The 121,896-nt window shown below is 40.6% G+C and overlaps 2 protein-coding genes and 1 non-coding gene across 6 annotated transcripts; 2 read left to right on the top strand and 1 right to left on the bottom strand.

Moving 5' to 3' along the window:
- Positions 1 to 2,763: 2,763 nt before the first annotated feature.
- On the top strand, positions 2,764 to 82,160 carry YIPF6 (Yip1 domain family member 6). Of its 4 annotated transcripts, none has more exons than XM_033200944.1 (7): positions 2,764 to 2,922; positions 16,015 to 16,143; positions 17,492 to 17,570; positions 22,693 to 22,735; positions 25,282 to 25,407; positions 26,675 to 26,832; positions 80,708 to 82,160. In XM_033200944.1, the coding sequence occupies exons 1-7, from the start codon at positions 2,866 to 2,868 to the stop codon at positions 80,812 to 80,814; spliced, it is 699 nt and encodes a 232-aa protein (XP_033056835.1). In that variant the 5' UTR covers positions 2,764 to 2,865; the 3' UTR covers positions 80,815 to 82,160. The 4 variants fall into 4 exon arrangements, with proteins under 4 accessions (XP_033056835.1, XP_033056834.1, XP_033056836.1 ...); XM_033200943.1 differs by lacking the exon at positions 80,708 to 82,160 and adding an exon at positions 39,530 to 44,876; XM_033200945.1 differs by lacking the exon at positions 80,708 to 82,160 and adding an exon at positions 39,530 to 44,918 and having other exon boundaries at positions 2,848 to 2,956.
- Positions 47,106 to 47,212, bottom strand: LOC117078606. Its single transcript, XR_004435055.1, has one exon. It is a non-coding gene; the product is annotated as a U6 spliceosomal RNA (small nuclear RNA).
- A 23,538-nt stretch (positions 82,161 to 105,698) lies between the features above and the next one.
- Positions 105,699 to 106,077, top strand: LOC117078228 (60S ribosomal protein L31-like). The gene has a single exon (XM_033201717.1). The coding sequence runs from the start codon at positions 105,699 to 105,701 to the stop codon at positions 106,074 to 106,076; it is 378 nt and encodes a 125-aa protein (XP_033057608.1). The 3' UTR covers position 106,077.
- Positions 106,078 to 121,896: the final 15,819 nt, after the last annotated feature.

Raw genomic sequence — 121,896 nt, 5'->3', positions numbered from 1 at the left:
TGTGTAGCCTTCTGGACACAGTCTGTGACTATTCAAGTACAATGTATGGATATCTATCCATTGCCCTTACATTTTTACCCAGTTGATAGCATATCATACAAACTGTCTGCATCTTGCTTTTCATATGTATGTATGCCTGTATTTATTTATTTTTGTGGAGATGGATTCTTGCTCTGTCACCCAGGCTGGAGTGTAGTGGTGTGATCTCAGCTCACTGCAATCTCCTGTTGCAGGATTCAAGAGATTCTCGTGCCTCAGCCTCTCGAGTAGCTGGGACTACAGGCACACGCCACCACGCCAGAAAAATTTTTGTATTTTTAGTAGAGACGGGGTTTTGCCATGTTGCGGTCTTGAACTCCTGAGCTCAGGCAATCTGCCCACCTCGGTCTCCCAAAGTGCTAGGATTACAGGTGTGAGCCACTGCACCCAGCCAGCTTTTAATATGTATTTTAAATTTTTCCTTTCAAAATTTCATTTTAATGAAATTCCCCACTTGTTTTGAGTCAATTCTGACCATTTTTCTGTGAAATTATTTCCTTAATATTTCCTGGTTATTTTCATAGAGTTGTATGCTATATTGTCCTGAAACATAGATTAGCCAACAAAGTTCTCCATACCTACTGACTTAAATATTAATTCCACTTCTACCACTTACAAAGGTTCTGAGTAACTTTAGGCAAGTCATGCAAGTCCTGCTGTATTGTAAATATCCATGATCTGGCAAAGAGTAATGACTGTTAAGTGTATTAAAGAAACTCTGAGTTAGTCTGGTAATTTTTTGAGATACACTTACAACTAAAAACATAGAATAATTCCTATTTTTGGGAGCTTGTTCCTATGCCTCCCCTTCCTTCACAACCTTCCTTCCCGATTTTCTTTCTACAAAGCATATTGTCTCACACCCAACCAGTACCCTATTAGTTAAATGGGGAGAACAGGCATTGGTAGTCTGAAATAATGCCCAAGTAACCTGAGCACTGCCTGCCTCAATTGTTCTATGGTCTGTCCTCCTCTTTTTTTTTTTTTTTGAGACGGAGTCTTGCTCTGTGGCCCACGCTGGAGTGCAGTGGCGCGATCTCGGCTCACTGCAAGCTCCGCCTCCTGGGTTCAACCCATTCTCCTGCCTCAGCCTCCAGAGTAACTGGGACTACAGGCGCCCGCCACCACGCCCGGCTAATTTTTTTATATTTTTAGTAGAGATGGGGTTTCACCGTGTTAGCCAGGATGGTCATGATCTCCTGACCTCGTGATCCACCCTCCTTGGCCTCCCAAAGTGCTGGGATTACAGGTGTGAGCCACCGCGCCCGGCCGGCCTGTCCTCCTCTTAACCTGGCACCAAGGCTACCTTGAAATACGTGGCCAAGAGGGCCAATAGATGAGGTTAGAAGGGGTAGAAGCTAGGGGCTTGTGGCTCGGGAGAGATAGCTAATTTTGGAGGTTGGCAAGGAAATAGCAGACATTATCAATGGCCTCAGGGAAGTGGGATGGGACGTGGTGATTTGGTAATCATAGGGTGGGAGGATGAGGTGAGAGGCTGAGGCTGGAGTTGGGGCATTTGTAGATGATATTCCCTTGCAATTACAAAAAGATTTCATATCTATTGGCTTAAGTTTTAATATCACTTCCACCAGTATTTGTGCAAGTACTAAAATTGTACTTGGTCCGAAGGGGGATTATCGTAAATAAAACAAAACAACAAACACCAAAAAAAAAAAAAACCTCCATTCGTTTGGAATTTTGTCCCTCCACATTCCACATTCTTCCTTCTTAAGTTTACTACTTGGATTGCCTAGTGTGTGTGTGTATATATATATATATATAAAATTAAAATTTTTATAATATATATTTTATATATATTATAAACATAACATATGTTGTGTGTGTATATATATATATATATATTATATAAAACATTTTTATTTCACACCCATCCCCTGCCTTGTTGGTCAAATGCTTAACACCACCAAAGGGCACTCAGGCGTCCTGGATGCTGATGCTGTCAATAATGGCTGCATGGTCTGACTACATTTTAGCCTGGGGCCAATGTAAACTGGGACCAGAAACACTGTGAAAGTCCAAAAGGATGAGATAAGGAAAAGAGGTTGGGACATGCAGATTATTTTTTGTTTAAGTTATTCTCACAATAGTTACTCTCTTTTGGACCCTGAACATTTTCAGTACTTGCGCCAAATAGTTTAGCAACTTTTGAAGTGGGATTAACAAGTTTGGTCAACTAAGCTTCTTGCCCGCCCACCCCCAGAGTGGGTGCCCGAGAAAAGTAATCCTGGTGGGTCGGTGTGGAGGCAGTAGAGAGGTTTATAAAAGTCAAGGAAGTGGGAAGAGGATTGGGAGCAGGAGGAGAGGCGCAGAGTTAGCGGGGCAGGGGCGGCGGCGGAGGGAGCAGTAGGTTGGGGCTTGAACCCTTCATTCCGGGGCACGGAAACTTGAAGCCGCTCAGCGGCCAGGGAAGGGTAGGAAGAGGCAGGCTCTTTCCTAGAAGCGCTGTGATAGAGGGTCTGGCACTCCAAGGCAACTCCTGAGAGCGGGAAATGGGCGGGGTGTCGGTGGGGTGGAGAGGGCGGCAGTGGTCGCGAGAGCGAAGGAACGGTCTGAGAATCTGGCTTGAGTGTTAAAGGCGGAGCGTGTCTAGCGGGACCCGTGGCCCGGAAGAAGCGAGACAAGGCGACGCGGAGCTGTCCCCGACACCCCGTGGACCGAGGGAGAGCGAAGGGCCGAGGCCGCCGGCCATTACCAGGCGGCATTAGGTGACGCGGCCGCACGCGATGACGCGCTGACCGGCCGCGGCCTCCACGTCGCAGGTTCCGCAAAGACCTGTGGGAGCGACCTGGGAGAAGGAGGGCCAAGATGGCGGAAGCGGAGGAGTCTCCAGGAGACCCGGGGACAGCATCGCCCAGGCCCCTGGTGAGCTTGGGATCTGCGACAAAAGGGACCGAGGGTGAGGCAGAGTGCCCCCTAAAGAAGTCGGGGAACGGGCTCGTGGCCTGAGTGCTGGATCCCCTTCCGCCCGGCAGGCCCTTCCTGTACCCGACGCCAGAACTAGTCCCAACGCTGCACCTGTTCTTTGCGCTAACCATTTTGCCCATTGCCCTCCTGGTTCCTTCCAGGTCTTTTTGTGAAACTCTGATCTTTCCTTTCCCATCCTCCCAGGGCTCGTCATCGTCCCCTACATTGTGTTAAATGGCGAACTTTAGGTGATTTCTTATCGTTTCTTCTGCTGTCCCCTCATTTTTATCAAAACCTGTCACCAACCTTTGTTGAAGGAATAATGAGAGATTGCTTCCCATGGGACATTAACGTTTTATTGCTTATAACTTTAGTATTGACTTGTTCCGTGACCCCATTAGGCCAGGTTTAACCCCTGCCATTCCTGTCGCAGCTCCTTGCCATTCTCTTCACCATACTTGTTCTCCTTTCTTATTTTTTACTTTTTTTTTTTTTTTTTAATCGAGACGGTTTTATTCTGTCACCCAGACTGGAGGGCAGTGGCGTGGTCTCCGCTCACTGCAACCTCTGCCTCCTAGGCTCATGTGATCCTCCCACCTCAGCCTCCCTAGTAGCTAGGATCACAGGTACATGCCACCACACCCGGCTAATTTTTTGTATTTTTTGTAGAGATGGGGTTTTGCCATGTTGCCCAGGCTGGTCTCAAACTCCTGGGCTCAAGCTATCCTCCTGCCTCGGCCTTCCAAAGTGTTGGGATTACAGGCCTGAGCCACTGTGCCCGGCCAACTTCAGCATACTCTCTTGCTCCTGTCTCTGCAAGGGATAGAATTTCCATTGCAAGCCCAAAGTGTGGACAAGTATTTTAAGAACACAGGCTTTGGAGTTAAACTTTACCTGGGATGGAATCCACCCACTCTGTGAGTTTGGGCAAGTCATTTTGTGGAGGGTGTTTCTTCATCTGTAAAATGGAGATAAAAATACCTGCCTCAAAAGAGTTTTTAGAAAGATCAAATGGCATAATTTATCTAACGTGTCTAATACTATCAGTACCATCAACTGAGGAGTATAATGAGGTCAACATTCTGCTCCTGTCCCTCTTCTCAATGTGTTTGGTTATGTAGTAGTTGCTCACTAAATGGTTCTTCCTTTTCCTCTTTCTTTTTTTTTTTTTTTCTTTTTCTTTTTTGAGACGGAGTTTTGCTCTTGTCACCCAGGCTGGAGTGCAATGGCACAATCTCTGCTCACTGCAACCTCCGCCTCTGGGATTTAAGCAATCTTCCTGTCTCAGCCTCCTGAGTAGCTGGGATTACAGGTGCCTGCCACTACATCCAGCTAATTTTTGTATTTTTAGTAGAGACGGGGTTTCACCATGTTGGCCAGGCTAGTCTTGAACTCCTGACCTCAGATGATCTGCCTGCCTCAGCCTCCCAAAGTGCTGGGACACAGGTGTGAGCCACCGTGCCCAGCCCCCTTTCTTCTGTTTTGAATTAGCAACTTAACATAGTGAACTGAGCTGGGAGATCAGTGAACTTGATTCTAGTCCTAGCTCTGCTGCTTACTCTCTCCATTTGTTCACCTCTTCATTCACTCAACAAATATTTATTGAGCATCCACTACTATGTTCCAGGCACTCCTTTAGACACTGGGGATATGGCAATAAGAGTGAGTTGTGTTAAGTTCTATTGTGACCTTGAGTAAAATCAGGCTGAACCCCAGTTTCCTCTTTTGGAAAATGGTGATAGGAACACGTCACTGAATTAGCGAAGAGTACTAAATGAGATAATATACACATAGTGCCTACTATGACATTGTCATAGGTGCTTAGTAGTTTTTAGTTTCTCTCTTTCATTTAACTTCTCCACCCCTCTTCTGTGAAGCTTTCCCCAGTTAACTTCAGTGGTTCTAATCACTCATTACTCAATATGCAATCTGCTTCCATTCAACAAATGTTTAGTGAACTCCCACAATGAGTAATGCACTGTGCTAGTTGCTGTAGGGAATGCAAAGGGCCTGCCTCTATAGTGCTACCAGTCTAAGTTGTAGGGATAAGACAAGTACACAATGCTAAAATAAGGCAGTATATAAGAGAAAGTTACACAAAGAATATTACAGAAATTTAAAGGAAAATGCTTTCATGTCCAGTTGGGGTGACCAAGCTACACGGTGGAAGTTATATTTGAAAGGACTTCAAAGGATGGGTAGGATTTGAAATTGCAGGTAAGCATAAGAGCTATCAATAACTGAGCACCTGCTACATGCTAGGTATTGTGCTAGACATCCTCTGCGTATTTGCTAAACTTTACAGCAGTCATTTCAGTTAGGTGGCTTTTAACTACATTTTATGTGCAGATGAGGATATGAGATGCAGGGAGGTTTGATGATTTCCCTAGGGTCTACATCCAGTTAGTGCCCATGCCTGAAATTTGAACCTAGATCTGACTGTGAAGCCCAGACTATATCCATTTGTGCTACACAGCCTCTTGTGAACAAAGGCACAGATGTTGGAAGGTGCTAATATATATATAGAACAACAGGTAGATCACTTTGGCTGAAGCACAGGGAATTATTAGGAGATAAGCCTTCAGATGTAAGCCTACTGAGTTAGGAAGGCAGTATGGAACAGTGGTGATTTGGAATGTGTACTCTGGAGTCAGTTTGCTTAGGTTTGATTCTAAGCACTGTCACTTAACTAGCATGATATTGGGGAAATTACCAAACCCCTCCTTGCTTCAGTTTCCCCATCTGTAAAATGGAGATATAATAATACTTAGTTCATAGGGTTGTTAGGTGGAATGAGTTAACACATTGGATAAATTAACACACTTAATAGAATGTCTGGCATATAATATTGCAATAAGTGTTATTTCTTATTATCGACTACAAACCTGGGATGCTTAATGGGCTACAAGGAGCCAGTGGAAATTTTTGAGGAGGAAAGAATTTGAAATCATGAATTGGACAACATAATAGAGGGTAAGTTACAGTGGGGGAATATCTGGAATCTAGAAGGCCAGTGAAGCTGTTGCAGTAGTTCTGGGAAGAAATGATAGGGATCTGGACAACAGCAGTGGCATGAGACAAGATGATTTCAGCCAAGGCAGAATCCACGAGGAGTTGTAGTATGTGAAGGAGGATTTGTCTTAGATCAGTATTTTGCAAACTTCAGTGTGCTAGCAGTCATCTGGGGAATCTTGTTAATTTGCAGGTTCTGATTCAGTTGGTTTGGGATAGGGCCCAAGATTTTGCATTTCTAACAGACTCCCTGGTGATGCTGCTGCTGCTCCTGGTACCACATTTTGAAGAGTGTGGTTGTACACACCCAAGAGTATAGTGACACTCTGAACAAAAATAGATAATATACAAGGAGGGTTAGCTGGATGAGGGCCTTAAAAGTTGATTAATTCAGTTTGGGACATGTTTAGTTTGCGATAATGGCGGGCCATTCAATAGATATCCAGCAGGCAATTGGACTTTAAAACCTGTACTTCAGGGCTCAGAAGAGGTCATGCCTAGAGATGTTGCTTTAGGAGTCATCTGCACAGGGTTACAAAGACAGAATCTTGGGTAATGCCTGTATTTAGCAGGCAGGAAGAAAAGGTAGGCTGTAATAATGGCTGCAGTCTGGGGTCTTTTTTTTTTTTTTTTTTTTTTTTTGAGACAGAGTTTGCTCTTGTCACCCAGGGCTGGAGTGCAATGGTGCCACCTCGGCTCATTGCAACCTCTGCCTCCCAGGTTCAAGTGATTCTCCTGCCTCAGCCTCCCCCAGTAGCTGGGATCACAGGCATGCACCACCATGCCCAGAAAATTTTTGTATTTTTAGTAGAGATGGGGTTTCACCATGTTGGCCAGGCTGGTCTCAAACTACAATCTGGGATCTTTGGAAGATCTCAGGCTGTGAGGAAGCTGGCCCCAGGTGAAGGGCTGGCTGCAGACCATGCCACTGGCTATCCCTTCATCCACTCCTGGGAGCCAATCCTCTTTGAGCTGATTCTTGCTTCATGCTTCCCCTTGTTGGTTCCTTTTTCCAGGATTTTGGTCAATAGTATAACCCATTTGCTCCCAGCTATTTTTTTTAGGGTTGCAGTCCCTGCTTTTATTGTGTGTTTTTGGCCCGGCCTCTACCTGTTCCCCTTACTGGCCCAAGCTAGGCAGAGCAGTGTGCATGTGTGTTTCTGTGAGCACATCTATATATGTGCAAGAGCCTGCCTGCTGATGGGAAAGGGTGGGGCATGGATCCAAGTCGCCTTTCCTGCTGAGGGCTAGACAGAGAGCAGGGTCCATTAGCTGAGGCCCTGGAAGTCCTGTCTTTTATACATGGAGCTGGAGGGCCATAGTTCCTGACTCAGCTCATGGAACATTGTTGCTAATTCTTGAAGAGATAAAGGGGAGACAGTAGGGGATCACATGGCACCTCAGTGACTACGGTGACTTCTGATACCAGTTACCTGGAGTTAGGCCAAACTGCACAGGTTAAAAGCACAGTCCTCTACAAGACTGCTCTTCAGACACCAGCCACAATTTTGGGGGTTCCCAGGACAATCCTTACTTCAGAGCAAGTAGCTACAAATTCAGGGGTTTCCACGTTCCCCTCAGACTTTTTTTTTTTTTTTTTTGGCACAATCTCAGCTCACTGCAGCTTCTGCCTCAGCCTCCCAAGTATCTGGGACTACAGGCACATGCCACCATGCCCGGCTAACTTTTGTATTTTGGTACAGATGGGGTTTCACCATATTGACCAGGCTGGTCTCGAACTCCTGACCTCAAGTGATCCGCCAATCTTGGCCTCCCAAATTGCTGGGATTACAGGTGTGAGCCATGGCACCTGGCCCTCCCTTCAGGTTTCGTAATTCACTAGAATGACTCATAGAACTCGGAGCAGTACTCTACTTAAAATTACAATTTTATTATAGCAAAGGGATACAAATCCAAATGTGCAAAAGAGAGAGATACACAGGTGAGGTCTGACAGAGTCCCAAACACAAAGATTCCTTGTCTTGTCCCTGTGGATTCAGGACATGTTACCCTCCTGGTTTGCTGGTATGTGACAATATGCAGAGTATTGCCAATCAGGGAAGTTCACTCGTGTCTATAGTTTTTATTGGGGTTTCATTATGTAGGCATGATTAATTGGATCATTGCTCAGATAATGGAACTCAGTCTCCAGGGTCCCACCACTCCCCAAAGTTTAGGCTTATATGTTGTGACTTAAAGCCCCAAACCTCTAGTTATATGCGCGGTGTTTCTGACGTGGTTAGCCCCCATCCTGAGTCATCTCCAGAGCACAAACTACATAAGGGCCTACTGTGACTCACCTGTTAGCATAAACTACCAGAGCCCCTGTGAATATCAAAAATGCTCCTCTATCATTCAGGAAATTGTAAGTTTAGAGGCTAACTCTCAAGAATAGGGGACAAAGGCCAGCTAAATTCTTTATTATACAATAGTGACAGAACTGGAATTGACTCCATGGGAATCTTGAACTTGAGCTAACATTTATCCAGCCCCTATTGTGTTCCTGTATTAATACATTTCTTCCTCACAATAACCCTGTGATGATGGTACCATTATCTCAATTTTACAGAGGAGGAAACTGAAGCACAGAGAGGCTAAGTAACCTGCTCAGTGTCACTTGGATAGTACATGATGGAGCTGGGATTTGAACTCAGGCTATTTGGCCTGCACTCTTAATCAGTATTCTCCAAATACCATGTTGAGCATGGGTATGTGCTAGGTGCTGTACAGGTGTTATTTATTTTTATAGCAGTGTTGTTTCCATGTGAGATCCCTGTTTGACTTTAAAGCCTGTTTTTTTTCTACTGTACTACCCTGCTTCTCCTAGCAGTAGCAGGCAACAGGGAAACTGAAAACAAGCAATCCTGGCACTTGAAAGGGCAGTGTTATAGTAGTGAAGAGAAAATATGGCTTCAAAAAGTGTTGGTTTTGGCTGGGTGCGGTGACTCGCATCTGTAATCCCAGCACTTTGTGAGGTCGCGGCGGGCAGATCACTTGAGGTCAGGAGTTTGAGACCAGCCTGGCCAACATGGCAAAACCCTGTCTCTACTAAAAATACAAAAAATACCTGGACGTGGTGGTGTGTGCCTGTAATCCCAACTACTTGGGAGGCTGAGACAGGAGAATCACTTGAACCCAGGAAACAAAGGTTGCAGTGAGCCGAGATCATGCCACTATACTCCAGCCTGGGTGATAGGGTGAGACTTCGTCTCAAAACAAACAAAATGGGTTGGTTTACGCATTACATGCTGCAGAGTATTAAAAGAGAATGAGGATTGAATGAAGATCCTTGTATATCTTGATTACGTGAGGCTACTATCAGAGAGCACAATGTCAGTGAAGTGGTGAGAAGGCCAGTGCCAGATTACAGAGGATTAAATGGGAAAGTAAAAAGTGTGATCAAGCAAGAGAAGAAGGAGAGTAGTTTGAGAGAATAGCAGAAACAAGGGAGCAATATATTTTTAAATTTTATTACAGAAACTTTCAAATGTATAAATAAAATGAAAAGTAGTATAATTAACCTCATGTACCTATCAACATTCTGCTATTATTTTATTGGTCTCACCACATGTTTTTTCAGTCTTTTTATTTAAAACTAATTTTAGACATATAGAAAAGTGCAAAAATAGTAGAGAGAGTGCCTGTATTCCCTTTGCCCAGATTCCTCTAATGCTAACATTGTATATAAGCATAGTACACTGATCAGAACCAAGAAATTAACATTGGTAAAACACCATTACCTATAGACCATGTTTGAATTTTAGCAGGTTTTCCACTAATGGCTTTTTTTGTTCCAAGATCTTATCTAGGATCCTGCATTGCATTTAGTTGTTATTTTTCCTTCATTTCTTCCAATCTGTAATGGTTCTTCAGTCTTTTCTTATTTTTCATAATCCTTTCTGAGTATTTTAAAGCAAAGCCCAGACATATCATCTTCATCTGTAAATACTTCACTACGTTTCTCTAACAGGTAAGGACTTTTTCTTTGTTATCATACATAACAAAACTATCTGTTCACCTCCCATTTTTCTAAAAATGTAAAGTCCTTTTGGTGTTTGTTTAAATCGGGATCCAGGCTGGGCGCAGTGGCTCATGCCTGTAATCCCAACACTTTGGGAGGCTGAGGTGGACAGATCACTTGAGGCCAGGAGTTTGAGACCAGCCTGGCCAACATGGTGAAACCCTATCTCTACTAAAAATACAAAAAAAGAAGAAATAGCTTGCATGGTAGTGTGCACCTGTAGTCCCAGCTACTAAGGCGGCTGAGGCAGGAGAATTGCTTGAACCCTGTAGGCGGAGGCTGCAGTGAGCTGAGATCACACCACTGCGCTCCAGCCTAGGCAACAGAGTGAGACTCCATTTCAAAAAAAAAAAAAGGTAAATTGGATCCCCATATACACCTTCAACAATTATCTACTTATGATGAATCTTCTTTCTTCTACAGCCCTACCTACTTTCTTTATTATTTGAGGCAAATTCCAGGCATCATTACATTAGTAAATATTTGTTATGTATCTCTAAAAGATAAGGATTCTGGCTGGGCACGGTGGCTCATACCTGTAATCCCAGCACTTTGGAGGCCGAGATGGGCAGATTGCTTGAGCCCAGAGGTTCGAGATCAAGTTGGGCAACATGACAAAACCCTGTCTCTACCAAAAATTTAAAAACTAGCCTGATGTGGTGGCACCGCTTACAGTCCCAGCTACTTGAAAGGCTGAGATGGGACAATTGCTTAAGCCTGGGAGATTGAGGCTGCTGTAAGCTATGATCATGTTACTGCAGTCCAACCTGGATGACAGAGCAAGACCTTGTTTCGAATGAATGATGAATGAATGAATGAATAAATAAATAAATAAATAAGGATTTTTTTTTTTTTTTTCTGATTTTGTATTATTTTAGAGTTGTCATCTTGCTATGTTGCCCAGGCTGGAGTGCAGTGGCTGTTCACAGTCATGATCATAGCACCCGCAGCCTTCAACTTCTGGCCTCAAGGTACACTCTCACCTCAGTCTCCAACTAGCTGGAACTATAGGTGTGTGCCACAGTTCCCAAATTAGAATTCTGCTTTTAGAGAGAACATAACCACAATAACAATGCATGTAAAAAATTAATAATTTCTTAATATATCTTATTAGGGTTCAAATTTCCAATTATCTCCTAAATTATATTTTTATAATTTAAAATTGGCCCACTGCCTGTTTTTCTTAGTTTTCTGGGAACAGAGCTACACTTATTTATCTGTGTGTTATCTTTAGCTGCTTTCATGCTACAATGCAGAGTTCAGCAGTTGCAGCAGAAACCATATGGCTCTTAAAACCTGAATATTTACTGTTTGACCCTTTATAGAAAGTTGGTGACCCCTGCTTTAGACAATTATCTTTTAGAATAATTAAAAATAGGGAGAAATGTCATATTTACCTTCATTTTAACCACTTTGGGAGATCATTTATTTATGTAAATTCAAGTTTCTTCTGATATTATATTCCTTCTTTCTGAAGAACTTCCTTTAGCATTTCTTGTAGAATATATTTTAGCTTTTGCTTGTCTGAAAAACGTTTTACTTTGCCTTTATTTTTAATAGGTATTGCTGGGTTTAGAATTCTGTGTTAATAGTTTTATTCTTTTAGAGAAGTGTCCCTTCATTTCTTTTGGTTTGCATAGTTTCTGGTGAGATGTCTTTCTTTATTTGTTTGTTTATATTTTGTTAGAGATGCCTATTTTTTTTTTTTTTTTTTTGAGGTGGAGTCTTACCCTGTCACTTAGGCTGGAGTGCAGTGGCGTGATCTTGGCTCACTGCATCCTCCACCTGCTGAGTTCAAGTGATTCTCCTGTCTTGGCCTCCCAAGTAGCAGGGATTACAGGCACCTGCCACCATGCCCGGCTAATTTTTTTGTATTTTTAATAGAGATGGGATTTCACCATGTTGGCCAGGCTGGTCTTGAACTCCTGACCTCAAGTGATCTGCCTACCTCAGCCTCCGAAAATGCTGAGATTGCAGGCGTGAGCCACCATGCCCGGCCTTTTATTATAATTCTTATCTTTGTTCCTGTGAATGCAATGCCTTTCTCTTTGGCTACTTTCAAGATTTTCTCTTTATCTTTGGTTTTCAGTAGTTTGTGTCTAGGTTTGTGGATTTTTTCATTTTGTAGTTTGGTATTCATCTTGATTGGGGTTCTCTTAAGCTTGCATCTATCATTTGATATCTCATTATTTTTGGAAAATTTTCAGCTATTCTTTTTTTTTTTTTTTTTTTTTTGAGACAGAGTCTCACTCTGGAGTTCAGTGGCATGATCTTGGGGCTCTGCAAGCCTTGAACTCCTGGGCTCAGGTGATCCTCCCACCATAGCCTCCAAGTAACTGGGACTACAGGTGTGTGCCACCACTCCTGGCTAATTTTTAAATATTTTTTGGTAGAGATGGGGTTTTACCATGTTGCCCAGGCTGGTCTGGAATTCCCGGGCTCAAGCAGTCTGTCTGCCTTGGCCTCCCAAAGTGCTAGGATTACAGGCGTCAGCCACTGCAGTTGGCCTATATCTCTTAGAGCCATTATCTTTCTATTCTTCTGGGATTCCAATTATTTACATATAAGACCATTTAATGTTTTCCCATAGTTCCTACATACTCTATTCTTTTTTCTTTTGTTCTTTTACTCTTCTCTTTTTGTTTTAGTTTGGATAATTTTGACTGACCTAGCTCTGAAATCTTTGGTATTGAGTTAACTGATAAGGCTGGCAAAGGCATTCTTCATCTGTTACTATGTTCATGTATTTCTAGCATTGCCATCTGATTCTTACAGTTTCCATCTCTTTGCAGAAATTCATCACCATTCATGCATGTACCTTTTCTACTAGAGCCTTTTGCATATTAAACATAGTAATCTTAAATTTCTTTTCTGATAATTCTAACATCTTGGTCATCTCAGAGTCTGGTTTTGTTGATTGCTTTGTCTCATAGTGGGTTGTTTTTTCATGTGAGTATGGGGGAGATAATTTGTTATTGATATTGAACGCTGGACATCATGTATACACTGCCAGAAGTGGCACACCTCTGCTGCTGAGTTGTCAGTCAGTAGGGGTTAAGTCAGTCTAGTCAGGATTGAGCTTCGTTTGTTCTTTTTTTGTTGTTGCTATGGGTACCTTCAGTGCATCACCAGCTTCAGATTCCTCTGCTGTTACCTTGTGTTTAGGGGTGGGGGTGCTATGTTGTCCCAGTGTTTTGTTTTTTGTTGTTGTTTTGTTTTGTTTTTTTTGAGACAGCGTCTCACTCTGTTACCCAGGCTGGAGTGCAATGGCGTGATCATAGCTTACTGCAGCCTTGACCTCCTGGGCTCAAGTGATCCTCCCACTTTAGCCTCCTCAGTAGCTGGGACCACAGTTGCACGCCACCATGCCCAACTAATTTTTTAAAAACATTTTTTTTGTAGAGATGGGGGTCTCACTATATTACCCAGACTAGTCTTAAACTCCTGGCCTCAAGCAATTCTCCTACCTCAGCCTCCCAGTGTTGGGATTACAGGCATGAGCCACTGCACCCAGCCCCAATGTTTTTATTAATGTTCATGTTCTATACTCAGCTTCTGTCTTTGCCCTTGCATCTCATGGTGAGTCTCTTTCTAAGCTCTAGCCCTTCCTCCAGCAGTAGACTGCTGTTGTTTATTGCTCCATACTTGCTAGCCTGGTGATAGGGGCCAGGGAAAGGGGATTCTTTGCTGTCATAGTCTAGTCTCTGCCTTAGGCATACCATGTGTCCCTGGGTCTCCTAGGTGGCACTTTCTTAGTGATCCTGTCCCCCTCCTAGCTGAAGGAAACTTAACGGTCTGGGCCCAGGATGGTTTCTTGTCCATCCCTTAGTAGAGAGCTTTTCCTTTTCCCTTTCACCAGCTTCAGTGAGTTGTTGCCTGTATTCTGAAAGCAACTTGTTTTTGTCCAAGTGGCTTTAAGGCTCTTCTCTCTAGGGGCTTTTTTCTAGAGAAGAGCCTGCAAGAGGGTGTGAACTCCCCTTGCGTCTATTGCTTCTAGGGGTTCTGTACTCTTGTGCTAGTCCATACTTGGACTTTACCAATTTATTCAAAATTTTAGTTGAATTCTCACCCATCTGTGTGGTGTGGTATGCAGCATTGTCTTCTCTTCATGCTTTGCTACCGTTGAGCCAGTGCTGATGTCTCTTCGTGGAAGCACTTGGTGTTCTTTAGATTTCATCCAGGCTACTTGGTCTCCCTACAACTCAGGTCTCAGATGAATTCAGGGAAAGTTATGATAAAGTAAAGTATCTAGCCTTTTCTCATTGTTCTACTTGGGGAATGGTCTTTCCAGCTTCCTAGATCTTAGTCAGAAGTCAAATTACAGTGTTATATAGTCACTTGAAATAGGTGCTATCTTTGTGGTTGTGTGTTTATTTCAATACGTGGTAGTTTCATTGGTTTAATTTTTCTCTCAGTTTCAGGGATTGCTTCCTTCAAATTTTAATTTTGTTTCATAATTGTGTGAACTGTTTATATGATTGCAAGTCATTTATACGAACAACATGTATTGAAAAAAGCCTAGTTTCTCTCCCTGTCTGTTCTATCCTATTCCTTTCTTTCCTCTATAGGAAACCTTTAAAAAAATCCTATGGCATGTTTCTTGTATTTAAGAAATATGAGTGTGGTTAAGAAATTTGTTTTATTTTATTTTATCTTATTTATTTATTTATTTATGATGGCGTTTTGTTCTTGGTGCCCAGGCTGGAGTGCAATGGTGTGATCTCGGCTCACCGTAACCTTCACTCCTGGGTTCAAGCGATTCTCCTGCCTCAGCCTCCCGAGTAGCTTGGATTACAGGCATGCGCCACCACGCCCAGCTAATTTGTATTTTTAGTAGAGATGGGATTTCTCCATGTTGGTCAGGCTGGTCTCAAATTCCCGACCTCAGGTGATCTGCCCACCTCGGCCTCCCAAAGTGCTGGGATTACAGGCATGAGCCACCGCACCCAACCCTTTACAAATTCTGTGAACATCCTCATTCTTTCTAAAATTTCAGTATACTGTCTTGTGTTTCCTCTATCTGCAACTGTTGCCCACTAAAAATTTGCCTACTGGTCAAAAAACTGTATGAGAAGGCATTGCCTCTATTTTCTTAGGAATTTGTAGATTCGAGTTTCGGTTGTAATAAAATTTAGCAAGGCCGGGCGCGGTGGCTCAAGCCTGTAACCCCAGCACTTTGGGAGGCCGAGACGGGCGGATCACGAGGTCAGGAGATCGAGACCATCCTGGCTAATACGGTGAAACCCCGTCTCTACTAAAAAATACAAAAAACTAGCCGGGCGACGAGGCGGGCGCCTGTAGTCCCAGCTACTGGGGAGACTGAGACAGGAGAATGGCGCGAACCCGGGAGGCGGAGCTTGCAGTGAGCTGAGATCTGGCCACTGCACTCCAGCCTGGGCGGCAGAGCAAGACTCCGTCTCAAAAAAAAATAAATAAATAAATAAAATAAAATAAAATTTAGCAGATGAGTATGAATTTAAAATTTCACATTCTTTATTCACTTTGAAAATTGTATTTGCTCTGTGATTGCCAGGTAACCTGTAAAGAGTGTAATCAAAGTATATTTTGCTATTTCCCTTTTCCTCCCACTTGCCTTTATAGTTCATGTAATGCTCATTTTTAGCCAGCAGAGGCCACTAGAGCCTGCTAGGGAGCAGAAGTGCAACAGAAATGCAGCCATTCTAAGACAGTGATTGCTAAAAAGTCACTTTTTAATAACTTTACAATTATTATCTCAGTTTTGCTAGCTTGTGCCATGTGAAGATTTTATGCTAAATGTTGGTGGGCAAGAAGGTGTCTATGACATTTACTTTAATTTTTTCATTATGTTAATCTTTAAAGAAATACATTTGAGAATTATTGTTAACTGCATTGTGTAATGTCTGTTGAGCTAACACCTACTTTCCTATGTAAAACCCTACGAAATACATGGTCCCAACTCTGTAGGAAATGATGATATATATGAGGAATGCTACAGTTTATTACAGGCTTACTTTTTTTCCCGTGACTCCTCTCAGTTTGCAGGCCTTTCAGATATATCCATCTCACAAGACATCCCCGTAGAAGGAGAAATCACCATTCCTATGAAATCTCGCATCCGTGAGTTTGACAGCTCCACATTAAATGAATCTGTTCGCAATACAATCGTAAGTTACACTAGTTGAGAGAACGTCTGTTCAGTACCCTGGGACTAAGTAACTGATAGTACTTTGCAATATTTTCACTTGGTTCACTGGTTTTGAATATATTTTATATACTGAAGTTTAATATTTTATTCTAGAGAATATTTGGTACAGCCTTTTTGGAGAGCAGTTTGGTTATAATGCATATTAAGAATCTTAAAACCGCAAGGTGCGGTGACTCGCGTCTGTAATCTCAGCCCTTTGGGAGGCAAAGGCAGGCGGATCACCTGAGTTCAGGAGTTCAAGACCAACCTGACCCACATGGTGAAACCCCATCTCTACTAAAAATACAAAAATTAGCCGGACATGGTGGTGCACGCCTGTAATTCCAGCTGCTTGTGAGACTGAGGCAGGAGAATCGCTTGAACCCGGAGGTGGAGGTTGCAGTGAGCGGAGATCACACCACTGTACTCTGGCCTGGTGACAGAGCGAGACTCCATCTCAGAAAAAAAAAAATCTTAAAATGTCCAAATCTTTTTAAACCAATATATTATCATACTTCTCCAAATATAGTATAAGGAAAGTTTTAAAATGTAAAACAAAAATTTTCAACATAAAAGTATCAATATATAAAGATGTTTATTATAGCATTCTTTGTAATAGGGGAAAGCTAGAAATAAATGAACCATAGATGAGGTATTGGTTAGGTAAATTATGTTATGTCTTTGTGGTGGGATGCTAAACAACTATTAAAAATTATGTTTACAAAGTGTTTAATAACATGGATAAAATTCTAGGTGAAAAAACTAAAACAGAATTAGCTCAGTGGTACTTTGAGAGGTTGTATTTGTATTACTGAACCCTTCCTCCAGTTTCGTGATTTTTTTTTTTTAATCTAGCTTCTAGGATTTGTTTACCAATTACATTGGGAATGTTAGAAATTTATTTCATATATTGCAAAGAATGTGGTAGCTAGAGAGCAGGCTAATTGACCCTTGGGACCTCATCTTCTATGAACTGAATGTCACATACTGTGTTTTGTAGAGCAGCTTTTGTAGTGCAATTGTTTTAGTTTCTTCAAGCAGCCTATTGGGAGGGCTGTGTTTCTTTTTTATGGATTTGTTTTCAACATCAAAACAGAACAGATCAAAAAAGATGTGGAAAAGTGTTAAAAGTTGGCTTAAGGAGTTAATAGAAAAAGCATACCCTACCTCTCTGGTTTGTTTGTGTAGTGAAGGAGTTGAACTGGAATTATCTGCAAAATTCAATGAAGAGTTCACAGGAGATTGAAATAAAATAAATTTTAGCAAATTAAGTAAGGCTACTGACAACCTTGGTCATCACATTACAACAAGTTGTTTCTGTTTTTCAGATGCGTGATCTAAAAGCTGTTGGGAAAAAATTCATGCATGTTTTGTACCCAAGGAAAAGTAATACTCTTTTGAGAGATTGTAAGTATATGAGGTTTTTAAGGGTTTGCTTAATCTATCTCACCGTGCCTTATCATAAGTACTTTATAAGGCAAAGGCTCTGTGGTAATAAAACTGACATCATTTTGTAGGATGAAAAAAATATGTAAATGAAAATGTAAATCAAACTTCTGGCAGAAGTTAAACTTTTATTTTATTTTTATTTCTATTTTTTTTGAGACAGAGTCTCACTCTGACTCCCAGGCTGGAGTGCAGTGGTGTGATCTTGGCTCACTGCAACCTCCGCCTCCCGGGTTCAAGTAATTTTCATGCCTCAGCCTCCTGAGTAGCTGGGATTAAAGGTGCCTGCCACCACGCCCAGCTAATTTTTTTGTATTTTTATTAGAGATGGGTTTTACCATGTTGGCCAGGCTGGTCTCCAACTCCCGACCTCAGGTGATCCACCTGCCTCAGCCTCCTGAAGTGCTAGGATTACAGGCAGAAATTAAAAATTTAGATTGGAATCTCAGAGACTGAAAGATTTTGCTTATTATATTGCCCTCATCAATAAATATACCTCATCAATAAATATACAGTGGCCAGGCATGGTGGCTCATATGTGTAATACCAGCACTTGGGAGGCCGAAGCAGGAGGATTGTTTGAACTCAGGGGTTTGAGACCAGCCTGGGCAACATGGCAAGACCTCATTTCTACTAAAAATTTAAAAACTAGCCAAGCCTGATAGCGCATGCCTGTAGTCCTAGCTACTTGGGAGGCTGAGGTGGGAGGATTGCTTGAGCCCAGGAGATCAAGGCTGTAGTGAGCCATGACTGCGCCACTGCACCCTAGCCTGGGTGATAGAGCGAGACCTGTCTCAAAATATATATAAAATACATACATACAAATTTTTAAAAATGCTCTAGTGGTTACTACAAAATGCATTTCTGGAGGCTGCTAATTTATAATATTTACATATATTACATAATATTCCTGGAAGCTGCTGACATATAAAGAATTAATGATCTCCAAGGGAAAGGCAAATGTTCAAATTTTTGTTTGTTAGTTTTTTGAGATGGAGTCTTGCTCTGTTGCCCAGGCTGGAGTGCAATGGCACAATCTCAGCTTACTGCAACCTCTGCCTCCAGGGTTCAAGCGATTCTTCTGCCTCAGCCTCTGGAATAGCTGGGATTACAGGTGCCCGCCACCACATCCAGCTAATTTTTGTATTGTTAGTAGAGACAAATTTTGCCATGTTGGCTAGGCTGGCCTGGAACTGCTGACCTGAAATGGTCCACCTGCCTTGGCCTCCCAGAGTGCTGGGGTTACAGGCGAGAGCCATCACCCCTGGCCTAAATGTTAAATTAATATAATAGTAAATACCCATCAACATTTAACAGATTATTAGTACCTTTATTGACAGTTTCATTTTCAAGCCTATCATTTAGTCTGATGACTGCTTTCTTTATTAGAGTTCTGTCAAAACAGACAGCGTCTCACTCTGTTACCAAGGCTGAGATGCAATGGGGTAATCATAGCTCACTGCAGCCTCAAACTCCTGGGCTCAAGCAGTCCTTCTGCCACAGTCTCCTGAGTAGCTGGGACTGTAGGCATGTGCCACCACGCCTGGCTAGTTTTTAAATATTTTGTAGAGATGGGGGTCTCCCTATGTTGCCCAGGCTTGTCTGAAACTCCTGGCCTCAAGCAATCTGCCCACCTCAGCCTCCTAAAGTGCTGGGATTACAGGCAGGAGCCACTGTGCCCAGCCAATGTTTTATTTTTTCAACTTTTTTGTTAAAAACTAAGACAAACGCAAACACATTGGTCTAGGCCTTCACAGGATCAGAATTGGATCATCAGTACAATTGTCCTCCACCTCTGTATCTGTCCTATTGGAAGGTCTTCTGGGGCATGAACATGCATTAAACTGCCATCTTCGATGATAACAATGCCTTCTTCTGGAATATCTCCCGAAGGACCTGCCTGAGACTGTGTTATGGTTAACTTTTTTCTTTTTTTAGAGACATGATCTTGCTCTGTCACTCAGGCTGGAATGCAGTGGCGTGATTATAGCTCACTATGGCCCCAAATTTCTAGGCTCAAGCCATTCTCCCACCTCAGGCTCCCATGCCTGGAGCCTGTGCCACCATGCCCAGCTAATTTTTAAAAATTTTTTTGTCTGGGCACGGTGGTTCACGCTTCTAATCCCAGCACTTTGGCAGGCCATGGTGGGTGGAACACCTGAGGTCAGGAGTTCCAGGTCAGCCTGGCCAACATGGTGAAACCCTGTCTCTATTACAAATACAAAAATTAGCTGAGTGTGGTGGCAGGCGCCTGTAGTCCCAGCTAGTCGAGAGGCTGAGGCGGGAGAATCGCTTGAACCCGAGAGGTGGAGGTTGCAGTGAGCCAAGATTGCACCATTGTACTCCAGCCTGGGTGAAAAGAGGGAAACTCTCTCTCAAAACAAAGCAAACACAGAAAAAACAAACAAACAAAAAAACACATGTTTTTAGAGACAGGGTCTTGCTCTGTTACCCAGGCTGAACTTTTTAAGTAGAAGTATGCTTCAACGTAACAATGAAAAGTATAGCATAGTAAACACTTAACCACAGTAGCATAGTCATTTTTTATCACTATCAAGTAGAATATTATGTAGTGTACATAATTGTGCTATATTTTTATATGACTGGCAACATAGTAGGTTTGTTTATACCAGCATCACCACAGACACGTGAGTAATGTGTTGTACTAGATGTCACTAGGTGATAGGAATTTTTTAGCTCCATTATAATTTTATGGGACCACTGTCATTGACCAAAATGTCATTATGTGGCACATGACAGTACACTTGAATTCAGTTTTTAAGTTGAGCAATTAAAAAAAAATTAATGATTGCTTCTTGGCCTTTTGGCTAAGATCAAGTGTAAAAAAAAATTAATGAAATTAGCAGCAGTTTTATTAGAAGTGGTAGGATTATGGTTTTTTATGTCTTTTCCAAACTTTCCGCAATGGTGTCAAAATTACTTATATAATTAAAAAATAAATAATATTAAGTATATAAATTTGCGTACCTCTCTCTTGGGTAAGGTTATATACATGTGAGGTTAAAGTTAGATGTGGGATATGTGCCTTTTTGGAATGAATTGAGGAAGGTAATTGTGCTCTAAGCTGTGTGCTACTGAACTGTTGGCATACAAATCACTCAGAAGCTTGTTTTGTTTGTTTTTTTTTGAGACAGAGTCTTGCTCTGTCACCCAGGCTGGAGTGTAGTGAGTAGAGGTTGTGATCTTGGCTCACTGCAACCTCTGCCTCCTGGGTTTAAGCGATTCTCCTGCCTCAGCCTCCCGAGTAGCTGAGATTGATGGTATGTGCCACCACAACTGGCTCATTTTTTTGTATTTTTAGTTAGAGACGGGGTTTCACCATGTTGGCCAGGCTCGTCTCAAACTCCTGACCTTAAGTGGTCTTCCCACCTCAGCTTCCCAAAGTGCTGGGATTACAGGCATGAGCTACCGAACCTGATCAAATCACTTGGTAGCTGTTTTGTTTGTTTGTTTTGGAGACGGAGTCTTGCACTGTCACCCAGGCTGGAGTGCAGTGGCATGATCTTGGCTCACTGCAACCTCTGCCACCTGGGTTCAAGCAATTCCCATGCCTCAGCCTCCTGAGTAGCTGGGATTACAGGCACGTGTCATCATGCCCGGTGAATATTTTGTATTTAATAGAGATGGGATTTTATCATGTTGCCCAGGCAGGTCTCAAACTCCTGAGCTCAGGCCATCTACCCGCCTCAGCCTCCCAAAGTGCTAGGATTACAGGCGTGAGCCATTGCACCCAGCCTGCAGCTTTTGATTGAGGACCATGTTTGCTAGACCTGATGGTGGCACAGCCTGCATAGCCTTTTGCAGTTTTCAGAAAGCTTTCATATGTTATTTGTTAAAGTTTAACCTTGTGAAATTACCAATACTGGGCTGTTTTTTTACCTAGAAGAATAGCAACTCTATATTAATTCAGTATACTAATTATAAAAGGGAAGCAGTACGACAGAGTGGCAACAAAACTTTGGTCTAAGAATCAAAAGACCAGACCAGGTGTTGTGGCTCATGCCCGTAATCCCAGCACTTTGCGAGGCTGAGGCGGGTGGATCGCTTGAGGCCAGGAGTTTGAGACTAGCCTGGGCAACACGGCAAAACTCCATCTTTACAAAAAATACAAATTAGCTGGGTGTGGTGGCATGTGCCTGTAGTCCCAACTACTCAGGAGGCTGAGGTAGGAGGATCACCTGAGCCTGGGAGGTTAAGGCTGCAGTAAGCCATGATCCCACCACTGCACTCTAGCCTGGGCAACAGAGTGAGGCCCTGTCTCAAAAAAAAAAAAAAAAAAAAAGGAATCAGGCCAGGTGCGGTGGCTCACGGCTGTAACCCCAGCACTTTGGGAGGCCAAGGTAGGCAGATCACCTGAGGTCAGGAGTTCGAAACCATCCTAGCCAACATGGTGAAACCCTGTTTCTACTAAAAACACAAAATTAGCCAAGTATGGTGGCGGGTGCCTGTAATTCCAGCTACTCGGGAGGCTGAGGCAGGAGAATCGCTTGAACCCAGGAGGCAGAGGATGCTATGAGCTGAGATTGCACCATTGCACTCCAGTCTGGGCAACAAAAGCCAAACTCCATCTCAAAAAAAAAAAAAAATCAGTAGCCCTAGGTTCTGGTCCCACCTCCACATATAAAACTAGGCAAGTCATTTCCTTCTCAGCTTCATTTTTTGTATTTGTGAACTGAGCATGATTATACTTGCCTTGTCTAATGCAGTCTCTGATGGATAAAGTGCCTTGGCTATAGTCTTTTTTCTTGGAGTATGGGGTAGGAACCTAGGTCTTCTAATTGTTTGTCCATTGGTCTTTAATTATAGGATGCCAGTATGTGGCTTAGTAGATGGGGAGGAGGGAAGGGTGATTTGTGGGATATGAAGTAAACAAAACTTAAAGTCTATGTAAAGAAGTGCATTCAGGATTAGGGGACAGGAGGGCAGGTAGTGGGAAAGGAGAAGTAGGAAGGCTTGGGCAGGCAAAGAGAGCCTGATGTCTGAATTCCAGAAGGGAGAGAGGTAGATACTGGAATAAAGATAGAAAATATTACCTTTGCTTCTGTCTTTTCTTGTCTCGTAGGGGATTTGTGGGGCCCTTTGATCCTTTGTGTGACACTCGCATTGTAAGTACTTGCATTTTCTTTCTTTGTCCTTTGAGCTAGACTAGACTTTTTTGTGGATTTTCAAAATTGTGGGGGATTTTGATTGAATATTTCATTTAGGACTTGTATGACATGTTGGACATGTTGTACTCCTTAGGTATTTAAGCCTCTAAAGTCACTTTCCAAATCAATTAAAAAATGATGAAATTAAGCTCACCTTCCTTAACCAATGACATTTTAGTCTGTTTTACCCATGTCTATTCAACAAATATTTATTTACTTATTTACTCTCTTGTTCCTCCCCATTATTAAACTAAGTGAATTAAGGTTTAAGCACCCTTTGTTTGCAAACGTATTCTCTGTAATCTTACTAAAAATATGAATGAGAATGAGAATAAATCAGAAGTAGTAGAGTGAAAAGCAAGATCGTGTTTTAGAGCGTTGTACTCTTCCATACAGGTTGTATGTAAAGGAAGAGGACAGAGGAAGGAGAGAAAGGTTACACTAGAGAGAGGAATATAACCATTGATAGAGTGGGAAAAAATACTGCCCTGGAATTCAGTTCGGAGTTCGCATTCTGACTCTACTGTCAGCTAGCTATGTGATTTTGGGCTACTAATAACCAATGTTTGTATAATTTTTCCCAGTTTGCAGAAAACTTTTAAATACTTTCTCTTATTTTAGCCTCATAGCAAGAATTAAAATTATTTTCTTTTTTTTTTTTTTTTGACAAATAAGCTCAGGTTCAAAAAGGTTGAGGATTTAACCAAGATCACATAATCAGTGGTAGACCTGAGATTCAACCTCACTACCTATTCTGTACCTCTAGGGTTCATTACACATCTCTTCCCACCTAGTCACTCTGGGTCTCCTCTTCCATATTTGTAAAGGGAAATGGTTGAGGGTCCTTTCCAGGCTTAACCCTTTGTGGGTCTAAATTCACTAAGTTTCTTGCTGACTTCTCTAATTTTTTAAATTTAAATTGAGCATATATTAATTTAGGTAATAGTGTTGAGTACTATTTCTTATGATTTCAGTAACCATGTCAAGGGATGTAGCCTAATGCCTTGATGGAGGGGTTTATATTAGACGTCCCGAGCATATATATATATTTTTTTACTTTTGAAAGATTAACCTTATAGGTTACGTAGTTTAACCCCACTTAGTTGCAGAGAAAACTGGAGTCCCAGGACATCAAGTGACATATCTAGTGACAGAATTAGGATCAGTATCTGGGTCTCTTGCTTTCCAGGCTAGTTAATATTTTTTCCATCATACCATGCTGAAGCAATAGGGATTCCAGGCAACAAGTGATGAGTGCTGGCCATTCTTTGCATCTGGTTGTCAGGACTTGGAATGGAATATGCATAGCATAAAATACAAAAGCCTGTGCGTACTGCCAAGTAGCATAGCAGGGCAAGAAAGACTTACAGTGTGACTTCTCTATACTGTTTAATAAGAAGAGGTTGTGAGCTTACAATTATTATTTTTCTTGGTAATAACACCGAGTCCAAATATTCAAAACAGTTTACATCTGTAAAATTCTTAGACAAAGAAAGGATAGTTAAGTGGCTGTTCAATTACTCAATTCCAAAGCAAAACCCTTTAATAATAATCTGTATGTTTTGATTTTTTAAAAATCAACAACTAAAAAGGTTTATAGACCGTTTCCGTTTTTGTTTATTATTTTTATTTTGTTTTGAGGCAGTCTCACTCGGTTACCCAGGCTGAGTCGGTGGTGTGATTTACAGCTCACTGTAGCCTCAACCTCCCAGGCTCAAGTGATTCTCCCAGCTCAGCCTTCCTAGTAGCTACGACTATAGGCGTGTACCACCATGGCCAGCTAATTTTTTTATTTTTTGTAGAGACGGGGGTTTCGTCATGTTGCCCAGGCTGGTCTCGAACTCCTGGCCTCAAGCGATCTGCCTGCCTTGGCCTCCCAAAGTGCTGAGATTACAGGCTGAGCCACCATACCTGGCCTATTTCCGTTTTTAAATATCTCAACTGAAACCTTAACCCAAGAATTGTAAATTCAGATGTGTCTAAAGGCTAGAGTAGTAACCTAAATGCATGTAGTAGTGATATGGTGACTGTAAGCCCTTTGCACTTATGTCAGCTACATTTAATTGTTGCTGTGTTAGAATGTAGGCTCAGTGTTAGAAAGTCTAATAGTTTTTCAAGAAGATCTAGAAATTCATATCTTATGTGAAATAAAATAATGTCAACTTAAATTCAGAATCATCTTAAATATTATATAAGCCCAAAACCTCATATCTGTGAGGTACATTTGACCCTTCAGTTTATAACCGCTGCTTAAAATAAAAGGTCTTCAGTAATTCAACAAGGTCAAATGGAGCACCCCTTGTAGTCCTGAGGCATTTGGAATTTGCAGTAAGGGAGCCTTGCCAAATGCTTGTGTCATTTTCCTTTTAGTACAACCTACATATTACAGATCTTCAGGTGAGGTTATAGCACAGCAATCTGATTCAAAGTTTGAGAACCCATGCCTTAACTGTGTTGCCCTAAGTAAAAGATTAAGCAATTCTTATGCTGTTTCCTTTTCTCAGAATGCTGCAAAGAGACTCTGTAGATAGTGAAAAAGATGGAGGGCCCCAGTTTGCAGAGGTGTTTGTCATTGTCTGGTTTGGTGCAGTTACCATCACCCTCAACTCAAAACTTCTTGGAGGGAACATGTGAGTATTATTAAAATGCATTGTTTTCCCCCCTTGCCAGGTAGTATATCTTAGATTAAGGAAGACAGGCTAGTTAGATTTTTTTTTTTTTTTGAGACAGGGTCTCAGTCTGTCACCCAGGCTGGAGTGCACTGGTGTGATCATGACTTACTGCAGCCTCTATCTCCCAGGCTCAGCATCCCAAGTAGCTGGAATCCTCCTGCCCCAGCATCCTGAGTAGCTGGGACACAGGCATGTGCTACTATGCCTGGCTAATTAAAAAAAAAATTTTTTTTTGTAGAGATGGGGTCCCACTGTATTGCCTAGGCTGGTTTTGAACTCCTGGGTTCAAGTGATCCTCCCACCTTGGCCTCCCAAAATGCTGTGATTACAGGCATGAGTCACCATACCTGGCCTGATATTTTTTTTAAAGAAAAATCGAACTAAATAAGGGCCAAAGAGAAGTGTTCTTAAAACCACTACTACTGGACAGAGATAACCTTGTTGGTTAAATTATCTTAAATTATCTGAGGTCCTTTAATAAGCTTCAGACACCCTTTTCAGGCCCTGAAATCATAGGCAGACTTTTTTGTGTAAGAGAGTATGTACGTTTTGGGGGGCAAGTGGTCCATAGCTTTCAACAAATTCTCAAGTATAATAGGTCTATAACTAGAAAGGATTAAGAATCACCATCTTAGAGGTTCAGAGAAAGATATCTGTAGGAACTAGAGCAGATCATCTGGTGTTAGATGATTGACTTTTAAGGGATTTGAGAGGAGAGGAGGAAGAGTATAGGGAAAGAAAATTAAAGCATGTACTTAATTTTTTTTTTTTTTTTTTTTTTTTTTTTGAGATGGAGTCTTGCTCTGTCACCCAGGCTGGAGTGCAGTGGCACGAGCTCAGCTCACTGCAACCTCCACCTCCCAGGTTCAAGCGATTTTCCTGCCTCAGCCTCCTGAGTAGCTGGGATTACAGGCACCCGCCACAATGCCCGGCTAATTTTTTTGCATTTTTAGTAGAGACGGGGTTTCACCATGTTGGCCAGGCTGGTCTCGAACTCCTGACCTCAGGTGATCCACACACCTTGGCCTCCCAAAGTGTTGGTATTACAGGCGTAAGCCACCACACCCAGCCAAAAGCATGTACTTAATAATTAATGTTAGGATGTAGATGTTATGTACCAAGAAGCAGGAAACAGTCCATTATATAGAGAAATCTATGTAATAAGCTGTGTCATAACACCCATCAGCTGTATTTATGATCTTTATTAATGTATTTTGTTTTTAAGATCTTTTTTTCAGAGCCTCTGTGTACTGGGTTACTGTATACTTCCCTTGACAGTAGCAATGCTGATTTGCCGGCTGGTACTTTTGGCTAATCCAGGACCTGTAAACTTCATGGTTCGGCTTTTTGTGGTGATTGTGATGTTTGCCTGGTCTATAGTTGGTAAGTATGTACTTATTTCCACAATAACAGAACAAGCAAAAACATGATTTAAAGATGAAGACCAGATGAGGAGCAGTATAAGACCAAAGTTAGATGTGAGTGATACGATTCTTGGCAGTATTATCCATAGACCCTCTTCCCTGAGTAGGCAGTGATGGGGCTGCTGTCTATCTTATCTGAGTTGGATATCTGGACTTATAAGGTATGGAGAGTCACATCTTTTTTCTTTCTAAAAAAAAAAAAGGTGGGAGAGTGGATTACACTACATTTAGCCCAGTCCTGGTATATAAAAGGCATTAGGTGACTTGTGAAATGACTGGGATCTTTCCCTGACAAAGTAATTAAAATAAAAATAATATCATTTATGGATTGCTTATCAAAGGCCAAGCACTGTTTAAGAAATACTATTATTAGTCCCATCTTATAGATGAAGAACAGTTACAGAGAAGTTGAGCAGCTTGCTCTAGGTTGCATTACTAGTGAGTAAGAGAGTCAAATTGCAAACCAGGCAGTCATGAACCTTTAAGAACTATACTATACCACCTTCCAGTGTAGATTGTAAGCATCATTATATAGCACTTTTCTGCTTCAGTAGAACATTTTGCTAAAGACTAGGAAGGGCCTATAGCAATGACAATGAATGCTATATACTCATTGTTTTTACATTCCTAAAGTTCTCTTAAGATTCCAGCTTAAATTTAGAAGTGTTCACTAGCTTCTGCTTTAATGGATAGACAGACTGCTTAATATTTTTAAGTGTAGTAACATCTCATTGCTCTGGAACATGGTTGAAAGCTAACAAGTAATCCAACAAAGTCTGAGAGAGCCAGAATTGATATTCCAAAGACTGTATATTAAGCTTGGGTGCTTTCCCATGGGAAATCATTCTCTCACTGAGAATATCATAATTACCATACATGTAATTATACTTACTTAGTTATCCAGTATCCAGGCTCACAGGTGATCACGAAGTAGAATCATAGGAGAGAGCAACTTTAATTCAGCAAACATTAATCACAAACTATGTGTCAGGCATCATTTTAGGCATGGTCTTTGTCCTTGGAGTTCAAAATCTAACAGAGCAGCCTGACATGAAAGCACTTAAAGGCAATAGGTGTTCTAGGTGGGAGATGGAGATTTATACATGGTAACATGATTATTCAGGAAAGATTTCCCAGAGGTGTGATGATGATGATGATGATTAGTATTTGAGATGGAGTCTCACTCTGTCGCCCAGGCTGGAGTGTAGTGGCACTATCTCGGCTCACTGTAACCTCCACCTCCTGGGTTCAAGCAGTTCTCCTGCCTCAGCCTCCCGAGTAGCTGGGATTACAGCTGTTGCCACCACACCTGATTAATTTTTGTATTTTTAGTAGAGATGGGGTTTCACCATGTTGGCCAGGCTGTTCTCAAACTCCTGACTTCAGGTGATCCACCCGCCTTGGCCTCTCAAAGTACTGGGATTACAGACATGAGCCACCGTACCCGGCTGATTATTTTATTATTTTCATTTATTTATTTGTATATATATATATATATATGTTGTTATATTATTATTATACTTTAAGTTCTGGGACACATGTGCAGAATGTGCAGGTTTGTTACATAGGTATACATGTGCCATGGTGGTTTGCTGCACCCATCAACCCATCATCTACATTTGGTATTTCTCCTAATGCTACCCCTCCCCTAGCCCCCCAACCCCCAACAGGCCCTGGTGTGTGACGTACCCCCCTCCCTGTGTCTATATGTTCTCATTGTTCACCCCCACTTATGAATAAGAACATGTGGTGTTTGGTTTTTCTGTTCATGTGGTAGTTGGCTGAGAATGATGGTTTCCAGCTTCATACATGTCCCTGCAAAGGACATGAACTCATCCTTTTATATGGGTGCATAGTATTCCATGGTGTACATGTGCCATATTTTCTTTATCCAGTCTATCATTCATGGGCATTTGGGTTGGTTCCAAGTCTTTGCTATTGTGAACAGTACAGCAATAAATGTAGGTGTGCATGTATCTGTATAGTATCACTCAGTAATGGGATTGCTGGGTCAAATGGTATTTCTGGTTCTAGATCCTTGAGGAATCGCCACGCCATCTTCCACAATGCTTGAACTAATTTACAGTCCCACTAACAGTGTAAAAATGTTCCTATTTCTTCACATCATCTCCAGCATCTGTTGTTTCCTGAGTTTTTAATGATTGCCATTCTAACTGGCGTGAGATGGTATCTCATTGTGGTTTTGATTTGCATTTCTCTCATGAGCAGTGATGATGAGCTTTCATGTTTGTTGATCACATAAATGTCTTCTTTTGAGAAGTATCTGTTCATATCCTTTGCCCACTTTTTGATGGGGTTGTTTGATTTTTGTCTTGTAAATTTGTTTAAGTTCTTTGTAGGTTCTGGATATTAGCCCTTTGTCAGATGGGTAGATTGCAAAAATTTTCTTCCATTCTGTAGGTGCCTGTTCACTCTGATAATAGTTTCTTTTGCTGTGCAGAAGCTCTTTAGTTTAATTAGACCCAATTTGTCAATTTTGGCTTTTGTTGCCGTTGCTTTTGGTGTTTTAGTCATGAAGTCTTTGCCTATGCTTGTGTCCTGAATGGTACTATCTAGGTTTTCTTGTAGGGTTTTTATGGTTTTAGGTTTTACATTTAAGTCTTTAATCCATCTCGAGTTAATTTTTGTATAAGGTATAAGGAAGGGTCCACTTATCCTCTCCCCATTGCTTGTTTTTATCAGGCTTGTCAAAGATCAGATGGTTTTGGATGGGCGCATTATTTGTGATGCCTCTGTTCTGTTCCATTGGTCTATATATCTGTTTTGGTACCAGTACTATGCTGTTTTGGTTACTACAGCCTTGTAGTATAGTTGGAGGTCAGATAGAGTGATGCCTCCAGCTTTGTTCTTTTTGCTTAGGATTGTCTTGGCTATATGGGCGCTTTTTTGTTCCATATGAAATTTAAAGTAGTTTTTTTTCTACTTCTATGAAGAAAGTCAATGGTAGCTTGATGGGGATAGGATTGAAACTGTAAACTACTTTGGGCAGTATGGCCATTTTCATGATATTGATTATTCCCAACCATGAGCAAGGAAAGTTTTTCCATTGTTTGTGTTCTGTCTTATTTCCTTGAGCAGTGGTTTGTAGTTCTCCTTGAAGAGGTCCTTCATATCCCTTGTAAGTTGTATTCCTAGTATTTTATTCTCTTTGTAGCAATTGTGAATGGGAGTTCACTCATGATTTGGCTCTCTGTCTATGATTGGTATATAGGAAGGCTTGTAATTTTTTCACATTGATTTTGTATCCTGAGACTTTGCTGAAGTTGCTTATCAGCTTAAGGAGATTATGGGCTGAGACGATGGGCTTTTCTAAATACACAATCATGTCATCTGCAAACAGAGACAATTTGACTTCCTCATTTCCTAATTGAATACCCTTTATTTCTTTCTCTTGCCTGATCGCCCTGGCCAGAGCTTCCAACCCTACGTTGAATAGGAGTGGTGAGAGAGGGCATCCTTGTCTTGTGCTGGTTTTCAAAAGGGATGCTTCCAGCTTTTGCCCATTCAGTATGATATTGGCTATGGGTTTGTCATAAATAGCTCTTATTATTTTGAGATACGTTCCATCAATACCTAGTTTATTGAGAGTTTTTAGCATGAAGGGGTGTTGAATTTTGTCAAAGGCCTTTTCTGCATCTATTGAGATAATCAATCATGTGGTTTTTGTCATTGATTCTGTTTATATGATGAATTACGTTTATTGATTTGCGTATGTTGAACCAGCCTTGCGTCCCAGGAATGAAGCCAAGTTGATCTTGGTAGATAAGGTTTTTGATGTGCTGCAGGATTCGGTTTGCAAGTATTTTATTGAGGATTTTCACGTCGATGTTCATCAAGGATATTGGCCTGAAATTTTCTTTTTTTGTTGTGTCTCTGCCAGGTTTTGATATCAGGATGATGCTGGCCTCATAAAATGAGTTAGGGAGGAGTCCCTCTTCTTCTATTGTTTGGAATAGTTTCAGAAGGAATGATACCAGCTCCTCTTTGTACCTCTGATAGAATTTAGCTGTGAATCTGTCTGGTCCTGGGCTTTTTTTGGTTGGTAGGCTATTAATTACTGCCTCAATTTCAAAACTTGTTATTGGTCTATTCAGGGATTTGATGTCTTCCTGGTTTAGTCTTGGGAGGGAGTATGTGTCCAGGAATTTATCCATTTCTTCTACATTTTCTAGTTTATTTGTATAGAGGTGTTTATAGTAGTCTCTGATGGTAGTTTGTATTTCTGTGGGATTAGTGTTATCTCCCATTTATCAGTTTTTATTGTGTCTATTTGATTCTTCTCTCTTTTCTTCTTTATTAGTCTGGCTAGTGGTCTATTTTGTTAATCTTTCCAAAAAAACAGTTCCTGTATCCACTGATTTTTTTGAAGGGTTTTTCGTGTCTCTATCTTCTTCAGTTCTGCTCTGATCTTAGTTATTTCTTGTCTTCTGCTAGTTTTTGAATGTGTTTGCTCTTGCTTCTCTAGTTCTTTTAATTGTGATGTTAGGGTGTCAGTTTTAGATCTTTCCCGCTTTGTCCTATGGGCATTTAGTGCTATAAATTTCCCTCTAAACACTGCTTTAGCTGTGTCCCAGAGATTCTGGTATGTTGTGTCTTTGTTCTCATTGATTTCAAAAAACTTGTTTATTTCTGCCTTAACTTCGTTGTTTACCCAGTAGTCATTCAAGAGCAGGTCATTCAGTTTCCATGTAGTTGTGTGGTTTTGAGTGAGTTTCTTAATCCTGAGTTCTAATTAGATTGCACTGTGGTCTGAGAGACTATGATTTCCAGTCTTTTCATTCTGTTGTTATGATTTCCATTCTTTTGCATTTGTTGAGGAGTATTTTACTTCCAATTATGTGGTCAGTTTTAGAATAAGTATGATGTGGTGCTGAGAAAAATGTATATTCTGTTGGTTTGGGGTGGAGTAATTGTTGATTTGGGGTGCATATTGGGTTGATTTGGGGTAGAGATTCTGTTGATTTGGGATAGATGCATGTTAGGTCCATTTGGTCCAGAGCTGAGTTCAAGTCCTGAATATCCTTGTTAATTTTCTGTCTTGTTGATCTGTCTAATATTCACAGTGGGTTGTTAAAGTCTCCACTATTATTATGTGGGAGTATAAGTCTCTTTGTAGGTCTGTTTTTTTTTTTTTTTTTTTTGGTTTTTAATGTCAATTTTATTTATTTTTGTTTTGTTTTGTTTTTTATTGTACTTTAGTTCTAGGGTACATGTGCACAACGTGCAGGTTTGTTACATATGTATACATGTGCCATGTTGTGCTGCATCCATTAACTCATCATTTACGTTAGGTATATCTCCTAATGCTATCCCTCCCCCCTCCCCCCACCTCACAACAGGCTCCGGTGTGTGATGTTCCCCTTCCTATGTCCAAGTGTTCTCATTGTTCAGTTCCCACCTATGAGTGAGAACATGTGGTGTTTGGTTTTTTTTGTCCTTGCGATAGTTTGCTGGGAATGATGGTTTCCAGCTTCATCCATGTCCCTACAAAGGGACTTTTGTAGGGCTCACCCTTTTTTATGGCTGCAAAGTATTCCATGGTGTATATGTGCCACATTTTCTTCATCCAGTCTATCACTGATGGACATTTGGGTTGGTTCCAAGTCTTGGCTATTGTGAATAGTGCCACAGTAAACATACGTGTGCATGTGTCTTTATAGCAGCATGATTTATAATCCTTTGGGTATATACCCAGTAATGGGATGGCTGGGTCAAATGGTATTTCTAGTTCTAGATCCTGGAGGGATTGCCACACTGTCTTCCACAATGGTTGAACTAGTTTGCAATCCCACCAACAGTGTAAAAGCGTTCCTATTTCTCCACATCCTCTCCAGCATCTGTTGTTTCCTGACTTTTTAATGATTGCCATTCTAATTGGTGTGAGATGGTATCTCATTATGGTTTTGATTTGCATTTCTCTGATGGCCAGTGATGATGAGCAGTTTTTCAAGTGTCTCTTGGCTGCAAAATGTCTTATTTTGAGAAGTGTCTGTTCATATCGTTAGCCCACTTTTTGATGGGGTGTTTTTTCCTTGTAAATTTGTTTGAGTTCTTTGTAGATTATGGATATTAGCCCTTTGTCAGATGAGTAGATAGCAAACATTTTCTCCCATTCTATAGGTTGCCTGCTTACTGTGATGGTAGTTTCTTTTGCTGTGCAGAAGCTCTTTAGTTTAATTAGATCCCATTTGTCAATTTTGGCTTTTGTTGCCATTGCTTTTGGTGTTTTAGACATGAAGTCCTTACCCATGCCTATGTCCTGAATGGTATTGTCTAGGTTTTCTTCTAGGGTTTTTATGGTTTTAGGTCTGACATTTAAGTCTTTAATCCATCTTGAGTTAATTTTTGTATAAGGTATGAGGAAGGGATCAGTTTCAGCTTTCTACATATGGCTAGCCAGTTTTCCCAGCACCCTTATTAAATAGGGAATCCTTTCCCCATTTCTTGTTTTTGTCAGGTTTGTCAAAGATCAGATGGTTGGAGATGTGTGGTATTATTTTGAGGCTCTGTTCTGTGCCATTGGTCTATATCTCTGTTTGGTACCAGTACCATGCTTTTTGCTTACTGTAACCTTGTAGTATAGTTTGAAGTCAGGTAGTGTGATGCCTCCAGCTTTGTTCTTTTGGCTTAGGATTGTCTTGGCAATGTGGGCTCTTTTTTGGTTCCATATGAACTTTAGAGTTTTTTTCCAATGCTGTGAAGAAAATCATTGGTAGCTTGGTGGGGATGGCATTGAATCTCTAAATTACCTTGGGCAGTATGGCCATTTTCACGATATTGATTCTTCGTATCCATGAGCATGGAATGTTCTTCTATTTGTTTGTGTCCTCTTTTATTTCGTTGAGCAGTGGTTTGTAGTTCTCCTTGAAGAGGTTCTTAACATCCCTTGTAAGTTGGATTCCTAGGTATTTTATTCTCTTAGTGAGCAGTTGTGAATGGGAGTTCACTCATGATTTTGTTCTCTGTTTGTCTGTTATTGGTGTATAGGAATGCTTGTGATTTTTGCACATTAATTTTGTATCCTGAGACGTTGCTGAAGTTGCTTATCAGCTTAAGGAGATTTTGGGCTCAGACGATGGGGTTTTCTAAATATACAATCATGTCATCTGCAGACAGGGACAATTTGACTTCCTCTTTTCCTAATTGAATACCCTTTATTTCTTTCTCCTGCCTGATTGCCCTTGTCAGTCCTTCCAACACTATGTTAAATAGGAATGGTGAGAGAGGGCATCCTTGTCTTGTGCCAGTTTTCAAAGCGAATGCTTCCAGTTTTTGCCCATTCAGTATGATATTGACTGTGGGTTTGTCATAAATAGCTCTTATTATTTTGAGATACGTTCCATCAATCCCTAGTTTATTGCGAGTTTTTAGCATGAAGGGCTGTTGCATTTTGTCAAAGGCCTTTTCTGCATCTATTGAGATAATCATGTGGTGTTTGTCTTTGGTTCTGTTTATATGCTGGATTGTGTATATTGATTTGCATATGTTGAACCAGCCTTGCATCCCAGGGATGAAGCCTACTTGATCATGATAAACTTTTTGATGTGCTGCTGGATTTGGTTTGCCAGTATTTTATTGAGGATTTTCGCATCTATGTTCGTCAGGGATATTGGTCTAAAATTCTCTTTTTTTGTTGTCTCTCTGCCAGGCTTTGATATCAGGATGATGCTGGCCTCATAAAATGAGTTAAGGAGGGTTCCCTCTTTTTCTATTGATTGGAATAGTTTCAGAAGGAATGGTACCAGCTCCTCCTTGTACCTCTGGTAGAATTCGGCTGTGAATCCATCTGGTCCTGGTCTTTTTTTGGTTGGTAGGCTACTAATTATTGCCTTAATTTCAGAACCTGTTATTGGTCTATTCAGGGATTCAACTTCTTCCTGGTTTAGTCTTGGGAGGGAGTATGTGTACAAGAATTTATCCATTTCTTCTAGATTTTCTAGTTTATTTGCGTAGAGGTGTTTATAGTATTCTCTGATGGTAGTTTGTAGTTCTGTGGGGTCGGTGGTGATATCCCCTTTATCATTTTTTATTGTGTCTATTTGATTCGTCTCTCTTCTTTATTAGTCTTGCTATCAGTCTGTCAAATCTGTTGATCTTTTCAAAAAACCAACTCCTGGATTCATTGATTTTTTGAAGGTTTTTTTTGTGTCTCTGTCTCCTTCAGTTCTGCTCTGATCTTGGTTATTTCTTGCCTTCTGCTAGATTTTGAATGTGTTTGCTCTTGCTTCTCTAGTTCTTTTAATTGTGATGTTAGGGTGTCAATTTTAGATATTTCCTGCTTTCTCTTGTGGGCATTTAGTGCTATAAATTTCCCTCTACACATTGCTTTAAATGTGTCCCAGAGATTCTGGTATGTTGTGTCTTTGTTCTCATTGGTTTCAAATAACATCTTTATTTCTGCCTTCATTTAGTTATGTACCCAGTAGTCATTCAGGAGCAGGTTTTTCAGTTTCCAAGTAGTTGATCGGTTTTGAGTGAGTTTCTTAATTGAGTTCTAGTTTGATTGCACTGTGGTCTGAGAGAAAGTTTGTTATAATTTCTGTTCTTTTACATTTGCTGAGGAGTGCTTTACTTCCAACTATGTGTTCAATTTTGGAATAAGTGTGATGTGGTGCTGAGAAGAATGTATATTCTGTTGATTTGGTGTGGAGAGTTCTGTAGATGTCTATTAGGTCCACTTGCTGAAGAGCTGAGTTCAATTCCTGAATATCCTTGCTTACTTTCTGTCTCATTGATCTGTCTAATGTTGACAGTGGAGTGTTAAAGTCTCCCGTTATTATTGTGTGGTGTCTAAGTCTCTTTGTAGGTGTCTAAGGACTTGCATTATTAATCTGGGTGCTCCTGTATTGGGTGCATATATATTTAGCATAGTTAGCTCTTCTTGTTGAATTGATCCCTTTACCATTATGTAATGGCCTTCTTTGTTTCTTTTGATCTTTGTTGGTTTAAAGTCTGTTTTGTTGGAGACTAGGATTGCAACCCCTGCTTTTTTTTTTTTTTTTTTTTTTAGCTTTCCATTTGTTTGGTAATATTCCTCCATCGCTTTATTTTGAGCCTATATGTGTCTTTGCCTGTGATATGGGTCTCCTGAATACAGCACACCGATGGGTCTTGAATCTTTATCCAATTTGCCAGTCTGTGTCTTTTAATTGGGGCATTTAACCCATTTACATTTAAGGTTAATATTGTTATGTGTGAATTTGATCCTGTCATTATGATGCTACCTGGTTATTTTGCCCATTAGTTGATGTCGTTTCTTCATAGTGTCAATAGTCTTTACAATTTGATATGTTTTTGCAGTGACTGATACCGGTTGTTCCTTTCCATGTTTAGTGCTTCCTTCAGGAGCTCTTGTAAGGCAGGCCTGGTGGTGACAAAATCTCAGAATTTGCTTGTCTGTAAAGGATTTTATTTGTCCTTCACTTGTGAAGCTTAGTTTTGCTGGATATGAAATTCTGGGTTGAAAATTCTTTTCTTTAAGAATATTGAATATTGGCCCCCACTCTCTTCTTATAGGGTTTCTGCCGAAAGATCCGCTGTTAATCTGATGGACTTCCCTTTGTGAGTAACCTGACCTTTCTCTCTGGCTGCCCTTAACATTTTTTCCTTCATTTCAACCTTGCTGAATGTGACAATTATGTGTCTTGGGGTTGCTCTTCTCGAGGAGTATCTTTGTGGTGTTCTCTGTTTCCTGAATTTGAATGTTGGCCTGCCTTGCTAGGTTGGGGAAGTTCTCCTGGATAATATCCTGAAGAGTGTTTTCCAAGTTGGTTACATTCTCCCCATCACTTTCAGGTACACCAGTCAAAGGTAGGTTTGCTCTTTTCACATAGTCCCATATTTCTTGGAGGCTTTGTTCATTCTTCTTCATTCTTTTTTCTCTAATCTTGTCTTCCCGCTTTATTTCATTGAGTTGATCTTCAGTATCTGATGTTTTTCTTCTGCCTAATTGATTCAGTTATTGACACTTGCGTATGCTTCACGTAGTTCTCATGCTGTGTTTTTGAGCTCCATCAGGTCATTTATGTTCTCTAAACTGGTTATTCCAGTTAGCAATTTCTGTAATCTTTTTTCAAGGTCCTTAGCTTCCTTGCATGGCATTAGAACATGCTCCTGTAGCTCAGAGGAGTTTGTTATTACCCACCTTCTGAAGTCTACTTCTGTCAGTTTGTCAAACTCATTCTCCATCCAGTTTTGTTCCCTTGCTGGCAAGGAGTTGTGATCCTTTGGAGGAGAAGAGACATTCTGGTTTTTGGAATTTTTGGTCTTTTTGTGCTGGTTTTTCCTCATCATCGTGGATTTATCTACCTTTGGTCTTTGATGTTGGTGACCTTTGGGTGAGGTTTCTGTGTGGACATCCTTTTTTTTATGTTGATGCTATTCCTTTCTGTTTGTTAGTTTTCCTTCTAACAGTCAGGCCCCTCTGCTGCAGGTCTGCTTGAGTTTACTGGAGGTCCACTCCAGACCCTGTTTGCCTGGGTATCACCAGCAGAGGCTGCAGAACAGCCAAGATTGCTGCCTGCTCCTTCCTCTGGAAGCTTCGTCCCAGAGGGGCACCTGCCAGATGCCAGCCAGAGCTCTCCTCCGTGAGGTTTTTGTGGACCCCTTCTGGGAGGTGTCTCCCAGTCAGGAGGCATGGGGGTCAGGGACCCACTTGAGGAAGCAGTCTGTCCTTTAGCAGAGTTCAAGCACTGCTAGGAGATCCACTGCTCTCTTCAGAGCTGGCAGGCAGGAATGTTTAAGTCGCTGAAGCTGTGCTTACAGCTGCCCCATCCCCCAGGTGCTCTGTCCCAGGAAGATGGGAGTTTTATCTATAAGCCCCTGACTGGGGCTGCTGCCTTTCTTTCAGAGATGCTCTGTCCCAGGAAGATGGAAGTTTTATCTATAAGCCCCTGATTGGGGCTGCTGCCTTTCTTTCAGAGATGCCCTGCCCAGAGAGGCAGTCTGGCTACAGCAGCTTTGCTGAACTGTGGTAGGCTCTGGCCAGTTCAAACTTCCCTGTGGCTTTCTTCACACTATGAGGGGAAAATCGCCTACTCAAGCCTCAGTAATGGTGGTCGCCCCTCCTCCCACCAAGCTCTAGCGTCCTAGGTCCACTTCAGACTGCTGTGCTGGCAATGAGAATTTCAAGTCAGTGGATCTTAGCTTGCTGGGCTCTGTGGGGGTGGGATCCGTTGAGCTAGACCACTTGGCTCCCTGGCTTCAGCTCCCTTTCCAAGGGAGTGAATGCTTCTCTCTCGCTGGTGTTCCAGACGCCACTGGGGTATGAAAAGAAACTCCTGCAGCTAGCTTCGTGTCTGCCCAAATGGCCGCCCAGTTTTGTGCTTGAAATCTAGGGCCCTGGTGGGCACCCGAGGGAGTCTCCTGATGTGCAGGTTGTGAAGACAGTGGAGAAAGTGTAGTATCTGGGCTGAAATGCACCGTTCCTCATGGCACAGTCCCTCATGGCTTCCCTTGGCTAGGGTAGGGAGTTCCCCGACCCCTTGTGCTTCCCAGGTGAGGCAACGCCCCACCCTGCTTCAGCTCACCCTCCGTGGGCTGCACCCACTGTCTAACCAGTCCCAGTGAGATGAGCGGGTACCTCTGTTGGAAATGCACAAATCACTGCCTTCTGCGTTTATCTCACTGGGAGCCACAGACCAGAGCTGTTCCTATTTGGCCATCTTGCCAGCCACCTCCTATTGTTTTTTTTTTTTTTTTTTTTTTTAAGAGATGGGGTTTCACTCTGTCATTCAGTCTGGAGTGGAGTGGTGCAACCGTAACATACTGCAGCCTTGAACTCCTGGCTTCAATCAGTTCTCCCACCTCAGCCTCCCAAGTAGCTGAGATTACAGGCATAAGCCACAGCACCCATTGAGAGGAATGATTCTTTATTTTGTTTTTTTGTTTTGTTTTGTTTTTTGAGACTGGACCTTGCTCTGTCACCCAGGCTGGAGTACAGTGGCACCATCTTGGCTCACTGCAACCTCCGCCTCTCGAGTTCAAGCAATTCTCCTGCCTCAGCCTCCCGAGTAGCTGGGATTACAGGTGCCCGCCCCCACACCTGGCAAATTTTTGTATTTTTATTAGAGATGGGGTTTCACCATGTTGGCCAAGCTGGTCTCGAACTCCTGACCTCTGGTGATCCACCTGCCTTGGCCTCCAAAGTGCTGGAATTACAGGCATGAGCCACTGCACCTGGTCAGAAGGGTGATGCTTGATTAGTAAAATGATGAGTAGGTTTTTCTTAGATGGACAAGAGAGGGATGGCATTTAAAAGAGCTGATAATTTCAGAAAAACAGTTAGCTCAAAAAGCACAGCAGCACGAGGCCATTTACCATAGGAGCAAATAACCTTACACATCTTTGTAAGCCTTTTCAGTATAGTTCAATAACTTTTCCAGAAAAGGGTAAAAAACTCCTTTTATAAAGATTACCATCCAAAATGGTTTAGTACTTGAAATAAGAAGCCCTTGGCTCTCTGAAAAACTATGTTGCAGAATGCCTTTATCTCTGAGGATCACCAGTATACTCAACTTTTAGTGTAATTCTGTGTTCCAAATGATGCCAAGCTCATGAATGTTTAGTAAATGTTAGTAGTTGTGACAATATTACTGTATTAAACATTCCTTTTTGTTTTGTCTTGTTTTGTCTAGCCTCCACAGCTTTCCTTGCTGATAGCCAGCCTCCAAACCGCAGAGCCCTAGCTGTTTATCCTGTTTTCCTGTTTTACTTTGTCATCAGTTGGATGATTCTCACCTTTACTCCTCAGTAAATCAGGAATGGGAAATTAAAAACCAGTGAATTGAAAGCACATCTGAAAGATGCAATTCACCATGGAGCTTTGTCTCTGGCCCTATTTTGTCTAATTTTGGAGGTATTTGATAACTGAGTAGGTGAGAAGATTAAAAGGGAGCCATATAGCAGTGTCACCACTTATGTGAGGAACTGATGTTTGAAAGGCTGTTCTTTTCTCTCTTAATGTCATTTCTTTAAAAATACATGTGCATACTACACACAGTATATAATGCCTCCTTAAGGCATCATGGAGTCACCGTGGTCCATTTGAGTGACAACCAGTGACTTGGGAAGCACATGGATACATCTTACAAGTTGAATAGAGTTGATAACTATTTTCAGTTTTGAGAATACCAGTTCAGGTGCAGCTCTTAAACACATTGCCTTATGACTATTAGAATATGCCTCTCTTTTCATAAATAAAAATAAATTGTCTATATCCATTTTCTTTTATTTTTCTCTCTTAAGCTTAAAAAGGCAATGAGAGAGGTTAGGAGGGGGTTCATACATGGAGAATGAGAAAACATGCATTAACCAATATTCAGATTTTGATCAGAGGAAATTCTACACTTGTTGCTAAAAGGAAAAAACAGCGAAGGGCCTCTAAAGAATCAGCCTCTTTGGTCCCTTTGTGCAGTCACCTTTTTGCCATGTTTAACAGCATCTAGGTTGGCACTCTAGTCTTAATCTTGCGCCTTAGCTTTGAATATGCAGTCTAAAATGTTAGTAGTCAACATGTAATTTTCCTTTGACTGAAATTGTGAATGTTCCAATGCTGGAACTTATCCAAAAAGAAGACCTCAGAAACTGAGATTGGTAGATCTCTAGTGCATATTACCATGTGGGCACCTTCTTTTAGGGTGGAATGAGGCAGTTTGGATGCAGTATAGTTAAAAAGAGCTCTTTAATATTCTCTGTAGTCTGGCCTCTTAACTAGAAAGTAAAGCTAAATCAGAAGTCTGCATTTAACCATGTGAACAGGGAGGGATTTAGTGTTCTGATGACTGATTAATAGGACAGCTAGATACTTAGAGCATGACGTGGGATGGGATGAGTTGACAGCTGCTGCCTTTTCATAGTGGGCTTAGCAGTTTTCTCATTAGATGTGTTTTTTGGGTTGGGGAATAACAATTTATTGTCTTGATTTTAGACTTTATCAAGCTAATTAGCTCCCCTTTAAACAAGTACATTTTGCACATGTGCACCTACTTGTACTCTCAGATATTTATGCACACAAGTGTGAACGTTTTTCAGGGAGCAGAGCATCTGGGACAGGCTGATTCTGATCTAAACAGGGCTCCTTTAAGGCAATATGAACTGTTGCCTTCTATAAATTGCACATTGAGGAACTCTAATAGACAAAGATTACGTGTCAGGCAGGAAACACTCGTAAATATACTATTAGTTGATAAACGTAGGACTTTCTTATTCCCCAATTTTTCTTTATCATATAATTTAAATATTTATTCATTTTGTATTAAAGACTACCTACACATAGATATATTATTCCAAAATCCTATTTTCTCCATCCCCACATTAACCAAGTGAACACAGGGCCAAATGGGTTCTTGGAATGATAATAACAAAGCATTGCAAAGTGGGTCCCCTTGGTTCCAGCCTTGTCCAGAGTTTTTGGTTATATATTTCTGTTTATTACAATTTACCTTTTAAATTGTAAAATAAACCTTTGTGTGGACAGAGCCAATGTTTCAATCTTGAATTAGTAAAGAAAATACTTTGGAACTGATCCTCATTTTGAAACTGGTTCTAAATTATCATCCATTTCCAATGTCTGAAATTCTCTTACTTCCCGCTAAAACTCTCTCTCTACCCAAGTTGTTTTGTAATCTGTCTGAATGACTATAATGTAAAATTAAAGAAGTAACCATGCTTCTCAAGGGGAATTAAAAGTGTTTATTGAATTTTACTCGGGCTAATTGTTTGGTCAGAAATTCCTAAGGCCACAACTTTGGGGGGGTTCATGTAGATGTACATGGTGGGTGGGTTATACATATCGGGACTTAAGACAGCTTGTTCTAGGTATTTATCTTTGCTTTTGGGTGACTTAGGGAATGATTTTACTTGATTTAACCCTTTTTCTGTTTGCCCTGAGAATACTCGCCAGTGGCGCTTGTAGTTGTAGCATTTACCCCAAGATAACTTTGCCACGAAATATTTCGCTTTTATTATTTTCACATCATTTCACATTGACTCTGCAAACAGAAGACATTGTTCTATTTATAGCATTCTTTTTTTTTTTTTTAGTAGCGGTATTTCTATTTACAAAATATAATAATTCTTGATCACTGAAAATGTCAAATCCTAGAAAACGTAGCATGCCTATACATGATATTAACATCATTCTCGAACAGTTGTTGGCTGAAGATTCATTTGATGAATCCAATTTTTTGAAATAGACAGTTCTGATGTTCTGTTTGGAAATAACTCAGTTTTTATATTTTTTTCACTTTGAAAATCAGATTTGCTTCAGCCTCAAAGAGCATGTTTATGTAAATTAGCGCTGGCAGTTTTTTTTTTTTCTAAACAAGAAAAGGATTAAATGAAGGTTGATAAAATGGATGTTCAATTGTCTTTCTGAAAGTGAGTGGCTTGAAGGGATGAATAAATGTTTTCTTAATATATTCAAAAAAGTACATTGCTTTCTGTGATGGAAGTTAAGACCCAAATGTCTGGAAGTTGTAACCCTCAACGCAGCTTTTCCTGATTTGCTGCAAAGGCACATAGCTGATTATAGAAGTGAAGACAGCAAGGACAGGGGATTCCAACAAAGGAAACCCTGTTGCAGGAATTGGGAACTTTCATGCTTCAGATGAAATTCAGGCATGTGAGCATCACTGCAGAATGTGGCACATCATTGCCATCATGAGTAATCACTTGCTGCTCCTACTTCTGAGACCAAGACTCTGTTGTCATATTCTTTAGCAATAGGATGGGTAAAGACTGGATTTAATAGCTGTTCAGAGTATAAAAACTCAATTGATGCCAACATATTTGAATGTGTGGTATAGTCTTAAAAGTCAACCGTTAATCATTTAGTCTTTTGCCTCTGAAGAGATTTATTACATGAGTTGATTTTGATCTTTTCATTGTGGTGGGGTTTTCCTGTTGTTGGGCAAGGTGAGGTCACAGGACATGGGACTAGTAAGCATTTTACTGTTTACTATATTTGCCTTTTTATAAACAGTATCTCCCAAAATGTGATTAGAAGGCTAGCAAGCCTGTATTTGGACATTTAATTGTGTACTTTATATAATGTAACTACTAACAGTATTTGGACTGCCTGTTCATTCCTGGAGACAAAAGTGAAAATCTGTCAGTTCAAGTTCTTGGGTAACATCAAGTCATTAGAATTTATCTAAAGCTTGTCATGATTTGATAAGATATCCATTGCATGCAGCTGTTTTAGCTCAGTGCAAAACACTGAAATTGTGATTCTTAGACTGTTTCTGAGACATTTGGATGGAAATAAATGTATAAATGTTAATTGATGTATATAAATTAGAAACACTTTTCTAGATTCTGTAGACTTTTATTAAAAATAGAGAATTTCTTGGGGTTTACTTAGGCCACAGAATGGCCAAATAATAATAATGACAATGATATTACTACTAATAATAGCTAACCTTTATTTGGCACTTACTGTGTGCCAGGTACTATTCTATTTTTTTAAGAATTTTTAAAATAACAGCTTTATTGAGATACACTTTACCATGAAATTCACCTTTTTTTTTTATTTTTATTTTTGTGAGACAGGGACTCACCCTGTCACCCAGGCTGCAGTGCAGTGGAGCAATCATGGCACATTGTAGCCTCGACCTCCCTGGGCTCAAGCAATCCTCCCACCTCAGTGTCCCGAGTAGTTGATACTACAGGCATGAGTCACTACACCTAATTGGCTAATTTTTGTAGTTTTTGTAGAGATAGGGTTTTGCCATGTTGCCAGGGCTGGTCTTGAATTCCTGGACTCAGGCAATCCGCCTGCTTTGGCCTCCCAAAACACTGGGATTACAGGCATGAGCCACCATGCCTGGCTGAAATTCACCTTTTAAGATGTATAATTCAGTGGTTTTTAGTATATTCACACAGAAAATTGCACAACTATCACTACCATCTAATTTTAGATCATTTCGTAACTTCGCCAAGAAACCCCAGGTCTGTCGGCAGTCAGTTCCATTCTCCCTTCATCCCAGCCCCTGGCAACCACCAATCTGCTTTCTGTCTCTATTGATTTGGCCAGACACTATTCTTCCGTGCTTCCCATGCATCTCCTGTAATCCCAGTGCTACAATTCTCATTTTATGTGGAAAATTGAGGCACTGAGAGGTTAAGTAAATTGTCCACGGTCACACAGTAATTTGATTTACAACAGTAATAACACATTAGATGAGAACATAGTAGGACACAATTTTGAATTCCATTTTTATGTACCTGAAATAAATATACGCCTCCCCCAAGGTATTTTTCCTATTGTTGGCATTTGTACCCTAGGTACAAATATAGGTATTTTCCCTATTGTGTTATGTACCTGAAATGAATACACCCCTCCCCCAAGGTATTTTCCCTATTGTTAGCCTTTGTACCCTAGAACTGACTGGATGTAGATAACATTTGTTTTCGGAGTGATGGAACACTGTATCAGCAGCATCTGAGAACACAAGAACAGTTGGACATTGGAAGGAGTTAGGTTTGTTGCCCTTATCCCTCCTTGAACCTCTTTTCTCTCCCCTTCCATGACCACCACACACATATACCCCTTTTTCTCAGTCTTAAGAATCAATTTCTGCCTCTTTTTAATTCTCCCAGAGGGATGGTTAATGCATCACAGTTTAACTTGTCTATTCAGGTATTAATAGTCAAGGGATGCATCTGGTTGCTTATAGTACCAGTTATATTCCTAGGACCTTAGAGAGCGGTAGTTTGAGAATAGAATGCCTTTCTATTTGGGTTAAACTACGTGGGAGGAAAAAGTAACAGAGTAAAGGCTTTGCCTTAATGAAGTCAAGTGTTCTACCTGGTGGGAAGTGGCCACATGCTGCGCTGGGCTGCGCTGATCTTGTTTACTCTGTTCTCTCAGAGCCTTTGTACTTTGCCATCACTGCTGGTAATTTCTTGGTCCTTTTCGATACTCCATTTTAATCTTGATTTTTTTCTATAAATAATAAATCTATGAAAAATCTGTAAAAAGATTTGTGACTATTAAATGTGCAAATAAAAACACTGGAAAAAGAATTTGTGGTTCCTATTCTTGTACTGAAGGCACAGAGATTTGCTACATCTGATTTCAGATATATTGCCATCCGACAATATTGAATGCTTTGTAAATTGGGCAGGGAGCAAGTAAGAAAGGAAGTCACATTGAGCAAATGCTGTATACCATGCCAGGCACTTTATTAGTTGCTTTACAAACAGTATCTCCTCTGATGACGGCAGCCTTTTGAGATCAGAGGCATTATCCTTAAAGTTGGATCTGGCTGGGTTTCGAGGCTCATACCTGTAATCCCAGTGCTTTGGGAGCCTGAGGAGGCAGGATCTCTTGAGCCTAGGAGTTCAAGACCAGCCTGGGCAACATAGGGAGACTCCGTTTCTTTAAAAAACAAAAAAAATTAGCCAGACTCGGTGGTGTGTGCCTGTAGTCCCAGCTACTCAGGAGGCTGAAGTGGGAAGATTGCTTGAGCTCAGGAGTTCGAGGATGTTGTGAGGTACGATGGTGCCACTCCAGCCTGGGTGGCAGGCTGAGACCCTGTGTCAAGATAAATAAATAAATAAAAATTTAAAACAGTTGAGAGATCTGGGACTCAGGTTAAATTGCCCAGAGTCACATAGTGAATGGTACAACCAGAATTCAAACAGGTTTTAAGACTGCAAAGCCTGTTTTTTTTTTTTTTTTTTGGAGGGGGGGGCAAGGGTTTTCTATATTGGTTCTTTGCCAATTAAAACCATACTTACGCACTTAAATGAAGCTAAGCTAGGCCAAGCAGGCAATTTAGGCGCTTGGTAAGAAAAACTGGGTTTTCAGCTTTCTGCTGGGGACTATACCTGTTCCCGCTCTTGACTTATAAACTACTTGGATAAACCAAATTCCGCATTGCCCTACACACATAATAGTTGAAAAATGTCATGGCTTTTATTTTTGGTACCAAATAAAATAGCAGAGTGATCAGTAAAAACAAGAAGTCTGTGAAGTATTGAGAGAATTTGTATCATCCAAGAGTAGAAGAGGAAGGGCATTCCCAATGGTAGAGAATACTTATGAGCAAAGATAAGAGGGAACAAGCAGGTCTGTCTGTACAGCTGTTCACTTGCACATGTGAGAGTGTGGCGCCTTGTTCTATACATAATCACAATGCATTATGACACTTCATTTTCCTAGCTGCCTTTATTTTATGTCACTGCGAAGTAGATAAAGCTGATTATCTTATAGCTAAAGAAATAGGCTCAGAGAAGTATGTCCTGGGTTACAAGGTCAGTCTCAAGGATGCTATTGGTTGTTCCTCATGTTAATACAATCTTTCATTTTCTAATGAGAATGCAAAAGTTGAAGTGAATTCAACTGAATTGGGAAATGGAAGAAATTAGTTGGCTGAGACCAAATTATTGAGAGTAGGTATTGAAAACCAGGGAATTGTGAAGTTAGGTCTTACTGTGGTGGGAAATAGGGTGACTTCAAGGGGAATATCTTGATGAAAGTGACCTCAAAGGAATAAATGGGGACATAGTGGGAAATTGGATTGGGAGGAGGGTAGAGGGAAGAGAAGAGTGTGAATATATTTCTAAGCTGTAAGTCTGAAGTCGGGAAGAATGGTGGGCTAACAGTTGTGGAGGCACTGACTTTGGCTGTCACAGTGGTGATATTCTACAAACCATTGAAAATTGGTGCCTGGAGGGTAGTATTATAGAAGTCATTGCTATAAATGTAAATTTGAGCTTACAGATGTGATGAATGTTGAGAGAACACTGTCCAGGCACAGTCTTGATGACAACCACAGTGCTGGGTGATAGGCCTGTGAAAAGGAGCCAGAAAGATGAGGAGGAGGAAGTTACAAAGCTAACACTTACCTGCCATGGATTTTCACATTGCTGTCTTCATCTAACACTAACCCTGTGAGATCATTCCCTCCATTTTTCAGAAGAAGAAGTTTGGATTCAATACCTTGCCCACAGTAAGTGGCTGAGGTAGAATGTGAACATAGGTCTGTATGAACTCCAAAGCCTTGGTGCTTTCTGCTCTGCTGTCACCACCATGCCCGATTAATTTTTGTATTTTTTTGTAGACACGGGGTTTCGCCATGTTGCCCATGCCAGTCTTGAACTCCTGAGCTCAAGCGATCCACCCACCTCAGCCTCCCAAAGTGCTGGGATTACAGGCATGAGACACCATACAGCCAAATATTGTATTTATTTATTTATTTAAATAAAAACATGGAAGTGTTGACGAATGTGTGTGTCATCCTTCTGCAGGGGCCATGCTAATGTTCTCCCCATTGTTCCGATTTTAGTATATATGCTGCCTAAGTAAGCACTCCAAAAGTATTGATAGGTAGGAGATGGAGGCTCCTAGTCTTTGTTCCTTATTTGTAGATTCAGATCAGGCACAGAACATTAGAGATTAAAAGAACGTTAGCGATAATTGGTTCAGTTTGCTCATTTTACCAATGAAAAAACTGAGGCTCAGAGAGGGAAAGTCATTTATCCAACGTTGTTGGAAGGAACCAGACTAAACTTAGTTTTTTTCATTTCTGGTTCGCTGCTCTTTCTACTACGTGAGAGTACAGTAGCTAAAGGATGATAACCTAATGCAGGTTAAACAAACAAAACACAAATCCACAATTCTTTTTCTTCTTCTTTTTTTTTTTTTGAGATGGAGTCTTGCTCTGTCGCCCAGGCTGGCGTGCAGTGGCATGATCTCATTGCAACCTCTGCCTTCCGGTTCAAGTTCTTCTCCTGCCTCAGCCTCCCCAGTTGCTGGATTACAGGCGTGAGCCACCGCGCCCAGCCCACAACCTTTTTTTTCCGTCAGTGGATATGTGCATATTTAACAGTGAAAAAGGAAGGAGCTCATGAGAAAAAGTGATATGCTCTAAGGAAAAGAGTTTATTGAAGGAGCAACACCCTAAAGAAGGTGAAAAGGGCTGGAATTCAGAATATAGTTGGTAGATTTAGCTTTAGAGAAAGGAGAGAAACCTCTTGTGAGGTGGAAGAGAAGAATAAGTGGCTAGAGGCATGGATGATGAAGTGTTCACACATTCAATAAGCTATTGAACATTCTACTACTACACTAGATAGGATTCAAAAATGGCTAAGACGCTGGTCTCTGCTATCAGTACTAGCTGTCAATAGGATGCAGCTTTGATAGTTCCAACTACATGGCATGGTGGAAGGAAGGAGTAATCAAGCCAAAGAAAGAATGGGAAATTCATGGGCAATAATGGTAGCCATGGCCCTGGGTAATATGTTGAATGGCTGGAACAGGCAGGAGTGGAAGAAAGATTGAAAATTGAGATCAGGAACTCAGCTAATGTAGTCCAGGCAGGCATCCAGAGAAATCCAAGGAGAAATACAATCCAGGGTAGTGGGGCTGGTGCTATAGCTTCAGAACCAAGAGTGGGAATGTGTTCCCTTCCAGCCACCATCCAGATGCCAACCTGCTCTCATCCAGACTTCTCGAAAAAGCTTGTCTACATTCACGTTCACTTACCAACCAACTGCAGTCTGGCTTCATGCCCATGTCATGAACATTCTCAGAGTGGCTGCTCTCACTAAAATTGCTAAGCCCTTACCTTACTCTACTGCACTGATGCTGTTGTTAACTCCTATTCCTCCTGGAAACATTTTTCTTTCTTGTCTTCCATGACAGCTAACTCCCTTGATTGTCAAAATAGTCTATTTCTTCTTAAAGAATCCCTCTTCTTCCACCTGCCCCTTGAAACTGAGTGTTTTCTCTGCCTTCTGCTCTTTTCAATCTACAAATTCTCCCTAGATATCAAAATTCACTCTCATAATTTCAACTACCATTCAAACTATTCAAGCTATTGTTTTTTTTTCTTCCCAGCATGCATTTTCATTTTCTTTCTAGTTCCTTTGGGGAATTCCTCCCTTACTAGACTGACCTAGACTGAGTCATGTTACCTCCTTTCCTTGATCACAGTGATTAAGTAATGAACACAAGTTGGGCCAATCAAAGGCCTTTCTAGGTCTAGGCCTTTTCTGCTAGACCTAAGAAGCCAGACTGTCTTCCTTTTGTATTATGACTTGTAAAGATGCAAGCCTGGGGTGGTCAGTGGCCAACTTTTTCATCACAATAGCAGAAGAGAATGAGTGTATCACAAGAAGAGAAGCTGGCACTGAAGGAAGCTTCATGAGGTTTAAGCCTGAGTCCAGCTGTGCCTGAAGGCAGTGAACTCCATCCTCAGATGGATCAGCCAGTAAATCAGCTTGAGGAGTTCTGATAACGCTGGAATCTCCAGTTTATGACTCTGACATATGATTTCTAGAATGATACAGAAATAATTGCTGGACAGTCACTTGAATGTCCCATTGCTTTTTAAACTCGTCACGTCTCAACTAGACTGGGCAGGTCCCCCAAACCCTGCTCCTCCTATGTTCGTTATTTTGGAGAACCACTACTATACCTAGTTACCCAAGTCAGTAATCTGAGAATTGCCCTTAACTCCCCCTTCAGTTTCTTATATCCATTCAGTCACCAATCCTGCTAATTTTACCCAATAAACATTTCTCAACTCCATATCTTACTCCCTGTCCCCACTGCCACGGTTTGGTTCAGGTTCTTATCTTCTCCTTTTTGGCCTGTAGAAACAACTAGCTAAGTAATCTGCTTCCATGTGCCCTGCTCAAATCCATTTCTCATACTGTTGTCAGAGTGACATACATTAAGTGTATATTTGACCCTATCTCTCTTCAGTTTAAATTGCCCTACTGCCTTCATGTCCAGAGTTGGTTCCTTCCAGTGGGTTTGTGGTCTCATTGACTTCAAGAATGAAGCTGCAGACCTTCTTGCTGAGTATTACAGCTCTTAAAGGTGCACGGACCCAAACAGTGAGCAGCAGCAAGATTTACTGTGAAGAGCAAAAGAACAAAGTTTCCACAGCATGGAAGGGGACCTGAACAGGTTGCCACTGCTGGCTGGGGTGGCCAGCTTTTATTCCCTTATTTGTCCCCACCCATGTCTTGCTGATTGGTCCATTTTACAGAGTGCTGATTGGTCCATTTTACAAACCTCTAGCTAGCTACAGAGTGCTGATTGGTGCGTTTTTACAGAGCACTGATTGGTGCATTTTACAAACCTCTTGTAAGACAGAAAAATTCTCCAAGTCCCCACTCGACCCAGGAAGTCCAGCTGGCTTCACCTCTCATCTTCACATCTTCTTTGGGACAAAACTGAAGCCTCTTATGCCATTGATTGCAAGACCTTCTGTCATCTGGCCCTAGCTTTCCACTCTTCCAGCCTTGAATTCTGTACTCCCGCAACAACGAACTACTTGTTCCCAAGCACTTGCTGTGCTACTTCTCACCTCCCTGCTGTCCCTCTAAAGTGCCCTCCACACCCCACTTTTACTGTAAAAGTCATCCGGGCCTCACCTCATCCAGGAGGCCAATTGCCCTCCTCCCTTTTCACCTCCTCTGCTATTTCACCTGGCTTAGGTATTCTCTTCTGTGCCATCATAATACCATTCATTCATTCATTTAACAAATATTTACTGAGTGCCTATTATTAGTGAACAAGACAGAGTCCCCACTTTCACGGAGCTGACATTTTCTTGCATTCTCTTGTGGTTAAGTTCACATCTGTCATTGTACTTAACTACACTATGTTAAATTATACTCACCTGTTAACTTGTCCGTATCTCCTACTAGATCATGAGATATAAAAGGACAGGAATCATGTCTAATTTACCTCTTTGTCCTCAAAATCTAGCCCAAAACGTGGTACATAGTAGGCACAGTATTTGTTCAGTTAATTAGACTCAGAAGTGTCATTCTAGAAGACTAGCATAGTATTCTGTTTTGTTTTGCTATAACGGAATACCTGAGGCTGGGTAATTTATAAAGAAAAGAGGTTTATTTAGCTCACAGTTCTGCAGGCTGTACAAGCATGACACCAGCATCTGCTCAGCTTCTGGTGAGACCTCAGGAATCTTACTCATAGAGGAAGGTGTGTCACATGGTGAGAGATGGAGCAAAAGAAAAGGAGAGAGGAACTAGGATCTTTTTTTTTTTTCTGTTTTTTTGAGATGGAGTCTCACTCTGCCACCTAGGCTGGAGTGCAGTGGCACCATCTCAGCTCACTGCTACCTCCACTCCTGGGTTCAAGTGATTCTGCCACCTCAGCCTCCCCAGAAGCTGGGACTACAGGCACGTGCCATCACGCCTGGCTAATTTTTGTATTTTTAGTAGAAACAGGGTTTTGCCATGTTGGCCAGGCTGGTGTTGAACTTCTGACCTCAGGTGATCCACTCCCACCCTCTCCTCGGCCTCCGAAAGTGCTGGGATTATAGGCATGAGCCACCACACCCAGCCTTCTTCTTCTTTTTTTTTTTTTTTGAGACAGAGTCTCACTTGCTGTGTCGCCCAGGCTGAGCACAAAGGTGCAATCATGGCTCACAGCAGCCTTAACTTCCCAGGCTCAAGCAATCCTCCCACCTCAGCCTCCCAAGTAGCTGGGACTACAGGCATGTGCCTCCATGCCTGGCTAATTTAAAAAAAAGTGTTGAGATGGGGGTTCCACTACATTGCCCATGCTGATCTGGAACTCCTGGACGTAAGTGATCCTCCTGCCTCCAGCTCCCAAAGCGTTGGGATTACAGGCATGGGCTATTGTGCCTGGTTGCCAGGCTTTTTCTTTCTTTCTTTCTTTTAACAGCCAGGTCTCATGTGAACTAATAGAACAAGAACTCACTCATTATCGAGAGGAAGACACCAAGCCATTCATAAGGGATCTGCCCCCATGACCCAAAAACCTCCCACCAAGCCCCACCTCCAAAGTTTGGGGTCACATTTCAACACGAGATTTGGAGGGGACAAACATCCAAATTATATCAACTGGGTAGAAGGGATAGTGGAAGTTTGATCTCTGGGGAATAGGGGAAGGTAGACAGGTAAAGAGATACATTTAACTACAATGTGGAAAACACTTTAAAGAGGTATGGCCAAAGGCTGTGAGAGCCCAAGGATGGAGCATTTTTATCTAATGTGTTGAGGTGAAGATGATAGGCCATGAAGCCATTCACTCTGTATGTTGGCACTCTTCTCTGGGAAGGGGAAGCCTGCTCCTCTGCTGACAAGGGAGAAACCATGTTCTAGATATTTAGTGTATGCTTTCACTGAGTCCTCCATATGAGCCCTGCAAGATATATATTATTAGCACCATTTTACAAATGAGGAAGCAGAGACTCAGAGGTGAAATGACTCACCCAAGGCCACACATCTGGTAAGTGGCAGGGCTGGGACTTGAACTCAGTCTGGTTCTAGAGAATGCATTCAATTAGAATTAGCTGAATATAGGCTGCATGTAACAGAAGAATCCAAAATAAGCATGGCTTAAATAAAATAGAGGCTTATTTCTCTCTTGTATAAAAAAGTCTAAAGGTGGGAGGTTCAGTGCCGGTATGGTGGTTTTCTGGTCATTTGGGACCTAAGAAGCTCCAGATTCCTGGTCCCACCATCCTCATTATTAGTTTCCTTCCTGATGGTCCAAGATGGCTGCGAGAAGCCAATTCATTATACCTACCTGCCAGGCAGCAGAAGTAGGGGAGGACAAAAGGGGTGTTATTTTCTGGCCAACTTAGCTCCCCTTAAGCTACTTCTTAGAAGTTAAACACAGCACTTCTACTTACATGTCATTGCTAGGGAGCTTAGTTGCATGGACATGTCTAGCTGTCGGGGAGGGAGGGATGGGGGCTGAGAAATGTACTCTTTTAGCTCTATGCATTGCTATCCCAAATAAACTTGGAGTATTGCTACTAAAGAAGGGAGACTTGATATTGAGTACAGCAAGCATTCTGTCATAATTCTTTGTTTGAATAAATTTAAGGATAATTTACATACAGTGAGTACTCATGTTAAATGTACAGGCTAATGAGTTTTGATAACTATTAAAAGTCATGTAAGATGTTGAATATTTTCACCACCATATTCATGATATTGAATATTTTTGTTTCTAAAAAGTCTTTTGTGTCCCTTTGTAATCACTCTCTTCTAATCCCTGGCCTCAGGTATTTAGTTATCTACTTTCTGTCGCTTTAGATCAGTTTTTCCTGTTTTAGAATTTCATGTGGTCTTTTGTGTCTGATTTATTTCACTCTGCATGTTCTTGCGGCCAATCCTTGTGTGTATCACTAGTCTGTTCCTTTTTATTGCCGAGTAGCATCTCATTATATGAATCATTCTCCTGTTAATGGATGTTTCATCTGTGTTCTAAAATTCATCCCACATTCTCACCAAAGTCATGCTTCCCATGAGCTGCTCCCTGCAGTGACTAAGTGGGATAGGCATACTGACAGGCCCATTCATGGGATAACGGGGCTACTCTGATGGGTGATTTCGGTTTTAAGGACTCTTCAATCGCCTTGCTACACTTTTGTTTCAGAACCGCACTGCAATCTGAGATGTTTCCATCCAACTTTTCTTCTTCCCTCTCTTCTTCACTAGGAATCAAACCTACATGATGGTCTGATGGCTCTCCCAATCTCCCTTAGCTCCCCACTCATCTTCTCTCACAAGATTTTCCTTAATACATTTCTTGCACATTAAAGCCAATCTTGACATCTACTTTTCAGAGGACACAGACTAACACAGATTATTTCCAGTGTTGTTACAGAAATGAGCATGGATCTGCCCACCTGGGGCAGCAAAGCCAAACATTGAGATTTGCACCAAGAGAAAGTGAGGCATTTATTACAGGGAGCCAAGCAAGGGGAATTGTGCAGCTCATGCTTAAGACTCAAACTCCCAGTGGCTTGCATGTAAGGGTTTTTAAAGGTGGGAAGGCAGAGGTTACAGGAAAAGTCATAAATCAATACGTGGAGACTATACATTGGTTTGGCCTAAAAAGGTGGGACATTGGCCGGGCGCGGTGGCTCAAGCCTGTAATCCCAGCACTTTGGGAGGCCGAGACGGGCGGATCACGAGGTCAGGAGATTGAGACCATCCTGGCTAACACGGTGAAACCCCGTCTCTACTAAAAATACAAAAAACTAGCCGGGCGAAGTGGTGGGCGCCTGTAGTCCCAGCTACTCCGGAGGCTGAGGCAGGAGAATGGTGTAAACTCGGGAGGCGGAGCTTGCAGTGAGCTGAGATCCGGCCACTGCACTCCAGCCGGGGGACAGAGCAAGACTCCGTCTCAAAAAAAAAAAAAAAAAAAAAAGGTGGGACATGTAAAAGTGGGGGGCCCATAGATCATAGGTAGATTCAAAGATTTTCTTCTTTTTTTTTTAAAATTGAGACAGAGTCTTGCTCTGTCACCCAGGCTGGAGTGCAATGGTGTGATCTTGGCTCACTGCAACCACCACTTCCCAGGTTCAAGCAATTCTCCTGCCTCAGCCTCCCGAGTAGCTGGGACTACAGGCGTGTGCCACCATGCCCAGCTAATTTTTGTATTTTTAGTAGAGACGGGGTTTCACCATGTCATCCAGGCTCGTCTTGAACTCCTGGCCTCGGCCTCCTGAAGTGCTGGGATTACAGGCAGGAGTCAATGCGCCCAGCCCAAAGATTTTCTGATTTGTGATTGGTCAAGCTTTTCTTAGCAGAAAAGATAACATTTTCCATTTGTTGGGGGTTCAGGTTTCTGAAAAACAACTCAGGGACATATGTTAAGATGTTATCGTTAGTTTCTATAGGGAACCAAACATTTTGTGGCTCTAACTTCCTTGGCTATTGTTTTAAGCTATTATTACCTTCTTGTTTATCAGGTTGCTTATTTATTTTTCAAGGCTAGCCAGGTGCCTGGAATTTCACTTGAAGGAGCACAAGGTTTTACTTTATTTTCATTCTTGGGGAACCCAGCAGGCCCACAAGAGGGGTCCCTGCTCTGTCTCTGTTTGGCTATCATGAATAATGCAGCTATGAAAATTCTTGCTCAAGACTTTTTGTGGGCTATGCTTTCATTTCTCTTGGGTAGATACCTAGGAAGGGAACTGCTGAGTCACATGGTAAGTGTATATTAAACTTCTTAAAAATTTGCCAAATAGTCTTCCCAAGTAGTTATACCCATTTACACTCCTACCAGCAGTGTTTGAGAGATCCATTGCTCTACGTCATCACCAATACTTGATATTTATAATTTTATAAACTTAGGCTGGGTATGGTGGCTCATGCCTATAGTCCTAGCACTTTGGGAGGCTGAGGCAGGAGGATCACTTGAGCCCAGGAGTTCAAGGCTGGCCAGCAACATAGTGAAGATAAGCTTGTGTATGAATGACTGTTAAGTAAATGGAGATATAAGTGAACAAGCACATAATTACTCTCAAAGTAAAAATAAATGAAATTATGTATTCAGATTTTTTTTTGACAAGGTCTTGCTCTGTCACCCAGGCTGGAGTTTAGTGGCACGATCTTGGCTCACTTCAGCCTTGACCTCCCAGGCTGGAGCCATCCTCCCACCTCAGTTTCCCAAGTAGCTGGGACAACTGTCATGTACCACTATGCCCGGCTATTTAAAAAAATTGTTTTTTTTGTAGAGACAAAGTCTTACTTACCTTACTCAGACTGGTCTTGAACTTCTGAGCTCAAGCAGTCCTCTTGCTTCCGCCTCCCAAAGTGCTGAGATTACAGTTGTGAGCCACTGCACCCGGCTAGCTTGTTCTTAGTAAACATTTGTCAAATTGGGTTAAAATGCAGCTGCCTTAGAAAACAGTTTGGTAGTTCCTCAAAAACTTAAACATAGAATTACCATGTAACCCAGCAATTCCACTCCTAGGTAGGACCAAAAGAATTGAAAACAGGTACTCAAACAAATACTCATACACAAATGTTCAAAGCTACTCAAAAGTACTGGTTCACACTACTCAAAAGCGGGGAACAACTCAAATGCCCATCAACAGATGAATGGATAAACAAATTGTGCTATATACATGCAAATGGAATGCTACTTAGCCATAAAAGGAATAAAGTACTGATACATGCTACCATGTGGATGAACCTCAAAACATTATGTGTAGTGAAAGAAGCCAGAAACAAAAGGTAATATATTGTAATATTCCATTTGTATGAAATATCGAGAATAGGCAATTCTAAAGCTGTCTAAGAAGTGAAGAGCTAGTAATGTTTTATAGGAAATAGGTCCCTAATGGGACCAGAATATGGAGACCTGCCCTGCTCTGCCATGTCCCATTTTTTTGAAGCTTCCATCTGGATCCATGCAGAAATGCTGGAAAAATAAGCAACAAATGGTCTGCAGATGAAGTGATAGCAAAACAACAACAAAAAAATCCACAGTGTTTGATCTGTATTTGTTAATTTAGTATATTTAGGGAAGGTAGTTGGGGATTAAATGGAACTAATAATTATTCAGTGTCAACTATGTGTCAGGCACTGGCTAAACATTATACATTTATAATATCTTTAATTTATACAATATTTATAAACAGAAGCTCAACTAGCTTAAGAAAAAAAAGTACTCATTTAACCGGGAAGTCCGAAGGGCTGGGTTAGCTTCAGGCACAACTGGATCCACGTGCTCAAACAATGTCACGGAGATTTGTGTGTTGTCCAGGCATAGTGGCTCATGCCTGTAATCCCAGTATTTTGGAAGGCCAAGGCAGGAGGACCACTTGAGCCCAGGAGTTCAAGACCAGCCTAGGCAACATGGTGAAACCCCATCTTTACAAAAAGTAAAAAAATTAGCTGGGCGTAGTGGTACTTGGGAGGCTCAGGCAGGAGGATCACTTGAGCCTGGGAGGTCCAGGCTGCAGTGAGCTGTGATTGCACCACTGCACTCCAACCTGGATGACACAGAAAGACCCTGTCTTTAAAAAAAAAAAAAAAAAAAAAGACTTGTGTGTCTGTGTGTCTTCTCCTCTTCTGTCAGCTGGTGTTGCAAATATAGCCCCCAGCTACTCACAATATACATGGTCCTTAGAACTCTAATTATACTATCTGAAGCACAGGACTTTCTCTCTCACAGCAACAATCCTCTTCAAAGGTCTCTGATGAATCCTGCCTGGGAAATGTGTACTTCCTTGGCTCACTACATCCAAGGGAACTGGAGCAATCAGATTGCTCGTTTTGGGTTGAGTGCCCCTCTCTGTGGTGGTGGAGATGAACTCCTACCGATTGATCACTGGTAGGAATCACACAGCGGAGGAGGGGCAGGTCCAAAAAGGAAGAGATGTGAAGCATAATTTCATTGTCAAGTGGGCATTATCATCCCATTTCACAGAGAAAGAAACTGAGGTAAAATGCCTTGCTCTACATTACAGACCTAGAAGATTAGAGATCTGTGGGTTGGAAGAAGCGGCATGAAAAGCGGACAAAGGTTTGGATTGCGGATCAGACAGACTGGGTTTCACCTGGCCTTGACCATTGACTATATACATATGCAATTATGGGAGAGTCAGTTCCACTTAGTGTCATATTCCCCATATGTGAAATGGGAATAATGTCCCTAATTCTGAATTCATTGTGAGGATTAAGCGAAATATGTATGTGAAAGCACTTTGTAATAAAGTACTATATAAATTAGGATATATTATTTTCTCTAGCATATTTGACAATGGGAACAGATATTTTACTTTATGTGAATTATCAGTTTCATTTTCTAAATTCACATAGAGTTAAAATGACTTTTTCTTTTTTTGAGACAGAATCTCACTCTGTCATCCAGGCTGGAGTGCCATCTTGGCTCACTGCACCCTTCGCCTCCTAGATTCAATCGATTTTCCTCTCTTACCGTCCCAAGTAGCTGGGATTACAGGTGTGCACCACCATGCCCGGCTATTTTTTTTTTTTTTAATTTTTAGTAGAGACAGGGTTTCGTCATGTTGGCGAGGCTGGTCTCAAACTCCTGTTCTCAAGTGATCTGCCTGCCTCGGCCTCCCAAAGTGCTGGGATTACAGGCATGAGCCACCATGTCAGGCCTAAAATTGACTTTTGACAGGGCGTACAGTTCTATGAGTTTTAACAAAGAAATAAGTTTGTTTAATCGGTATACAAAACACTTCCATTCACCAAAAAAAATCTCTGTAGTGCTATCCGTTATAGTCACATCTCCCTACCCACTAAACACTGGCAACCGCTGGTTCTGAACCACTATGGTTTGTCTTTTAGGGAATAGTATATAAAGGGAATTACGTAGTATGTAACCTTTTGAGACTGACTTCTACCACTTAGTATTTAAGATTCATCTATGTTGTTGGATGTGGCTGGAGGCCATTGTCCTAAGTGAATTAATGCAGAAACAGAAAAGCAAATAGGGCATGTTTTCACTTATAAGTGGGAACTAAATATTGCATACATATCGACATAAAGGTGGCAATAAAAGACCCTGGGGACTATTATAGAGCGGACGTAGGGAGTGGGGAAAGGATTGAAAAAATAACTATTGTGTACTATGTTCACTATTTGGCTGATGGGTCCAATTGAAGCCCAAACTTCAGCATCACGCAATGTATCTATGTAACAAACCTGCATGTGTACCTCCAATTCTAAAATTTTTAAAGAAAGATTCATCCATGTTTTTGTGTGAATGTATAGCTCATTCCTTTTTGTTGGTGATTACCATCTCATTGTATGAATCTACCATGTTTGTTTAACCACTCACCAGTTGAAGGACATTTGTGTTGTTTCCTGTTCTGTGCTATTACAAATAGAATTGCTATGAATATTCCTGTTGAGTTTTGTGTGAATATATTTTCCCTAGGGTAATTACCTAGGAGTGGGATTGCTGAGTCACATTTAAATGTGCAGTTTACTTTCTAAGAAACTGCCAAACTGTTTTCCAAAATGGCCATAAAATTTTGTGTTCTGACCAGCAATGTGGGAGAATTCTAGTTGCTTTGCATCCTCAGCAGCACTCTGTATTGTCAGTATTTTAAAATTTCAGCTATTCTAATAAGTGTGGCATCTCATTGTTACCTTGATTTACATTTCACTAATGGCTAGTGATGTTTAACATCTTTTCATGTGCTCATTTGCCATCCATATATCTTCTTCTGTGAAATATCTTTTCATGTCTAGCCCATTTCCTAATTGGATTGCTTGTACATTTTCTGTTCAGTTTTGACAGTTCTTTATATGTTCTGCACAAAAGTCAATTGTCTGATGTGTAATTTACAAATATTATCTCCCAGCCTCTAGCTTATCTTTTTACCCTTTCAACATATCTCTTGCAGAGTAAAGATTTTTAGTTTTGATGAAATCCAGATCATCAATTTTTATCTATTATGCTTTTTGTGTAATGTCTAAGAACTATTTGCATAACCACAGGTCATGAATATTTTCTATACTTTTTCTGGTGAAAGTTGTATAGTTTTGTGTTTTATATTTAGATCAGTGGTTGTTAACCAGGTGCAATTTTGCCTGGGTCAGGAAGGATTTAGATGTATGGTACACTTTGAATTAATTCTGTGTCAGGAAGGATTTAGATGTATGGTACACTTTGAATTAATTCTGTGTACGGTGTCAGTTTTAGGTTAAGTTCATTCTTTTGCATGTGAAGGTCCAGTTGTTCCAATACATTTGTTGAAAGGACTGCTCTTTCTCTGTAGAATTTGTCTTTATAACTTTATCAAAAATTAATTGGCCATATATGTTATGTTATCTACTTCTAGACTCAATTTGGTTCCATTGATTTATGTGTCTATACTTTTGCTAATACAACCTAATCTTCATGACTGTAACCCTGAAATTGGGAAGCGTGACCATGACCAGGTGTAATTTATCCCAAGAGTGCAAAGTTGGTTCAACATCCAAAAATCTATATAATACATCATCAAAAATCTATATAATACACCATTTTAATAGAATAAAAGTCAAAAAGCACATGATCGTCTAAATAGATACAGAAGGAGGATTTAAAAATATCCAACATTCCTTCACCCAACAAATGGAAGGAATGTCCTCAACCGGATAAAGGGCATCTACAAAAAATCAACAACCAACATCTTACTAAATGACAGAAGATGGAATGCTTTCCCCCTGTGATCAGGAACCAGACAAAGACGTCTGCCATTGCCATTTGTATTCAACGTTGTGCTGAAGGTCCTATCCAGGACAATTGGGCAAGAAAAAGAAAAAAAAAAAAGGGATCCAAATTGGAAAGGAAGTAAACAATAACAATCAACAAAAATCTATTGTATTAATAAAAATCTGTCCCTGCTAAGAAACGAGTTCAGATTGACGGTGGCATTTAGTTCCTTTGTATCTTTGATGATATTCTGCTGACTAGTGTTATCTTTCACTGAGAAGAGTGTTGATGGCTCCAACTATAATTATAGTGCCTTCTATTTTTCACTTCAGATCTGTGCATTATTGTTTCATGTATTTTGAAACCAAGATTTTAGGCGCATATACATTTAAGATTGTTATGACTTCTTGGTGAATGGATCCTTTCTTCATTATAAAATGTCTCTCTTTTTTCTTTGTAACGTTCTTTGCTCTGAAGTGTACCTTGTCTAATATTAATATAACTACTCCAGCTTTATTTATTTATTTGTTTATTTATTTATTTATTTATTTATTTTTGAGACGGAGTCTCGCTCTGTCGCCCAGGCTGGAGTGCAGTGGCCCGATCTCAGCTCATTGCAAGCTCCGCCTCCCAGGTTTACGCCATTCTCCTGCCTCAGCCTCCCGAGTAGCTGGGACTACAGGCGCCCACCACCTCGCCTGGCTAGTTTTTTGTGTGTTTTTTTTTTAGTAGAGATGGGGTTTCACCATGTTAGCCAGGATGGTCTCGATCTCCTGACCTCGTGATCCGGCCGTCTCGGCCTCCCAAAGTGCTGGGATTACAGGCTTGAGCCACTGCGCCCGGCCTCCAGCTTTATTTTGATTAGTATTATATGGTATATCTATTTACTTTTAAAATTCCTGTATCATTATATTCAAACTGAGTTTCTTTTAGCAAGCATTTACTTGGGTCACGTTATTATTTTTATCTGTTCTGATGCTCTCCATCTTTTAATTGGTGTGTTTAGTATATTTACATCTGATGTAATTATTGACTTGTTTGGGTTTAGGACTAGTATTTATTTCTTTTTTCCTTTGTTTTTCATGACTCTTTTTCCTTTCTGCCTTTTTTTGAATATTTTTAGCATTCCATATTAATTTTACCATATCTATTTGCATTTTTAGCAATTGCTTGAGTGATTACAATATACAAACCTAACTTTTAACAGTGTATTTTTCAATAATATTTTACCACTTTAAGTGGAATCTAGAAACTTCATAATCTCATAGATTCCTTTTCCTTCCCTCATTTATGTTGTAGTTGCCACAGGTACATAAACTGAAAACTCCATCATCAGGCTGGGCATAGTGGCTCACGCCTATAATCGCAGTTCTTTGGGAGGCCAAGGTGGGAGGATCACTTGAGCCTGGGGAGGTCGAGGCTGCCATGAGCTGTGATCATACCACTGCACTCCAGCCTGGGCAACAGTAGGAGACCCTGTCTCAAAACAAACAAGCAAACAAACCTCCACCATCAGATAATGGTATAATTTTCTTTTCAAGTATGGACCGTATTTTAAAGAACTCAATACAAGAATGATCTATTATTTCTACCCAGCTATTTACCACTTATGTTGCTCTTCCTTCATTTTCGGTGGTCCAAGTTTCTTTCTAGTATAATTTCACTTCTGTGTAAAAATTTTCCTTAATAATTATTTTAGAGCATATCTGCTGGCAGTGAATTCTTAGGGTTTTTTTTAATCCAACAATGTTTTTATTGCAATTTTACTCCTGAAGAATATTTCCATCAGATATAGAATTCTAGAAAAATAGTTATTTACTGTTGTTCCACTTCCTCTTGCCTCCCTAGTTTCTGATAAGAAATCCAGTCATTCTAATCATTATATCCCTCTAAGTAATGCACTGATTTTGTCTGGTTACTTTTAAGATTTTTTTTCTTTCTTGTAGTGTTCACCAGTTTGATTATTATGTGTCTGGGTATGTATTTCTTTTTTAAAATTTTTATTTCTTAATTTTTTTTTTTTTTGACACAGAGTCTCACTCTGTTGCCCAGGCTGGAGTATAGTGGTTTGAACATGGATCACTGCAACCTTCACCTCCTGGGCTCAAGTGATCCTCTCACCTCAGCCTACCAAGTAGCTGGGATTACAGGCATGTGCCACCATACCTGGCTAGTTTTTGTGTTTTTTGTAGAGATGGGGTTTCACCGTGTTACCCAGGCTGGTCTCGAACTCCTGGGCTTAAGAGATCTTCCCACCTCATCCTCCCAAAATGCTGGAATTACAAGTGTGAGCCACTGCGCCCAGCCTGGGCATAGATTTCTCTGTGGTTATTCTGCTTGGGGGTTGATGAACCTCTTGAACTTATAGCTTTATGTCTTTCATCAATTTAGGAAGTTTTCAGCTATTATTTTTCAAAATTATTTTCTGCATTTCCCTTTTTCTTTTTCCTTCTCAGATTCTGAGGAATGTTAGGCCATTTGGTATTATCCTACAGTTCCTCGAGGCTCTGTTAGTTTTTTTCCAATGTTTTCTCTCTGTGGTTTAGATTGCATCAGTATTGCTTGTTTTGCCATCTGCCTCAGGTTCCAATATGGCTCAGCACAGCACTATTGCTAATCCTGTCTTTATTTAATTTTGATACATTACTCATTACTCATCATGAAGTTTTTGTTTTAATTTTGATTTTTAAAAATTATGGAATTAAAATATTTGTCTTGATTACTGAGTGTTTTGGTACTCCCCCACCCCTACTTAAGTTTTGTGCCTGAGGTGATCGCCTCACCTGTATCTCCTTAGCTTTGGTCCTATTGGATAATTTGTATTGATCTATATGATCTTCAAGCTCACTGATTCTTTCCTGTTATCTCCATGCTGCTATTGAGCTCATTCAGTAACTTCTAAATTCTGATTATTTTATTTTTCAGTTTTAATAATTTCCATTTGGTTTTTCTTGATAGCTCCTATTTCCTTTCTGAAATTTTGATCTTTCAGTTTGTTTCTAGGTATTAGCACTTACTTATAAAAAGGAGTTTTATATGAGCTGCTTTAAATTCTTTGTCAGATGTTTCTAATATCTGTGTCTTCTCAGTGTTGACATCTGTTGACTCTTTTCCCTTGTAAGTTGAGATTTTTCTGGTTCTTCATATGACAAATAATTTTCAAATATATTCTGAATATTGTCAATATTATCTCATGAGACCCTGGGTCCTGTTTAAACCCTAAGGAGAATGTTGATAGTTTTGGTTTTAGCCAGCTATTGACTAAGTTAAGTTCTGACCCGCCTTCTATGGGTTGCAGTTTCAGTGTCCATTCAGTTTGCAAAGGCTTTGCAATGCTATTCAGATCTGCCCAACTGTGTGGTGGTGTTCTGTTCTTTCCTTCCTTCTCAACATCTGTATATGTGATTTTGGATGAAATCCATGCATATGCAGCTTTAGGTGTAAACCCAGCAGTTCATAAACAGCTTTAAAGATCACTTTTCTGAATTCCTCCCTCTTCATAATCTTCCTGATACTTTCTACTTTTCTGGAGCTCTCCTTTTTGATCCTCCAGCCAGAAAGCTGGGACTTAAGGAACTCTACATTGGCATGTACTTCCTGCAACTGTGCCCACATTTGGGCAACTCCCTGAAGACCCCAACTTCCTTAGACTCATGCTTACTTTGCCTTGGGATCTTTATGACTGTTCTACTTGAAGATGATGTTATAAGTGAAGAGAGTGGATGAGTGACAAATGCAAGGTTTCATAGGCCTGAGCATTCAGAGAAAGCCTTATGGTGTACTTGAAAATAGCTTTGCGGTTTTTTTCCTCTTCTTAAGCCAAGATATCCTCGATTCAAATGAAATATGTATTGTATAGAAGCTCACTATGTCAACTAGATAAAAGAGGGAGAGCAGCTCTGTATAAGGTGAAGTCGAGCACCTTCCAATGCCTCATTAAGCCCTCGGACTATATGAAGCTCATTAAAAATCCCTGGCATCAAGCCAGGTTTTGGAAACATACATGACTATTGGTACCATTTTGAGTAAGTCACTTCACTTCTCTGCGCTTCCTCGTCTGTAAAGTGTATCTAATTATACTTATCCCACATATCTACTGTGAAGATCAAATGTGCTTTCATGAGTTAAGCATCTAGAAAATAACAGGTGCTTACTAAATGATAGTCTTTGCTCTTTTAAATGATAGTCTTTGCTCTTTCAAAGCCATACATTCTCAAGATACATTGATAATACTACTGCTAGTCAGGCTGAGCATAGATATATTATGTCTTTACTCAAACTTCTCTTGGATCTTCAAGACAGAAACTTTCATCTTGTGTTGTTTAAAGCATTCTAGTGTTAGACAAACCTGAGTTTGAATCCAGACTTTTCTGCCAGTAGCTCTGTGATCATGTAGTTCTTTCTTCCTTGTTCTGAGCCACAGATTTTATACTGTAAAGTGGATATGATAAAAGTGTTTACCTCAAAGGATTTTGTGAGTTTTAACTAAGCTAATGCACTTAAAGCACTTGACATGGTGACTGACATATGCTAAAAATTGGCATAAATATGTGGTATTTTCTGGGTGAGATGACAGATGACCTTATGCAGCATGATTCTCAGAAGATCCAGGTTTTCTTGTATCCTCGCCTCTCTTCTGGCCATCTCTAGCAATACCTGGGTTGAAAGCTCTGCTAATCCATGAGAACTATTGTGCATATCAGTCAGGTCACTTAATTTATCTGAGCCTTCCTTTTTTCCTGCTCAGGTTAGAGAACTCTGCTTGCCTGTCCTAGCCATGACATCCTGGGATAAAAGGAGGAGTGTGATGATGTAAAAATATGTCCACAGGCCGGACGTGGTAGCTCACGCCTGTAATCCCAGCACTTTGGGAAGCCAAGGCAGGTGGATCATGAGGTCAGGAGTTCAAGACCAGACTGACCAACATGGTGAAACCCCATCTCTACTAAAAATGCAAAAATTAGCTGTATGTGGTGGCATGTGCCTGTAATCCCAGCTACTCAGGAGGTTGAGGCAGGAGAATTGCTTGAACCCAGGAGGCGGAGGATGCAATGAGCCAAGATCACGTCACTGCATTCCAGCCTGGGCGACAGAGCAAGACTCTGTCTCAATAAATAAATACATAAATAAATAAAATAAAATAAATGTGTCTACAAACTCTTTGACACTCCTCCCTTCCAAAGGCAGGAACCTAAATCCCACTCCCCTGAGGATTTGCTCCTAATGAATAGCATGAAGCAGTGTGCAATTTCAGAGACTTCAGAGACTAGGTCAGAAAAGGCAGTGTGGCTTCTTCTGAGCTTTCTCTTATGGATCAGTAACTCTGGAAGAAGTTAGCTGCCATGTCATGCAGACACCTAAGGAGAGGCCTGTGTGGTAAGGAACTGAGGCCTCCAGCCAACAGTCATGAGACTGAGCCATCCTGGAAGAAAATCCTCTATCATCATTCAAGCCTTCAGATGATAGTAGACTTGCTTATATCTTTTTTTTTTTTTTTTGAGACAGAGTCTTGCTCTGTCACCCAAGTTAGAGTGCGGTGGCATGATTTCAGGTTACCGCAGACTCCACCTCCCAGGTTCAAGAGATCCTCCCACTTCATCCTCCTGAGTAGCTGGGACCACAGCTATGCACTACCACTTCCAGCTAATTTTGTATTTTTAGTAGAGATGGAGTTTCACCATGTTGGCCAGGCTCATCTTGAGCTCCTGGCCTCAAGTGATCCACCCACCTTGGCCTCCCAAAGTGCTGAAATTACAGGTGTGAGCCACCACACCTGGCCTAGACTTGCTTATATCAATGCAACCATATGACAGACCCTGTATTAGTCCATTCACACACAGCTGGGTAATTTATAAAGATAAATAAAATAAATTTCCCAAGACTGGGTAATTTATAAAGAAAAGAGGTTTAATTGACTCACAATTCCTACATGGCTAGGGAGGCCTCAGGAAACTTTCAATCATGGCAGAAGGGGAAGCAGGAATGTCTTACATGGCAGCAGGCAAGAGAGAGGATGTGAAGGAGAAACTGTCAAACCATCGGATCTTGTGAGAACTCACTCACTATTATGAGAACAGCAAGGCAGAAAGCACCCTTACAATTAAATTGCCTTCCACCAGTTCCCTCCTTTGACACGTGAGGATTATGGGGATTACAGTTTGAGATGAGATTTGGGTGGGGACACAGAGCCAAACCATATCATTCTGCTCTGGCCCCTCCCAAATATCACGTTCTTTTTACATTTCAAAACCAGTCATGCCTTTCCAACAGTTCCCCCAAAGTCTTAACTCATTCCAACGTTAACCCAAAAGTCCAAGTCCAAAGTCTCATCTGAGACAAGGCAAGTTCCTTCTGCCTAGGAGCCTGTAAAATAAAAAGCAAGTTAGTCACTTCCAAGATACAATGGGGTTACAGGCATTGGATAAATGCTCCCATTCCAAATAGGAGAAATGAGCCAAAACAAAGGGGCTACAGGCCCTGTGCAAGTCCAAAATCCAGAAGGGCAGTCGTTAATCTTTTTTCGTTGTTGTTGGAAGACTGAGTCTCACTCTGTTGCCCACTATGGAGTACAGTGGCATGATCTCAGCTCACTGCAACCTCTGCCTCCCAGGTTCAAGTGATTCTCTAGCCTCAGCCTTCCAAGTAGCTGGGATTATAGGTGCACACCACCAAGCCTGGCTAATTATTGTATTTTTTGTAGAGACAGGGTTTCACCATATTGGCCAGGCTGGTCTCAAACTCTTGACCTCAAGGGATCTGCCTACCTGAGTCTCCCAAAGTTCTGGGATTACAGGCATGAGCCACCGTGCTGGCCAGCAGTCATTAAATCTTAAGCTCCAAAATTAATCTAATTTGACTCCATGTCTCACATTCGGGGCACGCTGATGCAAGACGTGGGCTCCCATGGCCTTGGACAGCTCCTTCATGGGCTGACATTGAGTACCTGTGGCTTTTTCAGGTGCATCATGCAAGCTGTTGGTGGATCTGCCATTCTGGGGTCTGGAGGATGGTGGCCCTCTTCTCACAGCTCCACTAGGCATTGCCCCAGTGGGGACTGTGTGTCGGGGCTCCAACCCCACATTTCCCTTCAGCACTGAGCTGGCAGAGGGTCCTCATGCTGCAGACTTCTGTGTGGACATCCAGGCATTTCCACACATCCTCTGAAATCAAGGTGGATGTTGCCAAACCTCAATTCTTGACTTCTGTGTATCCACAGGCCCAACACCACGTGGAAGCCACCAAGAGTTGGGGTTTACACCCTCTGAAGCAATGGCCCAACCTGTACCTTGGCATCTTTTAGCCATGGCTAGAGCTGGAGTGACTAAGATGCAGGACACCAAGTCCTGAGGCTCCACACAGCAGTGGGTCTCTGGGCCTGGCCCACAGAACCATTTATCCCTCCTAGGCTTCTGGGCCTGTGATGGGAGAGGCTGCCATGAAGGTCTCTGACATGCCCCGAAGACATTTTTCCCAATGTCTTGGCCATTAACATTCAGCTTCTTGTTGTTTATGCACATTTCTGCAGCCAGCTTGAATTATCCTCAGAAAATGGTTTTTTTTTTTATTATTATTATACTTTAAGTTCTAGGGTACATGTGCACAATGTGCAGGTTGATACATAGGTATACATGTGCCATGTTAGTGTGCTGCACCCATCAACTCATCATTTACGTTAGGTATTTCTCCTAATGCGATCTCTCCCCCAGCCCCCCACCCCATGACAGGCCCTGGTGTGTGATGTTCACCACCCTGTGCCCAAGTGATCTCATTGTTCAGTTCCCACCTATGAGTGAGAACATGCAGTGTTTGGTTTTCTGTCCTTGTGATAGTTTGCTGAGAATGACGGTTTCCAGCTTCATCCATGTCCCTGCAAAAGACATGAACTCATCCTTTTTTATGGCTGCATAGTATTCCATGGTATATATGTGCCACATTTTCTTAATCCATTCTATCATTGATGGACACTTCGGTTGGTTCCAAGTCTTTGCTATTGTGAATAGTGCCGCAATAAACATACGTGTGCATGTGTCTTTATAGTAGTATGATTTATAATCCTTTAGGTATATACTCAGTAATGGGATAGCTGGGTCAAATGGTATTTCTAGTTCTAGTCCTTGAGGAATCGCCACACTGCCTTCCACAATAGTTGAACTAATTTACACTCCCGCCAACAGTGTAAAAGTGTTCCTATTTCTCCACATCCTCTCCAGCATCTGTTGTTTCCTGAATTTTTAATGATTGCCATTGTAACTGGCATGAGATGGTATCTCATTTATCTCATTGTGGTTTTGATTTGCATTTCTCTGATGACCAGTGATGATTAGCATTTTTTCATGTGTCTGTTGGCTACATAGATGTCTTCTTTTGAGAAGTATCTGGTCATATCCTTTGCCCACCTTTTGATGGGGTTGTTTGGTTTTTTCTTGTAATTCTGAGTTATCTGTAGATTCTACATATTAACCCTTTGTCAGATGAGTAGATTGTAAAAATTTTCTCCCATTCTGTAGGTTGCCTCTTCACTCTGATGGTAGTTTCTTTTGCTATGCAGAAGCTCCTTAGTTTAATTAGATCCCACTTGTCAATTTTCACTTTTGTTGCCATTGCTTTGGTGTTTTAGTCATGAAGTCCTTGCCCATGCCTATGTCCTGAGTGGTATTGCCTAGGTTTTCTTCTAGGGTTTTCATGGTTTCAGATCTAACATTTAAGTCTTTGATCCATCTTGAATTAATTTTCGTATAAGGTGTAAGGAAGGGATCCAGTTTCAGTTTTCTACATATGGCTAGCCAGTTTTCCCAGCACCATTTATTAAATAGGGAATCCTTTCCCCATTTTTTGTTTTTGTCAGGTTTGTCAAAAATCAGATGGTTGTAGATGTGTGGTGTTATTTGTTAGGCCTATGTTCTGTTCCATTGGTCTATATATCTGTGTTGGCACCAGTACCATGCTGTTTTGATTACTGTAGCCTTGTAGTATAGTTTGAAGTCAGGTAACATGATGCCTCCAGCTTTGTTCTTTTGGCATAGGATTGTCTTGGCAATGTGGGCTCTTTTTTGGTTCCATATGAACTTTAAAGTAGTTTTTTCCCAGTTCTGTGAAAAAAGTCATTGGTAGCTAGATGGGGATTGCATTAAATCTATAAATTACTTTGGGCAGTATGGCCATTTTCAAGATATTCATTCTTCCCATCCATGAGCATGGAATATTCTTCCATTTCTTTGTGTTCTGTTTTATTTCATTGAGCATTGGTTTGTAGTTCTCCTTCAAGAGGTTCTTCACATTCCTTGTAATTGGATTCCTAGGTATTTTTTTCTCTTTGTAGCAATTGTGAATGGGAGTTCACTCACGATTTGGCTCTCCATTTGTCTGTTAATGGCGTATAGGAATGCTTGTGATTTTTGCACATTGATTTTGTATCCTGAGACTTTGCTGAAGTTGCTTATCAGCTTAAGGAGATTGTGGACTGAGACAATGGGGTTTTCTAAATATACAATCATGGCATCTGCAACTAGGGACAATTTGACTTCCACTTTTCCTAATCGAATACCCTTTATTTCTTTCTCTTGCCTGATCGCCCTGGCCAGAACTTCCAACACTATGTTGAATAGGAGTGGTGAGAGATGGCATCTTTGTCTTGTACCAGTTTTCAAAGGGAATGCTTCCAGCTCTTGCCCATTCAGTATGATATTGGCTGTGGGTTTGTCATAAATAGCTCTTATTATTTTGAGATACATTCAATCAATATCTAGTTTATTGAGAGTTTTTAGCATGAAGGGCCGTGAATTTTGTTGGAGGCCTTTTCTGCATCTATTGAGATAATCATGTGGTTTTTGTCATTGGTTCTGTTTATGTGGTGGATTACGTTTATTGATTTGCGTATGTTGAACCAACCTTGAATCCCAGGGATGAAGCCAACTTGATCGTGGTGGATAAGCTTTTTGATGTGCTGCTGCATTCGGTTTGCCAGCATTTTATTGAGGATTTTCGCATCAATGTTCATCAGGGATATTGGTCTAAAATTCTCTTTTTTTGTTGTGTCTCTGCCAGGCTTTGGAATCAGGATGATGTTGGCCTCATAAAATGAGTTAGGGAGGATTCCCTCTTTTTCTAATGATTGTAATAGTTTCAGAAGGAATGGTACCAACTCCTCTTTGTACCTCTAGTAGAATTCAGCTGTGAATCTGTCTGGTCTGGACTTTTTTTGGTTGGTAGGCTATTAATTATTGCCTCAATTTCAGAGCCTGTTATTGGTCTATTCAGAGATTCAACTTCTTCCTGGTTTAGTCTTGAGAGGGTGTATGTGTCCCAGAATTTATCCATTTCTTCTAGATTTTCTAGTTTATTTGCATAGAGGTGTTTATAGTATTGACTGATGGTAGTTTGTATTTCTGTGGGATCGGTGGTGATATCCCCTTTATTATTTTTTGTTGCATCTATTTGATAATTCTCTCTTTTCTTCTTTATTAGTCTTGCTATCAGTCTATCAATTCTGTTGATCTTTTCAAAAAACCAGCCCCTGGATTCATTGATTTTTTTGAAGAGTTTTTTTGTGTCTCTATCTCTTTCAGTTCTGCTCTGATCTTGGTTATTTCTTGCCTTCTGCTAGCTTTTGAATTTCTTTGTTCTTGCTTCTCTAGTTCTTTTAATTGTGATGCTATGGTGTCAGTTTCAGATCTTTCCTGCTTTCTCTTGTGGGCATTTAGTGCTATAAATTTCCCTCTACACACTGCTTTACATGTGTCCCAGAGATTCTGGCACGTTGTGTCTTTGTTCTCTTTGGTTTCAAAGAACATCTTTTTTTTTTTTTTTTTTTTTTTTAGTAGAGACGGGGTTCACCATGTTAGCCAGGATGGTCTCGATCTCCTGACCTCGTGATCTGCCTGCCTCAGCCTCCCAAAGTGCTGGGATTACAGGCTTGAGCCACCGCGCCTGGCCAGAACATCTTTATTTCTGCCTTCATTTCGTTATTTACCCAGTAGTCATTCAGGAGCAAGTTGTTCAGTTTCCATGTATTTGTGGAGTTTTGAGTGAGTTTTTAAATCCTGAGTTCTAATTTGATTGCACTGTGGTCTGAGAGACAGTTTGTTGTGATTTCTCTCCTTTTACATTTGCTGAGGAGTGCTTTACTTCCAATTATGTGGTCAATTTTAGAATAAGTGCAATGTGTTGCTGAGAAGAATGCATATTCTGTTGATTTGGGGTGGAGAATTCTGTAGATGTCTATTAGGTCTGCTTGTTGCAGAGCTTAGTTTGAGTCCTGGATATCGTTGTTAACCTTCTGTCTCATTCATCTGTCTAATATTGACAGTGGGGTGTTAAAGTCTCCTATTATTATTGTGTGGGAGTCTAAGTCTCTGTAGGTCTCTAAGGAGTTGCTTTATGAATCTGGTTGCTCCTGTATTGGGTGCATATATATTTACAATAGTTAGTTCTTCCGGTTGAATTGATCCCTTTATCATTATGTAATGGCCTTCTTTGTCTCTTTTGATCTTTGTTGGTTTAAACTCTGTTTTATCAGAGACTAGGATTGCAACCCCTGCTTTTTTTTTTTTTTTTTTTTTTTTTTTTTTGCTTTCCATTTGCTTGGTAGATCTTCCTCCATCCCTTTATTTGGAGCCTATGTATGTCTTTGCACATGAGATGGGTCTCCTGAATACAGCACACTGATGGGTCTTGATTCTTTATCCAATTTGCCAGTCTGTGTCTTTTAATTGGGGCATTTAGTCCATTTACATTTAAGGTTAATATTTTTATGTGTGAATTTGATCCTGTTATTATGATACTAGCTGGTTATTTTGCCCATTAATTGATGCAGTTTCTTCATAGCATTGATGGTCTTTACAATTTCGCATGTTTTTGCTGTGGCTGGTACAGGTTGTTCCTTTCCATGTTTAGTGCTTCCTTCAGGAGCTCTTGTAAGGCAGGCCTGGTGGTGACAAAATCTCTTAGCATTTGCTTGTCTGTAAAGGATTTTATTTCTCCTTCACTTTTGAAGCTTTGTTTGGCTGGATATGAAATTCTGGGTTGAAAATTCTTTTGTTTAAGAATGTCCAATATTGGCCCCCACTCTTTTCTGGCTTGTAGGGTTTCTGCCAAGAGATCCGCTGTTGGTCTGATGGGTTTCCCTTTGTGGGTAACCTGACCTTTCTCTCTGACTGCCCTTAACACTTTTTCCTTCATTTCAACCTTGGTGAATGTGACAATTATGTGTCTTGGGGTTGCTCTTCTCAAGGAGTCTCTTTGTGGTGTTCTCTGTGTTTCCTGAATTTGAATTTTGGCCTGCCTTGCTAGATTGGGGAAGTTCTCCTGGATAATGTCCTGAAGAATGTTTTCCAACTTGGTTACATTCTCCTCATCACTTTCAGGTACACCAATCAAACGTGAATTTGGTCTTTTCACATAGTTCCATATTTCTTGGAGGCTTCATTTGTTTTTTTTTTACTCTTTTTTCTCTAACCTTGTCTTCTCACTTTATTTCATTATTTGATCTTCCATCACTGATACCTTTTCTTCCCCTTGATCGAATTGGCTACTGAAGCTTGTGCATGCATCACGAAGTTCTCATGCCATGGTTTTCAACTCCATCAAGTCATTTAAGGTCTTCTCTACACTGTTTACTGTAGTTAGCCATTCATCTAATCTGTTTTCAAGGTTTTTAGCTTCCTTGTGATGGGTTCAAACATCCTCCTTTAGCTCAGAGAAGTTTGTTATTACCGACCTTCTGAAGCCTACGTCTGTCAGCTCATCAAAGTCATTCTCCATCCAGCTTTGTTCCATTGCTGGTGAGGAGCTGCAATCCTTTGGAGGAGAAGAGGTGCTCTGATGTTTAGAGTTTTCAGCTTTTCTGCTCTGGTTTCTCCCCATCTTTGTGGTTTTATCTACCTTTGTTCTTTGATGTTGGTGACCTACAGATGGGGTTTTGGTGTAGATGACCTTTTTGTTGATGTTGATTCTACTCCTTTCTGTTTGTTAGTTTTCCTTCTAACAGTCAGGTCCCTCAGCTGCAGGTCTGTTGGAGTTTGCTGCAGGCCCACTCCAGACACTCTTTGCCTGGATATCACCAGTGGAGGCTGCAGAACAGCAAATGTTGCTGCCTGATCCTTCCTCTTGAAGCTTCATCCCAGAGGGGCAGCCACCTATATGAGGTGTCTGTCGCCCCTACTGGTAGGTGTATTCCAGTTAGGCTACACAGGGGTCAGGGACCCACTTGAGGAGGCAGTCTGTCCATTCGTAAAGCTCAAATGCCATGCTGGGAGAACCACTGCTCTTTTCAGAGCTGTCAGACAGGGCCGTTTAAGTCTGCAGAAGTTGTCTGCTACCTTTTATTCAGCTATGCTCTGCCCACAGAGCTGGAGTCTAGAGGCAGTGGACCTTGTTGAGCTGTGTGGCCTCTGCCCAATTTGAGCTTCCCGGCCACTTTGTTTACCTACTCAAGCCTCAACAATTGCAGATGTCCCTCTCCCAGCCAGGCTGCCACCTCGCAGTTCAATCTCAGACTGCTGCACTAACAGTGAGCAAAGCTCCGTGGACGTGGGACCTGCCGAACCAGGCACAGGAGAGAACCCCCTTGTCTGCGGGTTGCTAAGACCTTAGGAAAGCACAATATTTGGGCAGGAGTGTCCCGTTTTTCTAGGTAGTCTGTCATGGCTTCCTTTGGCTAGGAAAGGGAAATCCCCTGACCCCGTGCACTTCCCGGGTGAGGCAATACCCCACCCTGCTTCATCTCACCCTCCGTGTGCTGCACCCACTGTCCAACCAGTCCCAATGAGATGAACCAGGCACCTCAGTTAGAAATGCAGAAATCACCCATCTTCTGCTTCAATCACTCTGGGAGCTGCAGACCGGAGCTGTTCCTATTTGGCCATCTTGCAATGCCCTCCAGGTTTTTCTTTTCTATTGCATTGTCAGGCTGCAAATTTTCCAAATGTTTTTGCTCTGCTTCCCTTTTAAACATAAGTTCCAATTTCAGATCATCTCTCTCAAGTTCAAAGTTCCACAGATCTCTAGGGCAGGGACAAAATGCCACCAGTCTCTGCTAAAGCATAGAAACAGTGACTTTTGCTCCAGTTCCTATTAAGTTCCTCATCTCCATCTGAGACCACCTCAGCCTGGACTTCATTGTCCACATCACTATCAGCATTTTGGTCAAAGCATCCAACAAGTCTCTAGGAAGTTCCAAACTTCCCAGCATCTTTCTGTCTTCTTCTGAGCCCTCCAAACTGTTACAACCTCTGCCCTTACCCAGTTCCAAAGTCACTTCCACATTTTCAAGTTATCTTGATAGCAATACCCCACTCTCTGTGGTACCAATTTTCCTGTATTAGTCCATCCTCACAATGCTATAAAGAACTGCCCAAGACTGGGTAATTTTTTTTTTTATGTTTTAGTTCTTTTATTTTTTTTAAATCTACATATACCACTACAGTTTCATCTAGGCTCTCACCATCTGTGTTTTGAATGATTGCAACAGCCTCCTAAATGGTTGCCCTTCCTGTAGTTTTATTTTTCTCAAGTTCACGCTAACAGCTATCAGGATAATATAGCTAAAATGCAAATCAGATCTTTTGGTTAACATTCTTTATGTCCTTAGGTTCCTCATAGCCTTTGATGAAGTCCAGGTTCTTTACTATGTCATGCAAGGCCATCCACTTGAGGACTGAGGTCTGATTTTTTATCTTGCCCAAATTCCTATCTACAAATATAGGAGTCATGCCCTACAAATCATAAATTCTCATCTGATGGGTTTTATTTAACCCTATATATCATGACTTACTTTCCAATATGACTCTGGCATAACATTACACGACAAAGAAGGAAGTCAAAATATTCTACTTTGCCATATTTTGAAATGGTCCTTTGTGGGGGAAAATGTGCATTTGTAAAGAATCTCTATGAACATAGCTAGATCTTTTTCTTCCAGCCCCTCCCAATCCTGAAGAGATTAAGTAAGAGGCCAGTGCCTTTTAAAGGTCCAAATAGGAAACATTTGTCATCTACTGTCTCTATGGGCAGCCACTATAAGACCACAAAAGAACCTTGGTCTCCAGAATCTTTTATCTTAGCCAGAACATTTCCTTTCTATTGATCCCAGGTCTTTAGACAAACTCAACCAATTGTCAATCTGAAAACGTTTAAATTTACCTATAGCCTAGAAGCCCCTGCTTTGAGTTGTTCCACCTTCTGAACCACACCTTTCTTTTCTTTGTGTTTTTGGAGACAGAGTCTCGCTCTGTCACACAGGCTGGAGTCCAGTGGTGTGATCTCGGCTCACTGCAACCTCCGCCTCCCGGGTTCAAGTGATTATCCTGCCTCAGTCTCCTAAGTAGCTGGGATTACAGGCACCCTCCATCTCACCTGGCTAATTTTTATATTTTTACTAGAGACGGGGTTTCACCATGTTGGCCAGGTTGGTCTCAAACTCCTTTCCTCAGGTGATCCACCCGCCTCGGCCTCCCAAAGTGCTCGGATTACAGGCATGAGCCACCGCATCTGGCCCAAACCAATGTATTTCTTAAATGTATTTGATTGGCGTCTCATGCCTCCCTAAAATGTATGAAACCAAGCTGCACCCCAACCACCTTGGGCACATGTTCTCAGGACCTCTTGAGAGCTGTATCACAAGCCATTGTAGCTCATATTTGGCACAGAATAAATCTCTTCAAATATTTTAGAGTTTGGCTCTTTTCATTGACACACTACAATAGCATGCAAACTTTTTTGATGACTAAAATACTTTGAACACTCACTCTTGATATCTATTTTTAATCCATTATATATGTTCACATATAATAAACATAAACAAAAATATAATTTTTACAACATACAGTATAAAATTAAATATAAACAGTTTATTTTCTTCTCTCTCTATATTTTTTATTTTCAATAGGTTTTTGGGGAACAGGTGGTATTTGGTTACATGAGTACATTTTTTGGTGGTGATTTCTGAAATTTTGGAGCACCCATCACTTGAGCAGAGTACACTATACCCAATATATAGTCTTTTCTGCCTCATCTCCCTTTCCCTTTTCCCCTGAATCTCCAAAGTCCATTGAATCATTCTTATGCCTTTGTGTCATCACAGCTTAGCTCTTCCTATAAGTGAGAACATATGATGTTTGGTTTTCCATTCCTGAGTTACTTCACTTTGAATATGGGTCTCCAATTTCATCCAGATTGCTGCAAATGCCATTATTTTGTTCCTTTTTATGGTTGAGTAGTATGCTAGTATTCCATGGTGTGTGTGTGTGTGTGTGTGTGTGTGTGTGTGTGTATATATATATATCACATTTTCTTTATCCACTTGTTGATTGATGGGCATTCGGGCTGGTTCTATATTTCTGCAACTGTGAATAGTGATGCTATAATCATGCATGTGCAGGTATCTTTTTCATATGATGATTTCTTTTCCTCTGGGTAGATACCCAGTAGTGGGATTGCTGGATCAAATCATACATAGATCTACTTTTAGTTCTTTAAGAATCTCCACACTGTTTTTTATAGTGTTTGTACTAGTTTACATTCCCACCAACAGTGTAAAAGTGTTCCCTTTTCACCACATCCATGCCAACATCTATTATTTTATTATTTTTTGATTATGGCCATTCTTGCAGGAGTGAGGTGGTATGGCATTGTGGTTTTGATTTGCATTTCCCTGATATTTAGTGACGTTGAGCATTTTTTCATGTTTTTTGGCCATTTGTATATCTTCTTTTGAGAATTACCTGTTCATATCCTTAGCCCACTTTTTGATGGAATTTTTTGTTTTGTTCTTGCTGGTTTGTTTGACTTCCTTGTAGATTCTGGATATTAGTCCTTTGTTGTATGTTTAGATTGTGAAGATTTTCTCCCATTCTGTGGGTTGTCTGTTTACTCTGCTAATTATTTCTTTTGCTGTGCAGAAGCTTTTTATTTTAATTAAGTCCCATCTATTTATCTTGTTTTTGTTGCATTTGCTTTTGAGTTCTTGGTCATGAAGTCTTTGTCTAGGCCTATGTCTAGAAGGGTTTCCCCAATGTTATTGTATTAGTCTGTTCTCACACTGCTAATAAAGACATACTTAAGACTGGGTAATTTCTAAAGGAAAGAGGTTTAATGGACTCACATTTCCACATAGCTGGGAAGGCTTCACAATCATGGTGGAAGGCAAAGGAGAAGCCAAGGCATGTCTTACATGGCAGCAGGCAAGAGAGAATGAGAAACAAGTGAAAGGGGTTTCCCCTTATAAAACCATCAGATCTCATGAGACTTATTCACTACCACAAGAACAGTATTCAATTATCTCCCACTGGGCCCCTCCCACAATATGTGGGAATTATGGGAGCTACAATTCAAGTTGAGATATGGTGGCAACACAGCCAAACCATATCATTCTGCCCGTGGGCCCAGCCCACAAAACCGTATTTTCCTCCTAGGCCTCCAGGCCTGTGATGGGAGGGGCTGCTGTGAAGACCTCTGACATGCTCTGGAGACATTTTCCCCATTGTCTTGGTTATTAACATTTGGCTCCTTGTTACTTATGCAAATTTCTGCAGCCAGATTGAATTTCTCCTCAGAAAGTGGGATTTTCTTTTCTATTGCATTGTCATGCTACAAATTTTCCAAACTTTATGCTCTGCTTCCCTTATAAAACTGATTGTCTTTAATAGCACTCAAGTCACTTCTTGAATGGTTTGCTGCTTAGAAATTTCTTCTGCCAGATATCCTAAATCATTTTTCTCAAGTTCAAAGTTCCACAGATCTCTAGGGCAGGGGCAAAATGCCACCAGTCTCTTTGCTAAAACATAACAAGAGTCATATTTACTCCAGTCCCAACAAGTTCCTTATCTCCATCTGAGACCAACTCAGCCTGGATTTCATTGTCCATATCATTATCAGCATTTTGGTCAAAGCCATTCAATAAGTCCCTAGGAAGTTCCAAACTTTTCCACATTTTCCTGTCTTCTTCTGAGCCCTCTGAACTGTTCCAACCTCTGCCTGTTACCCAGTTCAAAAGTCTCTTCCACATTTTTGGGTGTCTTTACAGCAGCACCGTAGTCTACCAGTACCAATTTACTGTATTAGTCCATTTTCATGCCGCTGATAAAGACATACCCCAGACTGGGTAATTTATATAGAAAAAGTGTTTTAATGAACTCACAGTTCCAGGTGTCTGGGGCGGCCTCACGATCATGGTGAAAAGCGAAAGACACATATCACATGGTAGCAGGCTAGAGAGAATGACAGCCAAGCAAAAGTGGTTTCCCCTTATGAAACCATCAGATCTTGTGAGACTTATTCACTACCATGAGAACAGTATGGGGTAAACTGCCCCAATGATTCAATTATCTCCAACCAGGTCTGTGATGGTTAATACTGAGTGTCAACTTGATTGGATTGAAGGGTCCCAAATACTAATCCTGGGTGTGTCTGTGAGGGTGTTGCCAAAGGAGATTAACATTTGAGTCAGCGGACTGGGGAAGGCAGACCCACCCTTAATCTGGTGGACACCATCTAATCAGCCTCTAGCCAATAGAAAGCAGGCATGAAAATGTGAAAAGGTGAGACTGGCCTAGCCTCCCAACCTACATCTGTCTCCTGTGTGCTGGATGCTTCCTGCCCTCAAACATAGGACTCGAAGTTCTTCAGTTTTGGGACTCGGACTGGCTCTCCTTGCTCCTCAGCTTGCAGACAGCCTATCATGGGACCTTGTCATTGTGTGAGTTAATACTTAATAAACTCCTATATGTATATGTGTGTGTGTGTGTGTGTATATATACATCTCCAATTAATTCTTTCCCTCTAGAGAACCCTAATACAAGGTCCCTCCCACAACATGTGGGAATCATGGGAACTACAATTCAAGATGAGATACGGGTGGGGACACAGCCAAATCATATCAGTTATCTTCTAGAATTTTTATGGTTTCAGGTCTTAGATTCAAGACCTTTGATCTAAGGTCTTCAATTGGTTTGATTGAAGTCTTTGATCCGTCTTCAGTTGGTTTTTGTTTAGGGTGAGAAATGAGGATTCAGAAACTGGGTAATTTATAAAGAAAAGAGGTTTAATTGACTCACAGTTCCACATGGTTTGGGAGGTCTCAGGTAACTTACAATCGTGGCAGAAGAGGAAGCAGGCATGTCTTACATGGCGGCAGGCGAGAGAGAGCATGGGAAGGAAGAACTGTCAAACACTTATAAAACCATCATATCTCGTGAGAAATCACTATCATGAGAATAGTATAGGGGAAATTGCCACCATGATCCAGTCACCTCCTACCAGGTCCCTTCCTTGACACATGGGGATTACAATTCAAGATGAGATTTGGGTGGGGACACAAACCATGTCAGACCCTGAGCCTACATTTTCAAATAAGCCCTACTCTGAAATTCCTGACAGACAGAAACTATGAGATAATGTATGTTGTTTTAAGCCACTGAGTTTTGGAGTAACTTTTTATGCAGTAACATAACTAGTACAGATTTGGCTATCTGGAAGCGGGGTGCTATCAAGAGATCGAGACCATCCTGGCCAAGATAGTGAAGCCCCGTCTCTACTAAAAATACAAAAATTAGCTGGGCATGGTGATGCACGCCTGTAGTCCCAGCTACTTGGGAGGCTGAGGTAGGAGAATCGCTTGAATCTGGGAGGCAGAGGTTGCAATGAGCCAAGATTGAGCCACTGCACTCCAACCTGGTGACAGAGTGAGACTCCGTCTCAAAAGAAAAAAAAAAGGGATCTAAAAATGTGGGAGTGGCTTGGGAATTAGGCAGTTTTGCAAAAGCTGGAAGGACTTTGAAGAGAGTATCCATAAAAGGCTGAAATTTCTTGAATAGACTTTTTGGAGAAGTCTGAGCTTTGAGGAGGCTACCAGTGTGGGGTTAAATAGGAGTAAGGAATATGTTATAGGAAAGTGAAGGAAGAGGGATCTTTGCTACGTAGTGGCAGAAAGTTTAGCTCCACTGTCACCTGAAATTATTTGCAAAGTAGAAAATGTACCAAATGAACTGGATGACCTAGCTAAAGTAACTTCCAGTGAAAACATTGAAGGCGCTGCCTGGTTGCTTCTTGTTACTTATCGTAAAATGCGAAAGGACAGAGATATGCTTAAGGAAGAAATGTTAAACAAAAAGAAGTGCTGATTTTGGAGATTCCTAGATCCTCCAAGGGTAAATAATGCCAAAATTAAGAAATAGCCATGGAACAAAGGTAAAATCCAGGGTGCTCTCTGGAAAGCATGGTCTAAAAAATAAAACTGGAAGTATGACTGTAAAATCCTTTGTTAAAGCCTCAGAAAGATCCAAGGTCATGCCTCAAAGAACTGTTCAGTCAAGCCACAGAGCTTTGAAGAAGCTTAAGGGCACTGTCCCTCAGTAGTCACAGCAGATGTCCAATGTTAGGAAGGACTTATCACAAAGATATTTTGGACAAAGCTTTGGTGTAATGGGGAAAACCTTAATAAGAATCAGAGAACACTCACAAAGTTTTAAAGAGAATTGTATTTATGGAAACACTTCCAGCCTGAACTGAAAGGGACAGAGACAATACAAAATGACAACAGATCTTTGGATCTCAAAAATTCTACCAGCAGGAAGAAAGTTGAGAAAATCATGCACCTGGAAACACAGAGTATTTTTTGTGAAAAGGAAAGATGACCCAGAGGATGGAACCAAGAGCCCGGCGGGGAGAGCCAAGAGGTGCAGAGAATTATTCCCAGACTGAGTCCTAATCAAGGAACTTGCAACATATCCTTAGGTATATTTCAGAATTGTTTATGGAACAGCGACTCCTTTGTGCCTGTTTTCCCTTTTCCTTGTATAGTAACATCTGTAGAGGTTATTCTACACATTCCCACCATTGTATATTGGCTGTATCTGTGGCCGATATCTTTCTTTTTGGTTCACAGGTCCTCAGGTTGAGAGGAACTGTACTCCAGAAGCTATACTTCAAGAACTACATCTGAGGAGCCTTACGTGCACCTGGACCTGGACCTGGAACTGGACCTGGACCTGATCTCAGTGATGAAAATCTAGACTTCAAACTGATAGTGTAATGGGATGAGACTTTTAGGAGCCTTGGGAGGAGTGAGTGTACTTTGCATATAGGAGGAATATTAATAGTTGGTGGAAAGAGGGAGAACTGCAGTAGCTGTCAAATTTATCCACAAATTTTTTGCTATACCTTCCATTCAAAGGAAGACCCTATTTCCCCTCCTCTTGAGGGTGAGCTGCTTTTAATGTCTTGTTTCTAATGAATAGGATAAAGATATTCATTAGTGACTCGCTTCTAACAATAGAATAAAGCAGAAGTGATTGTGACATTTCAGAGACTAGATCATAAAAAAGATAGTGCAGCTTCCTCTGTGCTCCCTCTCTAGTGGAGCACCCGCTCTGGGGTTAAGTTAGTTGTCATGTCCTGATGGCATTCAAGTAACCTATGGAGAGGCCCATATTGTGAGGGGCTGAGGTCTCCTGCCAGCAGCCACATGACTGAGCCATCAGTGAAGTGGATCCTTCAGCTCCATGCAAGCCATCAGATGACTGCAGACAGTGGCAGATTTGATAGATGAGACTTCTTTCTAGGCAGGCTGGCCACCCTTTTCTTGAAAGATTCTGTGTGGTTTCCGGTAGCTCTCTGTGTGTGAGCAGGGAGGGAATGGCCAAACTTCTGCTGTCCTGGGCAGAGCACACCAACATATCTACTTTCTATCTTTTCCAGGGGAAGGGTGGATTAACTAGCACAGGTCTTGTTTTAGAATGATGGCACCAAGCAAGGAAATTCTAGGAGGAGTTTTCAAGCTCCTCCTAGTGTGTGTGGGAGCCACCTAGTACATCTCATGACTCAGGACTTACATGAGTTGCTTCTAAGGCTAATAATGAGCTTGCAAGGTTAGAAGGGCTGTGTCTCCCTGAAGTCTGCTTTTAGACACACATGCACCAGCATTGTGCCTGTTCTAGGATAGGTTGTGTGCTTTGTGTTGGGTACCCTGCTATCACTGCTGAGAAATTTCTCAGTCCACTGGGAGAAGAAAATTGTTCATTTCCACGCTCACACTTCCTCTGCTCTCTCTGTCCTGATTGGTTAACCACGGTACTGGGGTGAGAAAGCTGAGACTAGTGGGGTTGCTAGAGCTAGTCTGTATTGACTTAGAAGAGCTGATTGTGAAATTTTCAGAAATTTTGCTTGCCAATTATTAGTCACAGCCATTATTAAAAACTAATGTATATGGCATGAAGCATATATGGCAAAATGTTAATGAATCTAACTAGTGTGTATATGGGTATTCAATGTGCTATTTTTTCCTATTTTCTGTATGTTTAAAAGTATATATTTATTTTTTAAAATTAAAAAGGCAGCACTGAAACAAAAAAATTAATGTACATGAACTTACTATTAAATACATTACATTAAAACATAGATAGCAAATACTCAAAACTAATCACTTCCTAGTTATTTTACTACATTCTTATCTACACTTTTTTTCTTTTTTTTGAGACAAAGTCTTTTTCTGTTGCCCAGGCTGGAGCGCATTGGTACGATCTCGGCTCGCTGCAGCCTCTGCCTCCTGGGTTCAAACAATTCTCCTGCCTCAGCCTCCCGAGTAGCTGGGATTACAGGCATGTGCCACCACACCTGGCTAATTTTTGTATTTTTAGTAGAGATGGGGTTTTGCCATGTTGACTAGGCTGGTATTGAACTCCTGACCTCAGGTGACCCGCCCACCTCGGCCTCCCAAAGTGCTGGGATTACAGGTCTTATCTACACTCTTGAAGTTATTTTGTCCATTCTGTATGTATGGTAGAAATACTGAATATACATATAATGGTATGTTACTGTACCTCTCTGCTCAACTCTGCATTCATTAATACAACATTGATAGCTTGAAATCAGCCATTGTGGGAGTATTTGCACCATGGAAATCAGCAAATGCTACAGGTCAGACTTTTTTTTTCTCAGGAGAGCTGGTTGTTAAGCATTTACCAGTACATCACTGGCTGGGACCCAAATGCTGATACAGACAAGGGTGGACTTCATGGCATCTCACAACTTTTTAACCTGAATCTTGTTTCAAGAGACTCAGCTAGGTGATCTTCAAACTACAGCAAGTCTAAATGGATGAGATTAACATTCTCCTGCTGGAAGGACTCTGTGAAACCCTGCCTGCCCTTGCAGGTCAGGATAGGGACCATACAGAGCCATGGGTGCTGCCCATCATTCATGCATTCATGACTCAGAAGAACCCTGTCATGTACTTCACCTAGGGCAGTTTGGAGGTCAGGTCAGTGGCTGTCCAGTCTGCCTCACCAGGCAAATAGGCATTCTAGAAAGAATTGTCTGAGAGGGATGGAGAACAGCTGCTCCATACAGTAACCACAACGACACCATTAATCTCACCCTAGGGTCTTGAGCCTTTGCAAAGAAAGGTACCATTTCAAAGGCAGAATCTTAAGTTTCAGGGGGTATCTCAATCTGAACTTGTGTGTGGGGCCATCTAGCACTCAAATTTTCCTGTTGGCACTCTCATTATTTATGAAAAAGAAAACAAGTAGGACTTTGATTCAGTGGCAGGATGGGATCACTACCTACTCCTGCTCAATTGCATCCAGTTGTACAGTTCTAACAGCTCCAGGAACTCACAGAATCTGAACTCAGTAGGTTATTTAGCTTTGTATGCAAGAGGACTAGTGAAAGACAGCATTTCAAGCTGGACTGGGACAGTACATATATTTGGGGCTGTCCTGTTGCAGGGAGCACTAGATGATGATCAAAGGCTCAGGCTTCCCTTCTATGGTGTAGAGTTGTTGCTGGAAAGAGGCTTCCCAGCCAGGAACTACCACTTCCAACCTCATTGCACCTGTAGGCAGGATCATTTGACCAGTTCTTACCAGTACAACATGTAAACATGACGTGTATCATTTTAGGGCCAAAGTGATTGAGTAACGGGTGTGTGATTCTTCACACTTTCATGTGCTGCTGAAACACTAGGGTGACCTTAAAGCCACAAGATGGCAGAGCCATAAGATGGAAATAGCTGGATCCTTGAGTCACTTGGAGGAGAGTCACAGTCTCTCTAACAGACTGATGAGAGAAACTTATATTGTGCTAAACCACCAAGATGTAGTTGTTGTTATAGCAATTAGTGTTATTTTGATAATACATGTTCTCTGGCCTGTGCAATGCTCCAAGTAAATTCTAAGGCCATGTTATGATTATCCTCCTCAACCTCCTGAACCAAGGAGTGGTTGTCTATCTCATTCTCTAAGATATTCTGTTTCATTTAGAATGAGCCCTTGATCTGAGTAATCCTGGTACCAACCAAAGACTAAGGGAAATCAGATACTGCCCCTCCCACCTTAGGAAATTATTCATTTGGTGATATTTTGAATCATATGCTCCATTTCAGGCTGCCAGGGAGCACACCTGTGCCAGCACAGCCTTAAGAGGGTCCCCAGCAAAGGCACAATGAACCCAGGTGCCTAGGCCTTACTGCCACCCTGGAAGACAGCCTGACAATCAATCTGCTTGTTGAGGCTTTTGGTGGGGCTGTATCTGGCCCAGTGTTCTAAGGGACAAAAAAAAAAAAAAAAATGCAGAACCAAGGATAGACCAGGGAAATCTCTAGGGTACAGTTACCCAAGACTTTGTAATACACTGTTATCCTTCCCTTCTCAGCGCCACAATGCCACATTTGCTGACAGGTAGATGTCCTGACTAATGTAGTCCACTTTCTATGCTGCCACTTCAGTTATATTACCTGCTGCCCCATTGCCTGATGCCTTCAGGAGCTGCTCCAGTTCATTGACTTGCACTGCCATGCTCTGTTGAATCAAAACCCCACCTATTTTGTGCCTTTCCAGGGTCTCCAACTACCTTTTGACCCATCTACTGCTTACCTCCGTCAAATAAATGGTTACAGCAGCTAGCATTATTTTGATTGATACATGTTCACACATGAAGTGTGTTGAACCAGGCCCTCAAATAGTAGCCCTGACATTCTGCCTGCTGTGCCAGCAAGACTCTTGAGCCCTCTGCTCCTTGATAGCCAAGTTTGATGTCTTACACAGTTCTACCAGGAACCCCTAGCCATTTCAATAATGAAAGACACTGTTTCTACTACTTTCCTGTACCACCCAGTACTTGTAGGTCAGTGTCTTTGAGAACTGCAGGCTGCCTGATACCTTGCAGGATGCACCTCTAAAAACAAATAGTCATTGCTGAGATGTGGAGGGCAGAGAGCTGCTGTTGGCATGGAACCTGATGTGGTTTTCCTCCTGTTCCATGTTCTGCTCACCTTCCCCAAAGCAACCCTGATGCATATGAGAGGACCTGTTCCTGGCCCCATTCCAGATCTCTGAAACCGTTAGCCACCCTCACTGCTGCCTGAGCGCCACCACAGGAAGATGTAAGGGTTTCTCCAGCTCCTGGTAGGCAGTTGGCTCCCTGCTCTCACACCATCACCCACTTCACCACTAACAACCACTGAGAGACCAGTCCAAAGAGGGAGGCTGGAATAAGAATTGATCATTCATTTAGTCGGCAAATATGTGACAGATGCTGTGCTAGGTTCCAGGGATATAACAGTGAACAAAACCAAGTCCTTCTCTCATGTAGCTGATGGTCCGGTGATGGAATACATCCAATAAACACATCACTAAATAAATTACATTCAATGGGCACAAGGGAGGACATTTTGCTAAGTGAAATAAGCCAGTCACGAAAAGCCAAACAGCATGTGATGCTACTTATAAGAGGTATCCATAATAGTCAAACTCATAGAAGCAGAAAAGAGAATGGTGCTTGCCAGGGTTTGGGGTGAGGGGGTAATATGGGAGTTGCTGTTCAATGAGTATGAAGTTTCAGTTATGAAAGATGAATAAGTTTTAGAGATCTGCTATACAACCTAGTACCAATGGTTAGCAATATGGTATTGTGCACTTCAAAATTTGTTTAGGGTAGATCTCATGGTAAGCATTCTTAATACACACACACACATATAACACACACACACACACACAAAAAAAAAAAAACAAAGGGACACAAGGAAACTTTGGGAGGTGTTGGATATGTCTATTACCTTGCTTGTAGTGATGGTATTGTGGGTGTTTGCATATGTGCAAACTCATCAAATTGTACACATGAAATGTTAGGTTGGTGCAATTCTTTGTATATTGATTATGCTTTAATAAAGCTGTTTTAAAAATAAAGCAGAGTAAGAGGATGGAGAATGACTGGAAGAGGGGTTGCTATTTTAGATAGAGTGGGCAGGGAAGTCTTCTCGGAGATGCTGACATTTGAATGAAGTCCTGAATGCAGTGAGGTAGCAACGCATGGGGCAAGAATGTTTCAAGAGAGGGGACAGCATGTGCTAAATGGCCTGAGATATGAATGAGCATGGTATGTTTGAGAAACAGGAAGAAGGCAGAGTTACCAGAGCCACCTTCTATTTAAATGACTCAGAACTAGTTACCCCTCATGCCTTACACTCCCTATCTGTTGCCACAAGAAAGAAGTTCAAGCCTCCCGTTATCACCTGGACCATTCATTATCTTCGCTTAGCTTAGTACATCTCCTAATCGATCCTTCCTTCTCCCCGCTTGTATCAATAACCTCACTTTTATTTCTTAGGCCTAAGAGAAGCAATCAGAAGAGAAGTAGCTCATCTTCCCACAATCAGATCTGTCACTTTACCAGCATCTATCCTCATCCCCTCCACTGTTCCTCTTGATACAAAGGATACACTGACTATGCCCCAGCACTTACACCCTCCTGCCAATTCAAGGACTTTACTCCCATAAAAAACAAACGAACAACAAAGAAACCCCTCTTTCTCTTGCAATCATAAGCATTTTCTTGTCTGCTGGATCAGTCCCATCAGTTTAGCAATGTTTGTCTATACCCCATGCCCACCGCCAACTACTCCTAAATTCTCTGTTAACCTCTTTGGTGAAGCTCTGCAAAGAATTGGCTGTACCTTCTGGCTCCACTTCCTCATTTCTCATTCTTTTTTTTTTTTTTTGGAGATGGAGTCTTGCTTTGTTGCCAAGGCTGGAGTACAGTGGTGCCATCTCGGCTCACTGCAAGCTCCACCTCCCGGGTTCACACCATTCTCCTGCCTCAGCCTCCCGAGTAGCTGGGACTATAGGTGCCCGCCACCACATCCAGCTAATTTTTTGTATTTTTAGTAGAGACGGGGTTTCACCATGTTAGCCAGGATGGTCTCGATCCCCTGACCTCATGATCCACCCGCCTCGGCCTCCCAAAGTGCTGGGATTACAGGTGTGAGCCACCGCACCCGGCCTCTCATTCTTTTTTTCAACCCTTTCCTCTCAAGTTTTTATTAAGGTTCCCAAGACTACCATCTTGCTAAATCTCATGAACTTGGAAACGTTTGACCTAGTTCATTTGACTTTGTTCTCTTTGAGACACTTTTTTTTTTTTTTTTTTTTGAGACAGCCTCACTCTGTCGCCCAGGCTGGAATGCAGTGGTGCAATCTCAGCTCACAGCAACCTCTGCCTCCTGGGTTCAAGAGATTCTCCTGCCTCAGCCTCCTGAGTAGCTGGGACTACAGGTGCACACCATGCCCAACTAATTTTTGTATTTTTAGTAGAGACGGGGTTTCACCATGTTGGCCAGGCTGGTCTTGAACTCCTGACCTCGGGTGATCCTCCCGCCTTGGCCTTCCAAAGTGCTGGAATTACCGGCATGAACCACCATGCCCAGCCTTTGGAACACTTTTTTGGCTTGGCTTCTGGAAAACCACAGTCTCCTGGTTGCCCTCCCTTCTTACTGCCCACTCTTTCTCAGTCTCTTTGATTGCTCCAACTCCTCTTCCTCAACTCAAAATGTTAAGAGTGACTCAGAGTTTAGTCCTCAGAACTATTCTGTTTACATTTACTTCCTGGATGAGCTCATCCAATCTCATGGCTTTAAATAACATCTATATACTCCAAAGTTATATCTCTAGCCCTGACCCCCTCCACTAAGCTCCAGATTTGTATATCTGACTATACATATGACATCTCCATTTGGATATCTAGTAGATGTCTCAAACTGTTTCAAAAATAGCCCCTATTTCTCCTACCTTAAAACTGCTCCTTCCCCAGCCTATCCCAATGGTCAGTGATACCACTATTTATCCAGTTTCTCAGATGAGAGGCATCTTTGAATTTTCTCTTTCCCTCAAACCCCAGATCCAATGCATCAGCAGCACCTATCAGCTCTACCTCTCACCATCTCCACTGCTATTTCCCTAGTACAAGCCACTGTCACCTTTCACCAGGAAGACTGCAGTAGTTCCTTAACTGGGATCCCTGATTTCACTCCTAGCCCCATAAGGATTTTTCACACATCAGCCAGAGTGGTCTTCTAAAATTTTTGAACTTTACTATGTCACTCTTCTAGTTAGAACCCTTCATGTGATGGCTTCTTAACATTGTATTTAAAATAAAATCCAAATTTTCCCATGGCCCACAAAGCCCTGTGTAATCTGGCCTCGGTCTACTTCTCCAACTCTTTCTCCTGTCTCTACCTTGGTCAGTCAGCTTTGTCTGGTTTTCCTTGAAAGGACCAAGCTCATTCCTGCCTCAGGGCCTTTGTACTTGGTGTTTCTTCTGCATGAAACAATCTTCCCTAAGATGTTCCCATGACTTCACTTAATTTGGGTCTCTGATCAAACATCACTTTTTCAGAGGAGTCTTCTCTAATCACTAAATCTGAAGTAGCTGCCCTGCCATCAATCTCAATCCCCTTGTCCTGTTTTATTTTTCTTCACAGAACTCACCATACATAACTTCATGTATTTGTTAATTTGCCTACTTGTTTTGTCCCTCTTCTCCAATGGAATTTAAGCTCCTGAGGGCAGAGATACCGTCTGGCTTGTTAACAACTATATTGCTAACACCTGGAGCAGTGCTGACACACAGAAGGTACTCATTTGTTGAATGGCTGAATAAATTCCACTGTTTTCTGCCTTCATCCCTCAGTCTGCTCACATCCACCTATCTTTCACCATTCCTCACTAGGCCCAGTCCACCCAGACCCCTGCACACACCACACCCTCAGGAATTGAAAGCATAAGTATATGGTTACAGGAGATTCTGGACTTCCAGGCCCATCCAATGGACTCCAGCAGGAGGTTTATGGGCCAGAGGGATACTCATAAGAGCCCAAGTCTTCCCTTAAGTACCTCTCAGAAGCCTTGCAAACTCCCATGGAGCCAATCCAGCTGCAGCCTCAGCTTGCCTAGCAAAAGCCTGAGGCTAGAGGAATGAGTGTATTTAAGTGAACTTTGCTTATTTTCTATACTACATCTCATTCCAGAAGGGATTTGAGCTGAGTGGCTTACTTAAACACTGGGTTCAAGTCTGTAATTTCAGCACTTTGGGAGGCCGAGGCAGAAGGATTGCTTGAGCCCAAGAGTTCAAAATCACCGCCTGAACAACATAGTGAGACCCTGTCTTTACAATAAAAATAAAAATTAGAAAATCAGCCGGCATGGTGCCCATGCCTGTAGTAGTCCCAGCTACTTGGGAGGCTGAAGCAGGAGGATCACATGAGCCCAGGATGTCGAGGCTGCAGTAAGCTATGATCACATCACTGCACTCCAGCCTGGAGGAACAGAGTGAGACTGTCAAAAAACAAACAAACAAACAAACAAACCCCTCTCATATCTATTCTAACAACACATCCTATGCAACACATAAAAGGGGCACATTAGCACATATTCACCACTGACAGTGTTAGCTCTGCACCATACTCCTCAATTTGCTCATAGTTGATATCATCCCATTCCTCACCTTTCTGGCTTTCCAATGCTTTCATTTTTGTCCTTGTCTAGTCCTTGTCTACATTTCAGACTTATTTTTTTTTTTTTCCTGGCAATGACACTGACTCTTCTATGTTTGTGATTATCCGCTTTAGCTGCACCACCTCTGGCCACTGTGGGTTTTTTGTTTTTTGTAGAGACGGGGTCTCACCATGTTGCCTAGGCTGATCTTGAATTCCTTGCCTCAAGTGATACTCCCGCCTGGGCCTTCCAAGGGCTGAGATTATGGGTGTGAGCCACTGCACCTGGCCCTTCTCAGGACATTTTGGAAAATGCCTCCACTGGACTCACTCTGACTCCAAATAAGGTAATATATGGTCAACCCATAGCCTTGGGGAAATTTGGGGACCCCTTTTCTCTCAGACTTGAAAGAAATCCCCACCATTTCCAAATCCATGAATATGTGGGAAAGAAAGTCTTACTGGCTGCAGGAGAGGAGTAAAACAGTTCACAGACACCTTGATGTTTACTGGTAACTGCGTGAATAGAGTTAGAAGGAAATGGGATGATGGTTAGTTTCAACTCCTAGATCAGGAGTTTGAGATCTCAGGCTGTGAAGATCCCAGCCAGAGTTCTCCTACTTCACAACATGTACTGGCATTACAGTGGCCCCAAGACTACACTTATTGGGAGAATGGGATGAAACCTGATGATTCCTTTTTCTTCTCTTGGGTTTTCTGTTTTGATGATGCTCTCTCTCCAATTATAGTATTTGCTCTTAAATAGCTATGGGGAACTGTGAACTTCAGTTTCCTTGTTTGTAAAATATAAATTATAATCTCTATTTCTGAGAGTTGTGAGGAGTAAATGAGAATACATGTAAAGTACTGAGAACATTGCCGAGGAAATAGTAGCTCATTAAAGTATCTCTCATCTCTTCTGTTGACCTGCAGTCAACCTCTGTTTCAGCTTTTACTATAGGTTCTTGGGGCTTACACACAATTCTCAAACTCAAAGGTAACTCTGACTTACTATGTCCTTGACAATAAACAACAGAGACAGAGGTTGGCGACAGTGATTCATAGATTTGGTCCCTTCCAATTTGAAGAAAAGTGGAAACTTCGGTCCTCAATCCTGCACTGTCATGCTTTTTAAGGGCTGATGTCTTGTGAACCATGCTCAAAGCAGAGATACAAGGCAAGGATGAGAGACAAAGTGAGAAACAGAGAGAAAAAATAAGAAGAGATCACCTACTGGTTAGGCCAGCCAACCTCATGGGGATTAGGCCAGAGCAATCACAATGCAAGAATCAGCTGGCATCTCACTGGAAAGAGAGTAGGAGAGCATACACAGGTGTGACAGAAGCAGCATGAACAACAAAGGGACACAAGAATAAAGTAATTAAATATGTTTAAAAGCATGATATCATATAATGACAATAGTTAGTCACCATTAAAGAATTCCAATGTAACCAACTTACCATTTTGAAAACTGGAAACTAAATGTAAAGATACAAGCATTTATCCTGTTTTTCCTAATATAGAAAGGCTGATCAAATAATAAATGTGGGGAAATTTCTTCTTATTCTAGCTAAGAAATGAATAATAATGATAGAATTAGAATATAACCATTCTAATGTAATCTCTAATTATTAGTGAATTTAATATTAAGTATTATTAGTTTATAACATCACAGACACTAGACATTATATATGCCTCCTGTTGAAGAACCTAACACTACAACAAAGTATTCTTGACAAAATATGAGCTAGAATCTAATCAAGCTTTCATATCAGCTATCAATTTACGAGAAATATAGAGTAAGAGAAATATTTTAAATGACACCACAGGGAGGCCTTCAGCAAAACTCTGGATGTGGGAAACTCTACTGGAAAACTGACTCAATTTCTTCAACAAATAGACTTTAAAGAATGGGAAGAGAGAGATGGAAGGGGAAATCTATGGATTAAAAGAGACTAGATGTTATTGAATTGCAGTGTGTGGACTTTATCTTGATCCAGTTTCAAACAAACTATATATATATATATATGAGACATTTTGAAAATTTGAACACTGGCAAGATAGTTGATGATATTAAAATTGTTCATTATTTTTGAGACAGGGTCTCACTCTGTCACCCAGGCTGGAGTGCAGTGGCATGATCATGGCTCACTGCATCCTCAACTTCCCAGGCTCAAGTGATCTTCCCACCTCAGCCTCCTGAGTAGCTGGAACCACAGGTGTGCACCACCATGCCCAGCTAATTTTTTGATTAGCCACGATGTTGCCCAGGCTGGTCTTGACTCCTGACCGCAAGAAGTCCTCCGACCCGGGCTCCCAAAGTGCTGCTGCGATTACAGATGTGAGACACTGCACCTGGCCAAATTGTCCATTTTTGAGATATGATAATGGTATTATGATTTTAAAATCTTAAAGTATGTTAGTCTGTTCTCACACTGCTATAAAGAAATACCTGAGACTGAGTAATTTCTAAAGAAAAGAGGTTTAATTGGCTCACGGTTCTACAGGCCATATAGTAGGCATGGTGGCATTATCTTCTGGAGAGGCCTCAGGGAACCTACAATCACGGCAGAAGGCAAAGTGGGAGCAGGCAATTCACATAGGGAGCAGGAGGAAGAGGGGGGTGGAAGTGCTACACACATTTAAACAACCAGATCTCATGAGAACTCACTCACTACTGTGAGGAGAGTATCAAGAGGGAAGTCTGCCCTCATGATCCAATCACCTTCCACCAGGCCCCACCTCCAACACCGAGGATTACAATTCGACATGAGATTTGGGTGGGGACACAGATCCAAACCATATCATAAAGTATGAATGGAATTCTATGATGTTTGGAATTTGCTTTAAAGTAATCCAGAGTAGAGGATGGGGGCATAGAACATGGTCAAGAAAATTGGGCATGAGTTGATCATTGTTAAAGCTGGGTAATCGTTACATGGAGATTCATTACACAATTATGTATTTTGTTTATGTTTAAAACTTTCCATAATACAAAATTCAAAGAGTTAGGACAGTTTACTTTGGGAAGTGAGAGCTCTCACTAACATCATGAGTTGCCTTGGTTAGCATCCTGATATGGTTTTGCTGTGTTCCCACCCAAATCTCATCTTGGATTGTAGCTTCCATAATCCCCATGTGTCGCGGGAGGTAATTGAATCATGAGGGTGGTTACCCTCATGCTATTCTTGTGGTAGTGAGTGAGTTCTCACAAGATTTGGTGGTTTTATGCGGGGCTTCCTCCCGCCTTCACCCTCTTTCTTCTCTCTCCTGCCACCCTGTGAAGAAGGACATGTTGGCTTCTCCTTCTGCCATTATTGTAAATTTCTTGAGGCCTCCCAGCCAGGCAGAACTGTGAGTCAGTTAAATCTCGTTTCTTAATAAATACCCAATCTCAGGTATGTCCTTATAGCAGCGTGAGAATGGACTAACGCACACTCAGACGTAATTATGGGGTGAGGAAAGTGGGATTAATTTACTAATTTCTATATGACTCTGGTACTTGAATGAGCAGCCCTGGTAGGGTTGATGGTACCATATGACTATTTCTGGCCAAAGATTTATGAATGGAAGTGGCATCTATTACTTTTAAGCCAGAGAACTGAGAACCTATAAGACTATCTTTCCTTCTTTCATGGCAACGAGCATCATTTGAAATAATGGGGCCGGACACAGTGGCTTACGCCAGCACTTTGCAAGGCCGAGGTGGGCAGATAACTTGAGGTCAGGAGTTCGAGACCAGCCTAGCCAACATGGTGAAACTCCATCTCTACTAAAAACACAAAAGTTAGCCAGGTGTGGTGGCAGGTGCCTGTAGTCCCAGCTACTCAGGAGGCTGAGGCAGGAAAATTGCTTGAACCTGGGAGGTGGAGGTTTCAGTGAGCTGAGATCATACCACTGCACTCCAACCTGGGCAACAGAGTGAGACTCCATCTCCACAAAAAGAAATAATGGTTGCTTCCTCAGACTGGGTCTCTGAGTGACTAGGAAGAATAGCAAACAAAAAGAACAAATAGCAGGTCTCAAATGAGAAAGCTAAACAAATGGGGAGAGAAAGAGAGAATGAGAACTCAAGAACAAAGAGTGTAGCTTTTATGACATTCAAATTTATACACTCAGAGATTCAGGTATATAGTAAAATGATAAAGCAAGAACAGAATGCTGCAACAAAAGAGTAATCATGGATAAGAAAGACTTCTTAGAAATTAAAAAATAATTGCATAAACATTTATTGTTTTATGCTTTAAATGTATTACCTACATTATAAATTTATAATACGAAGTCAAGGAACATGAAGCAAAACCAGAAAAAGCTAAAAAATAAGAGAAAAGTTGAGACATGGAGAATCAGTCCAACTTTGGTTTAGTAGTTGTTCTTAAAAAGATGGCAGATAAAATGGAAATGAGGCAATAACTTTTTAAAGAAAGAAATTTCTCAGAAGTGAAGAAAGACATGACTATTTAAATTGAAAGGGCTCTTCAATTCAGAATAAGTTAAATAAAAACAAGATCAACACTTACTCCTGAAAGAAAATTATAGGCCCAGATAATTTTGAGTTCTATCAAATATTTAAGAAACATAATATAAAGGATAACACCAGAGAAGGTGAAGCAAGATGGTGGAACAGAAGGCTACATCATTTATTCCCCTCACTGAAACAACTTTTGACAACTATCTGCACACAGAAAAGCACTATCATAAAAACCAACAATCAGGTGAGCACTCACAGTACCTGGTTTTAACTACATATTGTGGAAAGTGGCATTGAGGAGAGCAGGAGAAACAGTCTTAAGTCACTGACACTACCCCTCCTCATCCCTGGCAGTAGAGAGAGAATCTGTGCACTTGTGGGAGGAAGAGCACAGTGACTTGGGGACTTTACATTGAACTTGGTGCTGCCCTGTCACAGCAGAGAATAAAACCGTGCTGGGCTCAGCCAGCAACCATGCATGGAGGGAGCATTTGGAACCTGCCCTAATCAGAGGGGAATCACCGAATCCAGTGGTGGAAACTTGAGTTTCTCCAAAGCCTTGCAACTGCAGACTGAAGTGCTCTGGGGTCCTAGGTAAACTTGAATGGCAGTCTAGGGCACAAGGACTGCAATTCCTAATGATAGGCTGGGCTTAGAGCCAGTGAACTAGGGTGGCACATGACCTAGAGAGACAACACCCAAGTATCTAAAGGAGTGCTTATGCCCCTTCTCCCCCAACCACAGGCAGTGCAGCTTGTAGCAACGAAAGTGACTCCTTCCTTTTGCTTAAGGATAGGAGAGTGAAGAGTAAAAATGACTTTGTCTTGCATCTTGGATACCAGCTCAGCTACAGTAGGATAGGGCACTGGACAGAGTCATGAGGCACCCATTCCAGGTCCTAGCTCCCGGACGAAAATTCTAGTCACACCGTAGACCAAAAGAAATCCCACTGCCTTAAACAGAAGGATCCAGTCCTGGCATGATTAATCACCTGCTGACTAAAGAGCTCTCGGGCCCTGAATAACCAGCAGTGATAACCAGACAGTACTCCATGGGACTTGAGCTCTGAGATGTGCTGGCTTCTGGGGTGATTCAGCACATTCCCAGCTGTGGTGGCTACCATGAAAGACTACTTCTGTTTGAGAAAAGCAGAGGGAAAAATAAAGGTGACTTTACCTTGCACCCTAGGTACTAACTTGGCCACAGTGGGGTCGAGGAACAAGCAGGCTCTTGGGGACCCTGAGTCCAGGCCTAGGCCTTAGACAGCATTTCTGAACTTGCCCTGGACAAGAGGGGAGCCCACTGCCATAAAAGGTGAATCCCAGACTTGGCAGCATTCACCGCAAGCTTATAGAAGAGCCCTTGGGCTCTAAGCAAATATCGGTGGTGGCCTGGCAGAATCACCCATGGAGCAGTGGTGGTGGTGGCCATGGGAAGAGACTCCTCTGCTGGTGGAAAGGGGAAGAAAGAGCAGGAAGGACTTTGTGTTGTGGCTTGAGTGCCAGCTTAGTTGCAGTAGAATAGAACATCAGGTAAATTGCTAAGGTTTTTGACTCTGATCCCTGGCTCCCAGACAGTATCTCTGGACATACCTGGGGTCTGGGGGGATCTCATCACCTGAAAGGGAAGGGCCTTGGGCAAGGCCCAGTGCTGTGCTGGCTTCAGGTCTGACCCAGTGCAGTCTCAGTGGTGGTGGCCACAGGAGTGCTTGCATCACCACTCCCCCAGTTTCAGGTGGCTCAGCACAGAGAAAGAGAGAGAGAGATACTCCCTTTGTTTGAGAGAAAGTAAGGAAAAACCAAGAGTCTCTGGCCAGTAATCCAGAGAATTCTTCCAGATCAAATTCAAGACCACCCAAGGCGGTACCTCTATGAGTCTGCAAAAGCTACAGTGCTATTGGGCTTGGGGCCCAAGTCCCTTTGAATACCTGGAAAGCCTTTCCAAGAAGGCCAGGCACAAACAATGCCAGACTGTGAAGAGTACAATAAATACCTAGCTCTTCAATACCCAGACATCAGTGAATATCTACAAGCATCAACACCATCCAGGAAAACATGACCTCACCAAATAAACTAAGGAACAAGGAACCAATCCTGGAGAAACAGAGATACGTGACCTTTCAGACAGAAAATTCAAATTAGCTGTTTTGAGGAAACTCAAAGAAATTCATGATAACACAGGGAAGGAATTCAGAATTCTATCAGATAAATTTAACCAAGAGGTTGAAATAATTATAAGAATCAAGGAGAAATTCTAGAGTTGAAAAACACAATTGATATGCTGAAGAATGCATCAGAATCTCTTAATAGCAGAATTGATCAAGCAGAAGAATTAGCAAGATTTCTGCTTACAAATGTATCTAAAAAGTAAATAATAATAAAGAATTAGTGAGCTTGAAGACAGGCTATTTGAAAATACACAGTCAGAGGAGACAAAAGAAAAAAGAATAAAAGACAAGGAAGGATGCCTGCAAGATCTAGAAAGTAGCATCAAAGGGGCAAATCTAAGAGTTATAGGCCTTAAGAAGGAGGTAGAGAAAGAAATAGGAATCAAAAGTTTACTCAACAGGACAATAACAGAGAACTTCCCAAACCTAGAAAGAGATATTAATATTTAAGTACAAAAAGGTTATAGAACACCAAGCAGATTTAACCCAAAGAAGACTACCTCAAGGCATTTAATTATCAAATTCCCAAACATCAAGGATAAAGAAAGGATCATAAAAGCAGCAAGAGAAAGGAAACAAATAATGTGCAATGAAGCTCCAATACATCTGGCAGCAGACTTTTCAGTGGACACCTTACAGATCAGGAGAGAGTGGCATGACATATTTAAAGTGCTGAAGGAAAGAAAAACTTTTACCCTAGAATAGTATATCTGGCAAACATATGCCTTAAGCATGAAGAAGGAATAAAGACTTTCCCATACAAAAAAAATCTGAGAAATTTCATCAACACCAGACCTGTCCCACAATAAATCCTAAAGGGAGTACTTCAATCTGAAAGAAAAGGATGCTCATGAGCAAGAAGAAATCATCTGAAAGTACATAACTTATTGGTAATACTAAGCACACAAAATAACACAGAAGAGCATAACACTATAATTGTGGTGTGTAAACTACACAACTTAAGTGGGAAGACTAAACAATGAAACAATCAGAAATAATAACTACAACATTTTTTAAAGAAGTAGACAGTATAAGTCCAGGTGTGGTGGCTCACGCCTGTAATCCCAGCACTTTGGAAGGCCAAGGCAGGCAGATCATGAGGTTAGAAGTTCAAGACCAGCCTGGCCAACATGGTGAAACCCTGTCTCTCCTAAAAATACAAAAATTAGCGGGGCATGGTGGCACATGCCTATAATCCCAGTTACTGGGGAGGCTGAGGCAAAAGAATCACTTGAACCCAAGAGGCAAAGGTTGCAGTGAACCAAGATCATGCCACTGCACTCGAGCCTGGTTGATAGAGCAAGATTCTGTCTCAAAAAAACAAACAAACAAACAAAAAAAACCAGTACAATAATACATAGGAACAAGAAAAAGTTTAAAAGTGGGGGAACAAAGAGTTTTTATTAGTTTTCCTTTTGCATGTTTTTTAGGCAATCAGTGTTAATTTGTCATCAGTTTAAAACAATGGTTTTTAAGTAGTGTTTGCAAGCCTCAGGGTAATGTCAAATTGAAAAACATACAATGGATACACAAAAAATAAAAAGCAAAAGAAATTAAAGCACACCAACAGAGAAAATCACCTTCACTAAAAGGAAAACAGTAAGGAAAGAAAGAAGGAAGAGAAAACAACAAAACAACCACAAAACAAACAAGAAAATGGCAGGAGTTAAGTGCTTATTTATCAATAATAACATCGAATGAATGGAAGTGAACTAAACTATTCAATCAAAAGACATAGAGTGGCCAAATAGATGAAAAAAAGATCCAATGGCTGCTGTCTACAAGAAACACAGATCACCTATAAAGACACACATAGACTGAAAATAAAAGGATGGAAAAAGACAGCCCATGCCGAAGGAAACCAAAAAGGTGCAGAAGTAGCTATACTTACATCAGAAAATAGATTTCAAGGCAAGAATTGTAAGAAGAAACAAAGAAGATCATTATGTAGTGATAAAGGGGTTGATTCAACAAGATGATATAATGATGGTGTGTATATTACACAATGATCTTCTTGGTTTCTTCTTACAATTCTTGTCTTGAAATCTATTTTGTCTGATATAAGGGTAGCTACTTCTGCAACTTTTTGGTTTTCTTTGGCATGGAATATATCTTTCCATCCCTTTATTTTATTTTATATATATATATCCAAAGCTGGAACACACAGCTATATAAAGCAAATATTATTAGAGCTAAGGAGACAGGCCTGAGTACAAAAATAGCTGGAGACTTCAACACCATATTTTCAGCATTGGACAGCTCTTCCAGACAGATAATCAACAAAGAAACACCAGAAAATCTGCACTATGCAACAAATGGGCCTGATAGATATTTACAGAGCATTTCATCCATGGCTGCAGAATACACATTCTTTTCCTCAACACATGGATCATTTTCAAGAATAGACCATATGTTAGGTCACAAGTCTTAACATATTCAAAAAATTGAAATAACATCAAGCATCTTCTCTGACTACAATGGAATAAAACTAGAAATCAATAACAAGAGGAATTTTGGAAACTATACAAATACGTGGAAATTAAACAATATGCTCCTGAGTGACCAGTGGGTCAATAAAGAAATTAAGAAGAATATTGAAAAATTTCTTGAAACAAATGACAACAGAAAGACAACATACCAAAACCTATGGCATACAGCAAAAGCCATACTAAGAGGGAAATGTATAGCTGCAAGCACCTACATCATAAAAGAAAAACTTCAAATAAATAACCTAATAATGCATCTTAAAAAACTAGAAAAGCAAGAGCAAGACAAACCCAAAATTAGTAGAAGAAAAGAAATAATAGCCAAGCGTGGTAGCTCACGCCTGTAATCCCAGCACTTTGGGAGGCTGAGGCGGATGGATCACAAGGTCAGGAGATCGAGACCATCCTGGCTAACATGGTGAAACCCCGTCTCTACTAAAAATACAAAAAATAGCCAGGTGTGTTGATGGGTGCCTGTAGTCCCAGCTACTCAGGGGGCTGAGGCAGGAGAATGGTGTGAACCTGGGAGGCGGAGCTTGCAGTGAGCCGAGATTGCGCCACTGCACTCCAGCCTGGGAGACAGCGAGACTCTGTCTCGCAAAAAAAAAAAAAAAAAAAATAGAAATAATAAATATCAACTACACTGATCAACTACACTGATCTTTATTATTTCTTTTTTTTTTTTTTTTGCGAGACAGAGTCTCGCTGTCTCCCAGGCTGGAGTGCAGTGGCGCGATCTCGGCTCACTGCAAGCTCCGTCTCCCGGGTTCACACCATTCTCCTGCCTCAGCCCACTGTTGGTGGGATTGTAAACTAGTTCAACCATTATGGAAAACAGTATGGCAATTCCTCAAGGATCTAGAACTAGATGTACCATATGACCCAGCCATCCCACTACTGGGTATATACCCAAAGGATTATAAATCATGCTGCTATAAGACACATGCACACGTATGTTTATTGCGGCACTATTCACAATAGCAAAGACTTGGAATCAACCCAAATGTCCATCTGTGACAGACTGGATTAAGAAAATGTGGCACATATACACCATGGAATACTATGCAGCCATCAAAAAGGATGAGTTTGTGTCCTTTGTAGGGACATGGATGCAGCTGGAAACCATCATTCTTAGCAAACTATCACAAGAAGAGAAAACCAAACACCGCATGTTCTCACTCATAGGTGGGAACTGAACAATGAGATCATCTGGACTCGGGAAGGGGAACATCACACACCGGGGCCTCTCATGGGGAGGGGGGAGTGGGTAGGGATTGCCTTGGGAGTTATACCTGATATAAATGATGAATTGATGGGTGCTGACGAGTTGATGGGTGCAGCACACCAACATGGCACAAGTATACATATGTAACAAACCTACATGTTGTGCACATGTACCCTAGAACTTAAAGTATAATAAAAAAAAAATTAAAAAATAAATAAATAAATAAAATAAAAAAATAAAGATCAGAGCAGAAATAAATGAATTTGAAAGGAATAAAACAATACAAAAGCTCATGAAACAAAAGTTGTTTTTTTGAAAAGATAAACAAAATTGGCAAATTTTAGCCAGACTTAGAAAAAAAGAGGGAAGACAAAAATAAATGAAATCAGAGATGAAAAAGGAGACACTGAAGCTGATACTGCAGAAAATCAAGGGATTATTAGTGGCTGCTATGGGTAACTACATGCCAACAAATTGGAAAATCTAAAAGAAATGGACAAATTCCTACACACATACAACCTACCAAGATTGAACCAGGAAGAAATCCCAAACCTGAACAAATCAATAACAAGTAACAAGATCAAAGCAGAAATAAAATGTCTCCCAGTAAAGAAAAGCCCAGAACCTGTCAGCTTCACTGCTGAATTCTACCAAATATTCAAAGAACTAATACCAATCCTACCTAAAGTATTATAAGAAATAGAGGAGGAGAGAATACTTCCAAACTCATCCTCCGAGGCCAGTATTACCCTGATACCAAAACCAAATACACATCAAAAAAGGAACACTACAAGCCAATATCTCCTATGAATATTGATGCAAAAATCCTCAAGAAAATAGTAGCAAGTTGAATTCAACAATACATTAAAAAGATCATTCATCATGACCAAGTGGGATTTATCCCTGGAATTCAAGGATGATTCAACATATGCAGATCAATCAATATGATACATTATATCAACAAAATGAAAAGGAAAAACCATATGATCATTTCAATTGATGCTGAAAAGCATTTGATAAAATTTAACACTCCTTCATGATAAAAATACTCAGAAAACTGGGAGTGGAAAGAACATACCTCAACATAATAAAAGCCATGTATGACAGACTAACATATGACACATAATATGATACTGAATGGGGAGAAATGGAAAGCCTTTCCTGTAAGATCTGGAACATAACAAGGATGCCCACTTTCACCACTGTTACTCAACATGGTACTGGAAGTCTTAGCTAGAGCAATCAATCAAAAGAAGGAATGAAAGTGCATCTGAATTGGAAAGAAAATCATCTGAATAAGTCAAATGATTTGTTTGCAGATGATATGATCTTATATTTGAAAAAAACTGAAAGACTCAACAAGAAAACTATTAAAACTGATAAACAAACTTCACAAAGTTGCAAGATACAAAATCAACATGCAGAAATCAGTAGCATTTCTTTTCTTCTTTCTTTCTTTCTTCCTCTTTCTTTCTCTCTCTCTCTCTCTCTCTCTCTCATGATCATGACTCACTGCAACCTCTGCCTCCCAGGTTCAAGAGATTCTCATGCCTCAACCTCACAAGTACCTGGGACTACAGGCATGGACCACCACACCCAGCTAATTTTTGTATTTTTAGTAGAGACCAAGTTTCTCTGTGTTTGGCCAGGATGGTCTCGAACTCCTGGCCTCAAATGACCCACCTGTCTAGGCCTTCCAAACTGCTGGAATTACAGGCATAAGCCACTGTGCTTGGCCTAAAATTCAGCAGCATTTCTATATGACAGCAGTGAACAATCTGAAAAGAAATTTAAAAAATTAATCCCATTTACAATAGCCACAATAAAATAAAATATATAGGAATAACTTAACAAAGAAGTAAAATATCTACAATGAAAACTGTAAAACACAAATGAAAGAAATTGAATAAGTCACCAAAAAATGGAAAGATATTCTATTTTTGTGGATTGGAAGAATCAATATTGTTAAAATCTCCCTACTACCCAAAGCACTCTACAGATTCAATGCAATCCCTATTAAAATGCCAATGATATTCTTCACAGACATGCAAAAAACAATCGCAAAAATTATATGGAACCACAAAAGACCCATATAGCCAAAGCTATCCTGAGCAAGAAGAATAGAATTGGAGGAACCTGACTTCAAATTATACTACAGAGCTATAAGTAACCCAAACAGCATAGTACTGGCATTAAAAAAGACACACAGACCAATGGAACAGAATAAAGAACCCAGAAACAAATCCACACACCTACAGCGAGCTCATTTTTGACAAAAGTCCCAAGAACATATATTGGGGAAAAGAAAATCTCTTCAATAAATGGTGCTGGGAAAACTGGATATCCATTTGCAGAAGAATGAAATTAGACTCCTACCTCTCACCATATATAAAAATCAAATCAAAATGGATTAAAGACCTCAAAACATAAAACTACTAGAGGAAAACATTGGGGAAACTCTTCACAACATTGGTCTGGACAAGAATTTGTTGAGTAATACCCCATAAGCACAGGCAACCGAAGCAAAAATGGAAAAATGGGGTCACACCAAGTTAAAAACTTCTGCACAGCCAAGGAAACAATCAATAAAGTGAAGAGACAACCCACAGAATGGGAGAAAATATTTGCAAACTATGTATCTGATAAGGGATTAATAAACAGAATATAGACGTGTTCAAGCAATTCTATAGGAAAAAAACCTAATAATACGATTAAAAACTGGGCAAAAGATTTGGATAGACATTTTTCAAAAGAAGACCTACAAATGGCAAACAGACATATATAAAGGTGCTCTACATCATTGATCATCAAGGAAATGCAAATCAAAACTATTTGTTGCAGCAGTGTTCACAATAGCCAACATTTGGAAGCAACCTAAGTGTTCATTAACAGATGAATGAAGAAAGAAAATGTGCTACTTATACACAATGGAGTACCATTCAGTCCTAAAATGAATGACATCTAGTCATTTGCAACAATATTGATGGAACTGGAGGTTATTATGCTAAGTGAAATAAGCACAGCACAGAAAGAGAAACATTGCACATTCTCACTTATTTGTGAGATCTAAAAATCAAAACAATTGAACAATTGGACATAGAGAGTAGAGGGATGGTTACCAGAGGCTGGAGAGGGTGGTGGGGGGTTTTGGGGGAGGTGGGAATGGTTAATGGGTAAAAAAATAAAGTAGTTAGAATGAATAAGACCTAGTATTTGATAGCACAGCAGGTGACTACAGTCAATAATAATTTAATTGTACATTTTAAAATAAGTATAAGACTATAATTGGATTGTGTATAACACAAAGGATAAATGCTTGAGGTGATGGATACACCATTTTTATGATGTGATTATTACACATTGCATGTCTGCACCGAAATATCTCAAATACACCATAAATATATACACCCACTATCCACCCACAAAAATTAAAAAATAAAAAAATTTTAAAAAGAAAAAAAGAAAGAATAACACCAAATTTACACAAACCCAGCTTTCCTGGATCTCTAGCTTACAGACAACTGATTGTAGAATTTCTCAACCTCCATAACTGTGTGAGCCAATTCCTTATAATAAATCTCATTATATATCCCAGTGCCTGTGTTTCTTTGGAGAACTCGGACTAATATATATGCTAAGAAATTAGATAAATTTCTAGAAACACATAAACTACCAAAAATGAGTCAAAAAGAAGTAGAAAATTTGAACAGACTTATAACAAGCTTAGAGACTGTGTTAGTAATTTTAAAAAAAAATCAAATTTCTAACTCATTGTAGGAGGCCAGTATTATCTCTATAACAAAGTCAGACAAGAGCAATCACCAGAAGAGTGCTACAGACCAATCAATATTCTTTGAATATTGGTGCAAAAATACTCAATGAAATTTTTAGCCAACTGAATACAACAGCATGTTAAAAGCACTATATGCCAAAATGAATTAAGAAGCATATAAAAAGAAATAAACAGCAAGACCAGGTGAAGTTCATACCAGAAATGCAAGGCTGATTCAACAAATAAGCATGAATCAACGCAATACACCATATTAATAGAATAAGGGAGAAAACCCACATGACCATCTCAATAGACACTGAAAAAGCATTTGATTAAATCCAACAGCCATTCATGATACAAACTCTCAACAAACTAGGAATAGAATATAAGTTTGCCGCCCAGATATGAGTATCTGCAAAAAAACAACAAAACAAAACAAAAAAGCATAGCTAACATGATACCTAGTAGTAAAAGCCTGAGTACTTACCCCCATGTTCAGGAACTAGATGAGGATGTCCACTTTCATCACTCCTGTTCAACTTCTATTCAACACTGTAATGGAGATTTCCTAGACAAGAAAAAGAAGTAAATAGCATCCAGATTGGAAAGAAAGAGGTAAACCTATCTCTATTTGCAGATGGCATAATCTTACACAGAAAATTCATAAAGGATATACACACACACACACACACACACCTATAACAGCTAACAACTAAGTTCAGCAAAGTTGCAAATACTAAATCAATATAAAAATTAGTTGTATTTCTATACACTAGCAATGAACAATCAAAATGAAATTTAGCAAACAATTCCAGAGGAAGTGACATTAGGAAGAGAGTGGAAAAGGAAGCCCTAGACTGTCCTTTCTTGCACAGAGACATCAATTCAACAACAATTCTTTATGAGAAATACAGAAACATTTAAGAAGCTCCTGCACCCCACGTGAGCATGACATCAGCTGCATCAAAGTCAGTTAGGATATCTGGGGCACTCGCTCACCCTGTTCTTTCGCCTTTCTCAGCATGGAATAATCAGGAGAGAACTCCCAGCTTCTGGCTTCCCTATGGAGGGGGAAATAGAAGGCTGAATCATACATCCAATGTTCAGACAAAGTTGATGGTTAACATTAGCATGCACCCCCTCACCATGTTCTCTCCCCCTGGTGCAGAGTGGAACCAGTGGGAGAAAACTTCCAATTCCTGGCTTCTCCATGGAAAGATAAAGAGTTGGTGGGTGTGTCAAACATTCCAGCTTTTTCAGGGGCTGTATGAGGAACTGGTTTCTATCTTGCCTGTCTCAGAATGCTGACTGAATGCAAAATATTCTAGACACCTGGGGGCATGTGAGAACAAAAGAGAGGAGGGTGTCTGGCTGCTACTCTAAAGGACCCATGGTACAGCAGACAGAGGCCGATTCAACTCAGTGGCCTTTCCTTCATGGGTACATGGAAGAGTGAGTGGAGTGGTGCATGTGTTTAATGTTCAAGATTTTCAGGAGTCTGGCTGAGGGACTGGTTACTGTCTCACCAACTCAGAGCACTGACATAATCCAGCATACATGTTTCTAGAAACATGGGGACGACTGAGAATAAAAAAGAATTGGATGCTTTGTGGCAGCTCCAGAGAATCTGCAGTACCACACACAGACACTAGGGGAAGCAAAAGATTATGAGCCCCTAAAAAATAAACCAGAATATTCCTCAGGTTGGTAATTTACATACACAAATTCAGAGAAGATATATCCGCAGAAAATATTTGAGAGACCTCCAGAATCTCTGGCCAGATTGATTGATGAAGGTCTTTTTCCATACAAAGAGTGTAAAGACCAGTAGAGATAGCTATTTTTTTTCAAATGCACAGAAAACAGCACCAATTTATAAGCCACACAACAAAACAGGGTAATATAACCCAATTAAAGGAACAAAATAAATCTCCAGAAACCAGCTCTAAAGATATTAAGATAGCTTCCTTTCCAACTTAGACCCAGCAGAATGGCTCCCGCACAGAAGGATGAGGACAAGAAAAAGAGCCATTCTGCCATCAACAAGGTGGTGACCCAAGAGTACACTATCAACATTCACAAGCGCATCCATGCAGTGGGCTTCAAGAAGCGTGACCCTCGGGCACTCAAAGAAATTCGGAAATTTGCCATGAAGGAGATGGGAATTCCAGATGTGCGTATGGATACCAGGCTCAACAAAGCTGTCTGGGCCAGAGGAATAAGGAATGTCCCATACCCTACCCATGTGCGGTTGTCCAGAAAACATAATAAGGATGAAGATTCACCAAATAAGCTCTACACTTTGGTTACCTATGTACCTGTTACCACTTTCAAAAATCTACAGACAGTCAATGCGGATGAAAACTAAATCACTGATCATCAAAAACATCAAATAAAGTTATAAAATTGAAAAAAAAGAAATTAAGATAAATGAACAACCCGACAAAGAATTCAAAACAGCTGTTACAAAGATGCTCAGTCAACTCAGGAAAACTGTGCATAAACAAAATGAAAATATCAACAAAAAATAGAACATATAAAAAAAGAACAAAACAGATTTTTTTTTTTTTTGCTGCTGAATAATATAATAACTGAATTGAAAAATTCACTAGAGAATTTCAACAGGACACTTGACCAAGCAGAAGAATCAATGGACTCACAGACAAGTCCTTTGACATTATCCAGTCAGAGGAAGAAAGAAAAAAAAAAAAAAAAAAGAGGCCAAGAATGGTGGCTCACACCTGTAATCCCAGTACTTTGGGAGGCTGAGGCTGACTTTTCAATTATGAAAAGTCAAAGATAAGAGAGTTTTCCAAGCAGCAAGTGCAAAAAACCATCACTTGAGCTCAGGAGTTTGAGACCAGCCTGGGCAACATGGTAAAACCCTGTACAAAAATTGTGTACTTTTTGTACAAAAAGAAAATTAGCTGAGTTTGGTGGCACATGCCTGTAGTCCCAGCTACTTGGGGGGCTGAAGTAGGAGGATTGCTTAAGCCCAGGAGGTTGAGGCTGCAGTGAGCCATGTTCATGCCACTGCACTCCAGCTTGGGTGACAACGTGAGACCCTGTCTCAAGAAAAAAAGAAAAAGAAAAGACAAAGAGTGAAGAACAAAGCTGAAGAGACTCGTGAGACACCATCAAGCAGACCAATATACACATAATAGGAATTGTAGAAGGAGAAGAGAGAGAAAGGTGGAGAAAGCCTGTTTGAAGATATAACAGACGAAAACTTCCAAAATTTGGGAAAGAAAATGGACCTCCACAGTCAAGGATCCCAAAGAACTCCATCTAGGTTGAAACCAACGGAGTCCACAAGACAAATTATGATTGAATTATGAAAAGTCAAAGATAAGAGAGTTTTCCAAGCAGCAAGTGCAAAGTGACTCATCATATACAAGGGAGTCCTTGTGAAACCATCAGTAAATTTTTCAGCATAAACCTAGTAGGCCAGAAGAAAGTGGGATGTATTTTCAAAGTGCTGAAAGAAAAATACTGCCAACAAAATACATTTGGCATAGCTGTCTTTCAAACATGAAGGAGAAGGAAAGACTTTCCCAGATAAACAAAAAACGGAGGGAGCTCATTACCACTAGATTTGCCTTAAAGAAATGCTAAAGGGAATCCTTCAAGGTGAAATGAAAGGATAGTAAATAGCAAGGTGAAACCATATGAAAGTATAAAGATCTCTAGTAAAGGTAAATATTTAGACAAATACAGATTACTGTGATATATTTTGTATATATTTATACAAAATATAAAAAGATGTAATTTGTGACATTAACATCAGAAAGTGTGGGGGGGATAAGTAAAAAGGTACAGCTTTTATATGCAACTGAACTTAAGATGTTATCAGTTTAAAATATATTGTTACAACTATAAGATATCTTAGGTATCCCATGATAACCACAAAGAAAGTAACTATAGAAGATACAGAAAAGAAAATGAGAAAGGAATCAAAGCATGTAACTACAAAAAGTCAACAAAACACAAAGGAAGACAGAAAGAGAAGAAAAGAGAGTCAAAACACTCCATAAGACAGACCAGGCACAGCAGTCATGCCTGTAATCCCCGCACTTTTTGGGAGGCTGAGGCAGGAGGATCACTTGAGGACGGGAGTTTCAGATCAGTCCGAACAACACAGCAAGACTCCATCTTTTGGCCGGGTGCGGTGGCTCAAGCCTGTAATCCCAGCACTTTGGGAGGCCGAGACGGGTGGATCACGAGGTCAGGAGATCGAGACCATCGTGGCTAACACGGTGAAACCCCATCTCTACTAAAAAAATACAAAAAAACTAGCCGGGCGATGTGGCAGGCGCCTGTAGTCCCAGTTACTCGGGAGGCTGAGGCAGGAGAATGGCGTAAACCCGGGAGGCGGAGCTTGCAGTGAGCTGAGATCCGGCCACTGCACTCCAGCCCGGGCTACAGAGCGAGACTCCGTCTCAAAAAAAAAAAAAAAAAGACTCCATCTTTTTAAAAGTTTTTTTAAAAAAATAGTTGGGATGGTGGTGTGCACCTATATTCCCAGCTGCTCAGGAGACTGAGGCAAGAGGATTGCTTGAGCTCAGAAGTTCAAGGCTGCAGTGAGCTATAATTGTGCCACAGAACTCCAGCCTGCATGACAGAAAAATACCCTATCACATAAAACAAAAAAACAAACGAACAAATAAAAAACCCTTAAGACAGAAAAAAAGAATGAAATGGCAATAGTAAGTCCTTTCCTATTAGTAATTACATTAAATGTAAATAAATTAAACTCTCCAATCAAAAGACATAGAGTGGCTGAATGGATTTTTAAAAACAAGATCCAACTGTGCTGTCTACTAGGGACTCATTTTAGATTGAAGTACACGAATATGTTGAAAGCAAACGATGGAGAATATATTCCACGAAAATAATAAACAAAAGAGAGCAATGGAGGTCATATTTATGTCAGACAAAACAGATTTTAAGTAAAAAACTATCACAAGAGACAAAAAGGACAATATAATGATAAAAGGTCAGTTTTCCAGGAAGATAATAATTATAACTATGTATGCACTGAACATCAGAGCACCTAAATATATGGAGCAAACATTGACAGAACTAAAGGAAGAAATAGATGCCAATGTAATAATAGTAGGAGATTTTTTTTTTTTTTTTTTTGAGACGGAGTCTTGCTCTTTCGCCGGGCTGGAGTGCAGTGGCCGGATCTCAGCTCACTGCAAGCTCCGCCTCCCGGGTTTTACGCCATTCTCCTGCCTCAGCCTCCGGAGTAGCTGGGACTACAGGCGCCCGCCACCTCGCCCGGCTAGTTTTTTGTATTTTTAGTAGAGACGGGGTTTCACCCTGTTAGCCAGGATGGTCTCGATCTCCTGACCTCGTGATCCGCCCGTCTCGGCCTCCCAAAGTGCTGGGATTACAGGCTTGAGCCACCGCGCCCGGCCAATAGTAGGAGATTTTAATAATCCACTTTAATAAAGGATAGAACACCCAGACAAATGATAAATAACAGAGGATTTGAACAACACTGTAAATCAAATGGCTCTAACAGAGATATACAGAACATTTACTCAGCAACAACAGAATACACATTCTTTCAAGTGCACATGAGACATTCTCTAGGACAGGCCACATGCTTGGTCACAAAATATGCCTTAACAAACTTAAGAAGATTGAAGTTATATCAAGCATCTTCTCTTACCATAATGGAATAAAACTAGAAATCAATAGCAAGGCCAGGCATGGGGGCTCATGACTGTAATCACAACACTTTGGGAGGCAGAGGCAGGAGGATTGCTTGAGCCCAGGAATTTGAGCCCAGTCTGGGTAACATAAAGATACCCTGTCTCTACAAAAAAAAATTAGAACGTTAGCAAGGACAGTGGTGCATGCCTGTAGTCCCAGCTACTCAGGAGGCTAAAGCGGGAGGATCACTTCAGCCCAGTAGGTTGAGACTGCAGTGAGCTATGATCATGCCACTCCAGCCAGGGCAACACAGTGAGATATTGTCTCATAATAATAATAATAATAACAACTAGCAGAAGGAAAACTGGAAAATTTACACCTATATGGAAATTAAACAACACAGTTGAAAAACCAATGGGTCAAAGAAGAAATCAAAAGGGAAATTAGAAAATATCTTGAGACAAATGAAAATGAAAACACAGCATGACAAAACTTATGGGATGCAGCAAAAGCGGATGAAAGGGGTAAATGTCTTTGTTAACAAAGATGAAAGATCTTTGATTAAAAACCTATATTTACATCTCAAGGAATTAGAGAAAAAAGAACAAACTAAGCCCAAAATTGTAGAAGAAAGGAAATAATAAAGATTAGAGTAGAAATAAATGAAGCAGAGGCTAGAAGAACAATAGAAAAGACCAATGGAACTAAGAATTGTTTTTTGAAAAGAAATGAAATTGACAAACCCCTAGCTAGATTAAGAAAAAAAGAAGCCAGGTGCGGTGGCTCACGCCTGTAATCCCAGCACTTTGGGAGGCCAAGGTGGGCGGATTGCCTGAACTCAGGAGTTCGAGACCAGCCTGGGCAACACGGTGAAACCCCGTGCCTACTAAAATAAAAAAAAAAAAATTAGCCTGACGTAGTGGCGCACACCCCTGTAATTCCAGCTACTCTGGAGGCTGAGGTAGGAGAACTGCAAGAACCTGGGAGGTGGAGGTTGCATTGAGCCGAGATCACACCACTGCTCTCCAGACTGGGTGACAGTGTGAGATTCCATCTCAAAAAAAAAAAAAAAAAAAAGACCTAAAAAAAAAAATTAGAAATGAAAGAGGAGACATTACAACTGATGTCATAGAAATAAAAAGAATCATAAAAGACTACTATGAGACATTATATGCCAACAAATTGGGTAATCTGAAAGAACAGATAAAGTTCCAGAAACATGCAACCTATTAAGAAAGAATCATGAAGAAATAGAATCTGAACAGACCTATAACTAGTAAGGAAATTGAATCAGTAACTAAAAACTTTTTAACAAAGAAAAGCACAGGAAGTGATGGCTTTACTGAATAATTCTAACAAACATTTGTAGAAGAATTGTTACCAATCCTTCTCAAATGCTTCAGAAAAAATCAATAGGAGGCAATATTTCCAAATTCCTATTTGATGCTACAATAGCATCAAAAAATAAAATGGGAAAAACATAGTTAATGAAGTGAAAGACTAGTACACTTAAACAAGAAAATATTGCTGAAAGAAGTTAAAGAAGACACAAATAAATGGAGAAACATTACTTGTTCCTGTATTGGAAGAATTAATATTAAGATATCCAAAGTAATCTACAGGCTCAATGCAATCCCTACCAAGCTACCAATGGGATTTTAAATGAAAATAGAAAAACAAGCCTAAAATTCATACGGAACCACAAAAGACCCCAAATAGCCAAAACAATCTAAGAAAGAAAAAAAAAAAAACACAAGGCCTCATACTTCCTGACTTCAAAATATTTTACAAATCTACAGTAATCAAAACAGTATGGTATCTACATAAAGACAGACATGTAAACCATATAAACAGAATAGAGAACCCAGAAATAAACACAGGCATATACAGTCAACTGACCTTTGGCGAGGGTGCCAAGACTACACAAAAGAGAAAGAATAGTCTCTTTAACAAATGGTGTTGGTAAAACTGAATATCCACATACAAAAGAGGGAAATTGCACCCTAATCTTATAGTACATAAAAAAAACTCAAAATAGATGAAAAACACAATTGTAAACCTGAAACTAAAACTCCTAGAAGAAAAATGGGGAAAGCTTTGTAATATTGGTCTTGGCAATGATTTCTTAGATATGGCACTAAAGCACCAGCACCAAAACCAAAACTAGACAAGTGGGACTGCATTAAAGTAAACATTTTCTGTACAGCAAAAGAAACAAGCAACAGAGTGAAAAGGCAACCTACAGAATGGGAGAACATGTTTGCAAACCAATATATGATAAGAGAACATTATCCAAATATATCCAAAATATATAAGGAACTCCTACAACTCAGCAAAAATCTAAAATATCTCAATTTTAAAAATCATCCAGGGACTTGAATTTTTCCAAAGACAGCACACAAATAGCAAACAGATATATGAAAAGATGTTCGATATCATTAATCATCAGAGAAATGCAAATTAGATCCACAATAAGATATCACCTAGTGCCTGTTAAGATGGCCATTATTAAAACAAACAAAACGACAGGAAATAACAATTGTTGGTGAGGATGTGGAGAAATTGGAACTCTGCATTGTTGGTGGGAATGTAAAATGGTGCCACTGCTATAAATAAGAGTATGGAAACTCCTAAAAAATATTAAAAACAGAACTACTACATAATCCAGCAATGCTACTTCTGGGTATCTAAAAAATCAGAAGCAGGATCTCAAAGAGATATTTGTGCTCATATGTTCATTGCAGCATTATTCACAATAGCCAAGGGGTCAAAACAACCTAAATAACTATTGATGGATGACTGGATTAAAAACATGTGGTATACACACACAATGGAATATTATTCAGCCTTTAAAAATAAGGAAATTTTGTTTTATGCTGCAGTACGGATGAATCTTGGGACATTATACCAAGTGAAATAAGCTAGTCATAGGACAAATACTGCACAATTCCTTTCATGTGGTATTTAAAGCAGTCAAACATATAGAATCAGGGAGTAGAATAATGGTGGCTGGAGGCTTGGGAAAAGGGAAAATGTGAAGTTGCTGTTCAATGGGTATTGAGTTTTCTTCTGCAGGATGAAAAATTTCTAGAGATCTGTTGTACAGCAATGTGTATATAGTTAATAATACTGTACTGCGCACTTAATAATTTGTTAGGAGTATAGATCTCAAGAGATTTTTACCACAATAAAAAGAAAACAGAATAATTTCATTTATAATAGCATCCAAAGAATAAAATATTTATGAGTAAAATTTTGAAAGATGCAGAAGACATGTACATTGAGAATTATAAAACATCATTGAAATAAGTTAAAGGATGACCTAGATAAACGAAAACAAATGCCATTCTCATGGATTGAAAGACTTAATATTATTAATATGGCAATAATCCCCAAATTATAGTACATAGATACAATGGAATATTATTCAGCCATAAAAAGAAAGTAGGTACTGTTACATGGTGCAAGATGGATGAACCTTTATAATATACTCAGTGAAAGAAGCCAGATACAAAAGGTCTCATATTGTATGATTCCATTCATATAAAATGTCCAGAATAGGGAAATCCATAGAGATAGAGAGTAAGTAGATTAATGGTTTCCAGGGGATGGGGAGGTATGAATTGAAGCTAGTTGCTAACAAATCTGGTGATCATTCTTGTGATGTAAATATTCTGGTATTATATAGTGGTGACGGTTGCACATAATGAATATACTGAAAACCACTGAAGTGCAAACTTTAAAATTGTAAATTTTATATTATGTGCATTATATCTCAGTTAAAAAAACACTATGAGATACCTTAACACAGCCACCAGAACGGTTAATATTAAAAACGCTCCAACACCAAATATTATGAATGACGTGGAGCAACTGGAAATCTCATGCACTGGTGGGAATGTAAAATGGTACAATCACAAAATTTGACAGTTCTTTTGCAGTTAAACATATGCATTTCCTATGACCCAGGAATCTACACCTAAGTTGTTACTCATGAAGAATTTAAGCATATATGCCTGCGAAGACTTGTACACAAATACTCATAGCTGATTTATTCATAATAGCCACCATCTGGAAATAATCCACATGTCCATAACTTTACAGACTGTGATGTATTCATACAATAGATACTACTCAGCAATAAAATGAATGAAATTATTCATGTAACAACATAAATGAAGCTGTAACATATAATGAGTAAAAATTTATACATTGTTTAATTTACATGAAATTCTAGATTATACACTATGTTATTTCATTTCTATAAAAATGTAAACTATTTTATGTTAGGGAAAATCGGTGATTTCTCTACAGGACTGGAGCAGGGCATTGTTGGAGAAAGGTTATTGGGGAACTTTCTGAGGTGATGCTAACATTTTATATTTTGATGAGGTTTGGGTTATACAGATGTATGCATTTTCCAAAATTTAGTGAATGTACAATATGATTTGTGCGTTTCATTTTATGTATTTTTTTGAGACAGGGTATTTGTCTGTCACCCAGGCTGAAATGAAGTGGCATGATCATGGTTCACTGCAGCCTTGACCTCCCAGGCTCAAGTAATCCTTCTAGCTCAGCCTTCTGAGTCACTGGGACTAGAGGTGTGTGCCACCACGCCTGGCTAATTTTTTAATTTTTCTTTTTGTAGCGACGGGGTTTTGCTGTGTCCCAGACTGGTCCCAGACTCCTGGGCTCAAGTCAAGTGATCCTCCTGTCTCAGCCTCCCAAAGTTCTGGGATGCTGGGATTACAGACGTGAGCCACCACACTTGGTGTCATTTAATATAAATTTCTAATAAAAGCTAATCAGTATTGAACTCTAGTTAATTATATGCATGCTGATGTGTTTACAGGGAAATGTGCTGATGTCTGCAACTTACTCTGAAATGAAGCAAAACATAAGGTGAGTTAATAGACAGCTGGACAGACATATGATACAGCAACTATAGCAAACTATTCATGTTAGAATCAAAGGGATGAGTATTCACATGTTTATCATAATGCTTTCTGATTTTAATGTGTGTTTGAAAAAAAAAATCATCATAAAATGTCAGCAAAAAATCCAGACTTAGATACATCCTTATGAAGTTCCATACCCTCAATGAGAGAGGATCCTACAATCTCCCGGAAACAAAACAAAAACAAAACACAAATATGGAACAAAGGACCAAAAATTAAAATGGCACCAAAATAAGATCGGTATTGGACCTCTCCTTAGTAACTGTGGGTAACAGAAGACAGTGGAGAAATTCCCTCAGAATTCTGGGGAAATTAGAGTTTTGCTCTGTCGCCAAGACTGGAGTGCAGTGGCACCATCTCAGCTCACTGCAGCCTCCACCTCCCAGGTTTAAGTGATTCTTCCACCTCAGCCTCCGAGTAGCTGGGATTACAGGCACCTGCCACCATGCCTGACTAATTTTTTTTTGTATTTTTAGTAGAGATTGGTTTTCGCCATGTTGGCCAGGATGGTCTGCAACCCCTGACCTCAGGTGATCCGCCCGCCTTGGCCTCCCAAAGAGCTGTGATTACAGGCGTGAGCCACCGCACCCAGCCAGGTTTACCTATCTTAGAATTTATCACTAACAAAAGCTATAAGATTATTTACATAATGGATTAGAATAATCAGTTGCCCGGGCATAGTGGCAAATCATCTCATGACAGTGAGGGGAACACAGCCTTGGAATAAATTTGATATTATGGAGAGAGGCAGAAAGACCCCAAAACTTCGATGTTACCATGTAATCACTGATGAACCAACCTTTAAGCTTGCCTTCTCTATGGACTTTCTCTTATGTAACCTAATGTATTTCTCATTGTTATCTGATACAAAAAGCATGCATTACTTTTGTCAAAAAAAAAAAAAGTAAGTAACTTCAAGAAATAAAAAAGAGATGTACAAGAAAGTCATGAGCTAGATAGGGAGCAATCCATGAAGAATAAGAAAAGAGAATTTATTTGGTATTGATGATCAGAACATTCTTCAAATAGCATGGTTTTAGAGACATACAATTAGATTTCCTTCTCTGTGGGCTCAATTACACTACATGATTCTGCAGTGAACAATATTAGTATAATCCTAATAGTGTAAATACTGTTGTTTTTAGTATTTTATAAATAGTAAGCAAAAGCTTAAGCAGCATAATTATAACTATAGAAAAATTTAAGTGCCATAAATCTGGAGAGTTATAAAATTTTATCTGACATAGATTCTGGAGGTAGAGGGAGGATAGGGAATGAGGGAAAGTGAGAAGTTTAAATTATCTTATGTAAAGAGAGTCAAATGATAATCTCTAAGGTGAAGACTGCCTGAGTTCCAGTACTGGCTCTACCACTTATTTGCTTTGTGAACTTGGGCAAATTATTTAATCTCTCTGTGCCTCAGTTCCTTATCTATAAAATGAGGAAAATAATGGTACCTACATCACAAGATTGTTAGTAAGAGAAGTAAATTAATATTGCTATACAGGGCTTAAAAGACTATCTGTCATTTAGTAAGTGTTCAGTAAATATAGGTACTATTGTTTCTGTTATCTATCCAGAAACTGTGGTTAAAGTATGCTATTGAAAGTTATAAAAGTAATTCATAGGAGAATTTAAAATAATATTAACTCTAAAAATATGGGAGATAGGAGTAATGTAAATGAGCTAATTTCTTACCTTTCTTACCTTGGGTAAGGTACGAGTTATTAAAACAAAGAAATAGATAAGCATATTATTTAAGGTTATAGAGTAAACCACTTGAAGAATTAAAACTAAAAATGGTTAAAAATAGCTAACTCTGGGATGTGAGCCAGGAAGAAGAGCCAGAGATTTTACTTTTAATTTCATATACTCTGTTTTGTTCGAAAATTTTTGCTATTTGAATGCATTACTAATGTAAAAGCCTAATCTAATAAAATATAGCTTTTATTTTCAAGTGGCTGGCTCTCTTGTTAGGCAGTAGGTGCTAAAGTGAGGGTTATTTTTTTCTTTCTTTTTTTAAATTATACTTTAAGTCATGAGATACATGTGCAAAACGTGCAGGTTTGTTACATAGGTTTACACATACCATGGTGGTTTGCTGCACCCATCAACCCATCATCTACATTAGGTATTTATCCTAATGCTATGTCTCCCCTAGTCCCCCGCCCCCTGACAGGCCCCGTGTGTGATGTTCCCCTCCCTGTGTCCACGTGTTCTCATTGTTCAACTCCCACTTATGAGCGAGTACACGCAGTGTTTGGTTTTCTGTTCCTGTGTTAGTTTGCTGAGAATGATGGTTTCCAGCTTCATCCATGTCCCTGCAGAGGACATGAACTCATTCTTTTTTATGGCTGCATAGTATTCCATAGTGTATATGTGGCACATTTTCTTTATCCAGTCTATCATTGATTGGCATTTGGGTTGGTTCCAAGTCTTTGCTATTGTGAATAGTGCTGCAATAAACATACGTGTGCATGTGTCATTATAGCAGAATAATTTATAATCCTTTGGGTATATACCCAGTAATGGGATTGCTGGGTCAAATGGATTTCTGGTTCCACATCCTTGAGGAATTGCCACACTGTCTTCTAAAGAGCTTCTGCACAGCAAAAGAAACTATCATCAGAGTGAACAGGCAACCTATCGAATGGGAGCAAATTTTTGCAATCTACCCATCTGACAAAGGGCTAATATCCAGAATCTACAAAGAACTTAAACAAATTTACAAGAAAAAACAACCCCATCAAAAAGTGGGTGAAGGCTATGAGCAGACACTTCTCAAAAGAAGACATTTATGTGGCCAACAAACATATGAAAAAAGCACTCATCATCACTGGTGGTTAGAGAAATGTAAATCAAAACCACAATGAGATACCATCTCACACCAGTTACAATGGCAATCATTAAAAAGTCAGGAAACAACAGATGCTGGAGAGGATGTGGAGAAATAGGGATGCTTTTACCCTGTTGGTAGGAGTGCAAATTAGTTCAAACATTTTTTTCATTTTTTAAACTTTTTTTTCTGTCCCTTGTCTACCCTAAACTTTTTTTATTTATTTATTTTCTTTTTTTTTTTGAGACAGAGTCTCACTCTGCTGCCCAGGCTGGAGTGCAGTGGCATGATCTCAGCTCACTGCAACCTCTGGCTCACAGGTTCAAGCGATTCTCATGCCTGAGTCTCCCAAGTAGCTGGGATTACAGGTGTGTGCCACCACACCTGGCTAATTTTTGTATCTTCAGTAGAGACAGGTTTCATTATGTTGGCCAGACAGGTCTTGAACTCCTGACCTCAAGTGATCCACCCGCCTCAACCTCCCAAAGTGCTGGGATTACAGGCATGAACCACCACGCCCGGCCAAACCTTTCATTTTGAAATAATTATAGATTCACAAGAAGACACAGAGATAGCACATTCAAAAGAAGACGCAAAGATAGTACTGATTTCATTTTACTTAACTATAGAACAACCAGAAACTGAAATTGGTCAAGACAAGGAAACTGAAATTGGTACAACACTTGTGTATAATTCTGTGTCTCTTTTTTTCTCATGTATATATTTGTGTAACCATCACAGTAATTAAGAGACAGAACTATTTCATCACCACAAAACCTCCTTCATATTATCCTTTATAGTTACATACACCTCTTTGCCACATCCCTAAACTCTGGCAACCACTAACACTAAACTGTTCTCCATCTATGTAATTTTGTTATTTCAAGAATGTTATATACATGGAATCATGCAGTGTGATCTTTTGATATGGGCCTTTTACATTCAGCACAGTATCCTTCAGATCCATTGAGTTTTTGTGTGTATCGATAGTTCATTCCTTTTCAGTGCTGAATAGTAGTCCCTGGTGTATGTCTTAATTCATTTTGTGTTGCTATAAAGGAATACCTGAGGTAATTTATAAGAGGTTTTTTTGGCTCACAGTTCTGCAGGCTGTACAAGAGGTGTGGTGCCAGCATCTACCTCTACTGAGGACTTCAGGATGTTTCCACTCATGGCAGAAGGTGAAGGGGAACCAGCCTGTACATAAATCACATGGTGACAAAGGAAGAAAGAGAGAAGGTGAACATGCCAGGTTCTTCTCAATAACCAGCTCTTGTGGAACTAATAGTGAGAACTCACCCTCCCTCCCAGAGGGGGCATTAATCTGTTCACAAGGTATCTGCCCCCATGATACAAACATCTCCCATTAGGCCCCACTCCCAACAACTGGGATCAAATATCAACATGAGATTTGGAGGGGGCAAACATCTCGGGGTGTTCAATCTTTTGGCTTCCCTGAGGCCACACTGGAAGAAGAATTGTCTTGGGTCACACATAAAATACAGTAACACTAACGATAGCTGATTAGCTTAAAAAAAAAAATCGCTAAAAAATCTCATAATGTTTTAAGAAAGTTTACGAATTTCTGTTGGGCTGCATTCAAAGCTGTCCTGGACTTTATGTAGCCCATGGGCCGTGGGTTGGACAAACTCGATCTAAACTATAGGAGTATAGACATGCCACAGCTTGATTAATCATTTACCTATTGAAGGACATTTGGTTGTTTCCAGTTTTTGGCTATCATAAATAAAGCTGCTATTAACCATCATATGCAGGTTTTGTGTGAATGTAAATGTTCATTTTTCTGGGATAGATCCCCAGCAGTACAGTGGCTAGGTCATGTGATAATTATATGTTATACTTTTGAGAAACTGCCAAACTATTTTTCAGACCAGCTGTACCATATTAAATTTTCACCAGCAATGTTTGAATGATCCAATTTCTCTGCATCCTTTCCAAAATTTGGTATTGTCACTGTTTTTTATTTTGTCTACTCCAGTAAGTGTGTAGTGATATCTCGTTGTGATTTTAATTTGCATTTCCCTAATAGCTAGTGAAGTTAAATATATTTTCATGTAGGATTTTTGCCATCTGCTTACCTTCTTTATTGCAGCATTTGTTCAAATCGTTTGCCCATTTTCAAATTGGATGTTTGTTTTATTGTTCAGTTTTGAGAGATCTTTATATATCCTACATATGAGATCTTTGCAAGATTTGCATCTTGCAAGCATTTTCTCCTAGTTTTTAACTTATCTGTTAATCCTCTTAGCAGAATGTCTCCAGACTAAAAGTTTTAAATTTTAACGAAGTCCAATTTATACATTTTTAAATAGATTGTGCTTTTGGTGTCATGTCAAAAAATTCTTCATCAATCACCAGATCCCAAAGATTACTTATAGCTTTATGTTTTGTATTTAAATCTTGATCTATTTTGACTTCAGTTTTATTTTTTGCCTATGGATATGCAGTTGTTCCAGCATCATTTATTGAAAATGCTATCCTTCTTCCATTAAATTTATTTGCACCTTTTCCAAAAATCAGTTGAGCATAATTTTTCACTTCTATTTATGGTTCCCTGTTTTGTTCCATTCATCTATATGCATCTCGCTCTGCAAGCATCACACTTTCTTGATTCCTCTAGCCATATTGTAAGCCTTACAATTGGGTAGAATAATTCCTCCTACTTTATTCTTCTTTGTCAAGATTGTTTTAGTTATTCTACGGCTTGTGCATCTGTGCATAAATTTTAGAATAAGCTTGATTATAAAAAAGTTTTGTTGAGATTTGACAGGAATTGTCAAATCTCAACAAAATTGTCAACTAACCTATAAATCAGTTTAGGGAGAATTGATGTCTTTACTCTGTTGAATCTTCCAATCCATCAGCACAATATTTCTCTCCATTTATTAAGATATTCCTTAATCTCTTCATCAGTGTTTTGTTTTTTAGAGACAGAGTCTTGCTCTGTTGCCCAGGCTGGAGTGCAGTGGTGCAATCATAGTTCAGTGTAACCTTGAACTTCTGGGCTGATGTTATCCTCCTGCCTCGGCCTTCCACAGGCACTCACCACCATGCCTAACTTTTTTTTGGGGGGGGGTGGGAGTGGTAGAGACAAGGACACACTATGTTGCTTAAGCTTGTTTCAAACTCCTGGCCCCAAGCAATCCTCCTGCCTCGGCCTCCCAAAGTGCTTGGATTATAGGCATGACCATTGCACCTGGTCTGTTTTGTATTTTTCAGCATACAGATCCTATACATGTACTTTTGCTTGTTTGTTTGAGACAGGGTCTTGCTGTCACCCAGGTTGGAGTGCTATGGTGCAATCACGGCTCACTGCAATCTTGACCTCCCAGGCTCAAGCAATCCTTTTATCTCCCCAGTAGTTGGGACTACAGGTGCACGCCACCATGTCTGGCTAATTTTTATTTTTATTACTTTTTTTTAAGTAGAGAGGAGGTCTCATTATGTGCCCAGGCTGATCTTGAACTCCTGGACTCAAGCAATCTCACCACCTTGGCCTCCCAAAGTGTTGAGTTTATAGGCATGAACCAGTGTGCAAAGCCTTACATATTTTTTTTGAACTTATACTTAATAAAATTTAAATACATGTTTCAAGTTTACTTATCTTAAATTGGCAGACACAATTTCAGATATTGCTTCAACATACTTATTTCATTTCTTTTGGAAATGTACCCAAAAGTGGGTTGCTGGATCATATGGTAGTTATAATTTTAATTTTTTGAGGAACCTCCATACTGTTTTCCATATTGGTTGTACTGATTTACATCTCCACTAATAGTGTACAAGGTTGTCTTTTCTCTATATCCTTGCCAATATTTTTATATCTTTAATTAAAAAATTCTTTCATTTTAGTGTTTGTGAGTACTTAGTAGGTATATATATTTATGGGGTACATGAGATGTTTTGATACAGGTATGCAATGTGTAATCACATCATGTAAAATGAGGTATCCATTCCCTCAAGTATTTATCCTTTGTGTTACAAGCAATCCAAGTATATTCTCAGTTATTTAAAAATGTACAATTCGGCTTTGGGAGGCCGAGGCAGGCGGATCATGAGGTCAGGAGATTGAGACCATCCTGGCTAACACGTTGAAACCCCGTCTGGGCCGGGTGCGGTGGCTCAAGCCTGTAATCCCAGCACTTTGGGAGGCTGAGACGGGCGGATCACGAGGTCAGGAGATTGAGACCATCCCGGCTAACACGGTGAAACCCCGTCTCTACTAAAAAATACAAAAAACTAGCCGGGCAAGGTGGCGGGCGCCTGTAGTCCCAGCTACTCGGGAGGCTGAGGCAGGAGAATGGTGTAAACCCGGGAGGCGGAGCTTGCAGTGAGCTGAGATACGGCCACTGCACTCCAGCCTGGGCGACAGAACTAGACTCCGTCTCAAAAAAAAAAAAAAAAAAAGAAAAGAAACCCCGTCTGTACTAAAAATACAAAAAATTATCCAGGTATGGTGGCGGGCGCCTGTAGTCCTAGCTACTAGGGAGGCTGAGGCAGGAGAATGGCGTGAACCCCGGAGGCGGAGCTTGCAGTGAGCCGAGATCACGCCACTGCACTCCAGCCTGGGCGACAGAGCGAGACTCCAATCTCCAAAAAAAAAGTAAAATAAAAAATGTACAATTAGGCTGGGCGCAGTGACTCACGCCTGTAATCCCAGCACTTTGGGAGGCCTAGGTGGGTGAATCACTTGAGGCCAGGAGTTTGAG

Source organism: Trachypithecus francoisi, unplaced genomic scaffold (genome assembly GCF_009764315.1).
Source record: "Trachypithecus francoisi isolate TF-2019V2 unplaced genomic scaffold, Tfra_2.0 Lachesis_group6, whole genome shotgun sequence".
Classification (NCBI taxonomy): domain Eukaryota; kingdom Metazoa; phylum Chordata; class Mammalia; order Primates; family Cercopithecidae; genus Trachypithecus; species Trachypithecus francoisi.
Note: the sequence above shows the minus strand (reverse complement) of the source record. Positions and strands in the feature narration are given on the sequence as shown.

Excerpts from the sequence above, each read along its gene's own strand:
- YIPF6 (XM_033200943.1), top strand. The coding sequence starts at position 2,866 with ATGGCGGAAGCGGAGGAGTCTCCAGGAGACCCGGGGACAGCATCGCCC. Across the intron at positions 17,571-22,692 it reads TAATACTCTTTTGAGAGATT|GGGATTTGTGGGGCCCTTTG; the intron begins GTAAGTATATGA and ends CTTGTCTCGTAG. Across the intron at positions 26,833-39,529 it reads GTTTGCCTGGTCTATAGTTG|CCTCCACAGCTTTCCTTGCT; the intron begins GTAAGTATGTAC and ends TGTTTTGTCTAG.
- LOC117078228 (XM_033201717.1), top strand. The coding sequence starts at position 105,699 with ATGGCTCCCGCACAGAAGGATGAGGACAAGAAAAAGAGCCATTCTGCC.